This window comes from Sminthopsis crassicaudata, chromosome 6 (assembly GCF_048593235.1).
Source record: "Sminthopsis crassicaudata isolate SCR6 chromosome 6, ASM4859323v1, whole genome shotgun sequence".
NCBI classification, from domain to species: Eukaryota; Metazoa; Chordata; class Mammalia; order Dasyuromorphia; family Dasyuridae; genus Sminthopsis; species Sminthopsis crassicaudata.
In genome coordinates this window covers 17,854,884-17,999,062 of record NC_133622.1, presented here as the reverse complement: position 1 = coordinate 17,999,062, position 144,179 = coordinate 17,854,884, and the positions used below count along the sequence as shown (strand labels likewise).

At 36.9% G+C, this 144,179-nt stretch overlaps 1 protein-coding gene across 4 annotated transcripts; it reads right to left on the bottom strand.

Annotated features, from left to right (window-relative positions):
• Positions 1-39,900: 39,900 nt before the first annotated feature.
• Positions 39,901-137,239, bottom strand: TBC1D19 (TBC1 domain family member 19). 4 transcript variants are annotated; one of them, XM_074274602.1, is made up of 21 exons: positions 136,893-137,239; positions 126,632-126,704; positions 125,693-125,738; positions 123,797-123,872; positions 120,022-120,096; positions 118,054-118,117; positions 117,032-117,078; positions 113,363-113,473; positions 110,316-110,388; positions 108,426-108,464; positions 106,102-106,214; positions 99,896-99,970; positions 95,888-95,950; positions 79,434-79,518; positions 75,805-75,849; positions 57,592-57,624; positions 52,906-53,015; positions 50,510-50,601; positions 48,936-49,051; positions 41,176-41,246; positions 39,901-40,110 (listed from the first exon to the last, which is right to left on the bottom strand). In XM_074274602.1, exons 1-21 carry the CDS (start codon positions 136,989-136,991, stop codon positions 40,036-40,038), a joined length of 1,581 nt encoding a protein of 526 aa, XP_074130703.1. In that variant the 5' UTR covers positions 136,992-137,239; the 3' UTR covers positions 39,901-40,035. The 4 variants fall into 4 exon arrangements, with proteins under 4 accessions (XP_074130703.1, XP_074130704.1, XP_074130705.1 ...); XM_074274603.1 differs by lacking the exon at positions 136,893-137,239 and adding an exon at positions 134,945-135,144; XM_074274604.1 differs by lacking the exon at positions 57,592-57,624 and having other exon boundaries at positions 75,778-75,849.
• Between the last annotated feature and the right edge of the window lie 6,940 nt (positions 137,240-144,179).

The window sequence follows — 144,179 nt, the reverse complement described above, 5'->3', positions numbered from 1 at the left end:
ACAGTTTACTGTGGCAACCTCGCTGAGGAAGTAAACCAACCGAGATTTTAGTTGTGTCTCCTAACCCCAAGTTCTGCATTCTTTTTGACCAGGCTACCCTATCTTTCAAATGGGTGAGAAATCACTCATTTTTCATCTCTGTGTCTCTAATGATGCTTTACACATAGGCACTTAATAAATGGGAATCTTGCCGCTCTGACTTCTTCCTTTTCCTTCCAAGGGAAGTCTGGGTATCCTGGGCTCTGCTTGGGGAACTTTAGTTCAATTGGATCTCTCACCCCCCCAGGTCCCAGATCCTAGAACCATTACATACCATATGCTAAACAACTAGGTCTCCTCCCCATTCCCTGCAATTTCCAACTTCAGATCCTCATATATACTTTCTTCCTTTAAAGGGCCTTAAGAGCAGAAAACTATTCTTCCTTATTTGGATTTCAATCAATCAATCAATCAACATTTATCAAGCATCTACAATATTCCAGACAGTGTGCTAAGCTATTTGTATTCCCCAGAACTTATAGTTCCTGGAATATAATAAGCACTTAATAAATATTTTTCATTCATTAATATAGCAAAGGTCCATCAGGAAAAAAAAAAACCTTTGGATGCATTTTTAAATTTTTCAGGTTTGAATTTTTTAAATTATGGACCAAAAATATCTCTACCAGCTCCTTTGTCAGGGACACTTTTAAGTAAGTAATAGAGGGGTAAGTAGAGTTCAAGTGATAGTTGTAAACATATAGCTATCTAATTCCTAAGGATAACATTTATTAAAAGTTTCATTTGTTGTCATTTTCTGTCATTTGAGTCGTGTCTGATTCCCCATTTGGGCTTTTCTTACTAAAGATACTGGAGTGCTTTGCCATTTCCTTCTTCAGCTCATTTTGCAGATGAGGAAACTGAGGCAAACAAGGGGAAGTGATTTGCCCAGTGTCTCACAGCTAATAAGTGTCTGAAGCTGGATTTTAGCTCAGGAACATGAGTCTTCCTGATTCCCAATTCAATTCTCCATCCATTGCACTACCTGGCTGCTCCCAAACTCTCATGTCAGGCACTGTCAGTTAATGACCATTAGCCCAGTTTGAGAGAGCCAACCAGTCCTGCAGCTATCCCAAATGAGAATTCTCCAAAGTGGCTCAATTTTCACTAGGGTTGAGCAGAGTTGCCCAGATGCAGAACGGCAGCCCTGGACCATGCTGGTTATCTTGGACTTTAACAGTCACACCAAACAAACACAACAGAAACACTCCTTATCTTAACTGAAAGGCTGTTTGAGATACACGTGAGGCTTTCAGATCCATGAGCACTTTGGAGGCTAAGCGAGGAAGGAAGTGCAAAGGATTTCTTCCCACTGCTTTTTTATTTACAGGCCCAGTTCAAAGTCAGGCAAGATGACAAAGAGCCACAAAAGCAAACAAAATGGCTTCACGCCTGGCCTTTGGGCCATTTGTCCAACACATTTAGCAGCTGATTTCAGAGGACTGGCAGGAACCGGTGGGATGGATCTGGAGCAAGGTGCTGGCTTCCGAAGCCTGGACAAAACCTTACCCTCCTGGCAGCTACAGAAAAGCTCTTCAATGATAAATAATGTCATCTCCTTCCACGGCAACGACAGAAATCCTATGTCTCTGACAGCTGAAAAGGAAAAAATCCACAATGCTAATGTCATCGCAAATGAGACACGACCATGAAGGTTGCATGATTCACATGCTATGTGCAGACAACAGGGGGACTTGGCATCCGATGTGGCAACAGGATCTGCTTTCCCTGTGGCAGCTGCTGCAGAAAAATTCCCCATCTTGTCTTACATGAGTCAACCAAGGAAGCGAGCTCTGCACAAGTACCACACAATGTCAGTGGGAGCATCTCTGTCCCAGGGATGGGAAGGAAGTCAGGAGGATGGAAAGGGCTACCAGTGGGCCAGCAGGGGTCTGCCACATATAGAAGAGTGGTCCATAGTCAGCCATGGCCATGAGCCTTCCGACCGAGGTTAGGGATAATGAGTGTTTTAGATGTCTGCTTGTTTACAGATTGTCCCCATGCAAGAATATGACAGACCGAGACCCAGAAGAGCTGCTATGTTCTCGATGCTGGTCTCAAAATGTCGCTCGTTGTCGTTTGCTTATTGTTCCATAGATCTGGCCATCAGCCTGCCAGATTGCACTCTCTTATGTCTAGAGTTTCTCCTCCCAACTGAAGTCCATGTGGTCGCCATCTATACAAAAGTCCAGGCTGCAGCCTTCCATAACAGGATTAGCATCTCTTCCATGTGGCCCCTTAATCCCTTTAAAAACAATTAGTCCAAGACCAAAGAATTTGATTTTGCCTGCTCCCCTCCCCAAACTCCAAGAAATATAAGGGATCCCTCTGGAGAAGCGCTAATCCAACCCCTCCCCATTTTATGGATGAGGAGTAGGGAGGGGTATGGCTTGACCACAGTGACCTACATGGTAAATGGTTGAGCTGGGATTTGAACTCATACTAGGACTCCAAGTTCAACCTTTTATTTTATTTTTTGCAATAAAGTACACTGCCTTCTCCTGAATGTTAACTAATCCTTCTGGGGACCAATAACAAAAGATAAGAAAAACTATAGTCATTTCAGGGAGATGTGGAAGAAAAGAAGAAATGAAAGGGGAAAAAACAAACAAACCCAACAACCCTTGCATTTGTTAATCATTAAGAGTCAGGGAATTTCTTATGTCCTTACTTACTTCCTGCTGCTGCTCTAAAAGATTTCAGCCTGCTGAGATTATTTAACTCTTTTATTTCTAAGAATCCACTTCCTTGGGGAAGTTCTTACAGTAAGTCACTGCCCAGTGTCAGGAAAACTCCAATGATGTTGGCCATTCAGGGACTTCTCTAAGACTCCCCCTGATAATTTGGGGGAACAGAAAGAGCTTGGGGATGGGGTAGGGAGCAGGTGGGAGAAGCAGGAGATCTGGGTTCTAATTCTACTTTCATTATGAATTAGTGTAATCTTAGGCAAGACAAGATCTTTATGGAGCTCATTTTTTCCACAAGTTGGACAAGATAAATCCTAAGTAAGATCCTGTTCAGCTTACAAATTAATTGATTCTATGAAATGATGGGCCAGATCAGATGAAATTTTCAAAACCTTGTTTTTAGTCAGTAAATCCAATGTTTCTTAACACTAGTTATACTCTATTTGTAGAAATATTGCACATGTTTAACATATATTGCATTCAGGGGAGGGGGTAGGGAAAAAGAAGGGAAAAAGTTTAGAACACAAGATTTTGTAAGAGTGAATGCTGAAAATTATCCATGTATATATATTTTGAAGTTAAAAAGCTTTAATTAAAAAAACAAAAACAAACAAAAAAAGATTAAAAAACAAAACAAAACAAAAAAACATAGTAAACTGCTATTCTGTATCATATATTTAACCACAGGGTACATGTTACTATTTGTTGTGGCTATTCATTCCTGTCTGACCATCATCTTGTCTGTCTCCTTGCAACACCATTTGAATTTCTCTTGCAAAGATACTGCGGTGATCTGTCGTTTCCTTTTACAACTCATTTTTACAAAGGAGGAAAATAAGGCAAATAGGACTAAACGACTTTCCCAGGATTACACAGTTAGGAAATGTCTGAGGCCAGGTTTGAACTCAAGATGAATCTTTCTGACTTCAAACCTGGGGCTCTAGCCACCTAGCTGCCCCTATCCTATAGTAGAATATAACTAAACCTCTTTATCTTTCAATTTTCAAGTTAGAGCAGTTTCATTCTTGTTTTCTCATTAAGGAGTTTTAACTATTTTAATTTTTAATAGCAATTTTAATGTTTAGATAGAAAGACAATGTTAAAATGGTGTACTTCATTAAATCCTATTATTGAGATAATAAGAAGAAGAATCCAATTAAATAAAAAGTCAACAATAAAAGAAAATATTTCTACAACCCTGGCTTATTTTTAGCAAGTATGTGATACCACAAAATTCCAACACAACAAAATAATTTGGACAGCCCTGAGAGATTTTAAAAACAGGATTAAATCTATCTTACACCAGACCTGGAAAAATCTATTGCCTGAAATATATAAAAAAGCTAAACAGCTTACAGAGGCTATTTTCATGACACTCAGTGTCGAATCAGTTGAACTAAATTTGTTCCTCACAAGGATATGTTTGTGATAAGAAGAGGAAGTTCTGGAGAACCAATTAAGAACTACAAGTAACTTAATCCTGTTGATTGTTCCCAGTCCACAGCCAACGCCCTTGTAATGCTAGAGATGCCAACCTCAAGAAAAGGCCAGATGTTTAGACTGGTTTTACAGTCAGAACAAATCTTAGACAATTTTCCAGTAAAATCTAAAATTTCAGAACTTCAGAAGGTCCAAAATGAAGCGCCGTTCCCCCTAAATTTGCCCCTCCTCTAAAGTTCCCCATTTTATCAAAGATATCACACACTGCTTGCAATCAGCCAGATTCACAAACTTCTTCTTATCTGTTATCCTTAATTCTTCACTCTTCCCTTCTCATATCCCTCTACAAGTTTGATCAATTCTACCTTCCCAATATCTCTCAAGCATTTCCCTCCACTAATACAGTAACCATTCAAACCCTCACACCGGTTGCCTCTTGCCCAGGCCATTGAAACAGCTTCTTAATTATTCTCCCCTTTCATAATTAATTCTCCAAAAGAGCTTTCCTAAGATACAGGGTTTGCCCTGTTCAGGAAGTTTCACTGGATCCCTGCTGTTTTTAAGATATAAAGCCTTTCCCAGACAGACTACAGCTTATCTTTCCAGCCATTTTCTATTACTTCCCCTTCAATTCTACCTGTGAAATCACAGGTCCAGCCTCCCTTCTTGATCTTTTTCCCACTGTACACTGGATCATTCTCCAAACTCAGCACTCATCTCTCACCTTGGTGTTTTTCAAAGGCTTGTCCCCAAGCCTGGAAGAATATTCTCCTTTGTTTACCTCCACCTCTGAGAATCAAAAGTTTCCTTTAAGGCTCAACTTTCCTTGGTCAAATGATCTTATATATAATTATGTGTCTAAATGTAGTATCCAATCAATATAATATAAGCTCCTTGAGTGTAGGGATTATTTTTTTCTTTATTTGTGATGTGATGTGAGTACATCACATATTGTAGATGTTTAACAGTTTTTTGTCAACTTGAAGATTAAAGATCAAAATTATAAGACATTTGTTTTTGCTTTATATGATTTTAATCCAGGGGATAATAAATAGGAAAAGACTGCTTGGATGGAATATTAGTAAAACCAAGATTCAACACTGGTGTCAAGAATATTGAACTAAAGAGGGAAAGAAAAAAATCAGAGACATTAAAATACTTTTTCTTTCAGTGGGGATGGAGGGAAAGGACAAAGACAATCAGTGGAGACAGCCTTGTCATTTGTTTATTTTAGCTGCCTACAACAGTTTTCAGTCCTCTAAGAAAGACTAGAGGCAATCTGCATCAAGTGAGTCAGATCCTCAGAACATTTCTTTATCTGAAATATTTGGAGTTTGAGGCATTCGGATTAATGAGACATTCCAGGAACCTCTGAGTTACAATAAGTACAAAGACTCGATTGGCAATTTTTGGAGAATCATAAACTATGAAATATAATTAGCACTACAATTGTGGTGAGCAGGATTTAAACTTTGTTTCATGATTTAGAAGGTCCTTCAAGAGCTAATACTACATTAGAACAAATATTATGAAGGATGCTTTTCACAGAAGAGTACTATCAGGAAAACTAGTTATTTGAATTTTATGGAGTCTTTTATTCTGGAGAGATGAAAACTTACTATATATTTGAAAATCTGATTTTGTTCAAAAGATAGATCGAGTGCAGTTATTTGCTTTTCAAAAGATTCTTTGATTGGAAAATTGTTCTCAATAGGAGGCTTTTAATAGCAAGTATCCCTGCTGAATTCAAAATGTGAATTAAAAAAAAAGTTTATAATTTTTCTTGAATGTATCTATTGAAAAGAATGAAGTTCACCCATACATTGTAGATGAGTTCTGATCGTCTCTTTATGGCTGGAGTCCTTGGCAGAAAGAGAGATTGTTCCTTGGGATTCTATAGACTTCTTTGAGTAGTAATTGTGCTGGCAGGCTTCCTGGTCACAAAATCTCGGAAAGCCACAATTCTCAGAATGATCTAACAGGAAGCCTCACCCGGCTAGCAGAGGAAGCATAGGAAGGAAGGAAAGATGGTAGTGTCGGGGGAAGGGACAAGCTTCAGAGCTCTCAGCAGATAGAATAATAAACAAAATCACTAGGCTCAGTCTACACAGCTAAAATGAAGCAGGAAATTGGGTAACCAATTATCTGATTAATTCAGGCGGCTTAGCTAGAAAAACTACATAATTTAGATCTCTCAAATGGTACAATTTAGGTGACATATCTTTGTGATTCCCTCTTTTCCTACTAAAGTGTAATTTGTAGCCTTAATTTGAAGATTAGGCAGCTGGGTGGTATAATGGATAGAGTGCTGGGTCTGGAATCAGAAAGAGCTGAGTTTACATTTAGTCCCAAATGCGTACTAGTTGTGTGAACTTGGACAGGTCACTTAATCCTGTTTGCCTCTGTTTTTTTCATCTATAAAATGAGCTGGAAATGGAAATGGAAAATCACTCCAGTATCTTTGCCAACAAAATCCCGAATAGTCTGACCCCAAAGAGTCAGACATGACAGAACAACAACAATAAAAATATTATTATCATAAGGACTAGTTGGCTGAACCGCTGGAGTAAACATCTTTATAACTGAAAAAATGCCTTTCAGAAATGAATGGTAAGATAATAACAAAGAATAGCTGGGAATTCTTGATTCTCAAGGAATGTTTAATACTAGCTAATAATTTTCAGTCTCTCTCTCAAAAAATTAGTTGAAATTATTTAGAGATTAGGTAGATGGATTGGATCTCTAGATCTTCCTTTTTTGCTCACATTTAATAATTATCATTTGCAAAGTGGCAAGCTGATCTGCTTTCATGCATTCAGTGATCGCTTTTCACTCTCAAATAGCTATATTTATCCCTGTATGGTAGAAAGAGTACCCACCCTGGAGTTGAGAAGACCTGAATTGAAATTCTGCTTCCTTTATGCACTAGTTGTGTGACCAGGAACATTTTTCTAAGCCCCTGTTTCCTTATTTGTGAGTTAGGAACAATAATCCCTGTATTCTCTCTCTTGGGATTGTTATCAGCCTCAAATGAGGTAATGTATGCAATGTGTTATATGAGTGCTAATTGTTATTTTTTCCAGTAGAAGGTAAATTCCTTGTAGGTAAGGATTATTTTTTTCACTAGTAATTCTCTTATATGAATTGATATCTCTATATCCAAAATGCAAACTCTTCCTTCTGCACTAGGATCTTTCCATTCCCCTTGGTTTGAAGTTGTGGAGTCAGCTTTGATATTTCCATCTCACATCCTGGGGCCTCTATCCAATCAGCTGGACTTACCCTATTGATTCTGCCTCCACAATAACTCATCTCTATTTCCTACTTTCCTACTCCATTCAGATGTCTACTACTCTCGTTCAGGTCTTCATCACTTCCTGCCTGACTACTTCATAGCATCCTAAAGGTCTCCCAGCTTTCAGTTTCTTTCTTCTTCAACCCACTCATTATACAGCTGCTGAAATAATGTCCCTAAGATATGGGTTTTATCACACCATTCCTCCATTGACTCTAAGATACTGTTTCTAAGATAATTCCAACAAGATAATGCCCAAAGCCCAATATTTAAGGCTCCTAATTATCTAGAACCAACTCACCTTTCCAGCCTTATTCTATGTCACTCTCCTTGCCATATCCTACATTCCAGCAAAATGGAACCATTTGCTTTTCCTGGAACTCACCATTCTTTCTTTCACCTCCAGCCATCCCCAAGGCCTAGAATGCACTCACTCCCTTCTCATCTCTGCCTTTGATAATCTTTGCTTTCGGGAATGAGCAAAACTAGGAGAACCCTGGACACAGTAAAAGCAATATTATGTGAGGATCAGCTGGGAATGACTTAGCTACGCTCAATGATCCAATGATTGAAGACAACCGCAAAGGATTTATGAGGGAACTATATACTCCAGGAAAGAGCTGGTGTACCCTGTATGTGAATCATAGCATACTATTTTTCACTTTCTTGTTTTTGTGGCTTTTATGTGTCTTTTTCATATATGACTTATATAAATCTATATGTACATACATAATATACATATATATACATATATACATACATAAAATATATATATACATATATACATACATAAAATATATATATATATATGTAAACCTATATCAATTTCTTTACTATATCAGGGAGGAAGCAGCAAAGTAAGGGAAAGAATGAAAAAATTCCAAAAAATGAATGTTCAATATTATTTTTATATGTAATTGGAAAAAATACATTATCCTGATGTAAAAAAAAGTAACTACTTTCCCTCAAGGTTCAGCTCAGGAGTTACTTCCTCTAGGAACACCTTTTCTGATTCCTCCCTTCTTTCCTCTTCTCTCACTGCTCACCTTCATTTGCTATTGCTCTTTTACTTTTTAAATACTCTTTATTATGATTATGATATTGTACATGTTATCATTATCTCCAAATAAAGCAATTCCTCTGCACAAGCATTTCCAAATACCTAATTGATAGATACATGTTGAATCTCTGCCCTCCTCCTTCTCCCAATATAATTTGAATTTGAATTCTACTGAAGGGACAGATTCAATTTATTTATGCTCCTCAGCATCTAACAAAATGTTTAACATGGATTAAGTGCCTAATAAATAGTTGCTAAATTTGAATTAAAAATAAAATATTTTATGTCATAATTATCAATATATAATGATATCACATTTCATCTTACGTAGGACATTCTTCAAATGAAGATTTGTATAAAATCCCTCCTTGTTGCCATTTAGCACTTCATCTCTGAATCTCTTAAGTTTTTTTTAAATCCCAAATGAGCAAAAGTTCTTTCAGATATACCTGAAACAAGAACATTAACTTTTAGAGGAAACACTTGAGGAAACTCTACTCCACAACAGAAAAAGGAGTCATCTTCATGCAAAGTGGGGATAATGAAGAGAACTGAATAGAGAATCACACAACATCTTTTCTTCTCCTTGGATCAGTTTCATGGTACAATTGGGGACAATATGTATTTTTGAGACTCTTCCTACTAAATCACCTAGTCTGATTTGATCAATAAAGTTAGTCAAAAGTTACCTCGATGTGATTTCAAATTTCACTTTCCTATGTAATAGGGAAGACCAAACTCTCTATCTAATCACTTTTTCCTTTTGAACCTTCAACGCAAATCTCAGGAGAATAGGAATTGGTAGAGGTCGCCATCTTGGAATCTAAGCAGGGCAGAGTAGCTTCTTCTGGAGCATCTCCTTGCGCTTCTGCTTTAAGGCAGGTAAAGAATTTAATATACTTTCCCTCATCTGAATCTCTCAACAACTATGTGGAGAAGAGTCCATTTTATAAAGCAGAAAAGTGAGAAATGCAGAGAACTTAAATGATTTGATTACTGTCACCCCTATCTAGAAGAGATCAAAATCAAAGTTTTAAGCCAAGTTTCCTTTTTCCAGGAAGTGTACATTTCCCATCTTACTGCATTAGACTAAAAAAAAGTCTGTTCAGTCAGCTTCAGTTATCTGATGCTACAACTCTTTCCCCTTTGGTCAGGAAACATTCTGAAGTTGAATCATATCCTAATAACTGCAGCCTGTGTCAGGGCTGGGGTAGCTGGTGATGAGCTAGTTGCTGGTCTGGACGCCAAGCCATAGCCTCAGAGGAATGTAGGCGGAGGCCAAGAACTCTAGATTTCTTCTCGTGTTGGAGAGAACCGAGAGACACCCTCAAGAACATTCTAGATCAGGACCCCTCCCCACTTATAAAACTTCTACATCCAGACTCCAACATCTAGAGATTAGTAGAATGGGAACCCCATTTCTAGAAGCTAGGTGAGTTTCCCATATGAATCCCCTGAGTTAGGAATATCTCACAGACACAGGGAAGAGATGTCTTGCCCTTTCCCTTGGTCCCTAGGACCAAGAGACTGTTCAGAAATGGGGAGGGTGTTGAAATAGGAGAAAGAACTGTCCAAAAGGAGCAGGAGGGGAGAAGGGAGGCTTGTGGCTAGTCTACGACAGAAAGGAGTCGCCTTCATGCAAAGAGAACTGAATAGAGAATCCCACGTTTTTCCTCCCCTTGGATCAGTTAGATGGCACAATTGGGGGACAAGAATCCTGCTTGACATAATTCATAGCTGTGTGACTCAGAGTAAATAAATCACTTTCTCAGCATGAGTTTTCTTGTCTATAAAATGGCAACAATAATAGCACTTGCCTTCCAGGGTTGTTTGTAGAGATCAAATGTGATAATATATGTACAATATTTTACAAGCCTTAAAGCAGTCTTTGGATAAGTGATTATTATTATCTTGACTACCAGTCCCAACTTGTCCCTGTTTTATAGATGGAAAAACCAAGGGCCGGAGGAGTCAAGCCATTTGTCCACAATCACATGATCCTGGGTCTCCACACTCCAGGTACGATAATCCTTGCAGCCCATTGCTTCTCTGGGTCACTAACTGGCTGTAGTTGTGGCAACTATGTAGTAGCTGTGACAACATCTTAGGTTACTCCACTTCTCTGTCACAGGAGGGATTTGCAATCTCTGTGGTCACTCTCAATTCTAATAGTTTGTGACTCTACATTATTAATCCTTTGAACTTCCAGAATTTTTTTTTTCTTTAACTATGGGGTTTATTTATGAATTATACTTGACTTCAGAAAAATCTTCAGTTTTCTCCCAGTCTCATGTCTAAGTTAGAGTATGTACAACTGTCTCTCCATTTCCTTTTTGACTAAATATTTAAATTGGATTTCAACTTTTCCTCTTCAAACTTTCTAAATAAAAATAAATCCTGCACTCTGGACTGTGTCTACAGTTTCCCGTTTATTTAAGGAGTTCCATTTAGTCCATACGACACGAGTGCCAATAAAGTAGAGTCTTGGCAAATGCATCTGCTGAGTTCAGGTAAACTAGATTAGGCCACGCGGTCTTTTCCAAGACCAAAACTCATCCTTCTCTTCAGGAGCAGGACATTTTAAGCAAAATCAGGACTTGGGATCCAATTTCTCTTGACTGGGGCTGGTAGATTGGCCTGTGAGTCATTCGTTCCCTTGGTAAATAAGAGGATCATTCTCAAGCAATTCCCTTCTGTGAGACAAAGCAGAAATTTGGTCCCTGTGGTTCCCTCCAGCTAAAGGGCTCAGGAGGCACGCACAAGATATGCTTTCAGATACAAGGGGCTGTGAACAAGATCTACTGCAAGATATGATCAAGTGTGTACTTTTTAACTAATGCTGAAAAAATGCAGCTAGATTACCGCCTGGAGTGACTGTCAGCTCACTGGGGTTCTGGAAGCTAATGGAGCAGAATCCATGTGCTGGATTCTTTTAGGTTTTCAGAAAATCCCATTCTTCTTGCCAGTTTCCCCTTTTCATAAAGAGAGAATTCTAGCAAACTCTATTTTGTAAGGTTTGCAAAAAAGCTTGTTCCCCAAACTCTAGGAAATGAAAAAGTGGAGCCTTTTCTCTGCCCTCCCTCCCTCAGCCCTCTTCTCTTCTCCCGCTTTTGCCAGATAACTCCAAAGCTTGCCAAGAGCCACCCAGGAACAGATTTCTTCATTTATCTGTCACATCTGCTCCTGACTCCTACACCCTGGTACTCTCTCCAAGTGAACTGCTTACCACAAAGCCATTTGGGACAACAGGGACCACAGAACTGATCCATATTGCTCCGATAACTCAGATTGGTTCACTTGATTTTTCAAGTACGGCGAGTACGGCACCAATTCTATACAACTGGCACAATTATCGTCCCGAGTACTGCTCTTGATTTCAAGTCAGATAAATCAAGTTTTTGCCCTTTATTCATTTTAAATAATTGACTTAGAAGTCAGGCAAGCAGGATGATTTTAAAAGCTAGAAGTTCATCTTAGGATAAAACTAAAAAGTGGAACAAACTGTACATAACAGAGATCTGTACTTTCATGCACAAATCTCTTTTGTAAGACCCTAATATATATATATATATATATATATGTATATATATATATACATATACATATATATGTATATATATATACATATATATGTATACACACACATATATATACATATATATGTATATATGTATGCATATATTATACATACATATATATGTATATATGTATGCATATATTATACATATATATATATGTATATATATGCAAATGTCAATTTTATTTGGTGTCTGCAAAGTTCCTAATAAAAATAAAACAAATGGCAATGATATGTGTCCACAAATGCTTCAGTCTAGAAAAGTCAAAAGTCTGAGGCTGAATTAATACCTCAATAGTTGACTGACATGTGACCGTAACCATCTCTGAGTCTGAATTTCTCCATTTCCAAAACAAGGAGTAACCGTTCTAGTTGTCCTATTTTTGCCAAATGCTTTGAAATTTTATCTGAACAAATGCATCAATACCCTTTCCAAGCCCAATTTCCAAGCCAACACTGAAGGGTACACAACAATATTCTAGAAAAAAGTCTCAACAGCGAAATCAACACAAAGCCATCCATCCTATTCTGCCGGCCATCCACTGATAGCCGAAGAAAAGGAAATTTTCCTTGGAGAGGGAAAGTGAAACCGCTGGTGATCTCAACTTTGCAGGCTCATTGAGAAGCTTTATGATATAAACAGGGAACTAGGGTGTAAACAGGGAATGTGGAGGTGTTTATATTATGTCCCGACATATGCACACATCCTGGTTAAAACCATTAAAAAAAATTTAAAAAAAGAAAAGCAAACAAACATAAAGTTAACCTTTAAGCAGCCGGAATGCAGCCCCAGCTTTGTGAGAATCTAATTCATCCTAAGAGATACAACTCTGAGCACAGCAGAGGCACAGAAGGGGAAGGGGGTGGACTCCTATTAAAAATGCATTGCATATTCTATACCATCCAATCCAACCAGTATTCATTAATTCGTTCTGTATACAAGGCACTGAGCCAGCTCCGAGGTTGCAAGGCAAAAACAAAATTCTGCATTAAAGGGGTTTTTCCAGGCAGCTAGGCCATTCAGAACTTAGAAGGCTAGACCTGGAGTCAGGAGGACCTCAATTCAAATGCTTCCTCAAACAGCATCTTTACCTGCCTCAGTTTCTACTTCTATAAAGTGGGGATAAATCTGCTTCTCCAGTATGTTTTGAGCTGATAAATGAATATATTTGCAAAGCTTTTGCAAACTTAAAGCACTATGTAAAGGCTAGCTATTATTATTTATTATGACACATTCTATTGAATAATTACCAAAAGGGTGGCAATTTACCTAGTATGACGTCATGTCTGCAATAAACATTTATTACATTTGTTGATATAAGGAGTGGCCAGGCACCCTTCGCTCTGGGTCTTTGTGGATTGGATTCAATAATAAGGCTACATAATTTAACTCAGACATTTACTAGCCGTGTGATCCTGGGTAAGTCTGGCAGTGCTGGGCAAGTTCCCGGGGGAGCAGGTGGGACGACTCCTCCCTAGCATGGGCTGCCTTCCTCCTCAGCTCCTCCATCCTTGGAGGAATGATTTTCCCCTGAAAGGGAGGAAAAGGGAAGTGCCCAAGAAGGCCCTGTCTCTAAGCCCATCCCAGCTCATCAGATCCTTTCCCAGTCAAAACTGCTGACCGCTCCATACAAAGATGCAGGGAAAAGTTAGACAAAAATATAAATTAACAATTCTCTTTCTGCAGCTCACCCTCCTCCGGTCCCATATCCCCAGCCAGACAATTTCACTGACGAAAATTATACTTCAGTTATAAAAATATATCTCTCTTTCACCTTAAGCTGCTTTTCCTTTTGTTTCTTCCTCTGTCCTTTTGGAATAATGAAATCTAGAGCAATAAATGCAAGAGTTAACTAAGTTTATCATATTTAAAAGACAAGAGGAAGCAGGAAATGTATTCTTAAGAAACAGAAATTGGGGGAAAGGCTTTTTCTCCTTCCCTGGAAGGAAAAAGTGGAGGAAGGGAAGGAGATTGCATGCAATTGTTCTGAGCAATCTGAACAGGTCTCCCTACGCCTTCCTGCGCTGGGCCTCCTGTGTGTGGTTCAGACCCAAAAGCCCCCTGCTGCACATCTGCCTGGTTTTCTCTTTCCCGGGTTCCCTAGGAAAGACCTTGGCACAGCATTAAATCTCGAAGGCATCTCTCTTGCCAGCACTGGTGTGGGTATTGTTGATCCCCTGCCTGCTTCAGCTATTCCTTTCCTGGGAATGGTCGGCGTGGGTTTATCAGCCAGGTCAGGGGCAGAGGGAACTCATAGAGGGAGCCCTTCTGATTCAATAAAAAATAACAACCACTTATCAAGTACCCAGGGGCAGCTGGCCGGGACAGTGGGCAAAGCACTGGGCTTGGAGTCAGGGATATCCAAGTCTGGCCTGAGATGCCAGCTTGTGACTCTGGGCAAGTCGCCTCCACTTCCTCCCGAGCTGGAGAGGGGAATGGCCAGCCCCTCCAGTATCTTTACCAAGAAACCCCCAAATGGGTCTCAAAGAGCTGGACAACCACCACAGAATATAATACCATGGTTGTGTGATCTCCAGCCAACCAGTGAACCTGGCTAATAGCTCTAGTTCTGACATTAACTTGTCAGGTAACAGCAAGCTGCTTATTTTTACCCAAAGCAATGAGATTTCAAAGGAAAAGGGCCCCAAGAGATGATCTCATTCAACCTTCTCTCGCTTTTCAGATAGGGAAACTGAGGCACGAGAGACAAAGCAGCTTCTCCGAGCCCACACACGGGACCAGCCCTCTTTCCACTGTGGATTTCTCTCTGCGTCCTGGTTTTCTCTCCTCTAAGGGAAGGGGTTAGACTTAATGATTTTTCAGCTCCCTTGAGGCGTCCTTGTATGATTCACAACAAGGGAGAGTCTTGCCACTACACCATCCTGCCTCCTAATGGAACCAAAGCCTTGGATCCTGGTTCCTTTTAGGAAAAAGTCCCCAACTTGCATCCCCGACCCCGCCGCCTGCTGAGGCCTGAGGAAGCAACCTGACCTTCCCCAGTAGCCTAGGCCCAGGGGCGAGTTTTTCCTGTGTTTCTCCGTGTCGCCAAGCAGCTGTGTACATCCCCACACCCAGACAATAACGCTAACATCCTTCTCCGTTAAGCATTTGGCTTTTTTTCTGTTAAACATCCCTCCGCTCCAGCATGAGTCATACAAACTGTCTTTCTGATGCCGTGACTCACAGGTAGCCTTTATTTAACAAAGGAGTTTCTAGGGGATTTGTTTTCCTTCCTAACATAATCCTTAAAAAGACTTTTCTACTTAATAGTCCTCCAAGCCTCTTCTTCTTCTGGGCAGCCCCCCTCTCCAGTGGTCTAACATGAAAGCTCTGACTGATGGGTTGAGACAAGGGTCTCCCCCCAGGCATGGAGAACCCAAGTGCTAGCATCAGAAGGGGGATAAAATGGGAAGGTTTCTGAAGTACAACAGGTAACCAAGGCTACAGAGCAGCTCCGGGATCTCAGAGAGCCCCTGGTTGAACCCTACATAAACAAGAATCCTTTCTCCAATATTCCCATACAAGAGTTCAACTAGTTCCTCCCTAGAGATCTCCATGGAGATCTTCCCAGAGAGCCCACTGGGCAGTTTAATGGACAAGTTTAAGGACTCCATCATTTATCATCTCTGTGAACAACCACACCTAACTTTCCAGTTTTCATTAAAAAAAAAAAAAAGTGTTGTTCAGTTGTGTCCAACTCCTGGTGACCCCATTTGGGATTTTCTTGGCAAAGATACTGGAGCGGTTTGCTGTTTCCTGTTCCAGCTCATTTTACAGATGAGGAAACTGAGGCAAACTGAATCACATGGCTAGTAAGTGTCGGATGCTGTATTTGAACTCTGATCTTTCTGACTCCGAGCCCAGTGGACTGTCCTCTGTTCCACCCTAGCTGTCTTAAAAATAAACAACTAGATGAAAGAATGAATGCAGTGCGTCTGAGATGATCTCTAAGAGTCCCTCAATCTATGACTCTGAAATGCCCTTTGTTTCATGGAACTTTGCATCTCTCCACTTATACCCATTGCTTCTGGGATTGATCTGTAGGACAGTGCTGAAGAGACTGAGTCTCCATCCATATGGAATCCAGTCAGGGCTTGGTTGTTACCAAGCTGACCCCCTTTCCCCATGGCTCAAGTCTCTTCTTTTTCGTGTTAAACATCTCTAACTCCCTCGAGCGCTCCTCCTACAGCACGGCGCCTGCACCATACTGGTGACCCTCCTCTGGACCATTTTGGGCTTTGTGCCGTCCCAGTTTCTGGCTGTGGGAGCCCAGGCTCGGATACGGGCATCTCTGTCTGGCCAAGGCTCAGCATCCCTCACATCCCACTTAGCCACCTTCTTACCATCTGTCCTGTTTGTGAACCCTGCAGACCAGTCCCAGAGCTCTGGAGACCATCTCCTAGATGTGAAACTGCTGCCAGGGAGCCCAGCACTGTCCTGACTGATCAATGCAGCAACACAAGCTCCCAAGGTCTTTCTTCCACTCATCTAGCCACACATCAGGGCAATCTCACCAGGGTCCTGCCCCCAGACCGTGCTCCCCCCAGATATCCCTTCTTACTCTGGAGACCTTAATCAAAGCAAATCTGCCATTGCTATGAAAGGAGCCCATCCATCAGCTGCCCTGGGGGTCCCTGGGGCTCCCAGGACCAAAGCTCTGCTCTTTGGTCACCATCTTCTCTGTGCTGATTTCTTAGACTGGCCTCCAAAGCCCTCCACGGTTTTCTCCCCATTTACACTTCAGGCTGCCATGTGCCTCCATATGAATCAGTACCCCACCAGGTTTTATTTTTCCACTGCCTCCCGAATCTGTGCTCTGCCACCTAAACCTTCTCACCTTTGTTCAAGCTTTTTGCCCTTGCCCACAACTCCCAAAGTAACCTTCACTCTCCCTAGCTTTTCAACCCGTCCCCATCACCCAGCCGACTTCTGCCACGGCCCCTCTCCGCTCATTCATTTTTCATTAGAAAGAAAAATGAGGGTGAGAATAGCAATAGCTAGCCTTGACACGGCACTGGGAGATTTGCGGAGCACTTTACTTGCCTCATTCCATTTGCTTTACCTTATCTGATCTTCACGCTGACTGTGAGCTAGGTGATAGTATTTGTGCTCATTTTACAGATGAGGAACCCGAGGTAAACAGGGTTAAGGGTCTGCCCAGCTCATCCAGCTGGTAAGCATCTAAGGTGCAATTTGAATCCAGGTCTTCTTGCAGTCGGAAAGCCCAATGCTCTGCGCCCCCTGTTCAATAAAGAAATATGGTGGTGAAGTGAAATCAGAAGTCAGGTTTGAATTCCGATTCTATCACCACCTAGTTCTGTGGGCACCAAGAAGTCATTTTTAACTGTACAAGACTGTTTTCTCATCTCTAAAATGGGATTAATGATCCTAGAACTAGAATCTCTTAGCTTGTTCTGAGGAGGGAAATGATTTGTAGGCTAGCATGCTATAGAAATGTACATTATCACTCCCGTAACAACCATTTAAATGTGGATTATTGGGGAGGTATGTCTTTCTCTCTGTCTCTGTCTCTTTTTACCTCCTTCTGTCTCTTTCTCTTTGTCTCTATCTCTGCCTTATTTTCTCTCTCTCCCTCTCTATCTCAAAGTCTCTTTTTCTCTCTCCCTCCCTGTCTCTCTCTGTCTCTGTCTCTTTTTCTCTCTGTCTCTATCTCTCTGTCTCTTTTTCTCTCTCCCTCCCTGTCTCTCTCTGTCTCTTTTTTTCTCTCCCTCTCTGTCTCTGTCTCTTTTTCTCTCTCCTTCTGTCTATCTCTCTGTCTCTTTTTCTCTCTGTGTCTATCTCTCTCTCTTTTTCTCTCTCTCCCTCTGTCTCTATCTCTCTGTCTCTGTCTCTTTTTCTCTCTCTCCCTCCCTGTCTCTGTCTCTTTCTCTCTCTCCTCTGTCTCTATCTCTCTGTTTCTCTTTTTCTGTCTCTCTTTTTTTCTCTCTCCCTCCCTGTCTCTCTCTGTCTCTGTTTCTTTTTCTCTCTCCCCCTCTGTCTCCATCTCTCTATGTCTGTCTCTCCCTCTCCCTTAAATTCATACAATATTGGCTGGCTGCACTTTTCATTTGGCCCTTCATGCTTTACCTTGCTAATCAACTTTAGTGCATACGGGTACTCGTTATCTCCCCAGTGAGATTTTATGATCTTTTGCATGAAGACCTGGCTCTCGTACTCCCGTTCCCTCACAGAGCCTGATGTTCATTAACACAGTTGTAGAGTCCCAGTTAGAAGGGACCTCCCTAATCCTCCAGTGTCACAGCTGTGCGCCCCCCCCCCCCTTGGTAAGGAGTCTTGCAGACCCTGCTTTAACATCTCCAGTGAGGGAAGCATTACTTCCTGGGGGATGCCCATTCTAATTTTTTTCCAGATAACCCCACTATGAACATTTCCCCTACATTGAGCTGCAGCCTCCCTCTCTGAAACTTCCATTTTCCTCTCCCAGTCTTGTGTTCCCGGGTCTAGCAGGACAAATCGAATGTCTAGTCCCTGATTCCTAATTCCACTTGGAAGACAGATGTGACACCTCTTCCTTCGCCCTCCAGTCTCGTCTCCTTTGGCCTAAGTATTCCCAGGCCCTTCCCTATACACGAATGATGGCTGTTCATTGATTTATGGGCAGATTGCCCAGATCCTCTCAAAAGGACTCTTAGAATGTAGCCCTGAATTCCTCGTCTCGGGGGTAAGCCATCAATGCAGCCCCGCTGGTGAGGTAGCTTAATTGGATCATGGAATTGGAAGGGATCCCTGATTTAAAACCACCTCCCTTACCTTCTGAGAGGCACGTAGGACTAGGAAGAAAATCCTGGAATGTAATATAATATTATGCTGAAGATTATAATCACAGGAAATGCAGTGTTAGGGTTTCCAAAGCAACCTTAATTCTTCCTCTGTCTCCCGGATGCATTACCCTGGGGTTTCACATTACAGGCTTTTGCCTCGTACCCAAAATACAAAATACTTTGAGGGAGCTGCTAAAATGTAAGAGAAGGCAGACTTTTTAAAAGGCTCCTGGGAAAATTCAGCATTTAAAATGTGCATAAGGAAGGAGGAAACAAGACAAATGTCCCTAAATGGGAGCCAGAGGAGTTCCTGTACACACACACACACACACACACACACACACACACACACACACACACGAAATGAGACAGCTTGTATTTCTTCTTAGTGCAAAAAGCTGGGACAGAAGCTGCTCAGAAGCTTCTCTATGCTTATTGACGAGCTGTGAGCTCCCGTTTCAAAGCCATGTTTTTTAAGGAAGACAAAACCATCAGCCTGCCTTTACGGTTGGGTTTCATTTGCCATTTAAATCTAAGGCAGTTTTTAAATATAAAAAAAAAGCCAGTTTTCTCACAGTTTAGCACTTTGTACAATATTAACATGGGAAGGAATAACATAAGACTTTCATTTTACAGTAGAATATCTAAGATCAAGAATGGAAAAAGGGACTTGCCCAAGAGCCCAGAGCAGTGGTAAAGGTGGCAGAGGTCCTGCTCATTGCCCCCACCCACCAACCCACCCTGTGGGTCCCAGGGCCACCCAATGGCGGGCAGGAGAGTGCCACGATGCTCAATATCTCTCACAAATCTGGAGCTGTTTGGGACGCGGGCTCAGGCTCTTTTGCTCTTTCAAGACCTTCAAAGATTACTTTTACATTGGGACAATACTGTCCATAAGGCAGAATAGATTAAAACTTCACAATTAACTCAAATCAGCTAGGAAGCAATAAGATCTTTTGTGTTTTGTGGCCCCCTTTGACAATTTTAACCCCTTTCCAGAATGATTTTTTCCCAGAAGGATTTTTAAGTGCACAGCCTAAAATATTACAAAGGATTACAGATGAAACCAGTTATATTGAAATGTAATTATTTGCAATAACAATAACAAACCAACCAGTTTAACCTTGGGTTAAGTGCCCGGGCCGGAAGAGATTTCCAACTATCCCCCCGCCACTTAACAGACCCTTGTGAGGTTGGCAAGCTGCACCTGCTCTACTTGGGACCCTCCCTTGGAGCAGATCCTTTGGACCATGGTAACTACATTGGATTTTTAATGGTGAAATGCTAATTAACAATAATTCTTTGTGTGAAAAAACGTGTTGTAGAAGATTTCATCAGAGAGATGTGTTCCTGGAAGAGGAAGTAAGTGAAAGTGAGGGATGACAGCTAGCCCAATCCACACCTGCACTGGTACCCAGAGAGTGCCAAGAACCTAGGGAAGGCCTCCAGCACATGGGGTGGACTCCCAGAACCACTGGCATGGAAGGGCTCTCTGCTGGAGCAGTCTTGTCACCCTGGACGGTCGCTTTGACTGCGTGCTCCCTGCCTGCTGGAAGCTCCATTCCAAGGAAGGGCCCCGTGCCTCCTTCATCCCCCTCCAGGCTCCCCTCCTGACTGTGTGCCTATGGGAGCTCCTTTTCTCTCCCCTGCCCCTTCTAGATACCTTTAACGTGTCATCACCCTCCCATTAACAACAACGATGGCTAACGTGTTTAGGGGCCATGGTGCCGTGCCAGATACAGCGCTCACTACTTTATAACTCTTATCTCATTTGATCCTCACCACAACCTGAGAGGTGGAAGCTCTTAGCATTTTCATTTTACAGATGAGGAAACAGGTCAAGCAGGTGCTAAGTAAGTATCCAGTGCCACCAGCTAGTGAGTTTCTAAGGTTAAATTTGAACTCACACCCTTTGACTTCAGGCTCAGCATTTTATCCACAGAGCCATCTAGGTGCACAAATTTCCTTTTTTTTTTTTTTGAGCTTTTTATTTTCAAAAACATACACAAGGATAATTTTTCACCACTGACCCTTGCAAAACCTCGTGTTCCAATTCCCTTTCCTTTCTCCCACCCCCTCGATGGCAAGTAATCTAATATATGTTAAGCATAGTAAAATATATAGCCCATATTTCTTAAGAAATGCTCTTTGATTTGACTTGAGGATGGAGGACCCACATTAATGAGAAAGACCCCAGATTCATCCATTTAAATACTTAATTATGATATAATTTATGTTCTCTAATGACAAAATTCTCCAAATTTAGCAAGACTGGAATTCAAATTATAGCCACAAGGAAAGATTCTAACGTCCATGCTCCAAAGCTTTTCGGCGTGACATGGTGACATGTAAATGTGGTCTGGACTCACCTGCACCTGGGAACTGCAGGCACATTTTTACCGATCCATGCATCAGGTGGCTCAGCCTAAGGGAAGAATCACAAAGCTGGAGACAATAGCTGGGAGGTAGAGATGGGGCAGAAGTCCAGGTCTGGAAACTGGTTTTCCCTTTCCTTTGTTTTCTATCTAGTATCTAGGAGTATTATCACTGGGAAAGATGGTAGATAGAGTTTAATGGCTTCCTCCTCTCTCCCTGCCATGTCTTTGCACAGACTATCTCGCTTCCTTCCCTCTGCCTTTTTCTTAAGATTTCTCCAAGGCACCACCCGGATGTCACGTATTTTATCCCTTTCCCGATTTCCCCCAATTGCTACAGATCACAGAATCCTCATCGGAAGAATCTATTTGAATAGATGGGGTCCATGATCTTGCTTTTAAAAATATTTTGATAACTTTCAATACAATCATTTTCCTTAGTAGTAGTATATTTTATTTTATGCATTAAAAGTCATTAGTCTAAGGACTTCAGTAGCCTGTCACAGGGTTCTATCTCTCATACACACACACACACACACACACACACACACACACACACACACTCACAAAGGTTAAGAAGCCCTGATCAAATACAATTTTTGTTCACTGCATGCATCTTATCAACATTATCCTCAACAATGCTCATTTCACCTTCGTTTAAAGTAGAACAAAAGCCAACTTATTATTTCCTGCTCTAATTATTAGGAAAGTTTTCATCACATTGAGTCAAATTTCACCTTCCCACATATTTCACCTATTGCCGTCTCTTTGGGGCCAAACAAAAGTCTGATTTATCTTTTCCATTACACTTCAAATATAGGGAGAGAGCTTAAAGGTACAGAAGAAAGTGTCTTTAACTTGGAGCTTGCTAACCTTCATCCAACTCTTCACTGGCCTCATGAATTAAGAAAATCATTTTATATCTCCTGATCCTTTCCACATTTGTGACATAGAGAGGCTGATGTTTGTGTTACAAAATGAGTAAAAAACGAAACGTATATGCAAAAAACCACTCTGTAAACCATAAGACTCACTTTTCAACAAAAATGAAAGTGGAAAGATTCCCTTCATCTCTAATGCTATAAACGACGAGAGCTATAAGTACAAGAACCTCCGACTGCCTGAGTGAACCAATGTCTCTGACCACCATCTTTTGCCTCTGTGGTTTTTTACTTCAGAGTAGATATGTAACTAGAGACTTGAGAAATAGACTTTTCCAACTTTGGCAGTAACTTAAATAATAGCAACAGTAATGATAACTAACATTTATTTAGTTCTGTGAAGCTGTAAAGAGTTATATTATTTCATTTGGTCCTAACCCTAAGAGAGGGAGAAAGGTAAAGATTATTGTTTCTATTTTATAGAAGAGGAAACAAATAGAAGGTAGGTGATTTGTTGAAGATCCTGTAGCTAATAAATCACCTAGGAAGGATTTGAATACAGCTATCATTTCTGTATTTGCATTGTGCCAGGTACATTGTACACAATTTAAAAATGCTTTTCATTTATTCATGTACCATTCTCCCTTCTCAAAAGATCTTATATTCACTTACGTCCACGTTAGGTTCACATCCCACCCTTTTCAAGTGGAATGTAAGCTCCATGAGCACAGAAATCAGTTGTTTCTTGCTTACTTTCTCAGCACCTAGTCCAATGCCTTACATACAGTAAGTGCTTAATAAATGCTTGGATTTGATTAGAGAAGAGCAATGGCCAAGTTGTTCTTCTATAAATCAATAAATCACAAAGCAGTCACTTCTATAGTAGATCACTGTCTCGACAACTTTGACCCCAGTGTTCCAGGAATTGGTTCCCCAAACCTAAACACTTGGAAGCTGACACATCTGTCAGCTGGAGCCCTTAATATCTTCTTCCTGAGAACTGGTGAGATGATTCCTATAAGCCTGGGATCTTCAGAAGGCCTATTTCCTATACAGACTGATTCTTTCTGCCCTTTCCTGTGTGCAAGGTTCAAAGAAGGGAATGGAAGTGTCATTGAGGGTTCCGTTCCCTGAAAGCTCCAAATATGCAGCTGAGGACTACACACAACACTCTCTCCTCATTCCCAGGACCAACATTAATTACACATAGGAATTTTAGGAATAAATAAAATTATAAATACGAATAGATCGAGTGATGGGATGGAAGAATCTCTCTTTGAGATTGCTGGAAGTTAGAGAATGATTCCGATTAACAAGAATACATGCCAGGAAGGGTTAGGGTGGAGCCATTAGTTTAGTTAGATTGCCTTTTGGGATACCTAGTTGAATGGCACTTACAAGAAGAAAGTTTGTTGATGTTGAGAGAAAATAGGGAGGAAAGAAAAGCGATTCTGTAGCAAGGTGTACTTGGAGGAAGGGTAGACCTGGCTGGATGCCCAAATTTAGTCTGGAAAACTAGAGGGAATGGATCCCTATGGGGTAAAAGAAAAGAAGTTAGAGAGGAAGCCCATCAGAGAGACAAAATCTGCCTGTGGTGGGCCCTGTCTCTTCCTCTACACTCAGAGATCAAGCCAGCTGTCATTTAAATTTTTATCCAGTGACTCTGCTTCGCTGCTCCCTTCCAGAAGCAGCAAGATGAGGAGAGTGTGAGAAAGGCAATGATTCAGCAGCAGGGAGGTGTTTTATGGTGCTGAATGTGGAAACTCGGGAGGTAAAACAGGCTCCTCACCAGTTACATGCCATTAAAAGGTGGTGTTTATGTCTTGTGCTTCGGATATGCCCGTCTTTAGCTGGTGCTGTGGCAAGCACCTGTTACTCTGACTTCCATAAGACAATAGTTTTCTCTTAAATTTGTACGACTTACATCGGGGGGAGGAAGTGGAAAAAGGGGGGGGGATAATTTGGAAAAATGAATACAAGGGATAATGTTATAAAAAAATTGCTCATGTATATATACTGTGGGAAAAAAATTCTAAATAAAAAATTAAAAAATAAATACGACTTAGTCCTCTCATCTCTTTTTCTTCAGTTTCATTTCTTTTATTATTTTACTCAGTTTCACCCAAATCTCCAATTTGTTCCAGAAAATCACTTGCACTCTCTTTTGGATTATGAATCATGCTATTTTAAATAAAAACAATAGATAATGAACATCCAGGGAAAAAACAAAAAAAAAAAAGCTTTTAAAATAAGGGAGATTTGAACTCATTATGACCGCTAATAACTTAAGAAAGCTACTTATAAGAGGGTTACCCATATAAATTCACCCATACATTTTCCCTGAATGTTTTTCAAATATGAATGAGAAGTGCTCTCAAATTACAATAAGCTAAAATCACTTGTCTAATTTTCACTTTAAGTCAAGCAGTCTAAAGTGATATTCTTTATTCTTTCTACCAATATAAAATACAACTGGACTTCATTTCTAGTTGAAATGACGCCAGTTTTCCACAATCTGACCTTCACGTGACATCAGTGGACCAGAACCATTCTTTCAAAGCAGCACATGTATTGTATAACCTAGATGTCCAAGATGACGACAAAGGATTATCTTTAGTCACTAAAGAATGTACTTCATGACAAATGGAAAGAGTTGCCCTAAAGTCACTTTCTTTCTGTTGTTAAAAGGTGTAGTTTACAACTTGAGAATTAAACGTTCTTTTGCCTTTGAGAACAATATTGAATTAGGTTAGATCTATAAAAGTTTGCATTTTACAGTCAATTTTTCAATATAATTGGGAGTCACACTATCTGTAACCCGCAAAAACATCCTAACCAAAAAAAAAAACCCAAAACAAACACAAGGATCCTATTTGTGTTTTCAATTCTCCGTATAAATAGAGCTTATTCTGGTTCAAGGAAAATTTATTGACCTGAGGGTTTTAATAAACATGCCAATTTTTGTTCTTCTACAATCATTTTTTAGTTTTTTTTTCTTCTTAAAGCAACATTGTCATAAATAAAAATTTTATGTGCGTCCTGTTTATTTCACTCTGTGAATAATGACTGTTTGTCCATAGAGGGGGAAAGAACTGAGATATCTATAAATAACTAGTAAAGGAAAAATTAGCTTGATACTGTTGACATCTTAAAGATCCTATTTGGAGATAAGGAATTACTCCCTTTACTAGGCAACTAGGTAGATAGAGTCAAAAAGTCCTGAGTTCAAATTTGACTAAGTAAATAAAATAAGATATTTGTTTATAGTGTGACCCTGGTCTAAACCTCTGTTTTCTTCAGATCTTCACCTCAAAAATGGGGGTCTTAACAGCCCTACCTGTTGGGTTGTTGTAAGAAGCAGATGCAAATATTTGTAATATACTTAGTACAGTGCCTTGCATATAGCAGGCGCTGTATAAATGCTTACTCCCTTCCTTCCCCAGTGCAGTTTATTACCCAGCTCTGTTTTCAATCACACAGTCAAGAGTCTCTCAAATTTCAATAAAAGCTGAAATGTTTGTATTGTTCCAATTCGGTTTTCTAGGTGACTCCGTCACTTAGCAGCTGGGGTACACCAGGCAGCTAATTTAATCTCTTCAGGTCTGTTCTTTATTTGTAAAATGGTTGATAAGAGCACTCCCTCCATCTACCTGACAGGTTTGCCTTGAGTATCAGATTAGCTAATGTATGTTTCACAGGCTCCTAGATTTAGATCTGGAAAGGACCTCAGAGACCATATGGTCCAACTCCTCACTGCTGATGAGGAAACCAGAGAGTTAAGGGCTTAAGGCTACCCAGACAGTAAACATCAAAGGCGAGGACCAAGGCTGCTCCTCTGAATTTAGAGCCAAGGCTTTTTTTACTCTTCCTTGCTGCCCAGGAAGTCCTTATCCTAGCACATTGCAATTACCCTGGGATTTAGGTTAGGCTCTGTGGAATAATTGGACCAGTCAGTAATCTCTGGATGCAAAATCCTCAGTTAGTTGTGTTTAAATTTACAGTAGAGAAGGTTTAAGGTTTGAGGTTGAATCCTGAGAAGAGGGGCAACACAAGGGAGAAGGAAAGGAGGGCCATATCTACTCCAAAACCATGACAGAGACCAGCCCTTCCAAATAAAAGGAAAAAAAAAAGATTAGAAAGGAAGGAATGGGAACCACTAGGAATACTGCCAGGTCCTCAGGACTTTGGATCTTTAAGTACTGGCAGAAGGAGGAAGGGAGTCCATGCTGGTCTTCTGAGAGGGCCTAGTTTAACCAAATTATAACAAGGTATTCATTAGTCTTCCTAGATAACGAGATACCTAAGTCTAATATTGCTTTACCCTTCTACTTATCAAGGTCGCTCAGTAATGTAGGCAAAGACCAGGGGGGTTATGAGCAGATTGAGGAGGAAAGTCTCTAGTAGATATATTTGTTTAATTTCCCTCTCTGAAGATACAGATATAGGTTAAGGGGGAAGGTGTGTTTACCTAGATAGCTTGAGATAACCTTTCCCCTATAAACTTATGAGGTAAAAGAGTTCAAAAATGAGATTTTAAAGACTAACACAATACTCTTATAAATGTAAATTGTTTTCTTCTACCTGAGGTTTAAAAAAATCACTTTAAATCTCATATAATCCTCTCTTTTCTCCTCCTCCCTTAAGAAAAGAAAATTAAAAATGATTACTTGGGTACTTTGCTTGGACAAAAACTAAATGTTTTAGTAAAGTATGAATTAAATCTGTTAAGCTATTTTGAGGCAAGCTGGCTTAGAAATGTGCATTTTTTTCTGCTTTTACAATAATCTTCATCCTTAGGCCTATAAACAATACCCAAGCTAAAATGAACTTATTTAAACATAGGACCAAAGCAAAAGCATTAATTAAAAATGTATTAAAACGGATGCTCATATAAATGTGTAGCTATTATAAGTCCCTAATCTGTGCCCCTCATGAAGTATAAAGTCTGTTTTATGAATTTAGGTCAGAGCTTGACTGGTTTCATAATTGAACAGAGGGACACAGCCAACTTAATGTTCTTGAACCAAGCGAATCTAAAATGGCAAAGGTAAGGGACCCACAAAGATTTCTGTAAGAAAGTCTTTAAGAGTTTCCATTTCAGATAATTCATGACCTGAATACGAGGATCTCTGGATACTTTTAAAGGATTATGAAACATTTGAGGCACGGGGAAAGGCAGCAGAATAATACAATGGATGGAGAGCTAGATTCAGAGTCAGAAAGAGAGACTCCACTCCACACATAGTGATCTTTGTGATCACAACCAAGTCCCCAGACAATTTCTAAGACAGTAAATTTGAGTGATATCATGGAAAAAGCACAAGATACAGATGAAGGACTTGAATTTCAATCTTGGCTCTGCCTCTTACAGCCTGTGAAACATTGGGCAGGCCACCTGACCTCCTTGGGTCTCAATTTCCTCACTTGTAAAATGAGGTAGAGAGACTATGACCCCCAAGATGCCTTCAAGCTCTATATCTGTGATCTGCATTAAGGCAGAGAGTTACTATACAGGGGGCTCCTTACACAAGGTGGAGACGCAATACATATCGAAATTAAACAAAAAACAAAAACAAATTAACTCCCCTCCCAAAAAAAGGAGCATTGTCTGATACTTGATATATAGACTAGGACTTTTCAATATCATGAGTTCACATATTTTTATGAAATTTATTTAAAATTATGAAATTTAGTGATTTTCCAAATCCAACCCTTCATTTGAATATTCATCATTAGAATATTCCTCATTCAAATATTCATTTTGCTAGAATAAATGCCAAGCATCTTATTTTATAAATAAGGTAACCAAGCTCAGAGTGTCAAGCATGGCCAGTATGCGCAAGCTTATTTACTCATCTATGAGTTGCACATTTAGAAAGTTAAGTAGCACACACTTATACTGCCTATTTTCCCATTTTGAAGTTCAATTCCACCAGAATCTTTAGAGTTTCTCTGCCCAAAGAGATAATACTCCTTCATTCCATGGCTGACACCTCTGAATTAATTAGCTAGCCCAAACTAAAGGTCTGACTAAGGAAGGGGAATTAATGACTTTTCAGACCTTGGAGTCTCCTATTTGATTTCTGCTGCTTAAAAGGTATATTTAAGTAACACCAAATAAAGGGTAGTAATTGACAAAAAGAGCAAGACAGAAGAGGAAATTTAATTCTACTTAGTCCAAAAGAAAGATAAGAAATCAACATTAAGAGTTCTAATAAAATAGAATTTAGGACAGACCTCATTCTTAACTAGTATATTGGCCTTAGGGAAACTATTTAACTACCCATCTATGTCTCATCTGAGAAAGAAAAGCTTTCCCTTGTCTCTCCCTTCAGGGTTCTTTAAAGATTAATTAGTTAATAAGCCTGATTCTATCAGTAACGGAGAAACTAGCTCTACTTTTGGTAGTGAATTAACTCTTTCAGACATCTAGGATAACCTTTTGTAAATTGTTAAAAATACGTGGATCCTTAAAGATAGCCTACATTAGAGTGTGTGTGTGTGTGTGTGTGTGTGTGTGTGTGTGAAAGAGAGAACAGTACCTTGGGTATAAATTCTGAACTTCAACAAGGATAACAGATCTCTAGCTTTATAGTCATATGGTCAAGTTCTTCCAGATGCTTAAAAAGGTGTTCAATCTAGGAAAGAAAAAAATATTAGACATTTTTAGGAAGTGAACAAAAAGAAACAAAATGTTAAGATTGCTCTAAGGAAAGGTGTCTGGCTGGATGCTTTTACATTCAGTTTCTGAGAATTCATTTGAAGATTCAAATTTTCTTTACTTTGATTTTTTTTATCAATACCCTACAAGTTGAAATTTCCTAAGGTGATTATTCCTTGGTAAAGTTTGATCTTCATGCTAAGAGAAGTGAGCCGAACCTGGAGATCACTGTACATGGCAACAACGATGATCAATTCTGATGAACATGACTCTTTCCAGTAATGAGATGATTCAGACCAGTTCCAATGATCTTGTGATGAAGAGAAGCCACGTACACCCAGAGAGAGGGCTGTGGGCACTGAGTGTGGATCACAACATAGCATTCTCACTCTTTTTGTTGTTGTTCACTGGCATTTTGTTTTCTTACTCATTCTCTTTTCTTTTTGATTTGATTTTTCTTGTGCAGCAAGAGAATTATACAAATATGTTTACATATATTGGATTTAACACATTTTAAGATGTATAACATATATTGGATTGTTTGCCATCTAGGGGAGGAGGTGGGGGGAAGGAGGGGAAAATTTGGAACGCAAGACTATGCAAGGATAAATGTTGAAAAATTATCAATGCATATGTTTTGAAAATAAAAAGCTTTAATAATAATAATAAAGAGTTTGATCTTCAAATTAGTAGAAATTATAGACACCAAAAAGAGCCAGTTGACCAAAAGGACATTTTTAGCTGTCAGAAAGTAACAGCAACCCAACTTTTGTTCCACAATGTATAAAAAAAGAATACCCGTCTATGTTGGTGGGGAAGAAGGGAAAGAGCACAATCTAAACTTTGAGTTAACACACTTCCCAATGCCGTTCTTCAAGGACACTCCACAGATTCCAGACAGTCAACAAATGCCAGTCGTGCTGATGGCTTTGGTCTTGCTGGAAAAGATGCAAACATTTATAATTATAATCTCGTATGAGCACCGTGCGTGTTAGGGCTCGCCAAATTGCAGTCATCATGGTAAAGCTTGCATCTCCCACATCGTGCCAGCTCGAAGAGCAGCACAAACTCGGTCATGACTTGTCTGAAATGCCTGCTCCACTGGCGCTTCTTAGGTGAATAACTCACATTGTTTAAGATGCCAGCTGTGTGGCTTAGGTCTTCTGGGAATGAAGAAGCACAGAGAAGTCCAGATGCTTTTCATCAAAAGGTCAGCGTGGAGTTGAGGAACGAAGGCTGGGTTGGGTCAACGTGCCAGAGTTTCAAACCTGGCTGTGTACTTTATTAGCTGTGTGAGTCCCACAAGTCCCTTGACCTCATGGGACCTCACTTCTGATCTACAGAAACAAAGAGACTAAGTGACCAAGGTCACTTCTGCCATGGAGACGAACCTTTCTGATTCCTCAGTGAGGCTACATGAACAGTGCCTGTGTAAGTCAATGACAATCCGTGGTCATGAAAAGGGTAGAGGGGAAAAAAGAGAAAGAGCTAGTAAATGGAGAAAGAGAGAACTAGTAAATGGAGTAAGGAAGAGCTGGTAAATGGAGTAAGGAAGAGCTGATAAATGGAGTAAGGAAGACCTGGTAAATGGAGTAAGGAAGAGCTGGTAAATGGAGTAAGGAAGAGCTGGTAAATGGAGTAAGGAAGACCTGGTAAATGGAGTAAGGAAGAGCTGGTAAATGGAGTAAGGAAGAGCTGGTAAATGGGGTAAGGAAGAACTAGTAAATGGAGTAAGGAAGAGCTGGTAAATGGAGAAAGAGAGAACTAGTAAATGGGGTAAGGAAGAACTGGTAAATGGAGTAAGGAAGAGCTAGTAATTGGAGTAAGATAAGGTAAGGAGGAAATAGAAAAGGAGGGAGAGTTTCAGATAAAAGAAAGGGGCGTGGACCAGGGAAAGGTAGAACACCACCCCAATTGCCCCGGGTCCTTTTCAGTGGCACCCATGCCACAGGCTGCCCACCCCTGCCTTAGACAATGGGAGATATTGGGATGTTATTTACAGGCACGCCCTGAAGAGGCGGAACAGCCTAAGAAAGCATAAGGGCATGGGGAAACCTTAATTTATATTGTGCTCTCGATGACTAGGACGTGAAGTCTTGTGTCACTAACCTGGAGCCCACATCTCCTTCTTCATTCCTCTGATTGTAAAGCAGCAGGGTTAGCTCAGCTATTTTAATTAAACCTTCATGCCCCAGGCTTAAAGGCACAGGATTTCGATTTTTAATTTATTTAATTCTGAGCCTACAAATACAGGTTTATGGCGAAGTAGCCCTTATCGAGGTTGACTGGATCCTTTGAGATGTCTATGGGACTTCTTGTTTGAAATACTACACAATAGATGTAGGAGCGCAGTCCAGGAGACTCAGGCTGCAGACACAGACATGGGAGTCACCCAAAGAGAGATGACTTTCAGCTGATAGCATGGACGAAAGTCAGAGAGAAAATGTAGACAGAGATGACCCAGATCAGAGGCTTGGCAAAGGGACAGCCTCCTTCCGTCTTTCTGGGGTTTGGACTGGGTGCCTTTTTGGATACTTTTCAGCTCTAAATATATTATCCTATGATTAAAAAAAAAAAAAAAAAAAAAAAAAAAAAAAAGCAAGTGGATAAAGAAAACAAATTGTCCAGATTATATGACGTTGAATGGACAAATCTATTGAACACAGTGGTTATTGTATCATTGACAGATTCTTGCAAGCAGACAATCAGTTGGGCCTGGAGTCAAACATTAGAAAAGTAGCTGTCTTTTGGAAATGTTGTTCAGTTACTGTTGCAGTAATGTCTTATATTGATCCCAGCTGGGATATTCTTTGGCAAAGATACCGAAGTATTTTGCCATTTTCTTCTCTAGAGCATTTTACAGATAAGGAAACTGAGGCAAACAGTGTGTGATGATTTCCTGGGGGGGTCACAAAGCTAGTTAAGTATCCAAGACCAGATTTGGACCCTGAAAGATGCGTTTTCCTGACTCCAGATCCAGAACTTTATCTCTTGCGCCACTTTGGGAAATAGTAGTCCTTTTATTAACTCCAAGCTTCTCCATGAAATTAAAACCTGCCTTTTTAATGCTAGTGTTCTTCCATTATTATTATGTGGCTGTGAATCATAAAACACTACTGTCCCAAAGAACTGAACCTAGAAATCACACAAAGGGCAATGGAGAGGCTCTTGAGCAGGCCGTAAAACATTACAAAACGGGAACTTTAAAAGAAGAATGGGTGCAGGGAACGTCACAGCAAAAGCATACATGAGGCAGAGTCCCATGGCAAGAATAAGGGAAGACTGGTGGGCAGCACTTGGATTCCATGGGTACTTTCGCCATCTTTGAAGAACTTGAGACCCTTATGATCTTGGGAGGAAAACCTGCCACAAGTTTTTGGGAGGACACGGATGAGAATTATGCAGGATAGGTAGACAAGGATGGATCCTAATTTCCTAATCTCCATGGAGGGGATTCACAGACTGATGAAGTTGCACACATTAATATTTAAGAATGGTTAGCTTATTTTTTTGCTTAAAGGAAATAATTTTGTAACATAAAGCATCTTTTCATAGAAATAATCGAAGGTATTTATCAAAAGTATTATTTTATAGAATATGAATAATCTCTAGTTTTAAAATCAGAATTCTACTCTGATTTCTTCACTGGACACATATGTCTGGCAAGTATTCACATACTGTTCCTGATGAACTGAATTTTTTAGCGCACTCTACTTCCTTCTACATTTTGTTTTCTGAAAAAAGAGGCAACCTAAATTAACCTCTAGGGTCTCTGGCAGAAAAATATCAGGGACATTTTGTCCTCCAGTGTATTTTAGACAGCTTACCTGAAGATGGAAATGTATTCTTCCTCGGGCTGCAGAGAATGTGCCCATCCTGGAGCACGTGAATGCACTGTCCTCCCAGCCACATGTTTGAGCTGAGCATTATCCCTTCCATCACCGCCAAGGCCTCCTGTCCTTGAGTGAACTATTAGCACTCAGAATATTTTAGTTCTTCTGAAAGATAGGGGATTATTTCCTAATGTATGGGGAACTTTCCTCTGTGGAACTCTGCTTATTCCTATATATTATGAGGGAGGCCTCTTAAACAATTATGGATACTACATTTAATACTCTTTCTGAATCTACCTTGAATAGGACAATAAATAATTTAAAGGTTTTTTTTTCTTTTTAATGATATTACTGCTTTTAAGATAGTAACTTAAAAAAATTTCCTTTCTGGATAATTCTGAAAATTGTACATTGTTTTCTATTCAAGGCATAAATCATTAAAACCACATTTCTATTTTTAAGCAAAACCAGATGCAAATACCCTTGACAGATAAGATCATCTGATTTTAAATAGGAGATTTTAGAACTTAAGCCATATCCCAGCCTCCCAGTTCCATAGACTTATTCATTATTACCCCAAGATGATAGGGTTTAAAATCATAGGACCTCAGAAGCCCACTCAAGATCATTTACAGAAGAGGAAAATCAATCCAATGTGGAAGGGATTAGCCAAAGATGCACAGGACTTATTATATCATTAGAATAGACAACTCGCAGGTAAGATTTTCTTTCAAATACAGGGTATCACCTTTTAAAAATATATTTTTTATTTTTGCCCAGTTGTCTATAAGAACAATTTTAACATTCTTTAAGGAAAAGTTTTTGAGTTGTAAATTCTCTCCTTTCATCCTTCATCTTCCTGCTTCCTGAGGCAGCAAGAAATTTGATATAGATTATACATGTGCAATCATGCAAAATGTATTTCCATATTAGTCATGTTGGTGAAAACAGAGATTTAAAAAAAAAACATAAAAAACCCCCCAAAACAGTATGCTTTGATCTGCATTCGGATTCTATCAGTCCTTTCTCTGGAGATGGATAGCATTCTTCAAATTAAATTCCTTGGAATAATCTTGTATTAAAGCATTGCGGAGAATAGCTAACTCATTCATAGTTAATCATCACACTGTCTACAATGTTCTACTGGTTCTTCTCTCTTCACTTTGCCTTAGGCTCATGTTATTCTCATCATCTTAGAGTAAAAGCATCCTATTAATTTTTTTTATAATCGTACAAAAGTATACCATCACAATCACATACCACAATTTTTCAACCATTCCCCAATTGACAAGTTCCCCTCAATTTTCATTTTTTTCCATCAAAAAAAGTTATATTTTTGTACAAATAGTTTTTTTTTCCATTTTTTAAAAATTCTCTTTGGGATATAGACCTAGTGGTACTGTTGCTAGATCAGAGTATAGTTTTATATACTTTTGGACACAGTTCAAAATTGCTCTCCAAAATGGTCAGATCAGTTCACAACTCCAAGTGGATTAGTGTCCCAGTTTTTTTTTCATATTTTCTCCAACATTTATCATTTTCCTTTTCTGTTATATTAACCAATTTGGTAAATGTGAGGTGGCCCTTCAGAGTTGTTTTAATTTGCATTTCTCTGATCAATAGTTTAAAGCATTTTTATGATTACAGATAGCTTTGATTTCTTGATCTGAAAGCTTATTCATATCCTTTGACTTTGTCATCCTTTGATTTCTTCATCTGAAACTGTATGTTCATATCTTTTGATCATTTATCAACTGAGGAATAACCTATGTTCTTATAAATTTGACTCAGTTCTCTATATGTTTGAGAAATAAGGCCTTTTTCAGAAACATGTGTTGTAAAATTTCTCCGCTAGCTTTGTTTTACTTCTAATCTTGGCTGTGTTTTTGCAAAACTTTTAAATTTAATATAATCAAATTTATCTATTTTACATCTAGTATAATACTCTCTTGTTTGGTCATAAACTCTTCCCTTACCCATACATCTGACAGGCAAATTCTCCCATAATTCACTTATGGGATCATTCTTAGTGTCTAATTCGTGTGCCCATTTTTATTTTCTCTATCTTCCTTATAGAGACCAGCTCTCTATTTATCGCACATTTTTTTTTTAACAAGACAATCTTAACAAATGTTTAATTGATTAGTTCCTATAGTCTTAAGACAGGTTAAATTCCTGAATGCAAAAAAAAGTAAAAATGTGTTTTGAGAGAAAAAGCAATGATTTTCCTTTCACTTAATTCTTATGATCTTCCTAATTTTGTCACTGCCTCCTTTGGGAGCAAAGCTTCTTTATAAGTCAGTCAGTCATGTGGTAATAGAGACCGAGTCTGTGATTGTACTGATGTAGAGATCTCCTGGATAGGAAACTTCCCTTTTTCAAAGCTGATAGGTATCTTCTTTATGGTCTTGTTATTGTGGTTACTGTTTGCCCTTTATTCTCAAAGGGGATCAATGACATCACGAGCGTGATATCTTGACTTTCGAGTGAATTGGACTTAAGAGTTGAGTAAAGTTGACAGCTTTACACTTTCCTCCAGAATCACTGAATTCCAGTGCTGAGACAAAAGTCAAGATGACTGGTGATGGTCCAGGAGGAAGTGAGAGTTATATTTTATAAGATACTTTGGGGTGTGGAGACTAGATTTTTAATTTTTTTCAACTGTTTATCCATCCATCCATTTGTCCATTCAACTTACTTAGAATTACAGAGAAAATAAATGACATGTTTCAGTCACACAGTCAGAAGTAGTACTCGAAGTTAACACTTCCTTCCACAGCTTGCTCTCAATTCACTATGCCATGCTGTCCCTAAAACCAACGTTCATAAACCTTGCAAAGTATTATTGACATTTTTCATTCTATTTAATGATAACTTCCAAGATTGAAAGGACAAAACTACCCTGTGATAGCATTTGTTTGTTCATGTTCTCTTAAAGGTAAACAAATCCACTCATAGCAAAGTGACAATTCATCAAAATGTCTTACATCCTCCTATTTTTCTCCCTGTCTTCAGGCATTCAGCAGTCACATCTCAAAATTGTGAATTAACTCCATCATCCACACAGCTGCCATGACTATATCCTCCTCCTGCTTTAAAAAAAATATCTGATGACTTTAGGATAAAATATAAACTCCTTTAAATCTGGTTACAGTCTATCTTTCCAACATGATTACAGTTGACCTTGCCTCTTATGAACTATAATAATGTTCTATAATTGTTTTCTGATGAAATGATTAATACCTCTAACAAGACTTGTAAAACTACGGAATATCTGGGGGTTTTTTGTTTGTTTCTTACTTTTGTTCCACGTTAAAGAAATGGCAGATCTCTTTTCTGGGAGTTAACACAAATTCTATAATAAAATGTTCTAACTAAATCTGACTGCTTGATGTTCCCCACACACATCAGCCCGTGTCCTACTTTATGCCTTTACATCAGTTCTCTCTCCCCTCTCCCAATACTCCCATGACTAGAATAATCTCTCACCCCCTCCTCCAAAAATCCCATGATTATTCTCATTCTTTACTTCTGCCCCCTGAAAATCTCTAGCTCACTTCAAGGCTCAATTCACATGCATCAAGACTACATAAAGAACCCTTTCTTGATTCCCCCAATCTTCATTATCACCTTCAAGACCTGTGTACTGCTCCCTTGGAAATGCTGGCTTCATGTTGGGAATGATCTCATTTTTGTATTGAAATCCTCAGCCTGTACAGAATCCTTATCACGTAGTAGGATCATTTATTTTCTTTTTGTGGATGAGGCATCTAATGCCCTGAAATAGTCAGTATTCTCCCAAGGTCACACAACTGGTTAGGGGCAGAATTACACTAGATTCCCGAGTTTTTGCTGTTAGTTCTGGACTCCTGGGGAATGGTAGGTGGCCTCTACAGTGATGGGGGTCCATGAATTTAGATTTTTAAAAAATAAGTGGATTGCTATAGAATTGGTTTCCTTTGTAATTCTACGTATTCTGTTTTACACAATTAAAAACCTTATTCCAACAAGTGGTCTGCAGGCTTCACCAATGCGCTGAAGGTCAAGAAAGCCCACTTTCAGAAACGAAGTCAGTGGTCATCCTAAAGACTAGCAACTTGAAGAAATGAGGAGGAGATAAAAACACAAATCATCAAAAGTAGCATTTTTGAAAAAAAGAGAACGAGATGGGTATTTCATATAAATGGGCTTTGACTTTAGAATTGGGGGGCGATCAGCTTTGGTTATACAAATCATGATGGCACCAGCTGATTACTCCGTCAGCTCCCAACTGGTGTGATCTCAAGGGAACTAAAGCCTATAGACTTCATGAAGGATCAACCATAGCATGTGAGGAAATGGGAAGAGAGGCCATAGCATGGCCCAGCAGGTAGACTGCAGTCCCTGGATTTCAAATCCTGACTCACTTTAACTAGCACCACTAAGAACTCAATTTCCTCATCTACATAATGAAGATGATAATACCACCTACCTTCCAGGGTTGTTGTATAGATCAAAATCCACAAAGTGCTATCTTAGTCAAGTGACGCAAAACAAAATAAGCAGAACCAAACAATGCACATTTACCACACATATGAAGACTATCCCCAGAGTTTTAAGTGTATGTTTAAGCTATTAAAAGTTTTAGGAAGTACAAAGATTTGGAGTATACTCTGTATTAAAATTATTAACAAAATAGGAAGAAAAATGGTGTCAAAAATGGCAAAAGTTCAGATAGTTCTAGATAGGGTTAAGAGGAAGGTGGGGAATAAGCATTTTTTTTGTTGTTAATTTGGTTTTGATGTAAAAAAGGCTAAGAATTTAGGGCAAGTCTCTTTTTATGTTTTTGTTTTTGTTTTTGTTTTTTTCCCAATAATGATGTTACTATGTTATATTGCATTACTTGCCATCTAGGGGAGGGGGTAGGAAGAAGGGGGTGGAAATTTGGAACACAATATTTTCCAAGGGTCAATGTTGAAAAATTATCCATGCTCAAAGGATATGAACAGACAATTTTCAGATGATGAAATTAAAACTATTTCCATAGGAAAGAGTGTTCCAAATCACTATTGATCAGAGAAATGAAAATTAAGACAGCTCTGAGATACCACTACACACCTGTCAGTTTGGCTAAGATGACAGGAACAAATAATGATGAATGTTGGAGGGGATGTGGGAAAACTGGGACACTGATGCATTGTTGGTGGAGTTGTGAAAGAACCCAACCATTCTGGAGAGCAATCTGGAATTATGCCCAAAAAGTTATCAAAATGTGCATACCCTTTGACCCAGCCATACTACTACTGGGCTTATATCCCAAGGAAATACTAAAGAAGGGAAAGGGACCTGTATGTGCCAGAATGTTTGTGGCAGCTCTTTTTGTAGTGGCTAGAAATGGGAAAATGAATGGATGTCCATCAATTGGAGAATGGTTGGGTAAATTATGGTATATGAAGGTTATGGAATGTTATTGTTCTGTAAGAATTGACCATCAGGAGGAATACAGAGAGGCCTGGAGAGACTTATATCAACTGATGTTGACTGAAAAGAGCAGAACTAGGGGATCATTATACACTTCAACAATGATACTGTATGAGGAGGTATTCTGATGGAAGTGGATATCTTCAACATAGAGAAGAGCTAATCCAATTCCAATTGATTAATGATGGACAGAATCAGCTACACCCAGAAAAGGAACACTGGGAAATGAGTGTAAACTGTTATTTTTACCTTCTGAATCCAATTCTTCCTGTGCAACAAGAAATTCGGTTCTACACACATATATTGTATCTAGAATATATTGTAATATATTTAACATGTATGGGACTGCCTGCCATCTGGGGGAGGGGGTTGGGGGAGGAAGGGAAAAAATCTGAACAGAAGTAAGTGCAAGAGATAATGTTATAAAAAATTACCCATGCATATGTACTGTCAAAAAAAAGTTATAATTATAAAATAAAATAAAAATTAAATTAAAAAAAAGAAAAATTATCCATGCATGTTTTGAAAATAAAAAGCTTTAATTAAAAAAATGATGTTACTATGCTTATAATAATTTTCTTGAAGAATCAACCACAAGTTTTGAATTTTCAAAATTTTTACCTTGGCAAGTCAACAGCAATATACAACAAATGTATATATACATATTTTAGCCATAATGATCATACTTACCATCTAATCCTTGGAACTTCTTCAGTGATGATAAACCTCATAAATCATCTTAAATAATTCACGCTTTACAAATGAAACGACTCATTAATGATCTTTGGATATAATTTAATGAAATAGTAGGCAAGCTACAAAAAAGTGTACATCTATTTAGGGGCTGTTTTTTGATGAAATGATTAATCGCTCTAATTTGAGACTTAATTGTGAACCTAAGGGATATCTGATTTTTACTTTGTTTATCTACTTTTGTTCCGTATTAAGAGAAATGGCAGATCTCTTATCTGGGGGTTAAAACAAAAAAATGCCTTTTCACATTCAACTGCAATCAAAATGCACCTGCTTACACACTGCACGATTTTCTAGCTCTGAACGAAAGGACAACTTGCATGTACTTCTAGTTCTCTTGGTGGCTCCGCTCCGGACGTGAATATAGTTAGCTGAGACACCGCCAGAGTTAAAGACATGCTCCCAGTTCATTGAGCGCACTCCTTTAGAGCTCCAAGGTAGCAGAGTTTGGGCTAACTGACTACAGCAGCACCAAGTCTCCCGACCAGGATGAGGAAGACAGAGAAGTACAAAAAAGGCACCTCATTTTCTCCAGAGATTTTTCAAATTGAATGAGGGAATGATATGGAGATAATCGTATTTGTCCTCTGACAGTGGAATTCTTTTAAGGGTGAAGTTAAATAGAGAAGGACCGATCAGACCCCCTTGTTAAAAAGAAAAGTTGATGAAAATATGGACAAAGAGTTAAAATTCTATTTTCATTTAAGGCAGTTTCCGATTCAAGTTTTTCTCTGGCTTTGAATGAAAGCCAATTCAAAAGACAAAATAATACATTATCTGGAGAAGAATCTTTAACCTGATGTAAGAGAATCATCATAGGAGCTACATTAGCTCTCACAGAGTTTGTTACAGTATTTTCATTTCTTATTGCATATACTGTTACATGCCCTCTACGGATCAGTATTTATATGTATCTATACATATATACATTATGCACAATTGAGCATCTCTCCATATTATCATGAAAATTCTTTCTCTTTTGATGAAATTCAGCAGCATGCAGTGCAACATTTGATGTGCAAAGCCATTGTTTTAGAAAGTGAAAAACTACTTGGGTTTAACTGCAAAGGGAACATGATCTTTATTGGTTGATATGCAGAGGTTAATTTTGGTTTTATGCAGAGATTGCATAGTTCATGATTAGTTTCTAATGAAAAACTAGAGGTGTGTTGTCAGTGACCTGGGAGAAGATCAAGTGACAGTAGCAAAAAGGAAAATTTGAAGAAGAGGCATGACTTTTAAAGTGGAAAGGTCAGCGAGCACGGCCTGAAACAAACAAAAAAGAAACGTCAAAGAGAAGCCTTTTAAGACAAAGAAGATAATGGCAAATGCCGCAGCAGCGACGTAGCGGCGTCAATAATCATCCCAAATTGTTGTCTTAGCGCCCCGATTTTTAATTCAATTTTTATTTTCAATGATTCATTTTATCACTTATTATTCATAATTTAATTTTAATTTAATTGTTCCAGTTAAATGACTGTCCTATTTTGACTTTTTCTTCCTAGATTCTTCCATTTCAACGTGTATGCAAAAAGCTGAGACGCTGTGAGGAAGCAAGCTGGACTTTACTCCAACTTGAAACATACAAGTTAGCAAGAGTTTATAAGAGGTCTAATATTTCAGTTTGTTTCTATAAATAAATGCTCATTATGAATCCTCATCCTGTTATACTGGTATAAGGGAGGGATGACTTTAAGTGAATCATTCTGAGGCAACAATAATATCTACTCAACTGCAAGACTCATCTATATTCACTCCCTTTAACTAAAGGTAGAACGATAGCTAGCGGGAGCATAGAATTTATATTTCTATAAAATAATAGATTTAGTAACACTATGACTCACAATTTCAAATCATATTGACGTATAAAATATAGCAGAGGTACCATTAAATAATTGGCAGAGAATTTTTTTTAAATTGATGGAAAACAGATATTACCTATGTGTGTAAATACACATAGGTATATATAAATATACACATTCAATTCAATTCTATAGCTATAAAGTTGTTTACTCATTTTTTTGTCCCGTGAATATAATGCACTTGTATAAACAGCAACAACCACCACTGGAGGGTCAACAATGATATTAGGAGCCATATAATGCTTACGCTATTATCACGTGACACTCCCAAGAGGTCCTTTATCACGGAAAGAAGAAGGCTTAAGTATTTAAATATGCTCTTGAGGGTAGACCTTTCGGTTTTATATAAATTTAAAAAATGAAACAGTAATAGCACATGCTTTATGCATCTGAAGCTGAAATTGCTCTGGTTGGCAGTATTTCAGAAAGTATTTCAATCTGCTCTCCCCTAAGTGAAACTTATACTTACTTCGGCCGCCGCCAGCGATGTCACCTCCATCAGGTTTACTGCTCGGAAAGCAAACACGGCAGCTGCCAGAACTGCAAAAGAATGCACAGGGTTTTCAACTGCTGACCTATTGATCAGTCCAACCCATTTACCTTGATCAAGCATAGACTTGCCCTGCTTTTGAATGAGAAGACCTGACAATTTATTCAATCTAATTCCTATCAACTCTTTCTTTTTTTCCCAGAATTTTCTCTCCTCCACCCACTGCCCCCTGAAAAAAAACTCATTAAAGTTAACTAGGAGAGTGACACTTCTTGAGAGTTCATGTTCTCTCATATACCTCTCTCTATCCAATCAAATCATCTTTTTTCCTAGTTAAATGACTATCTCACTGGTTAATTCCTAAATATTAGAAACAAAACAGAGGAAGAAGGTCTCTCCAGCTTCCAGGATGGATCCTCTATGGGAGATTTATGAAAAGATGTGGATGGCAGTTGCACATGATGCAAATAAATGGAGAGGTTCTGATTGGCACAGGTGGAGGGAGTGTTATCTCAGCAAAGCTATGCAGGAGGAAATATTAACAAAAAGAGAAACAGAACCAATAATTTCCCTAATAGGATTAAATTTTAAGATGTCCTCATAGCACTAATTTTTAAAATCTAAATGATCAAAAGCTTCTTTAATAAGTACTTTAAAATGCTACACATTTGCTATTTAATATTTAAATAATGAAAAACAAAGCCTTTTTAAAAGTATACTATTTTTCATTTTCTTTGTGTTTGTGTTTTCTTTCACAATATGACTGATATGGAAATTGTTTTGCATGATTGCACATCAAATGCTTACCATCTCAGTGATGCTGGAGAAAAGGAAGGGGGCAGAGAATTTGGAACTCATAAGTTTTTTTTTTTTTATAATGTTAAATTAAAACAAAGAAATTTGAAGAATAAAGGCAAGTGAACTAAGGCAAAAACAGATATGTAAGGTATTTATAACTGACATAGGGACTACCTTAGAAGAACATATTTATAAATATGATGTAAAACAACAGGAACAACTATGTGCTAGGATGAGGAAGACCAGTTGTTCTTATTCAGGCTAAAGGACAGTAAGAAAAAAACTGTTTTGTTTTAGAGCAGAAGGCATTTCTTGCTTTATTCAGACAATAGGATAACCCAAAAGCAAAAGAATAGTTTCTAAACTTTAAGACTGTGGAAGGAATCCTGGTTATAACTTGGGGACAGGCCCTGGAAAAAGAACTGAGCAAGACTTGCCAATTGAGGTATGGTGGAGAGGTTCTGGGTTCTGGAATTGACTCTGGCGAATTGGTTATGAGCAGGTCACTTCATTTTGGGGGAGCCTAACTTTCTTCAGCTGGAAAGTGAGGGGACTGGACAAGACGACTTAAGGTCTCTGGAAGGTCTCATTTCTATGATTTCGTAGTTAATGCCATGCCATGACAAGGATCTGGATGGCCCAATGAGAAAAACAACAGCTCAAAGAGAGGGGAGTCGTTGTTACCAAGGAGATTGGAGGATCACTAGCAAGAGTTAAGTTTCTGAAAGTGAGACACATCTTGCAATGTTGGGGAGAAAGCCTTTTCGATCTGACTTAGAAGGTCCGAGTCTGATGGAGAATAAAAGTGATCACCTGACAACACAATGGACACGTTACAATCAGTTTTTTAGCTTCAATATGCAAGAAACTACATTTTAGATTTCTGACAATTAGGAGCACAAATTCAAATACTACAGCCAATACTAACGAATCTTCTCTCCTTCTAGTTCCCCACTTCAGAGCCTCGGGGGATCCTTCACCCTCTCCACAGCATCTCTGCATCCACCCCATCACCTCCGTGGCCTCTCAACCGGCTCCAGGGTCCCAGCTTTTTCCCTTAGACTCCTCTCTTCCACTCAACTAACAGAATAGACTTGCTGAAGCTTACAGGCTGCCCTGCCCACCCCCTTTGAGGACGCCTGGGGTTCTCTGCTGCCTTTGAAGCAGACAGCTGGCCCTGCCTGATTCATTCTGCTCTGTCCACTTTATGAGACTTCCTGCCTTTGCCTAAAGCTCCATATGCCATCTCTCAGCTCCAAGACCTTGCCTTCCTCCCTCCTCACTTCTACCTCTCAGAATCCTTAGTTTCCTTCCAGTCTCAGTTCAGGGTTCACCATATACTGGGGGCCTTCCCTGATCCCCTTAATAGTGAGGGTTCTTTTCCCCATGCAGGGTAACTAGTAGAAAGTCCAAGTGAGCTATAGTTAGTGTGATTAAAAGAAATTGAGGAGAAATACATTATTTTACAAACTTAAAACAGAAGAAGTTAGACTTTAGAGCCACTGACTATTAGGCTTACAAAAATATCAACTTATTAACTTTCCAGTGTCAGTGTCCCGAATCCCATTTTTGGTCAGTGGAGCCCCGAGAACACCAGGGGACGGGCCAGTTGGGTTCTGTTCCTCTCTTGTTGCTGACTGTCCACGGAGGCTGGACTGGCCTATGAATTCCCTTTGTCAGAACAGAACAGGAAGGGGCTCTAAAGTGGAGGCAATTAACCTTTTTCCAAGGTAGGAAGGCAAGAAAAAGTGAGCTCAGGCAGCTCCCCAACTGATCTCAGGTCACGAAATGCTTATGTGCTCACAATCTTTATTTATCTTGGTATCACATCACAGAATTTCCTTTTGGTTGGCTGTTATGCTAGGCCTTCCAGCCCTTCCTTGGAACAGCCCTGTTGGCCACAGGGCCAAGATACACAATTACTCGTATTTTTTTGAATATTTGTCAATCAAATGAAGGCTGCTCCTCATATGAGAGGGGTGATTCTCTTAATTCCTTTTGACTTTACAAACTACACTCATTCTTTTATCCCTAAACAATTATATCAATAATACTGTTTGGATACTTTTCCTTTTATGCTAACTCACACAAATCTTGGATCCTGAGAATATCAGAATCAGAGACAATCTAGTTCAATAATCTCTCTAATTGGGGAAAATGAGGCACAAGGATTAAATGGCTTCCCAAAAGTCATATAGTGAGACAGCAGAGTAAAGGCTAGAACTCCATTTTCTGGACTTCTATTCAATACTCTTTTTATTATAACACAAGAAAAGCTCTGGATAAAGTCATAATTCTTCAAATTGAACCAGATTCCTTATATACTGCTATTTTCTCAAAGGCTACAGTACTATGTTCAATAAGGGTTCATATTTATTTATTCATTAAAAACATATATTAGAAGCTAACCTAAAATAATTCATTCCCATGTATAACTGCGACCTAACGTGAGGATACTCTTATTTTCATTCTTCATTTTCAGAGCTCCCAAGAATTTTCCCTTTCAATTTTTTGAAAAGCAAATGGGAAATTGGGATGGGAAAGGCAATGTTAAATTGGTTCTCTCTCTCCTTGGAAGTCAGAGATTAGGTTGTTCCATCTCCTACACAACAGAATAATTCCTTCTACAAGAACTCTGATAAGTGCTTATCCAGCTTCTACACCAATTTTATAATTGGGGGAATTTGCCACTTAATTCATCACATTTATGAACAACTCTGATCATCAGAAAGGTCTTCCTTATATTGCATCTTCCTTTGAAGTAAGAAATTCAGAACCCATCTGGAGTACGTCCAAAGAAGGGGAGGGATTAGAACAGGAATGGACAGAGGGGCCAAGGAGAACATAATGGCTATCTTTAACATTTAAAGGGCTGTCTTACAAAAAAACAGCTTGTTTTCTATGGGAGAATCTATAGGGAGGAAGACTTTAGCTCAATATAAAAAGGAATTTTCAATGCCATGGATGAAATTCTTACTAAAACAACTTTACTGATAATCTAATTTTCATTTTCAGACGTCTTAACAATCCATCTGTCTATCCATCCAGTGAGGCTGTATAACTTTGCACAGTCTTCCCTCATTTAAATCTAACCCACACGTCAAGAGCAACACATCCGGGGGCAGCTAGGGGGCGCAGTGGATAGAGCACCAGCCTTGAATTCAGGAGGACCCGAGTTCAAATCTGGTCTCAGACACTTAACACTTCCTAGCTGTGTGACCCTGGGCAAGTCACTTAACCCCAGCCTCAAAAAAAAAAAAAAAAGAACAACACATCCATCCATCCATGTATATACATATCTATCCACACATGAATGTATATGGCACATGTGCATGTATATACATATACAGACACATATAGATATATATGCATACATATACACAATGTGTATACACATACATAGGCCATCAATAGTTACAAAGCTGTGGTTGGTAAAGGAATACAGATAGATAGTTTCCTCTCTGAAAAACTAATTTTACTATAATTCCTCCATAAACCACTGTTTCTATTTTTTCCTATTTTTTGACAAGAAATGTTATCATATATTGGAAGATGAAGAAGAGAAAAAATAAAAAGTCTCAAGACAGCCCCCCAAAAGGTATTTATTTGAAAGTTTAGAATTTTAATATCCTTCCCTGGAAGAAAGGATGAGGTGAAAAAAATACATTCTTCATAGAACTATCAGATTTTAGACCTGGAAGAGACCTTAAAGCTCACCCAGTCCATTCTTCTCATCTAGAGAGCAGTGGCGGGTCGGCCTAATGGGCTTATTAATGGCAGAGCCAGCACTAGAATCACCTGCCCAGATTCCCCAAAGACCAGTTTTTTGCACCCTATTGTGCTCTTTGTGTGGTGGCTGTTGGGCATTTGATTTTCCTGATGATTCTATCCCGTCCCAGATCTATTTAGCACAAACAAAGCAGTGAAATCTAATTAACTGGCTACCCTGTGATAAAGCTGTTTTTTCCTTCCCCTCTCAAAATCTCATGCTTGCATACGTGATAACCTTGGAGTAATCATGCCAGTCCCTGACACATACACACAAAATCCAACTTGTCGTATTAGTTTACTGTTAAATAAGGAATATCCATGAAAGACTGAAACATTTTAATGAGAAGGATAAGTAAATACGCACCCAAAGCACTTGGGCAGTACAGACAGCACCATTAGAGAAAGAGAGTTTCAGTTAGTATAAACTAAATGCTGCAGAAAAGACGTATTCCTCAGGAGAACAAGGGCCCAGCTTGGATGCTGGAGCCATCAACTCTCAGATAACCAGGGATAGCTGGGAGAGGAGCAATGGCAGAAGGGAGGGAGCCCTGGACTTCAATACACCTGCTCCCACACTTATTATGTGATTACTGACAAGTCTTAGCACCTCACTTTTCTCAACCATAAAATGGGGACAATAATATTTGCCTTATCTATCTTATGAGATCATCATGAAGATGGCACTTTGTAAAATTTAAAGTTCCATAAAATATGTATTATTACTATTATTACCTGGATTCTAGTGTCAGGAGACCTTTCATATAACAGAGAATCATGGAATGTCAAGCTTCCAAAGAGGCAATCTAGACCAAATTTTGTCTGAAAAGCAGTCTCTTATAGAACAAACCTGTTAATGGTTATATAGCTTCTGCTTGAGGTCCCCCAGGGGTGGGAGAACACTACATCGCACCCTACCCCTAAACTGAGTTGTGCCTTTAAAGAGCTTATACTTAAATGGAGATATAAAAACATGATATCATCAAATACAAGGTTAAGAGGAGAATACAAATAACTGGTGGACCAAGGAACACTCCATGTTTAAAAAGATCTGAGTTTCCCTGAAGGAAAAAAATTCTTAAGGGTTGAGTATCAACAGACATGGTGAACAGCTTCTGAGTCAAGGGATACAACGCAAATTTGAAGGAACACAGAAAATAGGCTAGAAAAGACAATGGAGTGAATATTTTGGGGCAGGGTACTGACATGATCCTCTCTGTGCAGTCAGAAGATTATTCAGTAATTACATGGAGGACGGTTGAGGAGATAAGAGAAGCATGGATACATCCGTGCAGAAAGCACTATGCCAGGAGAGATATGGCAAGAGCTTGTACCTTAGTGAGTGAGGGATGAGGAGGATGGTAAAAGAAATGCATTGTAGATAGAATGTGGAGTAATAAAACTGAGCGATTTCAGTTTTTAAAACTCTACTCTTTGAGAGTTTGAGAAATTGGGTTGTCCATAAAGGGAGGCCCATTAGTCTAATAAAAATGATAAATCCTTGACAACTACAATAAAATAATCCTCGATTAACTCAACAAGAGTGAATTGCTGTCACAATGAAATAGTAAGAGGAAATGAATAAGAGAACTACTTTTCTGAGGTACTGAGTTGACCTTTACCCTAAGCCCTGAATTCTTTGGTGTAGGAATGAATATTTTGCTTAAATGACAAAAATAATTAGAAACAAGCTCAGATATCATAGATCAGAGAATCATAGAACTAGAACGTAAAAAAAAGATGTTAAAGGTCATCAAATCCAATCTTCACCCAAAGTATAAATCATGCTTCTAGTGTCCTTGGCAGATATGGCTGCTATGTGGATATGTTTAGTGAAGATCTACTTACTATTTTTCAGAGTTATCCAGTCATTCTTGAATAGCTCAAAATATTGGGAAATTTTTCTTTATGTTGTTAGGAAGTTGGAGGGTTTTTTTTTTTGAGAGGGGGAGGAATGAGGGGCAGATTTTATTTGAATATTGAGTAAAAACCTGCTTTCCTATAATGAAGTTCTTAAAGGTTCTTTAAGAATGCCTTTCTCTTTAAAGTCATTGTCACTTTTGATCTTAGTTCTGTTCTCTGATTTTAAGTTGAACAAATCTAATCTTTAGTCCATATAACAACCCTTAAGTATTTGAAGACATATTTACACTAATTATTTTTTTTCTCCAAGTTGAATATTTCCAGTCCTTTCAACAGAATAAGTCATGATTTGGAATTCTATTACCATTCTGGGTCGCTCATTTGTGGATTCACTCTAAATCTGTGGTTCCAGAAAGAAGTAAGACAATGCCTATGTCTTACCAGTTGGGTGAGAGTTGCATCTCTTTCCCTCAAGACACTTTGCTCTGAGATCTCATCATGGAGATATCAGGATTCTTGAAGGCTCTGTCAGGAAAGTGTCAACTCTGGCAGGGACCTTAAAACTGGAGAGCCTCCAAGAGATTATGGGCAAGATTGGATGTCTCTTTTCCTGAGACTCGTCTCACCAAGCTTAGAGAGGTTCATCAACAGACTGGCAGCAAAGTGATACTTTTTTTTTGGCCCTAGAAATGCTGGGAAACTTGTACTAAATTACCAGGTCAAGAAGGTAGCACTCATACAGTGAGGAAAAATTTAAGCAAGAGAATTTGAACTTACTTTCTATCAAAACAACCTTGGTCTTTTATACTTCGATTGTTTTATAGCCACATTTTTTTTCCTATCCTTTATAGTCTCATCCTTCTAGTGACATTTTCTACTTCTATCTACTTCTAAAGGTAATTTTTGATTGAAGTGAACAATTTTATCCCTATTCAATTTAATCTTAATATTTAATAACTTAATTCAATCAATTAAACAAATATTAATGCCTACTATCACTATGATAGATGAACAGAGTTTTAAAACCAAAAGTGGCCTAAGAGATCACATAAGGCAAATTCATTTTACAGAAGAGAATGCAGGTTTGAAGATTGGCTCAGATTTGAAAATCCAATTAGGAACAAGGATGCAACTAGAATCTAGATTTCCTGCCTCTTCTGTTACAAGTCTTTTTGTTATGCCATGATTCTGAATAAAATACTGTAAATGTTTGCAGATGGGGACATACTGTTTCAGTATTTACTTAACATAAAGAAAAGGATTGTCCTTTTTTGGATACATATGTTTTACAAATAGATGTTTCATATTACCAGCAAGAATTTCCAGAGAGTTGTATCCTAGGATTCTATCCCATAAAAGCAAAAGCTGGTCTGTAGCTAGGTAACCGGAGAATGCACGTACCATCCACTTAAAAGATATACGAAGTCTGTAATGAAGAGGAAAAGGAATAAAGTCTCAACTCTATTTCTCTTCAAAAAATTTAAATGCTCAGAAAAAGATTAAATTATTCAATAGTTAGGAATAATCCTTGCAAATATACCTAGGAAAATTAAGAATGCACTAATCTCTGGCAGACAGTAGAACTGCATAATTCCATACCATAGTATTATAATCTTCAGGATTAAATTATTAGGAGGCTGAAAAGTACCAGCTAAGATCTGTGGGTCAGCCATGAGATATTCTCCTTTTATTTTATTTTAACTTCAGTTCATCTTAAGTCAAAATTTCTTCCTTACTATTCTTCATGCATGGCACCAGATTCCATGTCTTTCCTCTGATCTAAAAAACACATCCACCTAACTGCCACCTCTTAGAATACCTCGTTTCCTTCCAGATTTAGTTCAAACACGTTTCCTGATTCTTCTCCACTTACTAGAGCTTTTTGTCAAAAAATACTTTTATCTTTTCTCTCTCTCTCTCTCTCTCTCTGTCTCTCTCTCTCTGAGATATACTCATATATTTATATATATAGTATGTGTATATATACATACACACACACATATATATATGTATATATATATATTAATCTATCCATCTGTCCAACAGTCTATCCATACATGTTACCTCCCTTATCTAAATTTCCTCCTTAGAGAAGGGACTGTTTGTACTAATTTTCTAACCCCACTTTACTACCAGACTGGAAGCTTCTTGAGATCAGAGACTGAAGCATGTCTTATCTTTGAATCTTCAGGACCTAGTGAAGTACAGTGTGCTTAATGAACATTTGGTAAGTGAAATAATCAATGTACTATTATTCAAACTACACAAAAATGGGATAAATATATATTTCCCTTAATTCATCATAGCAAATTTTACTCTTCTTTAGCTTTGGTTAATCAGAATATCATGGTAGTCTGAACCACACTTATAATTCAGTATTATTTCCATAAAAGGTTTCCTCATATATGGCAAATAGCTTTCATCATAAATAGAAAACATTTCATTGTTTTAACTCTTATACCAGACAGGAAATTCTTGGTAAAGAATGTATTAGGTATGTATAAATTCTTTTATAAATTTTCAGAAGATTTTCAAGGTATACTTCATTACTGAATAGCTATTCCATTTAACTTAATGGTATATTTCTGTCTTGAAAGAGATAAATCACCTCAAAGCATTTTCTTTCCCGAAAGACCACTTCTGCATCAGACCTTTCCTGGTGCTCCCAGCTGCCAGGACCTTCTCTACATGGTATCCGTTTTATATCAGTATTTACAGTACTCTTAGTTGTAAGCTTTTTGAGAATGGGAATGGTTTTGCTTTTGGTTTTGTAGCCTAGCACAGTGTCTTTCACAGAGTAGATGTTTAATAAATATTTGGTAATTGAAAAACTGATTAATGTGAGAATGTTTCCCTATTACACAAATAAGAGAAAAATACTCACGGTTGAGCTCCAATTTCCCGTAGATGGTAAAAGAGTTGTGGAAGATGAGTTTGAAGAAGTGTCTCAAACAGGAAACACAGTGAAACAATACCCTAATACAATAATAATCCATTAAAATATAGTTGTAGTACTTGAATTACTTCAAATTCACAATGAAAAATATGATGAATATTAATGTAAATATCACCTAAATATTTTTAATTTAAGCAACAAAAATACAAATGGACAATGTCAGTAAATCATTCAGTGCATTGAACAAATATAAAATTTCATTCATCTTTTAAGCTTTTCTTATATGTCCCAGGAGATCTCATTTTTGACACAAGGGTCTCTCTACTCAATTAAGTATATACCATACAAATAGTCCAGGAAAAACATGATTACACAGAACAAAACATTATTTGGCCTGACATGTAAGATTACTGAGGTCACAGAGAAATTAGTTTTTTTCTGGATACTTGCCAATTTGTGGACATTTCCCTGTTGCCTTCCCCACACCCTTTGCTGTCTCCCTCTATAATGGCTTTCCCCTTCTGTTGCCTCTCTCCTAGGGAGAAAATATTTCCTGTTGCTTTTCCCACTCCTCCTATAATGTGCAACCTCCCCTTCCTTCCCTCCCTTACTCTGTCATCCCACCAGGAAAACTATTTGTTTGGTAGTCATTAAACATGACTCTCTGAATAACCAACAGAAAAGAAGAAGAAAATAATATTGATATAGCATAAGCCACAACATAAAAGTGGATTCTTTAGGAAAAGCTATATAAATAAATGCCTAGATCAAAACTCTGGCAGCTTAGCACTCTTTGAGAAATGTCTCTGCAGGGGCAATGTTGAGTTTCTGCAGAAAAAGAGTTGTTCCAATTCCAAATTCAGAGGATTCACTCCAGGCTTGAAAAAAAGGCAACTCCCTGCAAATCCTCACCCTAAGGAAAAAGAATGGTTCAGACACTGAATTCTGGTCTTCTTTCACCATGTGTCTAAAGTGGAAATGTGTTTAACATAACAGTACATGTATGACCTATTTCAGAATGTTTGCTCTCTTGGGGAAGGGAAAAGAGAATTTTGAAAACTATATGTGTAATTGGAAAAAATAAATTCTATTGAATTGGGGAAAAGGGGGCAGAGAATGAGCAGGCCAAAGTAAGCTGAAACAGCCAAGTGATAGGAAATCTAAGAACTATTCATTATCATTTTGGCGGGAGGTAGGTGCAAGGAAATAGTAATTCCGCAGGCTGCTTTGACCCCTGACATACTGAATTGTGCAAGGAAATAAGGGAAGAAAGGGAAGAAAAAAAATTTCAGGCTGCCCCGAGGTAGAAGATGAGAAGAGAGATTTTATGAGTTTGAGTTCTACTCCAGATAAAAGGAAGAAGAGCAAAATCAAGTGATCCAAATATTTTCTGTCCTAAGATGCTGGGCAGAATCATCTATGTAATCCTAGAATCATCTCATAATTTAAAGCTTTAGTTTGGAATAAAACAGTCTAAGATTAAGATTGTATAAAGATATTTAACTCCTCTCCTACCTCTTACATGCCACAATGCTTGTGATTAAAAGAGATGAATAAAGAGCAGATAATTCAATAGAAACACCTTCCTCAGGTACCATGATGGCTCATTCAATCAAATAGAAAAATCTTTTTTTTGGTCCCTTACATGTGAATTTTATTTAGCATTTCAACTGTATGGTCAAAAATCACCTCTATAAGGGTCAAGGAAGCTCAAAAAGATACATCTCAAAAATTAAACAAAAGCCCTGCTCATTCTAGTTATTAGAATAGACAGGGAAACAATAATAATAAAGATAAGACAAGGACCAAAGAAAATGGAGAGATTTTTAAAATGTTATGCTCAGTTTGCTTTTTACTTGTTTCTAAAAATTTAGCAAAGCTAAGGGAAACATTTAAAATTATGTGGATAATTAGTCAAAATATGAAATTATGAACTTGGAAAACAAGTGACAAGTAATCATTTCTTTACCTATTAATAATATGAAATGCTTCATTTTCTACAAAATCTAAAAGGCCAGTACATATGTGGCAAGTAAAAGTGATTACTTTTACATTAAAATGATTTTTTTACAGAATTCTGAATTTACTTTCATGTTTCAATACATAAAAAATGATACTTCTCTAAATCTAACTGATTATTGTCATTTTTCTAGTTATTCATAAAAACACTTACTTATATTTCCTCATCTTAAAACTACCCCATTGTCCTGATTCTATGCCAAAATTACTATAATCTATTATTCAATATCACAAATTGAATGTGTAGTTTTATAATATTATTTTTACAAGTCTACATAAATTAAAAGACAATCTGCCACTACATAATCTTCTAATACAAAAATTACAGATATAAACTAATTTGACTCAATTTCTAATAAACTTACAGAATGATGAGAAGAGATGGAATGGAGTCTGAAGAAAAAACGCACATACATCTCACGGAATATCTGATACAATTTGGAAGGTTCATGGTACAGAAAACAAAGTGGAGCAACTGAAAGGATAAAAAAATTAATTGACAACATTGCAAACTACTAAATTAGTTTAATGAATAAAAATGCATGATGCATGTAATACATACATTCCTAGTATTTACACTCATCAAGAAGTAACAATCATAAATATGTCTAATTATGACCTCTATTATTTTAAATTCTAGACTCTACTATTTTAAATCCACTTGCTGGGATCTGAAGCTCATGGAAAAAGTACCAATCTTGAAAGAGGAGACTAGATTTGGTATGGCTATATTTGTATTTTCTGCCATTAGGAGATTTTTAATTTTAAAAAAGCAGAAATAAGGTATGAACTAAATATGATCTAGGCTTATCAGAAGCTAAAATCATCACATCTAGACATTTTTCTAGAGGACATTTTCAACTTCAAACAAACTCTTTAGGAACCACAACCACAAAAACAAAAGATAAAAATAAAATCATCTATAACTTTGTACACAGGATGACTGAGTGGAAGTTCATTTCCACATTGCTCTCTAAAGGAAGCAGATTTGCCTTCTAGCATTTGAATCTTTTGAAAGAATAAAGAAAAAAGTTAAAGATTTCAGAGGAAAGTGGCATAGGCCCATAGAGATTCAAAGATCCAAGTTCCTCTAATAATTGAGATAGGATTCCCCTCATTAATAAGCTTGTACCACATCCCCACTAATAATAATACTTTTTTTTATTTTATTTATTTTTTTTTCCCCTGAGGCTGGGGTTAAGTGACTTGCCCAGGGTCACACAGCTAGGAAGTGTTAAGTGTCTGAGATCAAATTTGAACTCGGGTCCTCCTGAATTCAAGGCTGGTGCTCTATCCACTGCGCCACCTAGCTGCCCCACCAATAATAATACTTAGCATTTATGGGATATCTACTATGTCCCAGGAACCGCGCTAAACTCTTTACAAACATTATCTCATTTGAACCTCAAAAATGAGACATGCTGGGAGATATATGTCATTATTATCCCCATTTTTCAGTAAAGGAAACTGAGACTGAGAGAAGTTAAATGCCTTGCTCTGGGCCATACATTCAATAAAATGTCTGAGGCTGGATTTGAATTCAGGTTTTCCTGACTTCAGACTCAGTATTCTATCTGTTATACCACATACCTACATACAGTATGAGAGGATTAAACTTAGTATATTTAAAGTTTCATATAGATGATTTTGCTAAGTTCTTAGAATTTTTAAAAACCTCAAAAAGATTACTTTAAAAATAAATGTTTAAGAATTATCTTAGTTTAGAGGACAGTACCAAGGTCAGAGAGCTGTTTTCAAACTTTCCTAACAACAAATCAATTGTCAAAAAGAAGCTGGAACTATGCAACAAAGAAAAATTGAAATTTTTTTCACCTAATATAAAATCACTGCACAAGGCAGAGAAAGGCACAGTAGACAGATATATGTGAGTTTAATTTTGTACCAGCACATCAAGAAGTTGTAATTTTAGATGCTGGTAAAGGAAAAAATGAAACAAACTGATTTTTGAGATTCAAAAAATCTTTCAAAGTGTCATAATAAAGATTTTGGGAATAAAAACAGTAATCATCTCGTGGCTTATGAATAAAAACTGAATTCAGAAGATTTACTAGTTTTAATAAAATAAAAATTACTCATATTGTCAATGATGTAAAATTGATTGGTAAGAAGCTCTAGAGCTAGTCACTAGTGGGTCATAGCTAAAAGCAGCAAGAGATGAAATGAGTTCATCAATCAGTCTCCTGCCTTTCTTGATTCTTTTCACTTTTAAAAAGTGATGGGGAAAAATAATCAAATATAAAATATGCTTAAACTTAAAGCAGGTCAATTCCAACTCTCTAGAATTAAGAGTAATTTAGTCTGATGATTCTGTTTACCAAAACATCACAAGAAAACCAGCATTAATAATTGTCATTTTAATTTGTCAGAAGGATTAGGAAAAATAAAAACAAACTAATTTTAGGGATAAATTTCTAAATGAAAATATAGTTATGGAGTTGGTAAGCTACCCCTCCCCAAATTCATAAAAAGGTAATGGGTAAAAAGATGCTAATATATTCACTAACTATATCTATTTATTTTAGTCAAGATCAAGTTCTATTTATTAAACTTTTTTTAGGTGTGCTACATAAATTAGAAAAGATATGGTCGGTCCCATCCTAATGTAAGGAAATAAGTTTGATGAAATGTACATCAGATACATTAGGATGGAGCTCTGTATGTGTGACACTTTTTTTCTGTTTTGCTTTTTAAATTTCATTTCTGTAGTAAGCAGATAACTTCTTCAGATATTGACAGTTTGATCTTACAGTTTGAAAGGCTCCCCCCACCCCCTGAGGCAATTGGGGTGAAGTGACTTGCTCAGGGTCACATGGCTAGGAACTATTAAGTATGAGGCCAAATTTGAACTAAGGTTCTCTTGATTTCAGGGCTCATACTCTATCCACTGTACCAACTAGCTGCCCTGGAAGCTTTTAAACTATTATTTAGTGAATAAATGCAGAAAAGTAATTTTATATGAAATTAGAAAAATGCAATTTCTTTCCAATATACATAACAGAGGCTTAAAGGGTCCACTAATGGTTAATATTTAAAATAGCAGATTAATTTGTTTATGATTTATAAGCTAATCTACTTCTAAAAAAGAATTTAAAGTAGCAAAAATAGCAGAACTGTATTATGTTTCACTCTGTCAGACAGAAACAGATATAAGAATACAAAGTGGACCTGTGTTTTTGTTGCTCCAAAGAGAAATTGACATTCATCATTTTTTTCTCATCAATTTTAAACTAATCCTTTCCTTTGGAAAATGATTTTTTTAAAAATATTTTAAAATTACTTCACTAATCTGCACAAAATGAAAGGAAGACTGGTTGAAAGAAATTAGGAAAAAATATGGATCATATTTTTTTTTAAATTAATACAATTGTATTGCTTTCAGGTTCATAGGTTACCTAAAACCAACTGTAAAGTGGGGACTCTTTAGCATATGGTGTTTCTAAGAATGATAATATACATAATTAAAATAAATATACAGATAAATGGATTCTGCTAAATAATTATGGATATTAGAAGTTTTTCTTAAATGCTTTGAATATACTCTCCATTAATTTCTTTTTATATAATGACAAATTTTGAACTAATGGGGTATCATTTACTTTGGAAATACTCAGAATTATTTAATTTCATGGCATCAATCAGTGCCTTTAAATCATCTAAATGAACAAAACCAAAAGTTTCATTGTAAAAGTATTTCAAATCAGTTTTCCTGATGAAGATTAATTTAATGCAGCAGACTATTAATTTTAACTTTATGATTCAAAGACAAGAATATAGATTTAATCAAGATGTATTATCTTAATTTGTTTTTAGAAAATGGAAATACATTAGAATTTCTCTATAATACTATTTGCTATGGAGTTTTGATAAAAGGCAGGTTTAAATGTCAATATTGTAGCACCACAAATTATTATGTAGCTTTACTATTCATTCCCGAGACCAGAGAAGACAACAATAACAAGTTAGCTCTGTATGTAACTTGAATGTTTTTTGATATCTACTGAAACATTAGTTTTAATGCTTTATATTTAAACCATCAGCCTAGATTTTTATTTTTATTTTATTTTACTTTTTCCTACTTTAGTAGATTTTATTTTGAGGGGGAATAAAATTATTAAGATGTGTTTATTTTAATAAATTTATGCCATACCGCATGAAGAAGGAACACAGATCATGAAAATTAACTGGTTGTTGATCAATACAGATTTTTAAAAATATTGAGCACTACTGAATTTTATAAAGTAAAATATTCAATGATTTATGAAATTTTTTTGCCAGAACCTATGAAATTCTCAGACAGATGATTAAAAACACCCCTTAGAAAGATTAGTCATGATGAATTACAAATTTTAAAACTCCATGCCAGAAGCACCTGACAGGCTTCCTCAAACTGTCCTGTTGTCACTCCAAGCAGGGCCCAAAGTTCATTAGCTCCTCATTCATCATCTGCTGACTTGGGGTGACAGAGTGGCCCTCCAGCCTCTCTTCACACGTACTTGAGGCTGACTGCGTACGTCAGTGTAACAGATGTAGCACATACCAACAGCCTAGGCAAATCAGGAGGTCAAACCTGATGCTCTATTTTCCATTTAACGCTTCCTGGTTCATTTATATTTTTTAAATTTCCTGGTGTGAATGGCTCTCAAACTCCAGAATCTTGAGTCATACATATTATTCACTGTGTATTAAAACTAAATCTTAACATTACACATACCCTATTTCTACTAACAGAATTCAAAGTAAATGTTAATTTGCCAGACAACTAGTATAGCTTCTCTATATGTAAAACTATATATAGAGATATATGTGTATAAAACTTTAACATATATATATATATATAATACAGTTATAGATACTTAATATATAGAGCAAAGAAAATGAACTGTTTATTTTTTAATGAAACACATAAACAAACAAGAAATTGAAGATTTAAAACCTATGTAGCATGGTTAACTTGCCAACTATATAATGTAGGGAGAATAAATATGTTGGTAAAAGCATCATATAAATCATTCATTTAAAGCCCAACTTACCATACATTGAAAATCCATGGAAAGGGATTACACCTATAAAATACAAATGATAGTCAGTTTAATAACAATGTTTTCATAATAAATCTGTATTAGATCCCATCCTAAAAATATAATGGCATATTGCATATTAACAGTAAAAATAACAATTTTTAAATCATTAAGTAGGGGCAGCTAAGTGGCACAGTGAATAGTGTCCTGGGAATGCATGGAGTGAGAAAGCCACTTAGTAACTGTGTGATCCCGCCTCAGTTTCCTCATCTGTAAAATGAACTGGGGAAGGAAGTAAAATATTTCAGGATCTTTGCCAAGAAAACTCCAAATAGGATCACAAGGAATGAGACATGATTAAAAGGAATGAACAACAGGAAGCCATTAAATACTATAAAAGGTCCTAGAATAGGATCATATTTAGGAGATGCAATATCAAGATAATATCAAGAATACTGTTTTACAATACTTGCCTTAAAATTTAAAAAAGGACTAAGTAATTTGAATCATGGAAAAAAATATAACGCAAAAAATATTTTGTACTAATTACATAATAGACGTGGTTTGGTGTAATGGATAAATGGCTGGCCTGGAAATTAGTTAGGGGTTCAAATCCCCTTTTGATACATAATGACTATGGGGAAGTCACTAATTCTCACAGATCCATAATATATGGACTTCTTGGTCTACTGAGGCTAAAAACAAATAATCACCTACTTGGCCCTGCCCATGTTCTCTCCTTTTTGGTTGCACCCTTTTTACGGTTTCCACCAAGTTGTCAACATGCCCCTGATTTTTCACCAATGTTTCTTTGGTCAATCTTTCAAAATGGTGTCATGGTGAATTTTCCAGTTTCTATGCAGTCTTGCTGAGTTTAATCTCTCACCTGACTTGTGCCGCCCTGTCCCTACTATGGCATTCTGATATGGCAATTTGCAATCTTTCTGGATCTCTTTTTTATAAAGCTCTCTGGCTTATACCTTGTACCTGATGATTTTTTTAAAAATATTTTTAAAATAATAGCTTTTTATTTTTAAAATACATGTAAAGCTTCAACATTCACCCTTGCAAAACATTGTATTCCAAATTTTTCTCCTTTCCTTCTTCCCACCATTCCCCTAGACTGAAAGTAATGCAAGGTATGATAAACATGTGCAATTCTTCTATATATATTTCCACATTTATTGTGCTGTACAAGAAAAATCAAAAAAGGAAAAAAAAAGAAGAAACAAAGCAAACAGCAACAAAAAAGGTAAAAGGACTATATTGTGACCCAAATTCAATTTCTATAATTCTCTTTCTGGATGCAGGTGGTTCTCTCATCACAAGTCTATTGGAACTGATTTGAATCACCTCATTGTAAAAGAGCCACATTCATCAGAATTGATCACCGCTTAATCTTGTTGCTGTGTACAATCATCTCCAGGTTCTGCTCACCTCACTCAGCATCAGCTCATGCAAGTTTCTCTAGGCCTCTCTGAAATCACCCTGCCTATTGTTTCTTATAGAACAATAATATTCCATAATATTCACATCTGGTGAGTTTTTTAACCCTGCATTACTTCAAAGTAAGTAAAATTTTAAAAATATTTTTCTCTTTTTGAAAAATAATTTTATTTAGAATATAGTCTAACAGTCCTTGAACTTTGGTTTTATACAACCATTAGCTTTTTTTTCTCTCTCAATCATTCATACATATGTATGTATATGTACATATGTACATATAAGCATGCATAAGTACTTATAAGTTTTGTTCTTGTTCAAAGGATGGTTGCTTTTTAAAATTACTACTTTTTTGAGTATTTTAATTATATTAATGGCGCTTGATATCACTAAGTCATAGGTACTTATGTTGCGTTTTATAATATTTTATATGTGTCTGTGTATTAGACAGAGTAAAGAATAATTACAACTTAATAGGGAGGAAAATGGGACTAAAAAATTAAGAGATAGAGCTAGGATAGAATATGGATAATAAATAGGGAAATCTGGCTTTCTTTTCTGTAAGGGGCTGAAACTCTCGAGTCAATGCACTGGGATCGGACAAGTGAGCACTTGAGGCTAATTACTGATTGGACAATACTCTATAAGGATATGCTTGGAAAATGGCCCTTCCCACTATCCCATGCTGGCACAATCGTTTGTGTATACAGAGAATTATGGGAAGGACTACATAGGGATGCTCCTTTAGAGGAGAGCATAAGATGTTGTGCCACAGTGGGCATAAATACCTTTTATAGCGAGGCTATCATGCAGACTTCCCAAGATCCAAACATGAAAAGACAGGGTCCCTTTTGGCAAGGGACTTCCAGAGAGACTTGTCAATGCTTGCAATGTGGTAAAGTAGGGCATCTGAAAGCTCAATGTTGGCATAGAGACAGAGTGAGAAAACAGGGTGGGAGAACAAAACCCAATACCCCATGTCTAAAATGCAACAGAGGACTCCATTGGGCATCAGAGTGTAGACTGATTCAGGAAAATGGGATGAGGGCCCAGCTCCAGGGCCCCAGGCAAAAAATACTTAGGGCACAATGGCAGATGATGCTACACCCAGAGTGTGCCTAGAAGTTCAGTACAAGACATGACCAATCAGCCAGGAAACAACCTGATGGGAGAAAGGGATTACAATTGGGGAGAATAGAGTTGTATGCAGCTGAACAACTGAGATACCCCTTGGAGAGGTGAAATCTGTTCCTCTCTAGCCTATGGATCCCTTGCCTCCAGGCACAGTAGGCTTGACCATTTCACCTCCTGAGTGTACTTACAAAACAGTGTCCATCCATACACTGATATGGGAAACTGAGGAATGTGTAGATAATATCCCAGTCACTAATATAGGTAGACAATGTGTGACTTATCAACCAGGAGAAGCATCAGGTTTACTGATACAGACTCCTAATAAGCAATCTGGTGATAGTCTCCCAGATTCTGACTCCAAGCAGCAAAACCCAGGAATATATTGGACAGCAGCTGTGACAGCTGACCGACCTATGCTCACCATTCTATATAAATGGCATACCATGAGAAGGATTTAGTAGACACTGTGCAGATCGCACAGTCATTAAAGGTGCCAACTGGCCCAGCCACTGGCCAAAGATTAAGGCAGATAACTACATGTCTCGTGTAGGAGGATCAATAGCAGCTAAAGTTAGTGCTAACCCTTTGAGATGGACTTTTGAAGGCGAAACAGGAGTTTTTACTCCTTTTATAGTTGAAAAAATTCCTATCAATCTGTGGGGAAGAGACATCTTACAACAATTAGATTACAAATGAGTACTTTGGTTTTTTAGGCAAGGCTGCTGTTGAAGGCCCACCACTTTCACCTGTTCCTATCCAATAGAAACTGATACACCAGTGTGGATAGAACAGTGGCCCTTAGGTAGCGATAAAATTCAGGTCTTACTAGATATAGTACAGGAGCAATTTGACACTTACAACCTTCTCTAAGTCCTTGGAATTCTCCAGTATTTGTTGGAAGAAAGAAATCTGAAAAATGGAGGATGTTGACTGATTTAAGAAAGGTAAATGAATAAATGGAAACTATGGGAACTCTTCAACCTGGACTTCCATTTCCTACTCAATTCCCTAGAAAAGAGCCTCTGTAGGTTATAGACATTAAGGATTGTTTCTATTCTATCCCTCTAGATAAGGAGGATATGAAAAGAGTTACCTTTTCAGTGCCCAGCTGAGCTTTATAAAAGATATGAATGGACAGTTTTGCCACAGGGAATGAAAAACATCCCTACTATGTGCCAAATGTATGTTGCTGCTTCTCTTACTCCAGTAAAAGCAGCATTTCCAAAAGTAATGTTATTACATTACATGGATGATATATTGTGATGTGCACCTGAGGAACAAATATTAGAAGCATGTCTACAAAAGACCATAGAAACACTAAGGAACTAAAATTGCTCATAGCTCCAGAAAAAATTCAAAGACAAGCTCCTTTTCAATATTTGGGATATGAAGTATACCCTAAGGTATACTTTAAACTCACCACGCCAGCTTACAAAAGAAGCTCAAGAGGCTTTAAGAGAAGTTGAACTGGCTTTATCCAATATGGTTGAAAGAGTCACTCAAAACCCCTTGGAAATATCAGTTTTTGCTTCACAAGAGGCACCCACAGCAGTCTTTCATCAAGGAGACAGTGTGATAGAGTGGGTGAACCTCCCAGCACAAACAGAACAAAGCCTTACTCCTTACCCAGTGCTTGTGGCTAGAATTTTATTGAAGGCCATTAAGTGAACAGTACAATTATCTGGGATAAGACCTGCAATGCACAAATTAATGTATGCTGTGAAACTATCCCAGAGTGGTTTTATTAGCCATGGCTCCAAATTTTACACACGGATCTCCATTAAAGATAACCAGACTGCTACATAATTGGCGATGGATTTTTGAAGAAGAGAGAGACAGAGCAGACCGTTGAAATGAAGGAGAAGGCCCAAGAAACATCGGGTGGTTCCGTTGCTAACTGTACCCATCACTGAAAGAGCCTGGCAGTTATGGCATTTGATTCATGGACATAAAAAATTGTTAAAACTTCAAAATCCTCAGGAATCATTGGAATCCCTGAGACATGATAAGATTATTATAGTAGTTGAAAACCCTCAGGAATAATTGGATTCTCTGAGACATTATAAGACTGTTGTAAAACTTGAAAACCCTCAGGAATTATTGGATTGTCTGAGACATGATAAGACTGTTGTAGGACTTGAAAACCCTCAGAAATCATTGGATTTTCTGAGAAATGATAAAACTGTTGCAGGACTTAAAAATCTGCAAGAATCATTGGATTCCCTAACACATAAAAAGACTGTTGCAGGACTTCAAAAACTTGTGGGGGTCATTGGATTCCTTGACACGTGAAGCAACAGACAATAGATTGGTTTTGAACTATCTCTTGGCTGCTGAAGGTGGTGTATGGGTAAACGTTGTTTACATCCCCTCCTTCTAGGACTTCTGGAAATCTTTTACACCACCATGTTGATTTATATTGTTTGTTATATCACTACTTGCATCTACAATTCATGTTTGTTACATCACATTGAGCCTGTACAGGCTGTGGGGAGGGTCATTACTAATAGCCTGTGCCTTATTGCTATGTGCTTGTATAATACCTCCCATGCTGATGGGTTTGTGCATACCTGTTTCTAACAAAACCATTCAGCCCAGAAATGCACTAGCAATTCCCACTTCCCTTTGGTGCTTTTCATCTCCCTTCCTGAGAAGTCAGGGAGAGCATGATCATCTCCTTTTTAGTGCTTTCACCTCCCTTCCTGAGAAGTCAGGGAGGGTGTGATCACCTCCTTTTTGGGGTTACCTCCCTGAAAAGTCAGGGATGGCGTGACCACCTGTGTTCTAAAACAAAAGAAAGCGGGAGATGTAAGGGGCCAAAACTCTTGAATCAACGCATTAAGGTGGGACAATTGAGCACTTGAGGCCAATTACTGATTGGACAATACTCTATCAGAATATGCTTGGAAAATGGCCCTTCCCACTATCCTGTGCTGGCCCAATTGTTTGGTGTATACAGAGAATTGTGGGAGGGACTTGGAGGTGCAATGAGACTAGCCAGACCCACTCTAGGGGAGAGACAAAGAGGTGAGATCCAGAGATACTATGCATCCATCCCCTTCACTTCTACTGCTAAAGACCAAGAATAAAGACTTGCTGATTCTGAGGTGTCCAGGGTGCTGACGCAGTAGCCATACTTTTCCTTTTTAGAAATAGAGAAAAGGACTAGGAAGAGTAGATATAAGTTTAGTGAAATAAGGACAAATTAAGATCAAGCATAATAACAGGGTTAGGTTATAGGTTGGGAAAGCTTATTTTAGCATTTTAAAAGTAAAGTTTTAATGTCTTAAAACTAGATTTTTAATAGGCTAGCTATATGGTAAAGTGAATAGAGTGCTAGACCTGCAGTCAGACCTAGCTTCCTACGTTCAAAGCTCAGACAGTTGCTTGGACAAGTCGCTTCCCCCCATTTGCCTTGGTTTCCTCACCTGTTAAATAAGCTTGAGAAGCAAATGGCAAATCACTCCAGTATCCTTGCCAAGAAAATCCCAAATAGGGTCACAAAGAGTGGGAAATGATTGAAATGACTGAACAACAAAGACTTTTAACATGAGACTGGCTCTTGAGTAATGGCATTTCAACTTGCATAAAATGAAGTAAATCAGGTTTGTGAGTGAATTACCAAGATAAAACTTAATAACAGAGAAGATGAGAAGATGATTTAGTAAGAAAGATATTTTATGTGATATTTTCTCATTTTGAATTTCATCCACTTTAAGATTTCTTTTCTGATAAGTAATACTTTTTGTAGCTGGGAGTTGGACTTTTATCAAAAGAATCTCAACTACAAGGAATCAATTTCATATTCATCGTAACATATTTAGGATTTTTGCCTTTCTTCAGATGTGTGGAGCAGAACAGTATGTCAAAATAAGTATCTACTCCAAACATATAAAACTTAAAACAAGATTGTTTGGAAGATACTGAATACAAGAAAAAATAGTTCAAGGGCATTAGCGTCCATTAGGAAAAAACATTCCCGGTGTCTGATATTTAACTCTTAAAGAACTGAAGGTATGAGAAGCAGGGAAAAAGTTTTTAAAAAACTGCTTAGGACTACGACTATGTGTGAAACAAAAGAAACCATATGCCAAAAATAATTAGGTGGTGTTCGATTTAAGGATACAACGAACTCTTTGCTCATAGTAAGGTGTTTACATCAAGGAGAAATCTGAGGCCATTAAAAGAAATTCGTGTAAAAACAACGCTGTAATTTGCTATTCCTAATATCCTTTCAACTACTTCCCCTAAGTCCTTTGACATTATATGAGTTTTGGAGCAAAGAACAGAAAATCCTTTGTATTTTCGGTTTTAATCTTCTCAGGCTTAATTCTGCGAGTCTCTGGTATTTGACTTAAGAAAACAGACGCCTTTTTATATGACTAATAGCTAGCATTTATACACGGTCTGCACAGCACTTTACGTGTGTTATCTCATCTAATCCTCACTACAAGTCCGGGAGGTAGATCTTATTGCTATTCTCATTTTTCAGATGAGGAAACTTGTCAGGCACTGTCCAAGATCAGGGAGGGACCAATAAGTGTCCAAGGTCTTCCGGGGTCCAGGTGACGGGCTCTGTTCCCCGAATCCCACGGCCGCCTCCTTCAGAATATTGTATCTGTCGTGGAGCCGGGGGTTGTGAGGTCGGGATTTCTGGATCTGGAGGCAGAAGATGGGGGCCCACTTCCTGTGACCTTGGACAGCGGCTTTCAGCAATGAGGCTCCCCCAGGGTAGGAGGAGAGGCCTTATTACAGGGGGAAGCCCCACACTTTTGGGACCCTTTCCTGCCGGGGTGCCCAGGATGAGAATCCCTCTCCCTTTCCATTCTGCTGTTTGGAAACTAAAAAAGGAGCCTTGGGAAGCCCTACAGAGTGCGCAGGCTCTTCCTGAGAAGGTTCTCTCTAGCTAAAAATGTGGATGAGAGTCAACTGTTTATTTCCTGTTTCCACGTTTTCAGTATTGCCGCAGAACTTAGTTTCTTTAGAAGCCAGATGTCAAAGGTCATTCAATATCGACATCCCATCAATATTTTATGGGGTCATTCCTTTAGTGTACAGTAACAACATACTTATTTTTACATTGGCTTTCGCGGCTCTGCCATTGTCATTTCCCAGCCTATCCCTTCCCTTCCTCAGGTTCTCTCTTCAGTAACAAGCAAAAGCAGAAGCAGCGGAGCCCCGAGCGTGGCTGCGCCATGGGGACGCAGGCTTCCCGTTTCCTAGCTTTCCCCTTCCGGTCCCGCTTCCCTAGCTCGGCTCTGGCCTGGGTCTTTGATCTGTAACTGAGCTCCATTCATCCATGATCTCAAATGCACCATGGCGCCCCCTAGCGGCTGCCGGCACATGGAGGTCTGCCTCCCTGCCTGCCCCCCTGCCTTCTCTCCAAGGTACGGAGCCCACAAAGGAAGCTAGGACACTGAGTCCTGCTCGCCTTCTGCGCACTACGGCGCCCCCTAGCGGCTGCCGGCCCATGGAGGTCTGCCTGCCTGCTTGCTCGCCAGCCCACTCTCCAAGGTACGGAGCCCACAAGGGCGACCAGGACACGGAGTCCTGCTCGCCTTCTGCGCACTACGGCGCCCTCTAGCGGCTGCCGGCACATGGAGGTCTGCCTGCCTGCTGGCTTGCCCACCCCCTGCAAGGTATGGCGCCCCGCAAGCGGCAGCCAGCACTTGGAGGCCTGCCTGCCCTCTGCTGCATATCACAGCGTCCCCTAGCGGCGGCCAAAACACAGAGTTCTGTTCGCCCTCTACCCACCCGGTGCCCCCTAGCGGCTGCCGGCACATGGAGCCCTGCCTGCTCTCTCTTCGCACGTAGAACGTCCCCTAGCTGCAGCCAGCACAGGAGACCTGCCTGCCCTGTATTCAGTACAGCGCCTCCTTTATGCTGCTGGTACATGGCGCCTGCCTGCTCTCTGCACAGCACCGCGCCCCCTAGCTGCTCCCGACACATGGAGACTAGCCTGCCTACTGTGCAGTACGGCCTATCCCTGCAGCAACCAGCACACGGAAGCCTACTAGCCCTATGCATACCACGGCGCCCTCTAGTGGCTGCCAGTTCCAGGGTGCCCGCCCGCTCTCTAAGCAGCACGATATCCCATAGCTGCTGCCACCATGAGGCCCGCCTGCGCTCTGTAGACTACAGCGCCCCTAGCATCCCGCCCTCTGCGCATTGCGGTGCCGCCTAGCGGCTGTGGGCACTTGGAGGCCTACATGCTCATCTTCCATGTAATACGGCACCCCCTAGCGGCAACCAGCACATGAGCCCTGCCCATCCTCTGCACATCACCTCATAGCGGCTGTAGGCACAAGGCGGCCTGTATGCCCACTCTGCGGTACAGCGCCCCCTAGCAATGGCCAGTCCACAGAGGTCTACTATCCCTTTGTACACCACAGTGCCCCCTAGCGGCTGCCAGCTCCAGGGTGCCTCTATGCACCCTGCTCTCTTATGCAGTACAGCGCCCCTCAGCGGCTGTCAGTATATGCCCTAAGCCCTCCATGGCGCCCCCTAACGGAGGTGTTGACAGAGTGAGTTCGGAGCAATCCCAACTCACTCTAAATCATCGGCCTGTGAAGTGTTCTGTGGAGAGGGTCTGGGTCTTAAGTTTGCATTAATAAAACGAGGCGGAATCGGGCTGGGCTGGCGAGAAGCGGAGGGGCGGGTGCAGCTGCTGAGCCCCCAGCTCCCCCTTTCTTTATAGGGCAGGTTCTGAGGGGTGGGGCCCGTCCAGTCCCTCCGTCTCTAAATAATGTTTGTGTGTATCTTAGATTGTTAACAGAGATCTCGTCTGGCCTACCTTTCTTTTGTTTGTGCAAAAGCTTCTCACTTTCACAAAGTCATCTATGCGTCTTCTGCACCTCCTGTAACCCGGTCTGCTTAAATCCTCCCTGCACGTACGCAAAGCTGTACAGGGGCTCTTTTTCCCTAGTTTTTTTTTTGGGGGGGGGGTTGTTTTATATTCAGATCGAGTCTCCATTTAGAACTACATGTAGTGTAAGCTGTTGGTCAAAACATATTTTGTCAAACTTTTTCTAGTTTTCCTGGGTTTTGCCAACGAGAGTTTTTCTCCAAGCCATTTATGTTTTCTAGCTAAACAAAGGACTATTTAGTTGACGATGTCAGGTTCCAGTGTATTGCCACCCTGCCCACCTGGCACAGCCACCAGGATGAGAATGCACTCCCTTCCACCCAGCCCTCAGTGCCCCAGGCAGTTTGTTTAGTTTCTGACCCATCTGCAGACTAAGCTGCCGGGTGGGTGAGTGCGGCTTGGGCTGGTCCCAGACCCACACCAGGTCACGTTTCACTTCCTTTTTTGACAGTACATATGCGTGGGTAATTTTTTTTTTTTTATAACATTATCCCTTGTATTCATTTTTCCAAATTTTCCCCTCCCTCCTTCTACTCCCTCCCCTAGATAACAGACAATCTCATACATGTTAAATGTGTTACAGTATATCCTAGGTACAATATATGTGTGTAAATCCAATTTTCTTGTTGCACGGTAAGAATTGGATTCCGAAGGTATAAGTAACCTGGGTAGAAAGACAGTAGTGCAGACATTTTACTTATTCAACTTTCTACTCCAGTTCCGGGACCTTCCGCCCAGCCACAGCACACTTCCCACCTTCCACTTTCTACCCTTGGCTCTGGGAAGGGTAAAAAAAATCTCACTTTTCATTATTCCTGGAAAAGTCCTGATCAAGGAATTGGCCACAATGTGGTCTAGCTCGGACATCGCTTCCATGACCAACAATGCCATATACTTACACACATACATATATCCACGTGTACATATCTTCACATGCATGTGTGCATCTCCCCTATTAGAATGGAAATTCTTTGACCACCAAGGCTGCCTCACTTTTATAACTGAAGTGCCAGCACTTAGCATGGTGTCTGGCCTAGAATAAGCACTTTATATATAAGTGCTCATTCATTCATTCATTTATCCATCTAGTAAGGTACCTCTGGGTAATTTGATGGATGGAGCAAATTTTCAAGTTGTTTTGTGTTACTATGATTTTTACTATGTATGTGTGATTCAGCCATGACCAATAACATCACTCCAATTCATGTCTTTAAAAGAGAGTTGTATGATGACATTTATACGTCTCCAGTAGGTCTTGATCTCAGCGTGGCTTCTCTGGACAGACTCTCCTTTTGTGTCTGACTTCACCTTCTGCCCTGGACTGGAGGATTTTCATCTAGACCATGCCCACTAATTGTGGGTGTCCAGGGTTCTATCCTGGGCCCTCTCCTCTCCTCCTTTTATCTGCCTCCCTTGGTGATCCACGGTTTCAACGACTATCTCTGCACAGATAGATCTCAACTGCACCTTTCTCCTGAGTTCCAGTCCATCATTAACTGCCTTTTGAACATCTCAAACTGGAGATCCGACAGCATCTCAAATGTTCAGTGACCAAAACAGACCATGTCTTTCCCCCCAAACACTTGCCTCTCTCCAGTTTCCTTGTTATGCCCATCATTATCCAGCTTTCCAAGCGCAGTGATTACAGCTCCTTCATAGTCAATGTGTTGTCAGATCTCATTGAATTGACCCTCACAGACTCTTTTGTGTATGTCCCCTTTTCTCTTATTCATGGAGCTATCACCCTTGTAGAGATTCTTCTCACTGGTATGACTGCAGAAGCCATCCCTTCTTCCAGACAATCTTTCCTTTCTGTCTCCTTGTCATTTTACAGTCATGCCCAACTCTTTGTGACTCCATTTGGAGTTTTCTTGCAAAAATGCTGGAGTAGTTTGCCATTTCCATTGAGAAAACTGAGGCAAGCAGGGTGAAGTGTTAGCCAGAATCACCCAGCTAGTAAGTGTCTGAGGCCAGGCTGGGACGCAGGAAGATGAGAATTTCAGAACTGGCCTTCTCGCAACTGCCCCAAGTCAGTCAATCACCTAAAGAGCTAGGTACTGGGCTAAGGGTTGGGGATACCAAGGCAGACAAAACCCAACCCCAAAGCAAAGCAACAACAATTACAAACAAAACAAGCACGGTCCCTTTGCCCTAACGCCAGCCCACATAAAGGCATCTACTCGTAGAACTCAGGCAGTGGGAGGTAGTTGTCCCTACCTTTTAGCTCATCATCTCTGGCAATGTTATGTCTGCAAATGATTGGGGGGAGGGGGTAGCTTATACAGCCATTCTCCACCCATGTTCTAAAAGGCCTCATGGTCTAATGGAGGAGGCAAAATGAGAACAACTACTTAGGAGCCACGTGTAAGATAAACTGAGAATACTTCCAGAGGCGGGTAACAAGGTTTAAAAGGACTGGGTAAAGGTTACTGCAGAGATTGGGACCATCACAGGGGCAAGAAGCCAGCCAGGGAACCAGGAAGCTGAGGTGCCAGCAGCAGGGCTACAGATGGGAGGCAGCCAGCGAATATGTTGGAGTCAGGAGACAAGGGCCTCCGTCAAAATGCACATGCGAGGGCTGTGCCAGGGCTGGAAATGCAGGAAGGGTGAAAGGCTTTAAAAGACAAACCAAAGATTTTGTGTTTGACTGGAGGCGACCAGGATTTGCCCCTGCGTATTAAATGGCGGGTCACAGAAGCTGGACTGGGGCAGAGAAACCAACCATGATGCTGCAGAAACAGTGAACAGGACCTTCTGCCTGGCGCATTTCAAGCTAGAAGGAAGGAAGGTCAGGACCTGAGCAATGTCATGGCAGGGATGAGAGGGTAAGAGTGAGGAGAACATCCCGCTCTGGCTACATGCTCTCTTGGAACGCCAAAGGCCCTCATTTCCCTTTGTTTTTAAATATTGACCCACAGCTGTCTGGATTCATTTAGCTGCTCTAGAGGCTATGTTCCCTTTTGTTGTTAAGATCTTCCCTATTGGTTTATTTTAGGCTCAAGGTCCTTGACTGCATTTTCTTCTTCCCAAGATCCTGGGTAATTTCAGTCTTTCCTTTTTCTATTACTCTGATGTTCATTTTCTGATTCTTTTCACTTTGATGATGGTTTCTCTGGACTTTGCAGCCATAGTGCTCCCTGCCTTGGCTGATTTCAAGGCTGAGCAGGGATCAGAAATGACCGAGCTGATGTTGAGATGGAGGCTTCAGGTAGAGCTGGGAGACCCATGTGCATACTGGAGCACTGTCCTGCGCCCTCTGTTCCGCATTTTTAGGTGGGACTGCTGTAGCACAGAGCACTTCCATGCTGCTCTCCTGGCCAGAACATAAGCTTCTGCTTTGGGGTTAGAGCCGATTTCTCTTGCAAGCTGTGGATCTCCGTGCAAAGCCCTGCCCAAGCATAGTGGGGATGGGAGAGCAGGTGCCACAATGAGTGCAGGGAGAGTTGGGAATGAGCCGTCTCTGCTGTTAGCTCACCAGATGTGTTCCTTGCTAAATTTCTAAGTGTCTTAGACCAAAATTTATTATTAAACTTTTTCTGCTTGTGATCCCTTTTCATCTGAGAAATTTTTCACAACCCTACGCACATAGATATATAAAATAGATATAAAGTCAAATGTTTACCGATAATAATTTCACAATCCCCACATTCAGTTACATGACCTCATCTGGGGTCACAATCCACAGTATAGGAAGCTTTCTCCTAGACTTAGAGATATCTGAAACTGCTTTATCTCTTGTGCATAATTCCTATTTTGGAGAGCTTTGATGTCAGAAAAATTGCCTAGTCCTTTATCTTGTGGGTCATGTGACCCAACAGATTTCTAAGGGGTCTTTCTGCCTCAGGTCTCTCTCAACTCAGCTGCCAAAGTAATTTTCCTGATGAGCAAAGCTCTCCATGTTATCCCTCTACTTTGGAAACTAAAAACTCCCTACAACCTTCAGGGTTAAATAAAAAACCCTGTGCTTGGCATTAAATCACTTAACAAGCTGGCTCCTACCTACTTTTACAATCTCCCTCTATTCTATAATCCAGTATGCTGTTTTCTGCCCTTGAACTGACTGGTGGCCATATCTGGAATGCTCCCCCTCCTTACTTCTGCCTGTCTTCCCTGGCTTCTTTCAAAACTAAGATTATTTTTTTTTAATTTTTTAATTCCCCCCCCCCCCTTGCTGGGGTTAAGTGACTTGCCCAAGGTCACACAGCTAGGAAGTGTTAAGTGTCAGAGACCTGATTTGAACTCGGGTCCTCCTGAATTCAGGGCTGGTGCTCTATCCACTGCGCCACCTAGCTGCCCCTAAAACTAAGATTGAATCATTGAATCCCACTAATTTTATTCTGCCAGTCTTTCCCAGGCCCATAATATCTTGCCATGCTTCCTTCTGGAATTACTTTCCATTTATATACTATATGCTATATTTTGTGGAAGACTTTTTGAATTTATTGAAATAATTATGAGATTGGGACATTTTTGTTTATATAATTAGTTGTTTTCCTAATACTGAGTTATTCTTGCAAGCTTGGTACAAATCCAACTTGGTTAGAGTTGTGAGTTTGGATCTGTTGCCCTAATTTTTCTGCTAGGATTTCATTTGAAATATGTGTATCAGTCTTTATGAGTGACAATGGCCTATAATGATCTTTCTTGATTTTGCCTTCTCTACTTTAGGTGTTAGAACCATATGAGTCCTACAAAAAAGACTCTGATAGAATGTTTTATTTCTCAACTTTAAAAAATAATTGCAATAATATAGGTATAGTTGTTTTCTATAATTTAATAGAATTCATTGATAAATCCATCTGAATCATTGCTTTTTTTTAATTTATGAGTTTCTTTATGACTAGTTTTCATTTCAGTTTCAAAGTGGATTTAATATTTTCAAATCAGGATCTCTTTATTTAGGCATTTTATATTTTGATAGGTGATGCTCAATTTAAGAAAAAGTCTAAGTTTTGCTAGCATACCTTATGTATCACAGAAGTGCTAATTATATATGCCTTGCCAAACTAAAAACTTTGGATTACTCCCTCCCTCCCATTTTCTTTGCTCATATATGTGAGGTTGAACTTACCCAGAAAAAAAGCTGAAACTGTATTAATTAGGTCTGCTACAAATTTATGTAACATAATATCAACCCCATCCTTATTCAGCAATGTAACCTTTCACTACTTTGTGACAGATTCTCTCTCCCAGTCATCATGGCAGCTTTTTAAAATTTTGTCATGTTTTCTCAAACCTCTCAATGTCCCTAATCTTCCCTTTTGATAAGACTTCACTTCATTAGCAAATAAATTAAAGCTGCTCACAATTTTTTGTCTTTTCCTCTTTTATGCACATCATATCTCACTGACCCCACCCCCCAACCCCACTACATTCCACCCCTTCAGTCTCCAAAGAGATGCTTCTTCTCATTGCCTGAACAAGTGTCCCATTTAGGAGGAGTCCAACCTTTCTTGACATCCCCAACCAACTATCCTCATTATCATCTCCATTCTAGTTACCACTCTTTCCCTGCTGCTTGCAAATATGCTCATATTTCCTCAGTGCTTAAAAAATCCCTGCTTGATTTGATCCACTAGCTATCATCCCCTATTTAAACACCTGTTTATAGCTAAACTTCTGAAGTTGTCTCTAACCTGTCTCCTACTTCTACTCCTCTCTCCCTTTTCTAAATCCTTCACAATCTAGCTTCCAGGCTTACCATTCGATTTCTGTCTCTGTGTGTCTCTCTTTCTGTGTCTTGCTCTATCTCTTTTTCTTTCCCTCTCATCACCAAGAAGCTCATAATTGATAAATTCTGACCTTTTTCAGTCCCAATCCTTTGCTTTGCAGCATTTGTCACTATTATCCCCCCCCTCCTCCTAGGTACTTTCTCCTCTCTAGGTTTTAGTGATACTTTTTCTGTTGGCTCCCCTCTGATTCCAGAACTCCTTCACAATTTCCTTTACTCCTTTGTCCATTAAGCTTCTGTCCTGGGTTTTCCCATCTCTCTCAATCAGTAATCTCATTAGATCCTATGGGTTGAATGACCTTATGTATGAAAATGTCTTCAGAGCTCTATACCCACCCCTAGTCTCCCTCTTGAGTTCCATTTCATCATCAACTATCTTTTGGATACTTTAATTTAGATACTTGGATACTTTAGATACTAAAAGAATGTCCTGCTAGGCTTTTTAAATCGAACAATTGCAAATAAAAATTTATCTTTCCTCCAAATTCTCCACTCTTCTGAGTTGAACTAAAACTGTTGAAGGCACCAACATCCTTCCAAATGTCTCAAAATTTAGGAGTCATGCTCAGGTCCTCATTAGCACTCATCCCATATCAGTTTCCAAATCTTGGCAGTTTACATCACAATCTTTCTAGTGTTAAATCCCCTTTCCTTTCCTCTGGATTATAATGATAACCTAATTGGTCTCCTGGAACTTCAATCCAGCCTCTACAAAGATGCCCAACTTTTTTTCTGACATGAAACATGTCCCTTTACTCACCAAATCCAGTACTGGGTAAACTTCAGGGACTTCTACTATTTCTAGGATAAAATTATGTAGTGTTTTGTTTAGAATTTTAAAGCTCTGTACAATCTGGTCCCCTCCCCCCCTTTTAGATGTACATTTTACAACTTTTTCAGAGTGTTATTTTCTAATATGCTGTCTTTCCTCCTTACTCTGATGAAAATCAATAAAAGTCCTGGTAGAGAAGATACACATCCTCATATTCTTTTCTAGATAATTGTATTTGTTAACTGTACTTATATTTCTATTATTTGAGGTACCTGAAAATTAAATAATTTGTTGCTCACTTTTGATTTTGTTTGTAGGCATGCTTTAAATGTTTTTGCAGTAAAAGTTCATCCTTTTCTTTGGTAATTTGATTCAGGTTTTCAGGATAAATTCATTGTAGCTTAAGCTCCTTTGCTTTTCATTTTTTATTCATTTTCCTGAATTATTGTCTGTAGAATAATCTTATTTGATTGCAATTGTCTTTCATATTTAAAATCTTTCATCTGACTCCTTGAAATTTTTTTTTTATTTCTTATTGAAGTAGTACATTTTCCTTAGAGTATTAAACATTTTTTTTTCTTGTGGAAGTCTGTGGATTCTAATAATGATTTGTTGTCCAAATCAAGTTTTGGACAACTTTATTGAATAATTATTTCATGAAACATGGCATTCAGGTTTTTTATTTGCTTTATTCTTCTGAAAGACCTATATGATACTTAAAAGTTAACTTCATTTATCTTGATGTTAAGATTAATGGCTTTGGCTTCTCAAGAATCTAGATGTCTTTTTAATGCTGTTAACTTATGTTCCTTTTTTGCCAAATTTACTTTCACCTCAATATTTGGTCTTCCTGAATTCTCTACTTTGTAGAAATTTTTCATTGTGTAGACAGTTCTTCCTATGTTGTGGTTTGTTTCCTCTTAAAATTCTGCAGTATGTTTTGAATAGTGATTTAAATTCTTTCCTAATTTTTTTAAAAAAGTCTTATTTCTGTCTATCTTTGGTTTGGACTTGTTATTTCATTATATAGGACACTTTAGGCCAATGCTAATACTCAGGTCTGTGAGAGAGTTGCCAGGGTGTCACTGAGCTGTTAAAATGCTTTCTTGTGGCCAAGAAGGCAGTAGGTATCAGTGGCAGAATTTAAATCCAAGTCTTCTTGATGTCAGGATCATTTTCTCTTTCCTCTGCTAGGGAGCCCTCCTTTTACTTCTTTTCTGGAACTTCTGGAATTTATTTTTTTTTTATGTTGTTCAATTACTTTTGGGCAGTTCTCAGAGTTTTCTTTTCTTCTCTGGTAATATTACTCCATTTACCTTCATATTGTAATAGCTGTTCAATGTACTTCATGATCCTCTCCTCTGAATTCTCTGCTTGTCAGTGAGGATTTGTTTCAGATTTTTTCCCTTGAACTTCTGGTCTCTCAACTTTGGATTATTCCTGCCACTCATGTCTGGTTTCCCTTCTGACTCCTCGGGCCCCTTCTTTTGTACTTGGTTTGAGCCATTGGTAGTCTTTAGTTTCTCCGTATTTAGGGATGTTAGGATCAACCAAACTTGGATCCTTACCCAAGGAAAATTTAGAGGTGGGAGACAAAAGGGGAAAAGGAACACAGAAAGGATCTGTTCTTGCTTTTTCCCAACCCCCTCTTCCTTTCCCTTCAGGCTCTGCCTGAGTGTTATAATTTGATCATATATTGTTTTGTTTTTTTCCTAATAAGCTTATCTTTAGAAGTCCAAGAAGTACTTTGGAATAATCTGATTAGCTCACAAAGTAAATATTTAATTTCTAAAGAGGACTACATTTAATATGCCACTATTGCTATATTTGATCCTGTCTAAATTGAAGTTTTTATAATTACTAGTTTAAATCTAAGTGTTCTCCCCCAGAAATAGAATAAAGGCAAGGCACATCAAATAGCAATCGAATATGATAATTAGAGCATGACGTTAATGAAGCCAGGGTCATGAATCTTATGTGCCAGTAGCTTTCCAGAAAGAAAAGATTTTATTTCATGGATATAGACTACATTTAATTTTTATCTCACAGAGAGAAGTTCTTGTCAAATGCAAGAAAAAAATGAATAGGTCAACATAAACCTCTTACACTAATTGAAAAATCAATTGTACTCTATTATGCCAGACAGTGAGGTAGAAACATAATCTTGATATAAGGCTATGTTTTTTAAAAGAAATATAAATCAGCATAATCATCTTTTTCATTATAAAACATTGTAATTTTTCTTTCTTCCACTAGAGGAAGCAATAGTATAACTCTTACCATTTGGTGGATAAAAGACAGCATAATCTTCCATTCCTAGTTTTCCTATAAAAAGACCACAAAGATATCGATATAATTAAATGGGGGGAAAGGTACCTATTTGATTCACATATTTTGTTAATGTTGTTATTTATACTGTTACAATAAAACTGCGTTATTTAGCACTCAGGAAATCTTTTATCCAAAGATATAGCAAACTTTTTTTTTTTTTAATGTAGTCCAAATAAACACTAGAAGAAATGTTAAAAAATAATTAAAGAAAGTGTTTATTTTACTATCAACTACTTAAGAAATGCAATTATATAGTCAGCAAGCTCATTACACATCATTTTCATCAATTAGTAAAGTTTCTCAAGTCACAATTCTCTCAAGCAATATTTCTTGTTTAATTTGATTCTGGTATAATGTACTTGAATGTGGTAAAGCTACATTTCTTTAAAATATTCTCTAATTCAGATTTCTACCAACCCCAAGTAATATTTCTCCCAAATTATTAGAGATGAGAAGCTTAGCTGTGGCTTAGATCCTATAAAAATTAAGACTTTAAAGTGCTTTTTATTCAAAATCTTAAAGTACTACCCCTCCTGACAATGATAACAGAGCCCCAATAACCATAAAATAATTGGTGGTAGTTAAGAAATAAGCCAACAAGCATTGCTTAAGTACTTCCTATGTGTTTAAGACCTAATAAAAATGATAGAGAACAGAAAAATAACAAAATGTGATCCTTGCCTTAAGGATGCTTCAAGAGGTAGTCATGAATAATACACAGGACAGTGAACAATACAGGAACTGATGATGTCACTGATGTAGATATTCCCTCCATTGATGCAAACTGTATCCTTTTCAAGCCTTTCATTCTTATCCATGTGTTCCCATAACTTCTCCATAAGGGAGTGTCCCACTAAGAATAATCTCGATGGTTTTTCCTAATTCATAGATACTAGTACAGTCGTTAAGACTTTCTACCTGCTATCCTTCACCCTATTAGAAGATTTTTTCTGATTACACCTTTCTAAGATGTTATCTTTTAGGCCATTTCCTATGGTTAAGTAGGTGTTGATAATCTGTTGATGTCTACTTACATGAATCATATATTTCTCCACTGTCTTTTGAGTCAATTGCAACTATGGTTTTTTTTGAGGTCATGGTGTTCCACAATAACAATACCAGAAAAAAAATCATGATAATCGGATGACTTTGCCATCTCTGAGACTATGACTGCGGGGAGAAGAGCTAATGGAAGGAGCCCGGTCCCAAATGTGGACATTTTGGCTGAGGGAGAGGCCCAGAAGTAAGAGAACAGAATGTGTCTGAAGAACAATGAACAGGCACTAGTTTAACATGGAAGGGGAATATGACTTATGAGAGACCTTGAACACCACAATGATCTTGGATTTAAGCCCTTCAGGTTATAGCAATCTATTATCAATTTTTGAGGAAAGGAGTGATATGAAGAAAATATTAATTTGAAAGAAAATAGGCAGATTTTAAGCACTTGTTACATGGCAGGCATTGTGCTAGATGCTTTACAAATGCTATCTCATTTGATTATTACAAGCCTGGAAAGTAGGTTCTATTATTATTTCCATTTTACCATTGAGGAAACTGAGGAAGGCATGGGATAAGTGACCTGGTCAGAGTCACACAGCTAGTCTGAGGTCACATTTAAACACAAATTGCTCTTTCCACTGTACTAGCTATATCTAAGTATCTGCTCAGAAGCAGGATATGTGTATCTGAGAGGGGTAAGTGGGGAGGGTGACCTGACTAGAGTCCATTACAGTAATCTCTATGCGAGGGGATGTCAGTCAGATCATACAGAGTAAATACCGGGCAATGTTGATGGGGGGACTACGGGGATTGTTCTTGACCTGAGTCTCAAGGGGCAGCAGGGATTTCAAAAGGCAGAGGTGAGAAGAGAACATCTGGACACAAAGGGAAGTCCAAAGGCAGAGAGATGGGATGAGGAGTGCTGAGTGTATGTACTGACAAAGGGAACAGAGGGTGGGGGCTCAGGGCTTCTTAAACTTTTTCCACCCATGACCCCTTTTCACATGAGAAATTTTTATGTGATGATGACTATATAGGTATATAAGATAAGACACACAAATCAAACATTTGCTGATAATAAATCATAATTTCACAATCCCCACATTCAGTTACAAGATCCTAGCAGGAAGACCGTAAGTAGTACCCTGGCTATGGGGCAGAGGAAAGGCTAGAGCCTGAAGAGACCTGAAGGCACGTGCAGTAGCGAAGACGACTGGAGAGGAGAGCAGCGTCTGTGCTCGTAAAGGAGAATGGGAAGTTTGGCCAACCACAAGAAGGCAGTGGGGCAATGTTGGGCCCTTTGGAGCCCAAAGGGATCCTGCTTCCCTTGACAGAAAAGGGAGACTTTGGAAGATGGGGGAAAAAGAATTCATTTTCATCATGAACATGTTTAATGTTAAATGCCTACAGGATGGCCATTTTGAAATGTCCAAAGGCCACGTAATGTGGGACTGAGGCTCAGATAAGGGATATATAGATCTGGGAATCATCTTCATGGCAATGATTACTCAAACCACAGAAGCGAATGAGGTCACTGAGGCAGAGAGAGAAGGCTGCCCAGGACAAACTCTGGAGGTGCATTAACTGGCTCAAATAGAAGGGTCAAACCAGTTATTTTGGAAGAATAATCAACATTATGAACAGAGGAAAGAGGAATAAAAGAAAGTCAAAACTGTGCACCAGGAGAGCTGGCAAGAAGGACTGACAAAAAGAGTTAAGATGCTCTTTATATGTATGCCCTGTGAACAGTTGGATATACAGGTCAGAGGTCAAAATTAGAGACACAGACTGAACAGTCATTAAAATACAGGGTGTGATTTAAATCACAGTGGGGATTGAGCTCCTTAAAAAAGAGAAAAACAAAAAGCCAAAGTATTGAACTTAGAGATATCATTGCAATTAGGAGAAAGAGGAGTTAGAAAGGGGAATAAGAATCTCATACCAAGTATAGAGGGCTTTAAGGAAGTGGGATTGATGCTCTCAAATGCATCAAAGAAAGCCACATCTTCTGTTGGAAGGCTGAGCCGTGAGAAGTTTATACTTAGATCTGAGAATGTTACAGGGGAGATTTCATTCAGGTAGAGGTTATACTGGATAACCACCGAGTTCCCCTTCTGGGTCAGATTCTGTGAATCTGTGAGAGGAAATGTAGCCTGATAAACTAGCCCCAGGTTTTAAACCATAGTTTCCCCTATTCTATTTAGGACTTAAATTCTTCAAACTCATTTTTGACGAGAGAAATAGTAAAGGGACATTAAAAAGGAAACACAAGAAAAGTAATTTTTAAGTTTTAACAGGCAATAATAAGGCTTTTGGGGTTTTTTATGGTATTTTAAAGGCAGAGATTAAATTAAGAGTAAGAAAATGAATCCATATAATTCTTCTTCATCTATTAAAGCTAAATAAGAACTTTAAGAACTCTAATGAGAATTTTTATACAGTAAAAATTTCTGATAAAATTAGAAATCTGCAAAAAAACAGAAATTTTTGATAACTCAATACAAGATGCACCACATTTTTTTAAAGCTACTAAAGCTTAAGTCTTTTTAAATTCTCTATATCAATTACATTTTTACCTCGTATATATGACTTTGGTGGTGAAGCACTATTGTAGGCAAAGTGTCCTAATACAGATGTATCCCGGGAGAAACATAGTAATACCTGTGGAGAATATTGGAAAAGGAACAAGTTAATCCTATATGCTATTACTGGATATCATATTTGTGAAAACAGAATCTTTTCCCTGTATTGCACTACTTGTAGTAGTTTCCAGTGGTTAGGTATGGAAGTGGTCGGGGCCAAACCAGTTGTTCTTTTCATAATTCACAGAATCGTTTTATTTTTAAAGTTGGACCTTTTTTTGGATATACTTGTTTTTGTGTGACTTTCATTTCTTAAATCATTCTTCCAATTTCCCTACTCAGAAAGACATTCCTTGTAACAAAAAATTTAAAAGGGAAGAAAATAAAACCAGTTTAATTAAGCCAACCAACAAATCAACCGAGTCTGAGATTATACATAATGCGATACCCAGAGTCTCCCACTTCTTCAAAGAAATGAGGGAAGTCATTTTTTCCCCTTATCTCTTCTTGGAAGCCAACTTTGGTTAAAATAATTACACTGTATTCAATTTTGGATCTTTTTTTGTCATTCTTCTCATTTACATTAATTATTGCTTATACACTTGTTTTCTTGATTCTGTTTTCTTCCACCCTGTATCAGTTCGTAGATATTTCTAGGCTTGGTTGAATAATTCCCAGAATTTTAAACTGAAGAGGACTTTAGAGATTTTTCACCATACACCATCAATTTCATATGACTTCAGTTTTATCATCTATAAAATTAAGAGTTTGGGTTGGAGAATCTGTAAAGCTCCTTCCAGCTCGAATATTTTGCGATTCTTTCCTATCCACCACTTTAATAATGGCAAACACCGCAGGCTGGTAATAATTCATCACCAGATTAAGTAATTTACTTGATCCTAAATATTTTATTTATGGAAGACAGTAGTTGCAAAAAAGTGAAAATGGACAGCAAACTTCAGAAATAATTGGAAAAAATGTTACAAATAAATGCACTATTAATCGCACAAAGATTAGCCAGTTCTATCCCCAATAAAGAAAAGATCAGCCACAACTTTCTACTATCTTTTCAATGGGAACTACTGAATTACTAAATAAAAAAGTCCAAATATGCTTAGTAATCAACAATAATAAGCAGAATGAAAACAAGTTAGTGGAAATGACAATTATTCTAACTTTCAGTTAAAACCATCTAAACAATCTTTCCCTTAACAGTGATTCATCAGAGGAACTCAGAAGTACTGGTTGTTCCACATTAAATTCTGTGCAAATTATTAGTTCTGACTAGCTTGATAAAAAAAAAATTATTGTAGGTAGGTACTGTTTTTAGAACTTGTTTCTCTCTATATAACTAAAGTCATGTGTAAAATAATTAAAAAAGGATTACAAAAGGAGAAGGAAAATATAATGCATTTCTTTTATATACAAAGCTTTGGAATTTTTGATATCTCCATTTGCCCTGACTTCTTTTAGACTATTTCCTTTGACTACCAACATTGGAGTCACCATTCCACTATCACATAGAAGAATTCAGTGGTAAAGCACTTGGCAAATTTCCAAGTGCTATGTAAATCTTAGTTATGATTTGGGATAGGATTAGACTTGCATACATCATTTAGTAAATATTCTTGGTGTAACATAAAAGTGTTAAGCCAGGAGTCAGTCTGGAAGGTGAAGCCTAATTCTCAAACTTCCAAGTATGTAATTTCACTTCATTAAACTTTGATTTCTTCATTTGTAAAAATAAAAACCTTCCTGTCTTATGAGACTGCCATAACAAGGCATTGTACATGAGAAACTATTAACACTGACAGCAAACTTTATGTATTTGAATAGTTATTCATGCACCTTTCATATCCTCTGAACTAATTAAAAGATCTCTGAGATCAAAGACTTTGTTTTCTCAATTTTCCTATTCTATATTCCCCTAATACAGTGTTTTGCGACAAAAGCATACACAGTAAGTGAATTCTACCAGAGAAAGAACCAGTGAATGAAATGCAATTTAAAAAATCATAGACATTCTAAGTGGAAAAAAGATTAGGATTAAAATCAGAAGATCTGGCTGTGAAATTTATCAGCTGTATAACCATGATCTATTACTTTAAGTTCTCTAGGCCTTAAAGCCTTCTTTATAATGAAGATAATAACATTTATGTTGCCTATCTTACACGAAGAGGGATATCCTTTATAAACCATAAAGCACTAGAGAGACGTAAGCTATTACTATTACCAGACAAAAACTTTAAAATATCCTTCCTGTATCCTTCCTGTACTTTCAGAGTTTTCATTCTGGGTTCCCAATTAATTTAACCATATTTCCTACTCTTCTGCCAAATGGCAGTCTCAAAGAAATTATTATTTTTCACTAACACTTTCAATCCTACTTGCATCTTTCCTTGTGCTATCTTTTGATAAGTCTCTAGCCTCCTAGTCATTTATTCAGAATCTATCCATCCTTCAGGACTTAGAAGCTCTGCCTTTTCCAAAAATTTCATCCCACACTGATTTCTTTCTTTCAATATTTCCCTTCATATTTAAGGTCCAACAAGGCACATTCCTTAGAAAAAAGAGTTCTTAAGTTTTTGTTTTTGTTTTGTGTGTGTGTGTGTGTGTGTGTGTGTGTGTGTGTGTGTGTGTGTGTGATCAATACTTAGGCAGTCTAAGTCCTAATAACCTTTTCTTAGACTATTTTTAAATGTATAAAATACATATGATTATGGAAGAAATAAATTATAATGAAATAGTTATCTTTTTTAAAGTTTATAGACCACAATTTCAATAACCCTGCTTAGAATATAAGCAGTTGGGTAGAAAGGTAAGCTAATTAATTCTAAGAGTCAAAAGATTTTTAGAACCAAGTCTGGAAAAAATAGGAGGGTAATTGTGTATTGCTTTTGAAATAAAGTCTTTGATCTCAGGGAACTTTCAGTTAGTTCAGTTACTTCATCTCAGGGGATATGAAAGGTGCATGAGTATAATATCATGGCAGTCTCAAAAGACAAGAAGCCATTATTATTGACTTTTATTTTTACAGATGAAGAAAATCAAAAGTTAATCAAGTTAAATGAAACAAATTTGAAAAATGGCCATTGGAGAGCAGTAGTATAGAATAATTATGTTGTTATTTTTGTGTAGTTTTAAAACTGGCTTTGAAAAAACTTCCAAAGTCATAGTTCAAAAAAAAATTGAGCAATGGCAATATCTTTGAAAAACATGTGTAGACTATTGGCAAGAGAAATGCAAATTAAACAATTCTGAGGTACCACTTGACACTTATAAGAATGGCTAAGATGACAGGAAAAGAATGATAAATGGTGGAGGGGATGTGGAAAAAGGGGAACATTATTGGTGGAGTTGTGAATTGATCCAGCTTTTCTGGAGAACAATTTGGAACTGTCCAAAGTGCTATTAAACATTGCATACTTTTGAGCCAGCAGTGTCACTCCTGGTGAGATCATAAGAGAGAAAAAGGATTTTCAAACAAACAAATAAATAAAATGTTTGTAGCAGCTCTTTTTATGGTGGTAAGGAAACCGGAAAATTAAAAAGGATACCCATCAATCAGGGATTGACTGAATGTGAAAGCAACAGAATATTTATCGTCTTATAAAAAAGTGGTAAGCAGGCAGGCAGATTTCAGAAAGGACTGATACTAAGTGAAGTGAGCAGAACCAGGAGAACATGGTTCACAGCAACAGCAAGATTAGGTGATGATCAAATCTGATTAAGACATCTCTAGCCTATTATCAATAGACTTGGGATGAAAAAGGACATCCACCTCCAAAGAAAGAATTATGGAGACTGACTGCATACTGAATGCAGACTGAAGCTTACTATTTTTACCTTTTTTTTCTTTTTTTTTTTGGTTTGGTTTTTCTTTCTCATGGTTTTCTCCTTTTGTTCAGATTTTTCTTTCACATCATGACCAATATGGAAATATGTTTAAAATGACTATACATGTATAACCTCCATCAGATCACTGACTGTCTTGGGAAGGATCAGATAAAAGAGGGAGGGGAAAAATGAAATTCAAAATCTTACAAAAGCAAATGTTGAAAACTATCTTTACATGTAACTGGAAAAATACTGTTGAGAAAAAAAGTCTAGATAATGTTCAATTCAATAAAAATTTTTAAGAGAAGTATGCTAGGAAGTCTCTACTTTCACATCCAAATGGGGCAGGGTAATGGAAGATGGAGGGTGCTATGATATGTAACCCTTTTGATTTCTAATGTAGTATTGAAGAGAAAAGGGTACAAAACAGACCCTTGGAGATCACCCATGTTTAACGAGTGGAATATAGAGGATAATCCAGCAAAGAAAACTGAGCTTTAGTCAGATATGTGGGAGGAAAAATACAAAGAAATAATGTCACAGAATCAAAAAAAGGGTGGGGGAGAATGGTTAATGAAAGCCGAACTGAAAGATGATCATTAGATCAACTATTAGTAGCCTTACAGAAAGCAGTTTGGATATAGGGGTGAAGTGGATTTCAAAAGAATGCAAGGAACTGAGAAATAACATTTAAAGAAATGGGAGCAATGAACACCAACAATCTTTTTGAGGAATTTGATTACAAAAGGCAAAATAGGTATAAGGATGATAATTTGAAGGAAGTGGCAGGATCAACAGTGTATATTAAGGATAAAAGCAGCTTAGCATTTTGGGAAACAGAAGTAAAGGAAAAAATAGAGAAATATCGAAGATGGGAGAGAAGGGGAATGACCAATAGAACTTCAGGCATCTACATCCCAATCTTTATCCCAATGGGACAAAAGGTTATTTACACAAAATCTTTTCATTTATATACTATTTTTTTTTTTTTGCACATGAAACACTTCCTGAACTAAGAAATTAAGGATTTATCCTTTTACCTTTAGATATGGTATTGTAGGATAGTCATTCTCCCAGAAACAGTATATAAACCTCCTCTGCATGACTTTTGGACACTCCTATATAATAGTGGACAACTGGCTTATCAAATCAAGGTTAGGCTCCTACTCATGAATCTTCCTGATATTGTGTTGATTTTTAATAAGTTAGGAATATTGTTTATCGTAAATTAAATGTATATACCAACCAAAGGATTTTCAATTACCTATTTTGTTAAGTACAAATAAGAGACTTTTGCTTCAACTCATTTATAATCTTCTGAATAAGAGGAATAACTTGAAAGTGCTCCCAGAATCCAGTAGTCAAACTCCTCGATTGTACAGATGAAATGAAGGCCCCCCCAAATTATAAGTGACTTATCCCAAATTACAAGGCTAATTAATAGCAATGAGGACTAGAGCCACACTCTCCTGCCTCCCAATTCAATGTGCTTTCTGCAGTAATACTCAAATATTAATTTGTATATGTGTATTTTGATACTTTTTAAAAAGTTAGCTGACATTATTCTATTTATATAGTTATTTATATTTATTACTTATATGCTTATTTAATCTTATATCATTACTACATCTCACATAATATCATCTGTTTTTCAGCATTTGATTGTGGTCTATCTTTTTTTTTTCTGAAGTAATTTCATGTTTAGTTTTATCTCTTCAACAATACTATAGCATTGTTGAGAATAAGAACACACAATCAAATCTCATCTCAAATCTGACAATATTAACAATCTACAATACAAACCTAGAAGGGAAAAACATGGCACCTCAACCTGGAGGAAAATATTTGCTATGGCCTTTAGGCCAATGGTACAAAAATACCTGTTAAGGAAGACAATTCTTTAAGAGTGGCTGAGGAGACCCTGAAGAACAGCAAGAAGTGAAAAAATGACAGTGGAGGGAAGGGGAAGAAATAAGTGATTAAAAAAAAATAAAGTTTACATATAAGTGTGAGTGTATTTATATATGTGTGTGTATATAGACATATGCATAATATATATATATACACATATATATATGTGGAGAGAGGCAGAAAGACACAGAGAGAGAAAGAATATCAAAAGCAGTTTGATTTTGTTTATTGTTTATTATCGTCTCAGTCGTCCATATGCCCATCATTATCTTAGAATCACAGAATGGCAATGCACAAGGAACCCTCGAGATTATCCAGTCCATTGGCCTCATTTTATAAAGGAGGAAATAGTCTAGAAAAGGTCACGTTCCTTGACTGAGATCATATAACTATGAGTTAGAAGTGCACTTATACTAAATATCCAGTTATTCTACCACAGGGCCCAGCCTTCTTTCTAGTGCTCTTTACCACATACTATTTCCTGCCTCCATGCCTTTGCACAAGGAGTCCCCACATGCCTGGGATGTACTTTCACTTTACCTCCACATCTTGGAAAAGCTAGAATCCTTAAAAATGCAGATTTAGGGCCACTTGTGAGGGCTTTTCTGATTCCCCAATTAACAGAGCCTTTTTACTAGAGATATCTTTTGTGTATACTGATATATTAGTGCCTATTTTATGCAAGAACATAAGCTTTTTCAGGGGGAAACTTTCATTTTTGTCTTTGTATTTCTAGCACTTAGCACCTAATGGGTGCATAATAAATGCTGAGAGTTTGATGTTCGTGATGATATTCCTGAGTCATTAAGGTTAAATTAAGCTAACTGCTATTGAATGTCAATGAAATGTATGATACATTTTAGAAAGACTGCCAAAAATTTTAATCTGTGTATGTCATTAAAAGAACAAGCTTCTGTTGTCTAAATAACTCATGTTTGACAATTCATTTGAATGAAGAACAAATGAGGCATTTATATTTGGAGTTTTAACCTCCATTTTAAATTTAAATTCCAATTTAACGTTGGAATGGGCTTTAAACATCCTCTATTTCGCTTCCTCAGTTTCCAAATTAGGAAACTGAGGTCTCTTTGCAATCTACTCACCCTAAACATAATATACTATAAAATCCTAGACATTCAGCAGGATCTTAAAGAATATGGGATTCAAATTAGTGTTTTAGAGAGCAAACTATAAGGGAGAAAAGTGAAAAAATAAAAGGAAAAAACAAGGAAATGAGAAGTTAAAACAGAATCAAATAAAAAATGGAAACAAATATTAGGTAAGAGACATGATGTTTCTCCTGAAGAGAAAAATGTCAAGAATGGAAGTATAAAATACAGAAAGAAAAACTCTGAATAAATGCTATACTACAAAACCATGAAATCTAGGCAAATTGATTTATTTGTCTTTGGGTAGCCTGGATTTTCCTGTTTGCTACAAACATACTAAACTAGGGCAGCTTTTTGCCAACAAAGGTCTATTAGGATGACCCTGATTTATTGTACTGAATAGACCCTGATTTATTGTACTGTCATAAGATGCAGCAGAGCACTTCAGAACAACTTCTGTGACAAACAGCTTTTAAATGAGCAAGATCATGGGAAGAGGCAACAAGCAGAACCAGAGGAATTTTGTTTCTGATCTTGAAAGAGTAAGTACTGACACTGTGAGCAGTGTTGAACGTTCAAATTAATACAAATCAGTGAAAATTTGGAAATCTAAATCATTGCTGAGAATTTAGATTCATTGAGAATAAAAAATTATACATTTGTTTTAAACAGCCTTCAATGTCATAGTATAGAGGAATTCCTTAAATTTCATCATAGGCTAAACTACACAGGAAAAAACATATATCAAATTGCTACTAATTAAAAGACCAATGTATTGAGCATAAAAAGTATTTAAAGAGCAAGATGTGGAATACGATTTGTTTAAAAAAAAAAAAAAGATTATGAAAAGTACTTCTGGGCTCTGGAGGCCATGGAGATAGTGAGGCTATCAGGGAATCAATCATACCCCATCTAGCTTGCTGCCCTCATCCAACATCCCTGAGAGCAAAAATCTGCTTTTTCTCTTTGCACCCCAGTGCTTGGCACGTGTTAAACATTTAATAAATGCTTTTTCTTTTATTCAATTTATCATTCAGAACATCTACATACATTTCTCATTTCTTACTAGTATTAAAAACACTTTTATTTCCTCCTGTCTACTGCTAAACAACTGGAATAATCGCTCAATACTTATATTCATTTCCCATTCTCTTAAACTCCAACAGCATCTGTGCTCTTCTCCAGAAACTCTTCTCAGATCACCAGCAACACCTTCCTTGACACCCTTTTCAGGGCTGTTGACTATTCTTTCTGCCTCACACCTGCTCTCAGCCACATCATACCTTTGGCCTGCCTCTCTAAATTCGCCTTGTCTCCTTTGTTGACTCTTCATCCTTTTCCTTCCCTAAAGATCCATCCTTACTTCTAAGCTACTTATGTTCCCTTTGCTTTGGCACTGACATTTTCTTCTATGACGTGACCTACAACATCTATGTCAAGGATTCCTAAGTCTTTGAGCTTCAAACTTTTTATCCCTTACTTTTTAGCATGATCTCTCTATGTGAGAGCCCACCGCTGCCTTAAATTTGTACCTCCCACACTGACCTTATCTTTCCCTTCTAAATCTCATTTCCTTTTTCACTATTTCTGTCTGTGGAATTATCATTGAGAAGATTCTCGTGTTTATAACCTTTCAGTCAGCCTCCCTTCCCAAGTTCCTGCATCCCCAGCCTTCACTTCCTCTTAATTCACACTATAAACACCACACAGCCCCCACACTTCAATTCAGTTCACTTACACATCACGCCATCACCTCTCTGATATGCTGGTCAAGAATGAGGGAGAGAAATCCACGACTGACTAAGGCCCTATTTTTGTGCACTTTTTAGTAGCAAGATTGCTACTGGCTTTTTCTTCTCCTCACTCCTCACTGAGACAATCTGTCTTTCATACCACCGAGTAAAAAAAAGTTCGGTTTGTTTTTGTTTTTGTTTTTTCACTCAGAGATCAAATCACTGAGAAAGTAGCCAGATATGTTGAGATCTGGATCTAATATCAGAAAGACAAAGATACAAATTCTATTTCAAACTTTTTAAAAATCAAGAAGTCACACACAACTTCTTGAGTCTCAGCTTTGATTTCCTCATCTGCAAAATAGAGATAATCACAGCACATCTCAAAGGACCAAATAAAACAATGTCTGTAAAATGATTTGTCATTTTAGAGGCCGTCAATAATTATGATTATCATCTTCATGTCACTACTTGCCAAGAAGTCTTCAGTGAAGTCTTAATTGCCTACTGAAAGAAGTTCAAACTCCATGCCTGCATGCAGTCTGATCCCATGCTGCTTTTGTACCCTCACACTGAGGGGGATTGTGTGTATAAGTCTCTGCTCTAACCCACACTACGCTTTTATGTTTCTTGGTCTTTATTCATGTCGCTACCTCTGCTTGGAATGGCTCCCCTTTTCTTCATCTGAATGAATTTCTTTCAAATCTGCTACCATATCTAAGAAGTTCTTGATTCTCCTGAAGATTCCATTTTGAAATTCTCTAATGAATTTATTAAATATCCCTTATTACAGCATATATCAATCAAACCTCTCCTAAATTTTGTATCTACTCAACTGACTAACATAGTGCTTTGCACACAGTAGGTATTTAAGAAATATATTTGCATTACATTTTTTCTAGAGTATTTTGCTTGAGAAAAAGAAAGCTATGTTACCTAGAGAGACAACTCAGTGATAAACCTAATCTGCCAGTATTTCTACTGTCCCAAAGACAAAGCAGGGAGTCTTAGGATGATAATGATAAAATCCAGCTTCTTAAAACTAGGGAACACAAACCCATACAGGGTCTCATAACTGAATATGAGGGGTTTTTTTTTTGCAAAATTATGATTTATTATCAGTAAATGTTTAATTTGTATATTTATTTTATATTATATCATGCCCATTGTCATGCAAAAATTTCTCTGAGAAAAGGAACCATGAGTGGAAAAATTTTAAGAAAACCTTTGATAAAGGGCTAGTCCACAACTGGTATATGAGGTACATTTGAGTATGCTGTGTACTGGCATGAATAACAAGATTATTAATCATTGATGTATTGAACAAAAGCTCAATTACTTTACATGTAAAGATAAAATATAGCTCCAAGTATAAATTTGTAGGAAAAATAATTGCCAATAACATACATATCTACTTTTGTCGGAGAAATTTTCTTTAATTATTTGCCAGTTAAGTGAAGATTATCCTTTAGTTGAGTATTAGTTATTTATAGGAGATAATTTCCTCAATTTTTAACTGGAGCACTTCAGAATTATAAGACATTTAGTACAGAAATAGGAAATACTGTACATATAGCACAAATACACTTAAAATTTCTCTGTTTTGCTAACTAGCTGAAGAACTACATTTTCTTTAGTGAAATATAGTAGGAGAAAGTAAAATTATTTAAAAAATAAAAGTCATATAAATGTGAAATTAAAAAGACCTAATTAACTTCTTCATTAGTATAGAACTTATTCTATATCTTTTATTTTCTAGATTATTACTCCAACATATTTGGAAAATGGTCAAAGGATTGGTTGTCAAGAATGTTCCCCTGCTCGCTTCCTCCCCCAATACTCAGCACTATTTTTTGCTGTTATTGTTGCAAAGTTCATAAAGTCCAGTGCTTTGGGTTAAACAGAATATTTAACACTATTGATGGCAGTGTCAGTACTCCCACCTGCAAACTTAGGGGAATATTGGAAACAAAATCCAGAAACAAGAGACTTCTGCTGGTTCCTACTTCTTGCCTGATTTAGAAATGCGATCATCTCTTATCAATGCACCTGTAAGAAAGAAAAAGAGGCGCCAGAGCTAGGATGCATTTGGACCTCTGTCAGACTATGTCATGGTCATTGAAATATTCACAAGGCCTCCCTCCTCTCACGTACGGAAGAGCAACAAGAACACAAAACTGGGCACACAAAAACTCCCCATGTCACTTCCTCTATTTTTTCTCAAGATATCAATTCCCTCCAAAAATAATTTACAAACTTTAGGCAGCATTCCTACAGGCTCTCAGAGCCATTTAGTTTCTGGACAAGCATTCACTGAAAATGCTAATGTATAAACTACCGAATTTGTTTTTTTGAATTAAGGGCACCACGAGGAATTATCTCAGCAAGTTTTAAAACTGAGCTTCAACATAAAAACATCTGATGAAATTCGATATTATATTTTTGTCATGTCAATTACTCATAAACAATAATGAAATAGTATGACTCACTAAAACTTATAACCTATCAAAGATTATTCAACATTAAACAACAATTGAAAAAATTAAATTAGTTTGATAAAACAATACTTGATTATATTGACTATTTATCTTCTAACTTCACTGTGCTTTCACTGATGTTGGTACTCCTTCCATTACCAGAGCTCTTCAAGCCATTATATATAGGTCCTTAGCCTTTGTGGCCCAAAGTTCAAACACATGTGGCCACATATTTTTGTCATGAGCCACTTGGGATTTAGGATAGCTCTTCATTTAACAGTCGGACCTATATTTATTTACAATCCTAAATACTACATGACAGTTTATCTTAAATGCTTTCTATGTGTGGACAAGGAAATTATTAGTTTCCTTATTAGAAAGAGAATATCATAAATTGTTAAATTTGTCAAAATGTTAACAAAGAAGGAATGTAAAAAGGCACATTTGAAGAATTATGAATATACATGCATGTAATAATGCATATAAAAGTACACATTGTTGTAATATAATTTTACTCCTCACCCATGGACTGGACAGGAAACATTCTGAATCGACATTTTATTTCATATGAAATATAAACCATATGAAAGTTCAGAAGAGCGATGCAGTCCCCACCATGGTAAGGAAAATCAACTATATGTCATTATTGATAATTTCATATCCAGAAACATGTTAATAGGGGGAGCCTGTAAATTTTAAATACAAGCTTTCTTCTGCCATATCAGCTACATTAAATTTCAAATTAAAAAGAAAAGACATCACCCTAATGGTAACATCTGGTTTTCAATGTACAAATTTTTTTTCTGAGTGAACTAACTAGGCTAAATAAAACTAAATAATGAATAGATGTAATGACAGAAAAGTGTTTTCTTTAATAAGCATTCAATTAAATATAATTCTATAGAGTTCACAGAGGGTAAAGTCAGTATATTTGGATCAGCCTTCATTTAGATTAATTTGTGAGGATTAGATTCCACACTAATATTTATTTAAAAGCCATTCAACCAAGAAAATCAATATATATTTGGCCACTAAGGTCTGAAAGCTTTAAGGAATAAGTAGCATGATGCAATGGAAAAGGCATACAACTTGGAATCTGGGCCTTGAATGTAAATCCCAAATCTGCCCTTCACTGCCCATGAAACTAACCCTCAGCAAATCATTTCACCTCAATTTTCTTATCTATAAAATAAGAAGTTTGAATTCAATAATGTCCAAATTCCCTTCTCATTCTAAATTTATTATCCTAGGATAAGCGCAAAAAATATAAACTAAGGTACACTTCTATAGCACTAATTGTCAATTATACAAATCTCTGCTTCATCTGTTTCTGTTACCTACTTTAGTACATATTCTATCTTCTCAGTTAGATTGCCCAAGCTCCACAGCAAGGGCCATATTTAGACTTCTTTGCATCTCTGGTACCCATCGGACTGTACCTATAACACATGTGGCACTGCAAGCACTAGCCAAGGAGAATAAGCATTTATTAGGCACCTTCTCTGTGACAGGCACTGAAGAAGTAAAAACAGGGGAAGAGTCTTTGATCTCAATGAGTTCACAGAATATGGGAGGAACAACATAAGACGACGATGTACAAAGTTTGCTCAACATAAACTGGGGAAGAGTATGGGAAGGAAGAGACTCACTTTACCAAGGTTTCTTGGCTTGAAGGAAGCCAAGGAAAGAGGCAGAGACAAGGAGGGAGAGTGTCCCAGGAGTGGCAGGAGAGAGGCAGCCTGTGAGATTGTGTGTCCCGTAGGGGACCGGCGAGGGGCTGGTGTGCTGGCTCACAGAGCACGTGCAGGAGAATTGAGGGAAGGACTGACATGGTAACAGAAGACCAAAAGCCAAACCACAGCTTTCATACCTGATTCGAGAGGAATTTACTGAATAGAAGAGGGACAGGGTCAGATCACCAGGGAGATCTGTTTGACAGTGGAGTGGGGATAGTCCTGAGGCAGAGACCCCGGCACAAGTCTAGGAATGGCACGGAATCTGCGCCAAGTGGTGGAAGAGCCAGGGATGGAAAGGGGGGCTCTTATGAAATGTTGCTGCTGCTCAGAGTCCCATGATGTCCGGGAGATGATGCCGTGACACCTAAGTGAATGGGATTTCAGGGAGGGAGCGCTAGGCAAGGTCACCTGCCTCAATTTCTCCTTCAGAGCCATCTGGGCCACTGGCTAGATACATGTTACGATGGAAATCGGCCTTGGATGTAGGGGTTTTGTAAAAAAGCATCTGTAGGTATAATACCCTATGTGGACAAAAGGAAGGGGAGGCAGGGAAGGAAGGAAGGAGATGTAACAAAGGTAGAGCTGACAAGATCAGGCAGCTGATTGGATATGGGCAGGGAAAGAGAATGATGAGCCAGGAATAACATCTTAATTATAGACAAACTACTAGCTTTTTGTTTGAATTGTTCATTGTAAACCTTACCCACCCCAAATCAAAAAAGGTTTATTTATATGCTCTTTTTTTTCTCTATTTTCATAGTTACTACTCAACTGTAATACTCCTTGAAAGAATCATCCTAATTATCTAAGTAAGTGGCATAGCTTAACATAGTGCTTTATAAACAACAGGTATTTAACAAATATTGATTTGACTGAAATAACATGAACTTGATAATCCTGGTGCTTCCAGACCTAACTGGAGTCACGCCATTACTGCTCACAGGCTAACATTTTAATTTTTTTCAATTAATTCATTTATCAGCCAATGAGTATTCATTAAATATTGACAATGTGCCATGATACTATGCTAGACTAGAGATACAATGATGAAAACCAGACATTCCCTGCTCTTGATAAACTTATGTTCTTTTGGGGAAGATAAAAAAAATTTCCATCACCAAAATACCATTACTAATGTCGGCACAAGAAAATCTTTCATGTTGATTTTCTTTTCCTAGCAGATTTCTAAGGCTACATTACATGTTAATTCTATATAATATTGTGCTATATTTTTATTATTGTGCTTATTTTTATTAATACTTGATTTATATTTAAATCCTACCACATTTAAAACCTTTCATAAGGAGACCAATGGCACCCAGGAAAAAATAGCAAAGCCATTGTAAATCAGCATTCATCAATTATCCTATTTTTGAGTATAGTGTATAAGCCTTGAGAATTAAAGCCAGCAAAGACTGAATTATACAATCAACCAATAAGCTAAAATGCTTCCCTTAAATACCCCAAACATGCAACTACTAGACATTAATTAAAAGGTAAATACCCTACCTGAAATCATCTGAGAAAGTGTTAATCTTACCCTCAAGGCTTTAAGAAAAGGTATTCATATCATTCTATCTTTTTTTGCTAATTAAGAGGGGGAAAAGCTGCTTTGTTCTGAGAAAAGGGTATATGGATCTTTTATGAGGGAAACACAATCATCTTATAAATATATAGAAAGTTATTGTGAAATAACTTTGGTCTTGTTGATTTTTTTGCAACTGACATCCATAAAAGGACTCGATCTTGGTTCATTTATTCAGCAAACATTTATTATGTTGCACTCTACACTAGAGCATGGGGGTAAAGGACATACAAAGAAGCCCACAGACTAATAGGAAATTAAAGATTATGTAAAAAATTATATGACAGATTGGATAAAAATTCAGTGGCTATGATGATAAGAATGATCACTTCTAGCTAGGAGGAAAATATTAAGTTTTACAGAGCAAGATGGCATTTGAGCCGAGTCTTGAATGGGCAAGAATATCGTCAGATAGAATCATATAGGAAATGTGTGAAGATGGGAAAGGGTACCCACAGAAGTACCCACACAAGCCACACAAAGTAGCTAAGGTATTACAGTATGATATGATATCATGTGAATCAATGACAAATACTAACTCCATCAGAAAGGGTATACAAAGTACAAATTCAGGAAAATCTCCTTTATCTGATATCTTCAGCAGAAATTTGTTCTTGTTCTAAAAGGAGAAATAAAATATACACACGGAGGAATAGGCAAACAAAAACTGTTAAGAAGCAGTATCTTATGATGAATGACCACTAGTACTAAGACATTTCTTGATCAAAGGAATGAAGTATAAAGTGTAAAAGAGCTTAAGCACAAATATGAGTGACATTAAATTGACCTTAGAGAAAAGTAGCTTCTTCTACTGGGAAAATCATAAGTATTTCAAAAACATAAGGCTGGTAACCAATTTGGGAAAGAAGAAATATTAACTTCAAGAGTGTTTTTTTTTTCTTAATAGCTAATAATCTGTGATCAGTATACCCATCTCCTTTATTTTGCCTTTGTGTCATGAAATAGCATCTTCACCTCTGATATCTGATGACATAAAGAAAAGGACAATTGGGTTTTTAGGACCTGAGAGGTCACAAACAGAATGATTTTTTAAAGAAAAAATATTTTACTTTATATTAAAGTCTTATGAGAAAATAAATGAAACAAAAGATTTTTATTTCTTACTGAGGTTTAAAAGATACTCAGTGATATGGAGGAGCATCCTAATTAAATAAAAATTGTTTCTAAGGTTTTTTTCTTTCTATCTGCAAATAGTATTTACTTTTCAAATTTCATCTCCTGTAGAATACTAGTAATTACATCTTTGTGAAAGATTCTGATTTAGCATCCTCTTCTGTCTTAAAACACACACACACACACACACACACACACACACACACACACACCTATCCTAACAGCTTGTAAACTAATTTACATCTAATCAAGCAAAAATTGCCATGTATATTCTACATTACTTTCATGACATTTATGCTGACATCCCAATCAAATTCCCATTAGTAAATTTGCATATCTAATCTACTTCTACTTTAAAAGAAAAAATCCATAATCTACGTAATTCCACATAAAATTAATTTCTCATATATGATAAAATATTTCAGCAAAGATGAAAATGACCTAGAGATAACCCGTTACAATATCTTGGCTTGCATAATCAGGTAGTAATGATGTTTTCCAAGCATTTAAGATGATTTATTTATTCTATTACTCAGTGAGATATTTTCATGCAGCAATTTCTTTGAAAAGGTTCCTCCACTCATAAAATAAATGTTCCCTCTGAATTCTGATATTCATTTTAATCACTTGCATCTATAATAATGATTATGTTGACAGTTTCTCTAACTCCAAGTTCTATTTTGCAATACAAAAGAAAATAATAATAAAAAATTCACTTGTCTGGAGACTTTTTTTTCTTCCAACTAGTCCTTTACTATGGGCAAAAAGTTAAAACATTCCAAATTGAGAACACTTTATTGGATTATTAAAAAACAAGGTTTGGATTTTAGAACTGCAAAATGTTAATGATAACTATCCCTTAAAATGGCACAATTTAAATACTAGCTGCAACCTGTAAAAGAAAACATTGATTCTTTCTAACTTACCTGATACAAATAATCTTCAAATACAAAATAGTAATCGTCATTGCTAGCTGTCAGCTTCACGTCCTAGAATTAAAGACAGAATGTACTGAAAAAGCCATAGACCATGTATTTTTTTCTAAATAGGAAAATCATACAACAAAAACATCACCACCACAACATATATATATATATATATATATTCAAAGGGTATCTCATTGAAGAAACGACTAATGTGTTCATCTCCTCTAACCATTCAGGCAAGTATCTACTCCACAATTTATTGAGAAGCAAAATACCCAAGTCACACAGTACCTGTATGTAGAAGATGAAATTTGAAATCAAGTCTTACAGACTTTAAGGCAAAGGGTTTAAGAGATAGTTATAGCTCAATAATACCCAACAGAGTCCTTCTACTTATTTTTGTCACTCACAATTTCTATTCTTTATAGATTGTAAGATTTTAAAATTTGAAACCATATTACATCCTGTAAAAATATTGGGGAAAAATAGATAAATCTTTGCTTTAGGAAATGAGCTAGGGATGATTTGAAGTACTGTGTATTTTCTTTCAGACTGCTCTCTTAATCCTACTCAAGAATGTGTACAGCTCATCAATGTCTGTCCAGTCAACCAGCATATGATAGATAATTTAGATTACAAGCATCCTTCTCTATAGAATGAAAAGTTTAGAGCGGTTGTAGATCTTACTTAAGAAGTTCTGTGGTATTCTAGGGCTTGACGTAAACAACATGATGTCACCTAAAATTAAGAGGAAATGGAAGATTTCATCATCTATACTGTGAATAGTGAAAACGAATATTGATAAATCTACTTGAAGGTCTAATTGATTTAGTTTCTATTCCACAGTATGAGATGTAATCCCCCATTTAGAGTTCCCTATCTCTGTCAAAAGCCTTACTCATGTTTCAGAAAAATTTGCATTAAAATAGTTATCATAATTTGCTGATGTAAAATATTCCATTAATCAGATATCTTTCATAATTATCTCAATCAATAAATGAAAAGAATGTTTAGGATTGTAAAAATAGATTAGTTACTTAGTTTCTGATTATTGGTTCCTTACTTTCAGTCGAGCTCATCAGAAATTGCTAATGCTCATGATAATCATAATCATTTTTGTTCCTCCTTACTAATTAAAAGAAAGCTTTATTACTCACCATTTGGCATCTTTGGTTTCTAAGGAGTTTTAAGATCTCAATTGCTAGGCTTGCTAATCAATTGATATGCTTGGATTTTCTTGCCTTAAACAATGAATTGATTTTAAAAGTGACAATATGGAGTTTCTCTTCCATCTGGCCATGTAACATCTTCCATGGTAAAGGCCAATAAATTTATTAGGTGTCTTTGTCTAATATCATGTTTGATATTGAAGGTAAATATCAAAGATACTTGATTATATTGCTCTTGAATCAGAGGAACAATAAAGTTAATGCTATGATTATATCAATCAAGGAATCCAGTGTGATACATAGCCATGTTAATATATTTGCAGAATAAAACTTAATGGAATATAATGTTGAATGCTGAATTTTGCTCCACTGAATTAAATAACTTTTTATGCTCAACAAACAAAGTGTCTGAAATTCTGTCATTTGCATAACTCTGAAGAGATGGCCATTTAAAAGTTTGATAATTTCCTTCCATGTTTTCATTAAGGATACCCCTCCATGTAATATTACATAGATGTTCATTCAGTTAAAATCTCTGCTTCCTATCTTTATGCTTGATGTATCCTGCTTGGAGGAGATCAAATTATATGTAGATTTTTCTTCCACTCATTGTTTAATGTGACTTCTGGATTCAAGTAGGATGTTTCAAATAGAGAACAATTTTCCATGTAGATATCAGATATTTTAGAATTCTCATAACACTTGAAACTATTTCATATATTTTCACTACCTGAATGTGAAACTGAGTCAAAGATTTGTGATAATGAATAAATGTTGGGGGGTCTTGGGCAGCTTACTCAATAATTATCCAATCAATAATTATGATGTTCTTTAATGCTTGTGACTTGTTGGCATAAGGTGTTTGTTTCTCAATCTATATATCGGGGGTTTGGGGAAACTTTTTAAAAATGATACCAGGTATGAATTCTTTGAATAAAGAAAATAAAAACATAATTGGCTGATATTTATCATTGTCATGCTCAATTCTGTGGTATTAGATATGTGAGACTTTTTAAAAGAAAGGTGGAGTTAGTTTATAATCTGGAGGAGGCTGGTAAAGTATCATGATCTCCCAGTTACCTAAGATTACAATCTTCGCTTGCTCTCCTCCATGATGATGAAGAGGATGATAATGATAATATAAGTTATCCCTTATAAATCATTTTAAGAGTTTGCAAAGAATTTAATAAGCAGTTCATTTTATCCTCACAATAATCTTAAAATGATCCTTCTTTTACAGATGTGGTCCATCACCAATATTTTTCCTTTTCCTTTTTCCTTCCATCTCCTATTTTTTCCCCACCAAGAACATGCTTAGTTAGATTGGATTTGAATTGCATGCTGCAGCTTCTCATCTTTATCTTTTCTTCTAATTAAGTATTGATTTTGATTTTGGTTCAAGAAGTCAAGGTGACAGCACTCAGCTTATCACAACAGGATTCCCCTTCAAAATAACTGGTTGTTTCCTGCCTTTGAAGAAAAATCAAATCCCCTTAGATTACTGCTTGCCATGCCCAGGTTCTGGCAGTCTTAAAGTCTCCCCAGTCATTTCTTTTTTTTTCCCAATGCACAACAAGGCAAAATGACCAAGAGTCTCACGAAAAACAGTAACAGTCAGGGGACCCCTGGTTTCAGACACTTCTTCAGACTAAAGCCTAGTTTTCTCAGGATATTAGGCAGAATTGCTGCTGCTCTCACTGTAACTACTTACATTACCCATCTCTCAAAGCTATTATAAAGAAGGCAAAATCATATAAAAATCATGCCTTTCAGTTGATCCAGAATGAACCACAGACCACACAGACCACAGACAAAAGTCAACAATTTACCTTCTTTTCAATGTGAGTGTATGTTAATATGCCACTAGTTGATACAGCAGACACAAATACACTTAATTGTTTTTTACATCGCAACTATAGCTTTCTCATCTTCCCATTAGACAGAAAATTCTTTGTAGATAGATAATCAGTATTTCCTAGCCATAGCATTCAAGTAGTTGTTATAAGAAAAAACATATAAATGAAAAACTTCTTTATTCAAAGAGAATAATAAAATCCGGTGAGAAACATAAAATGAAGACAACATTCTGCCTATTATTGTGGTTTAACATTTTCAACAGGAAACTTTTATGAAAGTATAGATGGCTTTTTGTGAGGTGAAAGCACAGAAGGATTCAGCAGTTACCTGAAATATCTAAGGCAATTTCAATTTGCCCTAAAAGAGGCCATAGTCATGGCTTGGGAGTTAATAGCTACGATGGTCTTCTCTGGTCAGACCATATTTAACTGTGTTTAGTTCTGAGCATTGCATTTTAGGAAGAGTGTTGATAAGCAGAAGAGTTTCTAATTAATCAAGTAAGCAAGTAAGTATTTATTAAGAGTCCATGATACACTAAGAATTACATCAGATGCCAGGAATATAAGTACAAAGAATCAAACAATCCTCCCTCCCAAGGAGTTTCGGTTCTCTTGGGGGAGATACACCTATATTTACAAAGCATACACAGAAAATGAATATATAAATATTTACAAAGTGGTTAAACCCAAAGGCATTCAGGACAAGATTCATGCAGTGGCTGGCGAAGGGTGCTGGGGTTCAGGCATATGTGAGAACCACCACCAGGAAGCCGTGACAGTTATTCCCAAGATCTGTCACCTAGAAGATAACGACATTAATCCTGCCAACCAAAACCTTAATGGATTTTTCAAAAGGTTTTATAAGACTGATCTAGCCCATAGCATGCTAATATATGTCATTTATTCTGTGGATCCTCAATAATAAATGTTTAATGATATTAATGAAATGAGGAATACAATGATTCACTACTACACTTACTTACCTTATAAATGAGGCTATCCACCAAAAGGTCATGCTGAATCACATTAGATTTGAGCTGCTCGTAATACAATAGGTCCTAAAATAAAAGAAATAATTTTGAAATCCAAATAATCCTTTTTAAAGCAGGATCAAACCTTTTGGTAAAACACAAAATTACAAATTACTATTTATTCAAACCATCTGACCTAAGTAGAAAAACAATATGGACTCTGAAATTTTATTTACTTACCTGTGTATAAGTTCTATTTCTCCGATTGGACATAGGTTCTCTGAGGGAAGACATTTTTGACACAGCCTGGCACAGAGATACTTAAGTACTTGTTGATTTATGTACAAATATTCCAAATCAGGCCCCCCAAAAGTCCCAAATGTGTTCTTTAGGGATTGGGGTATCTGGTTACTTCTCAGGATAGAAAATTAACAGAGAACATTATAGAAGCAGACTGAAAGCACAGCTCGTGTTTCAGATCTGAGGTTACAACTAGTACTCCTGAAGAAAACAAGAGCTTTATGTTTTACAAGCCCTAGCCTAAGAAAAACAAAATAGGATAAAGGACAAGACCTGGAAGGTACTTAGTGGTATCCATCAGGACCCTGTTCCAAGGATTACATGGCAGTCCATAATACTCAGGCTCATGTTGGGGATGCCCTAGAGGCAAAATCCTGCTTCATTTTGAAATCAAATACTAGGGATAAGGGATAGATGATTTTAGAGTAATATGCGAGATACTGCTTAACTCCAGTCTCTGAAATTATTCCTTTTAATGTAGAAGAGAGTATTTAAGGGAAAGGTAAACCCTCTAAAGGAACCTTTTACATCTGTCCCTGTTCAGATGTCAGAGACAAATACAAGACTGGAAAGGAACCAAAATACAATTGGGCCTAGTAGATACTCCATATTCCAGCATCTTCTGTTACCTGATCTTCAGCAGAAGATGGGACAAGGAAGTGATAATATTTTATTTTCAAATCTCCTTTAAAACCCTTTTTTTTTCATGTTTCCTAAATCATCTCCAACTATGGTAGACACACATTTAACTAAATAAAAAATTAGTGCTTTTTTTTTACTACTCATCCCCCTTCCTATCCTTATTTCTTGCCTAAATTATTTGACTTTAAAAAGTGCATTGGGATATAATTCACATGGAAAAATCATTTATGAGATATGAAAAATCTGCTTAACAAAAGAAATAAGTCTTTCTATTCATAGACAGGACAAGTCAAAATACAATGGCAAGATGGGAGAGGATATTGCTTTTTATAATAAAGAGAAATAGGATGAAAGATTATTAGATAGATTAATAAGTAACAGGACAACTGAAGTCACAAATACAGAAATCTAAGTGTTTTCATGAATAAATATTGAAGAATTTGCATTAATTTCAAACAGTAAGATACAGATTAAATCTAACCAATAAAAGCAACTGAAGGTGCTTCTAGAACAGGGATTCTTAACGTAGTCCTATGATTTGGTTGCTTTATTTTTTTTAACTCTCCCATCACTATATTTTAATATAATTAATTTCCTTTGTAATCCTATGTATTTTATTATATACATTTAACAGCCTTATTCTGAGAAGAGGACCATAGCCTTTACCAGCCACCCACCAGATTTTCATGACACAAAAAGAGTTAAGAATACCTGCTCCAGAACAAACTTTTAATAAAAATAGAGGTTCTGAAATAATCAGATTGCCTAGATTGAGAATAAATTTATTTGTTTCAATAAGCATTAATTGTGCTCTATGTTGTGTAGTCTACATAGAAAAACAAGAGTCTCTCTCTCTCTTTCAAAAAATCTACAACCTAATAAGGAAATTTGGGGGAGAGAAGCTTAATTGGAAACTCCTTCTTCCTATGCAATCATTCTATAATTTATGATACTATTGAGTTTCCTGGGAGCACTAAAAAGTTAAATTATTTGTTCAGGGTCACACAGGACTTAAAAATGCAAAGAGAGCTCTCTATCAATCATGATACACTGCCTCTCATAGGGGAGATGTGCAATATTTTACATTTGAAATATATATTTTTAAATATAATAATAGTAGTAGAGTTACTAGATGGTATCTGAAATTCTTAATTTTTTCACGTAGTATAGTCGCTATACTTCACACCACAAATGAAAGGCTGTACAGCACAATGAAGAGAGTACTGAAGTTGGAAGCTGGAAGACCTATATTCGAATCCTGCCTCAGACACTTACCAGCTGTGTGACCCTAGCCAAGTCATTTAACCCCTCTCAGCTTCAGTTTTCTTATCTGTAAAATGAGGAAATAATAGCAACTACTTCATAGAGTTCTGAAAAATCAAATATATGAAAACGTAAATAAATGTTTATCATCATTATTCATATCATTAATGTGTATACATTACGGTCTATAGATGGAAAACAGACCATTTACAGATGGAGGAAATCTACAAAAAAAGCTGATTCATCCTAGCCCCAAATGATGAAACCTGAAGAGTTATTCAAAACCATTAGTGCAATTAGTTCTGATACTTTAGTAAGCATAGTTTCTTTTTCTTTTTTTAACAGTACAATGAAAACGTTTTTCTTGAACTTGTTTATTATAAGCTGTCATCTGGAACAACTGTGATAAAGACTAATCTCCATAAGTTCAAATTTGACCTCAATAACATACTAGCTGTGTGACCCTGAGTAGGTCACTTAACCTGATTTGCCTCAGTTGTCTCATCTGTAAAATGAGCTAAAGAAGGAAATGGCAAACCACTCTAGAATCTTTGCCAAGAAAACCAACAAAGGGATTCATGAGGAGTTGGACACAACTGAAAAATGACTGAACAACAATACATTCAAAATCCTTATGTGGCCAAAAAAAAAATAGTCATATGATAAAATTAGCTACTTTGGTTTCTAAACAACTCAAATAATATTTAAAAATTAAGATTTTATACACATATGTATATATAATATATATGTATATAGAGGTATGTATATACATATATATGTGTGTGTCTATTCTTGATTATAAAAAATAATGTTTGTAAGACTTTTTTTAAAAAGTGAATAGAAAAGGCACAAATATATATGATTGTTCTCAAATAATAATTTTTATGTACTAGTTAAGACAAATACAACAATGTAATTTTTCTATAGATAACACACTATAAAGTATTATTCAAGTTAATTGGAGTATCTCCAACCATAGAGAATTTTATTTTGTTTTTCAAAACAATAATCTGCCCCCTGCATTTGTAATGCTCCTTTGGTTTGAAATTAATAATAAAGAAGATCCTTGAAGACCACTGCTAGGAAAATAACAATTTAATAAAAGACAAACCATAAAAATTCTAATCTAGGTGCAAAATGCTTCTCTGCAGAATTAATGTTGTAAATGTTTGCAATGAATTCTATACCATACCTACCTCCTGAGTTCCAATTCATGTGGGGCTGAACAGAGAGGCAGGGAGTCACAGACTGCACTGCTATCTGACATCCCGGGGTCTTAACAGAAGCCAGACACCCGTGCCCTTCTATCCACTGTCCCAGGCTCAAAGCAATTATTCCAAAGTCTCCTTTGCCCTCTCAAAGCTCCCCTCCCATATACATGTCCCCTTCTCTCCATTCATACAGCTCCCGTACTACTGCCAATTCTTGCCTTGACCATGGCACTAGCTGTCTTGTAACTGGTCACCTCCCCCAAGACTCTTCTTGCTCCCGTCCATCTGCAACTGATTTGCTGTGAGATGCTCCCAGAGCACAAATTATAGGATGCTTCCCAGGGACCCAGCTCCCCTCTGTCACTCTGAGATCCAACAGCAATGTCGCCATTTAAAGCTCCATTTCCACCTTTCCTGCTTTAGGTATGTGCTATCCCTTAGACAGATGCATTCTATCCCTGGCCAAACCCATGAGTCCTAGACTTTAAGTCCTCATATGCAAATACAGACCCTATTCTCAGACTGCATTTTCTTAGTCTCTTCTTCCTACTTCTGTCTCTTTCTTCCAGATCCCATGCCTTCAACAAAGGGTAGCAGTGATCAGAATGTGAACTTTGGGGGGATTTTGTGGAGGCCTTCATCAACCCCAGCATGTCTCCTAACAAAAGCAGTGATCATCAGCCCTGACAGGTCTGAAGGGTTTCATCACATCCCGGACAAATGTCCTAGGAAGACAGTAGTCTTCCCACATGGACACATGTTCTGGGAAGACTTCTCTACTGGGACTCAGTCAGACAAATCCCAGCTGCCACCACTCATTTCTTCTTTATTGAACACTTCATGACTGTGCTCCACCTAACACTTGTGGATCCCTAAGTCCTGTCCTGGAGTGCATGGAGCTGGCTCCTCCTCAGAGTCCATTGGCTCTCTACATGGCAAGAAGCTCCTTTTTGTTAATGAGCTCCAGTCTCTGATGGCCCTTCCTTCCTTTCCACTCAGCATCTTGTTCTGTCCTTCACAGCCTGGGCCAGGATTCCCTTCTGTTTCTACAGATCCACTGTCTTTGCTTTTACCTTGATGTCCTTCTTCAAAGTCCAAAGGACAAAGGGGTTCTTTCTGACAGGGAGAAGGATGCCCTTGACCTCTGTAGAGTTGGTTTCTCCCTTAAGGAGAATTCAGCCTGCTCTATGGCTGTTGATAGCCATGGTTTGGCAATGGCAAAAAAGACAAAGATCATGCATTTTACATGTAGGTCAATATGCAGCTTTCTTCTCTGTATCTGGGGTTCTTAAACATGTCTGTATCATGGGTCTTTTAGCCTAGGGAGCCTATGGATCCATCCTCAGAAAAAAATTTTAAATGCATGAGATAAAATTCACAGGATTACAAAGGATTACAAAAATTAATTGTAATAAAATATGATTATACCAAAAAAAAAATTCACAGATCCCAAGCAAAGAATTCTTGTCTCTATCTTCTTCCCTCATGATCCAGTTCAAGCACTTCTTTCTACTTTTTAAAATTACTGTATATTTAACAACTTGGTATTTATTCACTTTCTGTACATACTTATACATGTACAAATAAGATAATATTTGAAAGTGCTTAGCATGATGCCTGATATATAGCATGCCTTTAACAAAGGACATTTTTATATTTTTATATTTGTTTTATATTTTATTTATATTATAATTTTTATATTTGTTTCCCTAGTACTTTTTTCAGTGTTTCATACATAGCAGGTACTCAATAAGTGCTTATAGACTTAAATTTTTTTTTTGTTTGCCATCCATATTATCAATCTCCCTTGGGGTTCAACTATTATGGCTCCTCAAAGGTTTAATAAAATATATAGCTATTCTACAAATCTTAGAAATAAATTAACCACTCTAAAATTTTTTTAAATATGACAACTTATAGCATGTAATTTTCAGTTTGTGGCAACAGTTTGTCATGCGATTGTAACTATGAACAACTTTATTTTCTAAAAAGTAAAGGTTTTTCTAAGAATTACACATATTCTTTTTTTTTGTGAGAGATACTGACAACTCTTCTTATTTACTTGAAAGATTATTGGAATATTTACATTTATAAATCATTTATTTTATTCAGACAAGCATTTTAAATAGGAAAAACTCTCGAGGTATCTTTACAGGTAAATAACATAATGCAATCAATTTTGTTTTAGTCTATTCCTTAATATGAAGGAAAATATTTCCTATATATGAAATATTCTCATTCAAAAGTTTATTCTATGCATACGTTCCCATAGGATTTAGCTGCTTTGTTTTATTTTGTTTTGATTGCTTACATGTTTATGCTATTCAAGTTTTTCAAGCACCTCTTTTCATTTCCTTCAAGAACTATCCCAACCTGTAACTTCCTGCTTCCCCAACTGCTGGTACCATTTTCTCAGCAGTTACCTTCCATGTGATCTAGATTCATCCTGCAGATTTTGAATGACATAATATCATTTCATAATGTCTGTTAATTGACTAAAAGACACAATTAATGGTAAATTCCTTGGGTATAAGGACTATCTTAATTTTCATATTCTAGCACTTTATACATATTAGGCATCTAATAAATATTTGTTATGGCAGAATTTTAATATAATTCAAGTATAACAATGTTCAAATTACACGTTAATCTTGTTTCAAAAATTCTAAAAATAACAAAACTTTAAAAGTTGAAAAAATTCTTTCTAGATCAAATAATGAAATAGTCCTACTTCCTACAATAACCCTTTATAAAATATGCATGTAAAATGAAAAGATAGACTCATGGTTTTTTCCTACTTACCTCAGGTTGATTAGAAACATTCAAAATAAGGGCCCACAATTCTGCTCGGAGTGCTGTTGGGCTACCTTGTCTGACATACTGTTGAGCAGCAGCACTATCTTGTTCAGCTAAGACTGCCAAAAGAAAAAGAAAATACTATATTCAGATTTCATTAAAAATGCAAAAGTTGATAAATAATTTTGAAACATATTCTAAATTATCTGGTGATAAGTGGATTACTTAGTGCTATGCACTGGTTTGGTCGTCTTAAACTTCTTAAAACTGTGTTTATTCCTAAGGTCCTATTATCAATACATTGTAGCTTATGACTTTCTCATTTGGGGGGGTTTTCCAGTGTGATGGATAACACCCTCCTCACAGCACTCCTACTGTCAAGTTTTTAATTGTTCTGGAGTTCCTATCGTTTATTCTAAGTATTGGTTGTAATAATATTCTCTGCCTAAGGCCCACTCCACTTCTACAATAATTTAAGGAATAATTATTCAATGAGGAGAGTTTTTAGAGAGGCACAAAGTCAAATCTAATCACGTTCTTTCATCCTTCCTTAAATTAAGTTCCTTTACATTCATGAATTAGCACTCTCTCTTATTTTTTCCTCTCAAGTAATATTCAATTACCTGCCATTCTCCTTACCATTTAACTTTACCAAAAATGTAATCTTATTGCCTTGTTTACAATGCATTCAATTTCTTTTTTTTAATATTTCTGGTTACTTCCCCCCCCCTACTGCCAGACATAAGTGAATGGAAATTTCTAAAAGCTACACTAATGAGCAGAAAGGATTTAAAGAAGGAACTTTCTCATGACTCAGACTACTACTCAGAATATCTATTTTTTATTTCATGAATAAAATTTTATTAAAAATTAAATTCCTTTAATCTTTAAATGTTTTTCAAGTTAAGAGTTTTCCAGCTATTTAGAAAAAATAATAAAAGATGAAGATATGAGCATCTCATTTATTTTATCAAAGAGCACCAGTTTCATAGGACAACATGATGCAGTGAAAGGATCTCAACCTTTTTTGGTGTCATGAGGGACACTGATAAAGCCTATGGAGCTCTATCTCAGAATAAGTATTTTAATGTATTGAATGAAATATACAAAATCACAAAAGAAACGAGTTATACTGAGGTACAATTACCAAACTATTGAAAAAAATTAAGGTTAATGACTCCTAGTTAAAAAAAACAAACAGCTTAGCATAGTGGAAATAACTCTGAATTCCAAGCTACCGCTGATGCTTAATTATCCAAGTGACCAGAGGCATGTGACAAGCTCCCCAAGTCTCAGTTTCCTCATATGCAAAATGGGAATCTACCTCACAGGGTTACTTTGATCAAATTATGATAAAATTGGATGTTGTATCTGTTGTTGTTCTAAAACGTTTGTAAATACTAAACTGTTACGTGAAATTTAGCTATCATCATTATTTTATTGTACAGAATCAATAAAAGCTATCCTATTAATTAAAAAAAGAAAAAAGGTTGATATGACCAAAAAAAACCAAACAAACCCAAAAGCCTGTTGACCTCTAATTTTAAAAAGTAATGCTAACAAACATGTACAAGATCATCTTCTATTTTGTATTTATGGCAAAAGTTCTACAGAATGAAAATGAAATCCTATAAATTAGTTTTTTTAATTGCTACATTTGGATTTAGGAAATTAGTTTTTTTACTTGCTACATTTGGATTTAGGATATAGTATAAGATTGTAAAATATCTACACTTGGATTTAGGACTCAATGTAATATTATAAAGTACCTACATTGACATCTCAGATGGCCGTGCTTTAAAAGAAAAATCAACTACATTAAAATCAGGGAAAAGTTCATTAAACAAAGGGGAAAATATTTCAAAAGGCACTAATAGCTGAATCAGTTGTTGAGTCTTACATCTGAGAAACTTACATCTGCAACTATTATGGTTATATTTTCCCCAGATGCATGTGCATAATTTCTATTAACGCTAATGAAATGTGTGTGTGTGTCCAAAATAAAACAGGCTTCTTTGATTTTAAAATAAAATTCAAAGGTAGCACGGGTGAAATTATCATCCTAGAGATATGTGTCTGTGCTTTCTATTTCTTTTTTAGTGTTCTGGTTGGGGAGCTTTTCAGCTGTTATTTTTAACTAAAGCTTAAATAAAAGAATAGCTCTTTTTGTCTATACCCATTTTCATTATTGTTTTATTGGCTACAGTTGTATATGATTATTTCCTTAGGTTCTAAAGGGAACAGGTTGTTTGGTAATAGTGCTGAATAAAACATTTCTTTAGAGACTGCTATATTCTTAAGAATTTAGGAAAACTGGAAATATAACTTACCTTTTTGTCCAAGTCTCACATGTTCATTTTCAAAAAGCTCTGAGTTTGGAGAGAAAATAACATTATGAGATAAAAACTTCCCTAGAGCATTAAGATGCATAACTTCCACCACCCCTTTTAGATATTTACAAATGTGGATGTTATATATAGGGGGTCATGTTAAAACCTTGATCTCTAGGGACAAAGACCATTTTTTCTATACAGAAAGTTTCTTTTCCTAAGTTGTTTAAATTTATATAAAGTTGGGGTCTCATCTAAACAACTTCTAAAAATACATGAAAAAGAAAGAATAAGCCCACTTTCCTCTCCTTCTACTAAAATACTTATTAATCTTAATGAAAAGAGGAAGCGAAAAATATCATTTAAAGTAGAATTGTCTGCTGATTGTATATTTTCACCCAAATATACTTTTGATAATTCATTTGATGATTCATAACATCATAAAATTTATTATCAAGCACTGATGGCTGATAGTACTTTTTTCCACTGAAAACTTTAAGATGCTGGTAACATACAAACTCATCAGAATTCTAATATAACAAATATTATTATTATAGTGATTTGGCTATCCTGAGAATGTCCTTCAAAATCATAAAGAAGAAGAAAGACTGCTTCTGAAAACATTATTAGTCCTATTCTTCAATGTTGGTGCCATGACAAATGTGTCTAAGAACAAAACATATGAGTTAATATGACCCACAGAGAGAAAAAAATTCAAATTTAGTTTTTTTAAATTACCAGATATATATTCTGAATTTAACAGTACAGTTTTTCCTAATTAGGTTTGTATATGAACTTAAAATTATGAACAAAAGAAAATATGAATAAAAATAACAAAATAATTAATACATGGATTGATTTAAAAGAATTTGCAAGACAGTCCCCATTCAGCTACAATTTAAACTTATAAATGAAACTTGTTTAAAAACTTCAATCAGCAACATTTTTTAATTTTCAGAATTATATTTCAATTTAACTACAGTCATAAAGCATAAAACATTAACACTAGTAGCACTTATAAGTTAAAAAATAAGTTTGTGATCTCCTTCTTTATCCCAACTAATAACACCAAAGAACAATAGTAGCAAAAACAATATTAGTGAATGAGTGGCAATTTAACTCGTCTGCAACAGTCATTTCCTATGAATAAGAGATAACAAAAACAGCCATAACAACTAAGTGACATCAAAGTGATATTGAAAACTAAAATGTATTTTCAATGTTCATATGAAAATTATTTTTAAGTACTCTCAAAGGATGAAAGAAAAGGGGAAAATTAAAAACAAAGAGTATGTAAAATAAAATCCCACCAACTGCATGGCAATGAAAATCTGGCCAAGAAAAAAGATACTATATATGTTCTTAGGATAAAATAAAGTTTAAATTAAAATGAAACATTGAATACATAGGAATTTGAATATATTTGTCTACTCCTTATGGTACCTTTATAGGATAGTTGATATTTATAGTGGGGCTATGAAATTATATCTATCTAGGTAAAGAGAATATCTGCATAATTAAGATTTGTATAAATATTTTTAACCTTACTTTACTTTAAGCAGATATCACTGTTTTATCTAACTTAACGATATTAATGACAGTACAAATAGATAGTGATGATGAGGAGGGAAGAATTGGAAGGCAAATGATATAGATTTTGCCCCCAAAAATTAAGTTTGCAAGGCTAATGACTTTTAAAACTACAGTCTCTATCACTAATAACTTTTGAAAGATGATTTATAAAATCATAATTCTTAAAAATATAATGATCAGAAAAGGCATTTTGATTTTTAAAGCAAATGTTAAGGGATAAATTTGAAATAAACTTGTCTTTTAAAAGAAGGCCATTAGTCATGATTATTATATTGCATTTAGCAGATAAATACTAACCAGGAGGCACTTGTGTAGCATCATCAATACCCAGCTGTCCTGTATTTAAGCTCAATTCAATAAAGTAATCTTTCTGGAAAATAAAAATAAAAAGTGAATAAAGACAAATCACAAGCCCTCTTGCTGAGAATATTACTTAACACTAATTTTTAAAATAAAGAACTAGGATAACACAAAGGCAATATGATATACTACTGTCCTACAATAGCAGTCTCTTTTGTGCAAATAATTAAAGGATGAAAGAAATTCACACAGGTTCCTCTGAATAGTCTTCCCTCCCCATTTATATGATTTTTCTCTTACTCATTCTATTTAAAACAACAACTTTTCATTTTATGCCTTGTCTCTAACAAGTATTTTTCCCAGTTAACTTTTCTGATAGTGATTTTTAATGTCTACCATGAACACAATAAAGTGGAAGCCAGAGGGAAAATAAATAACAATCCCTAAATAATCCTTTCCCCTGATTTTCCTTTTCTTAATAAATCCTATTTTTATAGTTCTATGGTTTAAAAATTTCCATTCTAGCCACGATCTTTTGAAATAGAGAGCACAAGTATTATTATTCTCAGTTTGCAGGTTAAAAAATGGAAGCTCCAAGCAGGGCTCCAAGCCCTGTTCCATGGTCAAATACCTAGCAGGTAGTGGAGGCAGGTCTTGAACTCTGGTCTTCTAACTCATTTCATTTCTACACTTCTTGATTTAATTACTAGAGGTGATTATTGTAAAGAATTTTTATATTCTCTTCTCAATTGTTGTGGAAATGTTTATCCAAGGAGTGCATTACAACTTTCTACATCATGGTTTGGGTTATTCCTCTTTAATCAGGCAGGCTCAAATTATAATTTTAAAATGAGAAGTAATTAATTAGACACTGTTAATATCTAAAACTACATAAATTATTTTTCAAGATAAAATTAAATCAAATGTATCAGGAAAATTAGGAAAATGAAGACAAAGAACATTTACTCCCTAGACATTTTCTTATAATTTTATAATTATGAAAAAAGAAGTAATCACAATTGTCAAGAATAATTATTCTTTTAAATCCTTAAACTATAATCAGATTCCAAACAATTTTATTGTATTCCAGTTTTACTAATTATTTTTACCTGCTATTTAAAAAATAACTTTTCATAGCTACAAATCTTAGAACACTAAGATTTCAGAAAATTCAAAGATGCATGGTGGACATAAGAAGGCTGGAATATATGAATAGACCATTAGCAATGATGGCTTCCATAATAAAAGCAACAAAATATGGCAGCAAGGACATGCACAGTAAGAACAGGGCAAAGCTGATCCTGTAGCACAAGTGAAGAAAGACAGACAGAGTGCTGGGACAGAATCCTTTCTGGGTTTGAATCCCATGTCAAACATTCTCTAATTGGGCCACTGTGAGAGAGGACCCCAGGCTCCTGCATGTCTGACACTCAGTAGCTTCATCTATGAAATGAGATAATAATGGGAGCTAATTTTCATTTTCAAAGCTGTAGATTCATTTGTAGGCAGAAGTGCTAGATGAAGAAATTCCCTCTTCCAGGGATGGTCAGCACCTTTTCTTCACCCTAGAGTCTTAAAGATGCTTGTCACACAGTAATGTTAAACTCAATACAAAAATGACAAAACAACAACAAAAACTCAGATCTCTGACTGCAGCACTGCTCTTCCCATAGCACTTAGAAAACCACAACTTCGCATTATCTATGTTGCACTATATTTTTAAAAATTCTGCTAAACACTTCCTAATTACATCTTAATCTGGTTCCATCTCCACTGTTAGGATACAGTCCCTGCCACGGGATATCTCTAGTCTGGAACACTAGGGGGCTAAGCGCCCAGGCTATGTGGAAGACATCAAGCTAAATTAAAAAAAAAAAAAAAAAAAAAAAAGCCAAAGAGCAGTTCTTGCCTTCAGAGGCTTATAACTAATGGGATACAACATGGAAACAACTATGTTCAAATAAAGTATATACAGGAAAAATCAGCAATGTCAGAATGAAAGCAAATGAGACTCAGGTATTTCTCACCTTTTTATGGGATAAAGTTGATTGAGTTTGTATCAACAAACACTTATTAAGTGCCTACTATGCACCAAGTATGAGAAGACAGATGAGAAAAAGATAATCGCCTAAGGAGCTTACAGTTCTAATGAAGGAAGATAAGAAAGCAAGTGAAAAGTGATAGAGGGCTGGGAAGAAATAGCTGGCTCAAAGGTGTGATGTCCCCGGGAGCCAAACCCACCCAGAGCCACCAATGGAAAGTGAAGAGTTACCTAGAAAGTTTTGAGCCCTGTATAAAGTAAGGCTAAAGGAGGAGTTTGTGGCTCAACTCTCCAGCTCTCCACTCAGGGAAGAAGTGATTGAAGGTGCTGAGTAATACACATAGTAATAAGACTTTCAAGAGAACCATTAATTCTGAAGTTAGGGGGTCAAAGCTAAGCAGAGCAGGCTAATGGGAAATGAAGAGTTACCCAGAAAGTTCTGAGCCTTCTCTAAAGAAAGGCTTTGGAAGGAGATTATTGTTCTGCCCCTCGATCCTTCTAAAGAAAATAATTTGATTCCATTCATGCATCTTAGCACTTTCATAGATTCCTTATTTATTTTATTGTATTGGTGGTTTGTATTAAATAAAGAACAGTTTTCCATGCAAGCATCAGATGTTTCAGAGTTCTAATAACATTTGGGTCTATTTATTATGCATTTACAATTTATGAATAAGCCAAGAGTGCAGAACTCTATAAAAAGTTTTGGAATGATCAATAAAAATAGCAAAAATGGTATGACGTTTATGGGTGACTGACTCAGCAAACAATATATCGATAGTGAATTATTCTTTATATCCTGCAACTTTTTGGTATACTCTTTTTATTCCTTAGTTAATATACTATTTTCTTTCAAATGTTTATATATTTTAGGATGATTCTTGATATAAACGCTCCACTCATTTCACTAATTTTCTTGAAGTTTGAAATATATTATGGACACAAATCTTTAGCTTAAAAATTTGCACACTTTTAAAAATTATTTTTAAATGGCTTTACTTACCAATTCAGAGATATATTTCACTTTCAGAGGAACCTGGATTAAACCCAAATGAGTTCTTAAATTAAGATGATCACCATTTTCATAATTTGGGTTGCGAAGATTAATTAATACCTTTAAAAAACAAATAAATTAGTCATTATGTATATGAATTATTAGACTTTAAATACAACTAAACTTACAGCATAGAATTACTAAGTGACTAGGCCATTAGAATAAGCAAAAATTCTAATCATCAAAATTTTAAGATGTAATTAACCACATATTAAAACACACTTAAAAATTTTTACTTTTTGCCCCAAAACATAGGAGCTTAGTAATAAATAGGAATGTCTTAACTGTGGGGAAAATGAATTATGAGAACAGATTACCAAGGAAAGGGATTGTAGAATCTCTCCATCTTCAGAATTTTAAGACTGACCACCAGTTACTTAGAAAGGTAACAGTGAATACATTAAGTTTGTAAGGATGGAGGTGGCTCAGATGAGCTTTGAGATTCCTTTCAGAATTCACTAACACTGACAGGCAGAAATATATGTCTGAGGATGATAAGTTAAACATTTTTTAAAAACCATTTTATCTAGTTAATCTTATAGATTTGTTTTAGTATACCATGTTTAAAATCATACCTACATTTCCAAAACTGAAAAAAAGATTTACTTTGATAACTTATAAGTATGATGCATCACTATCAATAAAGTTTCATTAAATTGTTATTTCAACACTGATACAAGTAATTTCACTAATTTTAATAATATAAAAAATTAACATATAGGGTGTTAGGAACCTAATTCTTAAATATATGATACTAAAAGCATTTTTTAAGAACATATATCATAAATATGTGTGTATATATGTATACATTCTGCAGTGTATATATCCTTGCAGTGTAATAGTATATAATTGGCACTCAACAAATACTGAACAGAATCAAACTAATGGAAAAACAAAGCTATAAATATATAAAAATCAAGAAAAAAATGCTGAGTTTACTTCATTTCTTAACTTAGAGATAGTAGGATGTTGTGAAAATTATCCAAAGAATGATGGTTAATTGTCTATGATGCTCAGTATTGGGAATATAAAGACAAAATTAAATAGTCACTGCCATCATGGGGCTCACATACTATTGGAAAAAGCAACACACAGATAAGTAAACACATTTAAAATCAAATGGATACAATGAAAAGTGGAAGGGCTCAATGAAGAAGAGGCACGATAAAAGGCAGAAGCCAGGAAGGAACTGATTCCAGGCTTAGGGAATAGCCTATACAAGGACACAGAGAGAGGAGATGAAATGTCATCTATGAGACACAGCAGGAAGTCCATTTAGTGCATATAACAATGGAAACCCTCAAAGATGGGTAAAAGCCAGAACTGTCAAGGACTTTAACTGACAAAGAGAGGAATATGAATTTGTTCCAAGAGGCAGTTGGAAGCCAGAGAATCACTGAACAGGGAGCAATAGGGTAAGCTGTTCTTTAGTCAGTCAGTCAATAAAAAAGTATAAAATGTCTACTCTGCATCAGGTACTGTGTTGAGTGCTAGGGATACAAAGAAAGGCCAAAGCCTGTCCTCAGAGGGTTCATAGCCTCATGGAGGGAACTGCACAAAGATGGCCACATTCAGAGAAGATTGATGCAAGGACCAACTGGAGATAACCAACAGAGGGAAGGGCCAAGAGATAAGGAGGCCTGGGCAAGCTTTGTAGAAGGTGGGAGCAAGGAAGGCTGGAGGGAGACAGGAAGGAACAAGGACAAGAGGTGTTATCTAGGTCAAATCCACCGGACCTGGCAGCAGACTGGAGAGAGGAGTAATCCCAGAGGGCTTGTAGTGTTCTGGTTGGTACAGAGTTCTGGCCCATAACAAGGGCTGAGAAGGGTGAGGTGAGGGGTGTTCAGAGGAGGAGAAGTTTGGGGAAAAGACAGTCTGGGACACGCTATGGGATATACAGCACAAGATGGTCAAGAAGCAGTTAGGGGGATCAGGAAAGGATTCATTAACAAAGTTTTGTTCAACAAGTACCTTGAAGAGAGGATTCCAAGAAGTAAAGGGGACTCCGTGTCAAACATGGGGGCCGGCTCAGCAGCAGACAGAAGGTGCAACGTGAGGAACAATGAGACAGTTTGTCCAAATCACAGAATACAAATTGGGGTGCTAGGTTGGAGCTAGGTGATACAGGGTTTCAAAGGTAAGTAAGGGCTTTAAAATTCTGTCCGACAGATTACTCAGAAGTCACTGACATTGACTGGATAGGAGAAATCACATACGAGGTCCCCATCTGAGAATTTTGGCAGCTGAATGGAACATAGAGTAGGGAGAGACTTGAGACACGGAGAACAAACAGAAGCTACTTCAATGGTTTAGGTGAAGGCTGATAAGGGCTTGCACTATGGGAGGGCTGGGGATTGTATGAGAAAAGAGAAGGGGCTAGTACACAAGATGTGCTGGAGGCATATAATGAAGTAACAGAAATATGCATAGATCTTCTAGAGCATCTTGGCAAAAAGTAGAATTGGTGATGCTATAGTTGTCTTAAAAGTAACTTTATTCTTCAATAGATAAAAGACCTGATGAGAATTACTGTTTTGAACTTTACTCTGACCAAGAGAGAAGAATTGATGCTTGAAACAGAACTTATCAAAGTGACACTGCTGTTTGTGAATATGTACCAGAGTGAGTCTTGGAAAGATGGAGAAATGAGATTTCTCAAAGACTTCAGCCTCTCAGCCTCTCCACTTTCATAGGAAGAAAAGTTTCTCAAAAAAAAATCTTTTTAAAAAATACGATTTGCAGACAGAAAAATTGAATGCACCACAAAATATTTTACTCAACAAAATTAAGAATACAAAGAGTAAATAAAATGCTGTCCACAGATATGTTCAAGACTTTTTGAAACAAAAGATTCTAGGAACTCCAAGCAAGACTAAGCAGGCAGGGAAATCTTACATACAAAACAATTAAATTCCATATAACAGTTATACAGCATCTGAAAAACTACAGTGAGGTTGACCTGATACTGTCTCAAAGAATTTGAAATTGGGGGGAATAAAAGTGTTTGAAAGAAATATGATCTCCAATGATTTGGGGAAGGGAAGAATTTTTTATATATATATAAATATATATATATATATATATGAAAATTTTAGATATATATACATATATATATACACACACATAATTTAGGCATACATATATATATATATATATATATATACACAAACACATATAATTTAGGTATATATATATATATATATATATATATATATACATATACACACATAATTTAGGTATATATATATACATATACACACATAATTTAGGTATATATATACATATATATATATATAATTTAGGTGAACATATATATACACACACATGCATATAATTTAGGTATATATATGCACTTAATATATAGTCAATCTGACTGCCTAAATCACTTGCTACTTTACCCTGGCAGTGGTGAGATTTTACCAGAAAATATAAACCATTATTAGTTTAAAAAAAACAGCATCATTATTTCCTCAATAAATTTATATTTTTCCCCTTTCCAATTTTCAATATTTTTTCCTTTTCACCAATGTTAATATATATATGGAGATTTTCCACCTATATTAGCATATCTCTAATCCACATTATTTTATTTTTTAAAATCCATTTAGCAGTGTTTACCTCAAGAAAATCTTTAGGAGCATAAACAGGTCTGAAAAGGCTTAAATCTAGAATGAGAAAGATTGAAAGAAAACTTTACTTAAAACCTTATTATTAAGCATTTAAATAATAAACTACATGAATTTGATTAATATTTATATAATGTTATTATGGAAACAGATGTTATAACCAAAAAATTACTTCTTTCCATTATAAATTTGTAAGCACCCATTTAACTATATCTTAATTGACAGAATATCAAACTAGGCAAATATAAAAAATATGACTTTAAATAAGGGTAATATGTGTTCTGTTTTATTAATTATTAATGCTTCTTAAAACAGTCACAAAACTATACACATAAACTTGTTTTAAACAACAATAACAATTGCTCACAATTAAAAGGCCTTTTAGTGTTCATATTCATAAAGAGATTTCCTCATAATAACCTTGTGAGGTAGGTAGTGTATTACCTCATTTAAAACACACAAAAAAAAAGATGTAAAAAGAGATTGTGTGACTTGCCCATGGTTACACAGTGAATAAGTGGCAGAGTACAGACATAAACTAGGATTTATAGTGACTTAAAATTTATTGCTCTTTCCACTGTTCCATAATATTCTTTTTTAAAAAAAGGCTTAGAAAATTCCAATTCATATTGTATTATTTAATATCTTTAAAATATTAATTGAAATATGGAAAATATTCAGTTTAAATACATACATTTATATATGGTTCTAGAAGCAAGCAGAGTGAAAAACAAGAATATTAAAAGACTAATTTTAAGGTTAAATAATGCAAATTCTCTTCAATATTGATTAGGAAAAGAGGTTAATCTAGTTGGAATTATTTAAAGATGGAATAAAAAGTTAAATAATATAATAGCTATCGATATAATTTAATTATATAAGCTTACTGGGGTAAAAAATAAGCTACTAAATTCCCCCAACAATTGTCACATAGGCTGTTTTAGATTTACAAATGTGGACTAGATAATTTTGTATTACTCCTTACACTAGGGGAAAAAATGTAATTTGACATACCTGGTTCATCTGTTCCCATTTCATTCCACTTATTGAGAAGTTCCTTTTGCTCTACAACTGGTCTCTACAAAAAAAAAGTTATTTTTCAATTTTTAAAAATTTTATGAACTTTAGCTATGTCTTTGAAAACAAATATTTTCTAAAATCGTATCCTGTTCTGTACACAGTAACAGCAATACTGTGTGACAATCAACTATGACAGACATGACTCTTCTCAGCAATACAATGACCCAAGACAATCCCAAAAGACTCATGATGGAAAATGCTCTCCACCTCCAGAAAAATAAGTGATAGAAACTAAATGGAGACTGACACTATTTTCACTTTTTTTCCCCTTTTATTCTGTTTCTTCTTTCAAAACATAATTAATATGGAAATAGGTTTTACATGATTGAATGTTTTATCACCTAGCTCAAACTGCTTACCCATGTCAAGGAGGGTGGAGAGCAGGAAGGAAGGAAGAAAATTTGGAATTCAAAAATTTACAGGAAATAAATATTAAAAGTTGTCTTTACATGTAACTGGAAAAAATAAAACAGTATTTTAAAAAATAAAAAATATTATCCTAACATGAGAAAAAATTTTATTATAGATGGTGACTTAGCTAATAAGCTTAAGAGGCTTGTTACTTCCTTACACACTCTTATCTCTGCTCAACAAGATTCTACTAAGCCAAAGTTCATTAAATGGACTGGCAAGTTACTGTCATATAAAAACCAGCTCCTTGCCAGAAAATCAATTTCTGCAAGTTATGTTGTTTATGTTGATTAGCTATTTTCAGATTCCTCACACTCCTTAAAAGGCTTATAATTCCCATTGGAGCTCTACCTACTAGAGAGGGAATATTTCCAATACTATCACTATATTAAGACATCCTCATGATGCTTAATTTTTTCACACTTGAGCAACAGACAAGTAAGCACCAAGGGATACCAGGCTCAAGACTTGAAAATGAGAAGGAGAAAAATAAGTACACAAGATACAACATCTTTACAGAAACTGCCTTATGTTCAAACAAATGGATTTTCTCCAATAATGGAGAACAACTTATAAGTTGTTACTTTAGATGATTAAGGAATTGAATAAGCAATGAGATTGTATAAACTACTAGAAATAGTTACCATGGAATTTCCAAGATAAATTCTGAATTGTAGCTCTGATTGCATTATTTCTAAGTAAATCATAATTCTAAGAAGAAAGGAAAAAATGAAGAAAGAAAAGAAAGAAGGGGGAAAGGGTGGAAGAAAAGAAAGGGAGGGAAGGGAGGGAGGGAGGGAGGGAAAGAAGGAGGAAAGAGGGAGGGAGAAAGGAAGTAAGGAAAAGAGGGAGGGAGGAAAAGAGAGAGGGAGGAAAACCAAACTAACAGAAAGATCTGCCAGATCAATATGGAAAGGTTCAAGAAAATGATTAGCTGATTTACACAGGATTTATGTTAAAGGCAAAAAAACCACTGGTGTTGATTGAAGCCTTTGAGTCTCTATAACTAGAAGTCCCCAACTAAATCTATGGCTGATAATGTTCTGATTAAATTTTTTAATGTAATGGTTATTTAACTAGTCTTAATTTCTGATTAAAGGAATCAAAAATGAAAATGAAATTGCTAAAAACTACATATATATGTTTGTAATAATTATATTATTTACACTAGTATTGTAGTTGATAAGCTTCAAGAGTCTGTGATTTGATTAACAAATCCCTGAAAAAAAAAAAAGATGAATGAAATCTATGTTTGCATTTAAGAAACTATTCTTGGAAACAAAGGTATGTCATAGTACCCACAAAGGATTGAATTGACATTCATTATGGAAAATGCACCCATACAACTTTCTCAAAAGACACTATCATCCTATGTAAACAGTACAGAGAAACATGAATTACTTCTGGCTAAACTGTAACTATTCTCATGGCACCTTCCATGAGTATTAACTTCACTTTAAAATACATAAGCAATAAAAATGTTAACAGTACCTTCCGTGCCAATGGGATACTTAATTCAGTACACATACTATTTAGACTCTTCAAAATTCTTTTCTCCCAACTTCCCTGAAACATACATAAAACCAGTAAGTTTTTCCTTTAATTCATGTTTAAAATTGGTTAACATAAAAGTATTACATAAAGTACATATAGAACAAAAATGTTTTTAATCATGGTTAGTAATCTTAATTTTTGTTAAGATGTATTGGTGGTTGAAAGAACATTAAATTAATTTTAAGCATTTTTGAAATGATTATAAAAACTGAGATTATAGAATCATTAGTAATATACTGTTATTTCAATATCAATAGCAAATTATGTGATTTTATTATTCACATGCATGTTATGTCATTCTATGAAATTATATAAGCTGCCACAGCAAAATATATTTGTTATACCATTAAAATATGCCTAAGTATTAACATCAGATTATGGTACCCAATCCACAGAGACAGAATAAAATCAGAGTAAAATTTTGATTGAAAGCCTGAATTAATTATGATGGGAGAACTGTACTACCATTCAAAACAATAGGGAAATTGGTAAGAGGAGAGTTTAGTGGGAAAAGGGAATGAATTGAAATCTGGATATACTGAGTTTAAGATGTTTATGGAACATCCCATTCAAGATGTCCAATTAGCATTTAGGGACATAGACTGGAAGCCAGAATGAGGTGAGAGCTAGATAAGCAGACCTGAGATTTGTCTGCACAGAGATAAAAAGTGCAACAATAGGAGCTAACAAGGTCTTGTTCCCCCGACAAGAGTGTACGGGGAGAAGAGAAGAGTAAACAGGACAGAACCCTGAGGAGGTCATCCATATGGAGATAACATGGAGAAAGATCATAAAGATTATCTGGACGGGAAAAAATAAAACAAGAGTTTTCCTGAAGTTTGTTATTGTCTGCAGTGCCAACTTTTCATACAACCAGGAAATTGATGAATGCTTGGTGAAAGAATGAAACAAGAAATGAGGGTAGAGATTAAAAAACATATCCATAAATTTTTAGATACATATTTATAATTAGAAAAGCAAAGAACCCTGGGAAAAACAATCCCTTATAAAAAACCTGCTTCCTTTCTCACTAATGTAAATCTATTATGACTTGATTTTTTCTCCTTTTCTGCCTCAAGGCAGTTCTTTCTGCTACTTGGTCCATATTAAAAATTCCTTGTTTAATAGTCTACTTTTCCTAGAAATTCTACAGCTACTGTGACTTTTGTATGGCTATTATTTTTTCCACTTGCTCACTTTTCATTCTCTCAGGCTGCTATGTGAGACAACTTCCATAGGAGGAGAGAAAGGTTCTTCTTTGATTACTGCTGCCCTCCTAACCTCAAAATCTAATGAATGATATCATTCTCAATAGTCCTTATCTGTGGAGTGGAAAGAGATAAAACCTCTAAAAACTTTAAAGGGATATTGGGAAATTTTAATAATGTTAGATAGTAAGAGTTTAACACAAATGCTCATTTATTACTTGTTACATACATGTCAAAAAAAAAAGTAATACATAAATTATTTATTAGACACTGAGAAAAGTAAGCTTTTTAAGTTCAGAACAGTAAACATTAGTACAAAATATAAAGACTTGCAAAATAAATAAAAGCTTTGATGATTAAAAGGAAAATGGACAGTGACTTCCTTTTTAATATTCTAAAATTTTAATATAGGAAGACATTTACCTTTTATTGTAAACTACTTCCTGAATGAAATTACTATCAACTTACATTTCACTTTCCATTACAAGTAATATCTACAGTACTGACTCAAAGGATTTCAAGCAGCTTCATATGTATTATCTATACCATGAATATCAAAAAGTTTATTATTAAAAAATGCCAGTGAATCAATAAGATGTTTTAAATTGTTTTGGCAGCATCGCACCAATTTTTAATATGCTTAAGACAAATGAATAAGAATTTTTAAAATTTCAACAATCTGTCCCTATTAAACTGAACATGTAAAAAGGCCCTTTGGATATTTAGATATGTTACAAATGCTTCTTTCTCAAAACAACCATATTAAATAGACAAAAAAGACGGTTTTAAGGCAGGATTATAGTATCTATTGACTAAATAAAACTCTTGATATTCTAAAAAATAATAAGTTCAACCTAAAATCTTGATCAACAAAAAACCCAGAAAGTCATTATTTTCCTACAAAATAACTATATAAAGCTGGGTACTTTTCTCTTTGTATATATTTACAGTAAATACTAAAAAATGATAATGCTAACTGGAAATTCTACCATATCGCAAACTCCTTTTTCTGTTATAAAACAGCACTGCCATTCTTCATTTGTAGAATAAAATGGGTGAAGAAGATAAATTGTTAGGGGCCTTTTAACTATAACATTTAATGATTTTGTAGTCATAAATAATTTTGAAATCTTTATGTCAAGGAAACAATTGGTAATTAATTCTCTCTTTTACTATAATTGAAGCAAGTTGATTTGACCTTTTCTAAGAATCTGTTAAAATATAAATGTTAATGAAGCCAAATAAAAAATAAAATAATGCTGAGACTTCAAGGAATTGTAAGCTTTACGATGTGGGCATTTTCCTGTGAATAATTTTATATACATATATATATATATATATTCACATATATATATATATATTCACATATATATATAGCGCTTTAAGATATGCAAAGTACTTTCTTTACAAATAATATTTAGTTTTATCCTCATCATACTCTGGAGGAGGTTAAGTGCTATTATTATTCCCATTTTACATATGAAAAAACTGAGATAGATAAAGGTTAAAATAACATGCTCAGAATCACCTGGTTCATGTGTGAGGCAACATTTGAACTCAGGTCTTCCCAACCCGAAGTCTAGTACATTGTGCAATGTACCATTTAGTTGCCATGTGTACCCACCCTATCTGACTCTCATCTATGCCCTCCCACAAATTCCTCAAATACAGCCCTCCCACATACTTGGGACCTTCCTTTAATATTCAGTCAATTAATTGGTCCATTAGCTTTCATTAAGCATCTACTATCTGCCTGGCATTGTGCTGGCTGCTAGAGATACAAAAACAAAGCTTATTCCTGACATCAGGGCCCTTAATTTCTACTAGAGAAAACAATATTAACCCAGAGAAATAACTTTGGAGAGGGGATCATTGAAGGGAAGGGGATGATGAGAATCATAAAAAGTCTCAAGCAGGAGTTAGCCATTGAGTTGAACTTGGAAAGTACCTCAAGGTTCTAAAGGGCAGAAGTGAAAAGGCAGCAGATTCCAGGCCCAGAAGCAGGAGATGGGATGCTCTGGGGACAGGGATTAGAGGGGGGGAAAATCAGGAAATATGAAGGACAGGAATCTATAGTAACTCTAGAAAGGTGGGCTATGGCGAGGTTCCAATGCTTCAAATACTCTGTCTTGGTCATTCTTCATCCACCTTGCTCTTTCTGTTTCTCTCCATTTTTATCTGTGTCTGTCTGTCTGTCTCTCTCCATTTTTGTCATATTTATTATTTCAGGACAATATGGGAGGTGATTTTTTTTCTTCTTTTTTTCTCCAGTGGTTGCTATAATTATTGACTCTGATGTTTTGATTAGAATTGCTAAACAGATTCAAAAAAATTTTTGCTATATTTCTCATACCTCAATAGTTGCTCATAGCTGCTTTTACCAAGGTTTCATATAATGAATAAATATATACTTATAAGATCAGTAAAGGTTTTTAGTTAGTAGTGAGAAAATATATATATCTCTATACACATATTTATATTTATACAAATGAATAATAGCCAACCTGTGCTTTTCTCATGTATACCAAAGGTTCTTTTAGATGTTCAGGGGGTGCTGCAGGATGCCTAGGTAAAGGAAACCTGGAAAAATACATAAAAGGAGATTAAAGGTTTACATTACTTGTAACAATTTGTGGTTCTGCGAGTATGTTTTAGTTAAAGTATTCTTATTTTCACAGTATGCATTATCAATGAAATAGGATGGTTACCCATAGTCCTAAGGCCAACCTGAAAAGATTTATTTTTTCTTATCTCAATAATAGTAACTGTAATTTACAAAACATATTTTAAAAATTCTAAAAGCTGTTTGCTTTGTATAAAATGTATAATTTATAAATTTACCTAATTTGAAGTATAGAATGCAAATCATTCACTTTTAACTATTTTGAAATTAAATCACTTCTTTTTCAGATTCAAAATCTTGTGAAAATTTATAAATGTTTTAAGTAATAATGTAATTATTTCAAACCATTTTGAAATCAGAAAACTTTAACCAAATGCAGATGTGGAAGGGTCACATCTTGTACTTTACTAAAAATGCAGATTAGATTAAATTAATCATAAGGTCAGAGGCTGTGAGGATTCTTGTTTTCTCCCGGAAAAGTCTAAAGGAGATGATTGAACCCAAGAAAATATAGAAAAAAGCAACAAAGTATTATATAGCTATTTGGAACTCAACATCAAATTTGCCCTTCAAAAACAAGAGGCATATAATATAGCATGATAAATGTGGAAATATGTATAGAATAATTGCACATGTTTAACATATATTGGATTACTTGATGTCTGGGGTGGGGGAAGGAAGAAAAATTTGGAACACAAGGTTTTGCAAAGTGAATATTGCAAACTATCTTTGCATGTATTTTGAAAATAAAAAAGCCAATATCAAAAACAAGAGGTATAAACTAATAATGACAGTTTTGTTCAAGGAGGAGATCTGGTTGTATTTTAAATGCTTTAGTAGTTTGCTTCTACCTTCCCCCCTAAGTTTTACATTTCCCGCTTTCCTTGAACAACATGTCAAAGTAAAGAAGAGAATGTCCAGCGGTCCCAGTCATGAATGTTTATAGTGTTGTTACTGTTGCTGTTCAGTCATGTCCAACTCTTCACGATTCATGGACCACACTTTCCATAGAATTTTTTTTTTTGGCAAATACTGGAATGGCTTGAAATTTCCTTCTCACGTGGATTAAGGCAAACAGTATTAAGAGACTTGGATAAGTGTCTGAGGCCTGATCTGAATTCAGGTTTTCCTGACTCCAGGCCTTGTGCTCTATCTAGCAAAAGACATTATCATACTGGTACTGGTAGAGAAGGAAGGCCATATGGTCACCACTATTTGGTATTATAATAAAAATATGCATTATATGTTACTAAATGCATGAGAGAAAGTATTTTGTTGATGATGAGAGTTAAATCTTTTTATGAGTCATTCTATTTCTTACTTTAATGTCTTAATAGATCTGTAATCTTACTGGATAAGAGTAGGTACACTCATCAAAGGTGAAGCACTCAACTCCATGCCATCTTACCCTGTTAAACCTTGATCTCACCATTCCCTAAAATTCTCTAGAGGAACTACTAAATATTATCCAGAAAAAAAGCTAAGAACCAGAAATTGAGCCTATAACAATAAAAGTCAAAAAGATTTACACTAAATTAATGAATTTCCACAGTAAGGTAGGGATGATAATGTTTCAACACTAATATCTTAAATAAAATATTAATTGTACCAAGAAGCTATACACAGCACCTCTTCTTCTAAGACTTCCAAGTATTTTCACATATGTTATTTCATTTATCTTCACATCATCTTTATGTGATAGTTAAGGACAGAAAATGAGAAAAATGTCATGCATTCAGTATGACAGAGAAATCTAAAAATAGGTGGAAAAACTCACACAGTCAGTTCACTATAAACAGCATTCTGAAGTTTCTTCTCCCAACCTGTAAAAATAAAACTTTTTCAATATATAGGTTTCAATGAAAAATTATATGTCATTATTAACTATATGATGTGAAACTATGTTATATTGGTTTTCATTCCCTAAAATTCTCCTACATATCCACCGAGTCCCATTGGCTAAGAATGGGTACCTGAGTCAATTCTCCTGGATAAAATAACATCATTTTCTTAGGCTAGAAGTACCATTTAACCCTCTTTCCTTTGGTCAAGATACACAATATTTCTGGGTGCTATGTACAGTGATAAAAAATAATAATTTTTATTATGTATTTCTATATAATTTATATATTATTACATATTTATTTTATGTATAATAGTAAAAAGACTAGTAATAAAGGGATCTAATGCTTGGGTATGCCACAATCTTTCTGGGGCTTAGATATAAAAGTACTTTGGACAAGGTGAGTTTTGAAGGTCTTTCCCTTTATCTCTCCCCTTCAGGTATGTGCATGTATGAGCATGTATGCATATGCACACACACACACACACACATATTTTAATTTGCTATTTTATCTCTTCTTTTTCAGTTGGAAAAATCAGATGAGGGTTATGAAGAAAGGAGGAATACAAAGGAAAAAATAAATGGAAAATCATAAGCTAAAAGTAAACAAATCATGTGTTAGACTTATTATATATAATAACTTATTATGCTTAATATATTTTTCATCTGGAATAAAGTCATTTATATTCATTAATCAGCCATTTACCCAGCACTTACTGAGTCTTCAGAAATTCTCTCTACACTAGAAATGCATTCACTCTTTGAATTTGCTACTCATTTTTTTCCCACAAAGAGACTGGATTGGGTGGGTGTGGGTGAAGAGGTAAAGTCTTTGAGTACTACAAAAAATTAAAAAGAGTTAAATTTACAAACCTGTTATTCTAAAGAACTCCTTAATATCTTCTTTGAGTGATTCAAGTTTAATCTCAGGTTTCTGAAGACTAACCTGTTATAGTAAAAAAAAAAAAATAGATAAAATAAATTGCTAACACTTTTTGATTGATATTGAATCTAGTTCTACCCAAGAGAGATTTGGTAAATGTATATACACTGCAAAGAAACTCTATTTTCCCTGTTACAATCATAAAACATCTATCTTTTGGAAAGCCTAAGGAAGGACTTTACCACTTCTTGCTAAAATAGTAGGATCATGGATGATAGCTTGTAATCCACTCAAAATAGAGAGACTTGTAGTTTATGCATATTTACCTTTTTTACATATAAACCTCAATAATAAAGCAATAGATATGAATTCTTCTGTACATCTCTATGATGTGTGAAGACCAACTGTTCTTTAGAAGTTAAGCCTCTAGATAAGTTTTTATAAAAGTACTGAGAGAGATATTTGTATGTGTTTTTTTTTCTCTAAATTTGCACCAAATAAACATGGGATCACTCATTCCTCATACAGATACCTTCCTTATCTTTATCATGCTTTTCACTCAAGTTATATTTTTTATTCTAATTTTCTCCCCAAACAGAAGACAGCATGACATAGAAAAAAAGTTTTCAATTCAGAGTTAGATAAGTTGTGCTTGAATCCTAGCCCCAACCACATACTACTTGTAAAACCCATGCTCTGAATATGAAGAAGGATATTGGGCAAGGAATGGATCGGGATAGGAGTGGCAAAGGAAGAAAAATGAATTTTGTTGTGGACATAGTGAATTTGAGATCCTGTAAGGATACAGGCATTAAAGTGGGGCAGGAGAAGTGATCTATGTGTTGGCTACAATCTGTAGGTTCTGAGGAATTCACCAAGGGAGAATGAGAAACAGAAGAAGCAGGTCCAGGACAGGGCCATGAAAAACATCCACAGTCAGAAGATGTAACATAGAAGAACTGGCAAAGTGGCAGCCATACAGAGGAACTCATAGAAGAAGAGAGAAAGGGAGAGGAGGAGAGAGGAAAGGAGAGGGGAAAAGAGAGAGGGGGAGAAGAGAAGGAGAGAGGGAGGGATGGAGAACAAAAACACAGAGAGACACACAGAGATAGAGAGATACACAAAAAGAGACAGAAAGAAATAGACAGAGAGAGAAGGAACTGAGAGACAGAGAAAAAAGGAATCAAAAGATAGAGAGAAGGAACTGAGTGACAGAGACAAACAGATGGGCAGAGAAGGAACCAAGAGAAGAGAAAAAAAGGAACCAAAAAAACAGAGACAGACAGTCTAGAGAAGGAACCAAAAGACAGAGATAGAGACACAAAGACAGACAGACAAACACACACACACATACACACACACACACAGAGAGAGAGAGAGAGAGAGAGAGAGAGAGAGAGAGAGAGAGAGAGAGAGAGAGAGAGAGAGAAATTCAGATTCAGAAAAGCCTTCGTCCTGTAGGAGAGTGTAGTTAATTAATATTCTCAAATGTTGCATAGGTCAAAAAGGAAAAGGCCTGGAAAGGGTCATGAAATTTGTCCATTAAGCAATTATTTCTGGGTGCCCAATAAGATGGAGTGTTTCCTTCAAGCTTCATGTTATCTCACACATCTTCAAAATAAGAATTAAGTTTAAAAGAGAAGATGATTTCAACTGTCTCCATAGTATGGGACCATCAAGAAACCCAAGAAAGCAAAAACGCAAAGAATTAACAACACAGAAAAAATCCCTCACCCCCTTTCCATTCACTCAGTCACTCTTCCGCTACAACCCACCACGTTCCCAGAAGCAGGGCTACCAAAGCCAACCCACAGGCTTGACTCTACCCCCAAGCATCTCCAATCTCCCAGTGTGCACAGTGTGTATGTCTCCAAATGTAAGAAATTCCCTGAAGGCAGGACAGTCCCATTTGAGTTTAGTCAGAGAACAGAAAACCAGGAAGAAAAAAACCAGCTGCCTATGGATGAGGCTGCAGAGCACTCAAGAAACCTGGGCCAAGGGCCCGCCAACCATATGGGTCAGTTTGGGTTCCCTTAGATGCCCCTTGGGCAGATAAGAAAGCCAGGGTCCCAAGAATTGTTTCCTTAGAGAGGAGGCCAAGAGAACCCTGAGCTGAAGCCTCCAAGGAACCTGCCATCAAAAAGGAGGGGAAAAGAGTGCAATAGGGGAAAGTAAGGGGGGAAATTGAAACCACCAAAGATCTCAAGGTCAAGAAAACTCAAGACTTTGAGAGCAAACAGAGAAGACAAAGGGGAAGACCTTAAAGTTGAAAGGGCAATGAGCTCCAGAGGTGAGAGTTACAGAATCTTGGAGAGGGAGAAAATCACCTGAGATAGCTCCCTGCGATTTTAAGATCCTCTTATAACTGCACTTGAGGAAGTAGCTGAAGCTGGCTGTTTTTCCATCTAACTTTGCGTTTTAGGAGATAACCGATATTTATGCCACACGGATGTTGCCTTGATTTTTTTCCTGCAAACCACTAAGAGGTTTGAGAGTGGGAGCCACTTGGAAGGACAGTGCTTAATATTGCCTAGTGCCCAGTAAGCTTCCTGGGACTGGGGATATGGACAAATAACAATTATCCCCCAATTCATTTGCTGAGGAGAGGCAGAGAAGCACATCAATTTTTAAAGTTTCCTCTCTCACTTCCCCATTCTGAGCTCTAACTCCCAATTTTCCACTGAGGGCACCCCCGAGGAGCTCAGAGGCTCTCTACCAATCTAGTAGAAATGGCTCCTGCTCACACAGAGTAGAGAGAACAAAAGTACCAGCCTAATTTTTTGTTTGTTTGTTTTTCGTTTTGTTTTTAGTGTGTTATGCTTCCTAGAGCAGAGGTGGATATTCCTGGTCTTAATGACAGCTTTGTGAGTCATTCCTCATTGAGAGGCAACTGTCAACAAAAGGAATTTCCTGCACTAAACAAGATGACCACTGACAGGATCCCAAAGTTTGGCATTTGAGCTTGCAGGACCCACCTCTAGCATAGGAAGGCAAAGCCAGACTTTAAAAGAGCACTCAGAAGTGCTTCTACTGAGCACTCAAGGCCAAGGGCAGCAAGGAAGCACTTCCCCCCCCCCCCCCAACCCTTAGGCCCACAGCCCACTAATTTAGGAAGGAAGAATCAAGAGGCAGAAAAAGTGAAATGCCCACAGTTTTTCATATAATCCCAGGCAATTAAAACTCAGATCTTTATTGTTTAAACCCAGAGTGCTAACCATGAAACTATGCTATCCATAAAGCAATCTAGATGTTTGGGGGAATCAAAATCAAATTCTCTGGTATATATTTCCACAATCCACTCTCCTAAAATGTTCAAAACCAGGGCAATACTTTCTTTTCTCTTGTTCTATGTCACCTCTCCTGTTCTCCACAATGTTCCAGAGATCACTGACAGTGGTTCAGTAATATCATTTGTCAGTTTTCTCAGTATCCTGGGATATAGTTTATCTGGGCTTGATGATGAGCTCATCAAAAGAAAGCATGCTCGCATACTGTCTCTCTAGTTTGATTTAAACTTCCTTTTGGCTATTTTTGTTCTGTCCTTACAAAAGCAAAGATAATTCTTCTAATTCAAAAACTCAGCAAAGTATTAGTTTGGTGTGTTCCTTGGCCCTAATATCCAACAGATGTTATGATAGTCCCATCCATCATGGGCTGTAATACTCTTTTTTTGATTATCCTCTTTTCTCTAAAATTGTTAAAACACAAACAAAACAAAAGCATCTTTTTATATCCTTGACTTTTCTAGCCACCCTCAGCTCATTTTGAGTTTCACACACACATATATGTATATGCATATGTATATACAAACACACACACCCCCCTTTTACATAAGAATGGAGGCACCTGAATCTGGGAGAATCAAGTGACTTGCCTTTGGTGACATAGCTAGTAAATTTCAGAGACAGAATCTGAATCCATATAATCTTGCTAGCTAACTTTATCCACTGGGTAAGAAATAAATATTTTCCTTAAAATGTCTCATAAAAAGGGAAAAAGAAGTACCTAACAAACAGAAATACTCATAATTGAATAACTAACTTGTAGATATATCTGTAATAACAAATATTGTAAATAAACTACATGTCCAAAAGTTAAGACATATTAACATATTAGTATAATGATACCTAAAATGTGAACATAAAAACATATGAACAGATCAATATGAAGCAATACAAAATGAAATTAACAGACCCAGAAACAGCATACACATTAACACATAAAAAAAAAGACAAAAAAAAAAAAAAACAAGCAAAAAGCAACCAATCTTTCTCATGGATTTGGAGGCGAATGAATACAAATTCTCTAGATTTTCTATTAATCCATTTGATTCTACACTTAAATTATAAGGCTTTGTGTAAGATTCTACTCTTTATTTTGTACATTTACTTGGTTGTTTTTGATGATGGGTTTTAAGTTAGTGATAAATTTTAAGAAGTTTAAGATGGTCAGTGAGAAGCATTAGAGGCTTCTTCATGGTGTCCCTGGATCCACTCTTTTCATCCTTTTCCTTTCAGTTCTCCAAATTAATATTCCTAAATCTCAGGTCTGAACACATCACTCCCCTTTCAAGATGTCACAAAAGCTTTCCATTGCCTTTAGATTAAAATACAAACTCCTAAATTTGGTATTTAAAATGCTAAAACCATCTGGATCAAAGCTACATTTTTGGAATGACTACATAAACATTTCTTCTTTCTAATACAACTTTCTAATCAGCTTGTGCTTCTTATCCACAACATTTCATGCGGTTCCCCATCTCCCAAATCTAGTCTTCCCCTGCAATTGCCCAACAATCCTGGATAATCATTGGTGACAAGAATATTAAGTAACCAAAATAATTAAGCACCTACTGATTGACTTCAAAGGTCTGGAAATAAAAAAGAAACAGTCTCGGTCTAAAACAAACTCACATAGTATTGAAGTGGGATACAAAGTCACACAGAAAAGTAAATAGAACATATTTACAAAGTATATAGAAAGTAAATTAGGGGAAAGGATAAAAAAAGGAAACAAGAGGAAGTGCAGGAGGTGGGGCAAGGTCTAGGGTGGGAAATAGGTCTTGAGCTAAGAGAAGTTTCCAAGACTTACAGAATAGGGAGAAGCAGATGGAACCCTGAACAAGAACAATAAGCAGGTTCCCTGTGCAGAGAGCAATATGAAACAAGCCTGGAGAGACTGACATCCAAGGCCAGCACAATCTTTATCCAATCAGCAAAGTGTGAATTTTATCATCCAGATAACAGGAAGAGAGATGTTTCTTGAGCAGCAGAAAAGCATGGGCAGACCCATGCTTCAAGAAGACTATTCTGACAGATGATGGAGAGAGAAGGTGGAGGTAGATTCTGTGATTCTCTAGATAAGAGATTAGGAGAAATGTATGGATGCAAAGAATGTCATATAATTAAAAGTGCCAGGACTGAGCAAACAACTATATAGGAGAAGGGAGAGTGAGGATTACAAATCAAGGATGACTCTAGCATTGCAAAATTGGATGGCTGGAAGGGTGATGGTACTCTTGAACCAAACTGAAAAATTAGGACAGGAAGAATTTAGGAGGAAAACAAGCAGGCAATGATACAAAAATAGAAAATGGAGGACTGGATATGTCTATTTGGAAATCATCTAATTAGGTGATCATAGGGCAGGTAGATGGTATAGTAGATAGAGCACTGGCCCTGAAGTCAGGAGGAGTTAGGTTCAAATTCAGACTCAGAAATTTAACTAACACTTAGTGTGACCTTGCCATTTAACCCCAACTTCCTAGGACAAAAAAGCCCCCAATAAGTACATGATCATTGAACCATGGGAGAAGATAAAATCCCTCAAAAGCATGAAGAGAAAAGAGAGGGCTCAGGACATCACCCAGAAGATGACAATCCTGCAAAGGAGCCTGGGAAGGAAAAGCCACACAAGGAGAATGAAGATCAGAAGAGCAATTATTATGAAAGCTTAGGGAGAGAAAGGTATCCAGGAAGAAGGTGGTCAAAAGTATCAAAGGATTTCATTTAGGTGTGATATAAGACAGAGTTGGGATGGCTGATGAGCTTCAGTTATGCCCAATGAGGTTCATACAAAATCAGTATCTAGTTCACATTCACGTGTCTGGAAACTTAGTAGTAAAAGACCAATTCCTCTGAGAAGGACTTTGTGGGAAGAGAGAGAAAAAGATAAAAGGGGAGGGGGGGGATCTTGTGAACTTTGGAGGGCCAAAAACTTTTTATTTTTTCCATCTCTCCTAGCAATATTCCTGACATAGCCATCAGACAATCAGTCAATAAACATTTATTAAGCACTTATTATGTGCTTATTATGAGGAAAGCAAAAAGGCAAAAGATAAGTCTCTGTCCCCAAAGAGCTCATAATAAAATAGGAGAGCCAACATGAAAACAAGCATATACAAAAAAAAGAAAATTATCAACAGTAGGAAAACTCTAAAATGAAGAGGATGATAGAAAGATTAAGAGCATAAACATCTATTCTAATTTGCTCATGGGAACTGAGCAATGGAAGAACTGAGAAGTTCGGGTGTTTGAGACAAGATCTTTCCTCTAGGATAAGGGCAGGAGTTGTTGTAGACTGTGAACTAAGAAAGGAACTTATTAAAGAAAGAAGGAAAGTGTCCTGAGGGACAGCAGATAATAGCAACAAGATTCTTGTCTGGGTGACAAATTTGGATTGAATGAAGCACAGAAAACAGGTTTCTGAGCCTTCACTGGAACTCAGGGACAAAATAGACAGACTCCTTGGAAGAAGTCCAGAACTCTACAAAGAGTCTGACAGAAAGCTGCAGCATCCTTGGGAGTGCCTTCATATACAGCCCCTGACAGGGAGAAGATGAACAGCAACTAGGAACTGTGTACACTCCTTTGCCATTTGCCATTCTAAACTTGAGCTAAAATTTTAAAACTTAATGAAGTTTTTAAAAGCCAAGTAACTGATATCCATTGATAATCATGGGGAAGGGGATACAAGTGGGGTCTTGTGAGCTAAAGCTTTAGAAAAACCTCCTCCATCTATCCATGCTTTGCCTAGAATACTTAGAGCACACATAGTAGCTGTCCTCTGAAGTGCTGAAGGAGGAGAAAATAAGCATAAAATGCTACAAAAAGAGGGAGATAGTATCACCATTAGATGTGTTCCTCCAAAATGTATAGAGGACACTCAGTCTCCAAGGCTTAATAACTAGACAGGGGGCCTTGGAGACAAGCACTGTGGGTGATTCATGGAAAATCACATAACCTCTGACTACTTCAGGCTCTTTCTAAGATTATCCTAGTGAAGTGATGAAAGATAAAGCAAAGGAGGACATAGATAATTATAATATTCAATATTTTTAATTAATGAATAGAGACAACCTTATAGGTCACAAAGACCTGGATTCAAGTCCCACCTCTGACAGACTTTAGCTAGGTGATTCTGAGGATGTCATACAATCTCTTATCTACCACTAACAAAATCACAGGCCCTTTCTAAAAAGAAATAAAAAAATGAAAGATGGATTACTGAAGGAAGAGAAAAACAGAAGCAGGAAAATCTGTTAGAAGACAAATAACGATAAGGGAATGACAACACTGAGGGCGCTTGGAAAATAGAAGATAAAGCTATCATCAAAGGATGCACATTTAGGATTTTTTCTTGGTGACCTTTTTCCCACTTAACTTCCTACAATCAAATTAACAATTTTAATGAGATTCCCATCAGTAAAAATTAGGGAAAGAAAATGTTGTTTTTAAATTGTCATGCCCCTCTTTTCTTAAAACAATTGTTCTAAGATCTTAAAACTTAGGACAGTTAATAATTGATGGAATCCTAATTTTGGAAAAAGAGAAAATCAAGACAATTTCCCTGTAAACCAGAGAAAGGTTTTTAGGTGTAAAGCAGCAGGATATACATGGATACCTAACTAATAGATGTGATCACACAAACACTAGTCCTAAAAATGTTTCACTAAAAAACCTATTAAACAACTTTGTAGCATTTAAAAAACTAAATGATAGGTGCTTAAATTATCCTTTTTTTTATCCAGATACTAAACACTGAAATGATGCTACAGCGATCAGTCTTATATTAAATTTCAAATCATGAAAAGAACCTCCAAAACAAACCCAAAGCTCAAGACTTAAGAAGGGCTAGCAATGAATGATGCGCCGAAGGGAACAGATGTTTTATCCTGCACCCGGGATGAAAAAGGAAAAAAAGAAGGAACTAAGGTTAGATTTAATAGGAGGACTCTGGGGATCCCAACTGAGGTGGAAATCAAAGCCCTGATAAAGTTCAGCCTTCCCCCCTCCCGCACTTACTGAAGCCTGAAATCCCAACTGAGTGCTCAACCTGGAGCCTCGGAGCTTCTGGACAATGTGGGCAATAATAACAGACAGATCGGTCTCTTCCTGCAGCATGTTCCCTTGGTGCTGAGGAAAAGTAGCTAGTGGGGGAAACCAATGGGTCCCGGAGAAGAAACGTTAGCCTCAACTGGACTAAAACTTCTCCAGGACCCTTTTAACAAAGGGACGCTTCCGCGTTACCAAGCAACTGCAGACGCTGCCGGTGCGTCCTTCTCCGCGGCCCGCAGTGAGCCCAGAGCTTCTCATCCCAAAGGTTCCGAGACAGGAAGGCCCCCAAGCCCTGGCCCAGCCCAGACTGAAGGGGGTGCCCATTCTGTCTTGCAATTGTCTCCTAGTCTGACAGTCTTGCCAGGAAAATAGCAGCTTTGACCATTAAACAATCATTAAAACAGAAATACACTTTCAAAATTCAATCTGGACTCCAATAGTGCCTGGGTAGAAAGCCATTGATTTGCCAGGTCCCAGACCTGGTGGCCTCTTCTCAAAGCAGTGTGACTGGAAGTAGCATAGAGCTGGAAAATGACTGTCCCGAAGTTACTAAAACGTAAAACTTTAAGCTTTCAAAGCTTGAAACTACATGACTAACACGGGACATCGTGTTATCTACCTCTTACATGAAATACCAAATAAAGGATTTCCCCTATCTCCCTGGAGCCTAGTCTTCTGTATTATCAGCCCTCCCCTGAAAAGCTGTTTCTACCTAATTCCCAAGGGATTTTCTCTTTTCCTGCAGTCTTGGTTTGTTTTTTAATTCAAAAGGAATTGAGTCTCGGCTATTAACCAACCCGTCACATCCCATATCTTGGTTTTTTTTTTTTTTTTTTTTTTTTTTTTTTTTTTTTTAAGTAAAATTTTAAAAATAGAAACAAAAACTTTTCAAACAAACGGAAGCGAGGATTTTCTCCCTTCTCATTTCTGCCTCCCGGCTTCCTTCAAGGCCCAGCTAAAAGCCGACCTTCTACAGGAAGCCTTTCCCTGTGTAAACTCTTTTATATCTAAAATAGTTGTTTTCAGACAGTTTTCCCCCATTTCCCTGCGAGGAACCTGAGAACAGGACGGGCAGTGCCCGGCACACAGCAGGCCAAAGCTTGATATTCTCAAGCCACCAGAGAAATGTTTACTGAGAGACACACAAGAATGTACACGCGAATGAACGGGACGGCGCTCCTGTCTGCTGGAAGCCCAAGTACTACTCAAAGACCTGAATGAAATTCTCAATTCCACCACAAAATTGGAGATTTGTTGAAGGTTCAGAGGAAGGACAGAATGTTGAAGGTTCAGAGGAAGGACAGAACTGCAAATCTTCCAAGAGCAGACAGATAATTATCTAGAGTAGAGCAAAAGCTCCGTGCCCTTGCCTCTCCAGCGCATCTCCTCGCAAGCTCCCGGCCCCAAGCTCCACGTGCAGATGCAAACCCACCTGTCACTCTGAGTTTTAAATCAAAGAGCAGGGTGGGGGTGGGGGCGAGATCGTGGCGGGGCCTGCGTGCGGGAGGGGGCGCTGCGGCTGGGGAAAGGGAGAGAGGGAGGGGGGCCGCAGGGGGGCCGCCCGCCTCCTTCCCTGTCCCAACTCGGAGGTCCCCGGTTCTGAGCCCTCAGCTGTCAGGGCCCGTCGCGCCGCCAGCGAGCGGCCAACCAAGGCGCGGCCGCCGCATCGGAAGGCCCGGGGACACCCCGCGGCGCCCCCCCCCCCCGCCCCCGAGACCCGCCCCGACCCGGAGACACCCCCTCTCCGCAGAGCCTCAGAAGACACCCCTCCCCCCTCGCGGAGCACCGAGAGACATCCTTCACAGTGACCCAGGAGCCCCCCCCCAGTCCCTCCGCAGAGCCCCGAGAGATCCTCTCCGCACAGCCCCCCTCCCAGGATCCCCCGCGGAGCCGGGCCGGGCGCGGCCTCCCTCACCCAGGCCTGGCGCTCCAGCTGCGAGTAGAGCCGGGAGCCTTTGAGCTTCTGGACGATATGGGCGATGGTCAGGGACAGGTCCTCCTCCTCCTGCAGCATGGTCCCCGCGGGGCCGGCCAGGGCGCGGGTCGAGGCGAGGCCGAGCCGCGGCGGCACCGAGAGGGGACCCCGGGTCCGAGGTACCGGCGGGGACGCCAGCCCGGCTGGACGCTACACCGGGACTCTGCGGGCGTTACCAGGCAACTGCAGGGCCGGCCGGTCCGTCCCCCTCAGTGCTCCCCAAAGCCCGAAGACCCCGGCACAAAAGTTCCTGGGTCGACAAAGGGCCTGCGCGGAGAGCCTAGCCAAGGGGATGGGAGGGAGGGAGCGAGAGGAAAGAGAGGGGAGGGAGGGGAGAAGAGAGAGAGGCAGGGACAGGGGGAGAGACAAAGGGAGGGAGGGAGGAAGGGAAGAAAAAGGAGGAGAGAGGGAAGGGAAAAGGAGACAGAAAAGGAAGGAAGGATCCACTTTCTTTCTGAGTTGCTCCACACCTGAGTACTCCAGAAAACCCAGAGGCCCCTTTTCTTCCAAATGAAACAGCAACATTTAGCAACATACACACAAGTCCACCAGTCCCTTCCAAAAAGGAACCCGAATTCAGCAACATACACGCTGCACGCTACATACTCTCAAGGGCTTTGGACGTGGGGAGCCACTGACAAGAGACTGCCCAGCATGGCATGCCTGAGTCAAAGGAGGTTCTGTGTCCTAGGAGGGAAGCAGAACTGCAGGAGCTCAAAAGAAATGGGCCATGGGTAAATTTAGAGACAGGGCAACTCTTAATGTTCACGTGGACTCTTTGTGCCTGACCCACTGTAGAACCTTCCAAGCTTGCTCGGGCCAGATCCAATGTATCTTGTTTCCAAAGTGGCGGTATCATTGTGGTCCTCTTCAGGAACGAAAGAACACTAACCAACCAACACACGCCACCATTTTTCAATCTATTTGAAAAAGCATAACCATTTTTTTTCCCCTTCTTCCTCTTAAAAAAAAAAAAAAAAAAAAAAAAAAAAAAAAAAAAAAAAAAAAAAACTTTAAAGAAGTCACTCTGGGGCAGCTAGGTGGTGCAAGAACCAGCCTTGAAGTCAGGAGAACCTGAGTTCAAATCTGGTCTTGGACACTTAACACTTTTTAGCTGTGTGACTCTGAGCAAGTCACTTAACCCCAATTGCCTCAGGAAAAAAAAAAAAAAAAGTCCTTGGGAAGTAGATAGGTAGAAGGCTAGAGAGGAATCCAAGAATTTAAAGACAAAAAAAAAAAAAAAAAAAAGGATAAATTGAAACTATTATCACTACTATCAGTCAATATTGTATTAGAAATGCTAGCTGTAGCTGTAAGGAAGGGAAAAAAATAAGTGGAATTTAAAAAAGCAATGAGAAAAAAATACTATCACACTTTGCAGATAATATACTTCAAGAACTCTAGAGAATCAGCTAAAAACTAGTTGAACCAATAAGCAAATAATTATAACAACTAACAATAGATAGCAATCTAACAAAGTTGCAGGATATAAAATAAACCGACATAAATCATTAGCATTTTTATATATTACCAACAAATCCCATCAGGAAGAGAGAGAGAGAAATTCTATCTAAAATAATTTCAGACAGTCTAAAATACTTGGGAGTCTATGAGCACAGACAAAACCCATGGACTATATGAATACAATTACAAAACATGACAGTTCTGTCTAATATTTGCTTTTATGTTGACTTTAAACAGCATCTTTCCTGTAAGGCAAGAAATTTCAGCTTTTCTTTAGAACATTAAGAACATTAAGAGTTGAGATGTCTCTAAATTTACACACGGTCCATTTCTTTGAGCTCCTGCAGTTCTGTTTCTCTCAGAGAACACAGAACCTTCTTTGATTCAGGCATGCCATGCTGGGCAGTCCCTTGTCAGTGGCTCCCATGTCTCACAATCAAGTCCAAAATTCTTCAGAAAGCCCTTGAGAGGTGTATTTTATTACAGTGTGTGTGTTGCTGAATTTGGGTTCCTTTTTGGAAGGGGATTATGCACAAAATCAGATCTAAACAATTGGAGAAATATTAATTGCTCATGGATAGGCAGTGCTAATATAACAAAAAGGACAATTCTACCTAAGTTAAATTACTTGTTCAGTGCCCCACCACTGAAACTGCTAAAACAAATGATTAAAAGGATGGTTTTAGAGAAATCTGGGAAGATTTATATGAACTGATTCTAAGTGAAGTGAGTAGAACCAGGAGAACAAACTGTACATGTTAACAGCAGTATTATAAAGATGGTCAATTGTACATCTTTTTACAATTCTAATTCTAATCAAGACAATTCCAAAGGCCACATCATGAAAAATGGTATCTACCTCTAGAGAGAATGATGAAGTGAGTATAGATTGAATCCTATATTTTTAAACTTTACTTTCCAGATATTTTTGAGTATGTTTACTCATGGATAATATGGATATATGTTTTGCATGATTTCACATGTATAATTAATATTCTATCACTTGCCTTCTCAAAGGATGGGGAAAGAATAGGAGGAAAGGCAAGAATTTGGAACTCAAAATTAAAAAAAAATAAATGGTCATTTCAACATAATTCAGAAATAGTTAATGAAATCTGATATTAATGCAAAAATGAAATAAAAACAAATTATCTTAATAAAAATCTACTTTAAAAATACACAGAAGAGAATAAGAAGGAAGTTTAGAAGAGAACACAGACCAGCAAGGCAATATCAGAACAACTGTGCTAAATTTCATATATATTTAAAAATCCAACTCCTTTTCTAGTCTGTTCTCTTTTAACATATTTGTCAAGTTCATAGTCATAAAATTTTTAAAAATCTAATAGAAAAAGAAAAACAAGAATTCTAGTTGAGTATCCTCATTTTATAGCTGAAGAAATTCCATTTCAGAGAAGCCAAGTGACACAAAGGGAGTGCTTGATATGGAGCACTCTTCTTAATGAATCATGAAAAAGATGTTCTAGAATTCTCAACACATCCTTCCCCACCCCACTCCACCCAAATCATTTAATTCAGAAGCAACCCTTTTAGCATTGGATGAAATCAAGAGACAAGCTCTGGCATCAAGCTACTGTCACCAAGTAATCTGAGCTTCAGTTTTTCTCATTTGTAAAATGTGGGTGAGCAATGAAAGAGGAAGTAGGATCCGATGCATTCTAAATTCCCTTTTCATTCTAAGGTTCTATAGTTCTAATATTCTAAACATTTAAATAAATGCCAAATAGGAAGCTTGCTAAGGGAAAAGGAGCACTGGAAAAAGTAAAGACTATATAGGGTGATTTAAATAAAAAAAGGCTGAAATTTCTTGCCTTACAGGAAAGGTGCTGCTTAAAGTCAACATAAAAGCAAATATTAGACCAAACTGTCATATTGACTACTGCCTAGAAAGACCAGAATTTTTCTTCCTATTCAATGAAGTAAACTTTTAAAATTTTCTATGTCCTGACAGTTCCTGTTATCTTCTTCTACATTGTTAATCCTAATTAAAGATTCTATTCAATTCTAAGGATGTAATCTTGAAAATTTTAAGAATTGTAGTTATTAAGTATAAGGTAGTCTGACTGATCTAGTTGAATAACACTGTTTCAGACCATTCTTTCTGAAAAGTAATATTTTTTGAAAACTAATAAATGGCTGAACCTAAAGGTCAGAAATCACTATTACTCTTCAAAGCTAATAATCAGGCTCAGGGAATTTGGCATAGATATGATTTCTTATTGGAGAGCAATTATTTGTCCTAAGGCTTTAAGTAGATTCATTTATTTCCAATATATCAAAAGCTTTCAGGGTTTAGCTGATACCTCAAAATTTGATTTGTTTCATTTTTTTTTCCTTTAAATAAGTCACCTAGTCAGTGAATCTAGAAATTATGTCCAATAAGGCAAGATTATAAGGATCCTACTGGCTTCTGCTGCTGTGATTTCAAGGAAGTTCATAGAAGAATCAGATTACTCTGTCAATATTGCAGGCATTTTTTTGTTTGTCCAGAGCTGTGGTTTTATCTAATGTGGCATTTCTAACCTAGAAAGTTCTGGGTATTGAAGATTCTACATACAATAATTATAATAATAATTATTATTATTTAATGTTTACAAAATATTTTATGTATACTATCTCATTTGATTTTCACAATAATACTGTGAGGTAAATTTTATTATCTCCATTTTGCCAATGAGGAAACTAAGACTGAGAGGAAGGTTAAATGACTTGTCCAGAGTGTCACAATTAAATGTATATTTGTTGAATGATTTGAATACTCTATTCTCTGGACCTATTGGGGGAGACGGTCCAGATAAAGAGCAGGAGAAAAGGAATACCAAGCAAGAGGAAAAATATGAATTGGGCAATACCAGTTTGTTTCATAGAAACAGACCAAGACCAAACCACCTAAAGGATTTTCCAAACTACAATAGGTCCTAATGTAAATTAACTTTGTTTATTTTACTTTTTATTTTGATTTGTTTGTAATGATACTAGTTTTATTCACAGACTCTCTAGAGAAATATAGTAATGTGCATATAAACAGTTTTGCATTTTAAGCAGAGGTAAAATTCCTTAACGTTGAGACCAATAGCACAATTCCTAATTTCCTATCCCAGAAGTAAGTGTAATTGCAATCTAAACCTGAGGCTACAAGGTCCAAAATGAGGAATGCCTCAGAGAAGGGAGAAGATTACACTTAAAAGTGGAATAGTCTTTGGAGATTTTGCCTGACTTAAGATAGAAAACTAATTAAAATTATGAAACTAAACTCCATTCATTCCATGGAAAAGATTCAAAGCTAAACATTTTAAAACCTGAAACAAGCAGTATAAAATAAGACAAGTTCAGTTGATGAAGAGAAGTCAAGATATCATTAAATGAATGGAGCACAGGAAGTGAGGCGAGGGTAGGGAGTAGTTCTCCTGGGGTGTAGGCAAGAGAAGTGGTCATTTGATATCTTCTTATTTTAATTTGTTGTTCTTGATAACTGGGTGATAAGCTTTACTATTTCTATTGCTGCTGAAGACTGCAAGTGCTTTAAATTCCTTCTAAATGTTGGCACCCTGAGACAAAATACCAGTCATTCCACCCTAGTTACTGCCCTGACTTTCCATATGTGCAGCAACACATTGAGCATGTGATTAATCATCAAAAATACTTTTGGAACAAAGAGACATGACTTCACTGAGTGGTAAAGAAGAATGATCTATCTGTTACATATATGTGTATGTATATATATATATTCACACACACACACACACACGCATAAACACACACATATGTTGGTTGGTGTGCCATTGGATTTCTCAAACATAAAGGTTTTTTACCACCATATGAAGTCTGAAACAGCTAAAATCCAAAAAATTAAAAAAAAAATCCTTAATGAGAGACAGCTGGCTGGGCTTAAACAACAATATTTCAATAAAGAAACATTGAATTGTAAAGGCAAAAAACTGAAAAATTCAGGAACCCAAAACAAATCCAAAGAACTCATGATGAAACATGGTACCTAACCTGTTATTACAAAACATGGCGAGCTCAAGAGTATATTTTCACACACACACACACACACACACACACACACACACACACACACACACACACACACACGGCCAATATGGGGATTTTTTTCCTCCATTATACATATTTGTAATAGGTTTGTAATAGGGATTTTTTTTTAATGGTGAGGGAAGAGAAGGTAGATTTTTATTGACTAAAAAAAGGCACTGAAGAAAAGTCTGAAGATTAGGTCATTGCTACCAAAAGTTACACAAGGGTTATCTATAAGGAGTCCAGATTAGCAATCCATGTAACTAATGCAAGGAAATTATAGAAACTACATAGCACATCCTCTAAGGCTATAAAAATTTAGTACCTACCCAAAATCTTGCAGCTAGGTAGCTAGAATTATATATCAGAAGGTGACTATTTTTCATGGATTTACAGATTATAAATCCTGAAAAAAAATGAATTCAGACCTTAAAATATCCTAAAGAACTTGCAAACAATAAACTGTGCTGAAGTGATCATTACTAGAGAACAAAATGTTACTGAGATGAAATCACTTAGAGAAAACATTGATCCATAACACTATAAGAACACTTTTTGAATGGTTGTTACCATAGCAAATTCTCAGGGACAAAAGAAGCTTTGAAATACAGAGTCCTAATGCAGGAAGGGAACGGGATGAAGTGCATAGAGTTCCTGTTGCTTTGTCTGCCATCAGACTTACAGCAAGAATACTTTCAGTTAGGTAGACAGGCAAGGAATAAGAATGAATTAAGAATTTACAATGCATCAGGCATGGTGCTGAGCACTAAGGACACAAACATAATTTATGTGTACTGGGTAAGATAATGCGTTCCATTTTTGGACATATTCACTTTAAAATGTCTACAAGCAAAAAGTAACAATTCTTGCCTTCAGTAAGTTGGCATCCTAATGGGGAGGACAACACAGAAAAGAGCTAGGAGGGAATAAAAGTAATCTGAGTGAGTCAGAAGCCCAGCTAAAAGCTTGGCTGTCCTGGGCCACCCCCAAAATGGAGACCCCTTGCATGTCATAGGAACTCGCCCCTGGGAGTAGGGACTGGCACGACTGATGGCAGGAAAGCAACTAAGTCACAGTGGTGGAAGTCTAGGAAAGTCTACTGAGAAGAAGCTTGCATCATAAAGCCTGCAATCATAAAGATGGTAACTTCCTATGAATGATGTCAGAAGCTACCCTGTAAGGATTTAAGGATGAGTGAGGGATTCATTGTAGACATTCTTCTCAAAGGTTTTAGCTACAAAAGGGAAGCTAGGTATGGAAAAATGGCTAGCCGGGTTGGAGAGGTCAAGTGAGAGCTTTATAGGGATGAAGGAGTCATGGGCATAAAAGGGCTAGTAGAGCAGGAGATTGAAAATAAGTGAGAGAAATTGAGGGTGGGGGAGGGAATTTGCTGACAAAGACACAATAGAATAGGATCATTTAAGTAAGGGGTAGCAGGGTTTGCCTCGGCAAGGAGAGCCACTTGTTCATGTGGGACACACGTGAAGGAGACAGTGGCAGAACACATCTCTATGATATGAGATGAAGAAGAAAGAAAAGGAGGGAACTCTTAAAGAGTTCTCACTGAGAGGCTTGAGAGCAAGCAGCCATGGAAATTCTGTGGAGGGGTGAAAAGGTTTGGAATGCTGCTGTAGGGAATGGGATAGTGAGTTAATCAGCAAGTTTTTAAAGTATCCCTTTGCAGCATTGAAGATGCAGTAGAGGTTG

Bases quoted from the DNA above. Each gene is read 5' to 3' on its own strand.
- TBC1D19 (XM_074274602.1), bottom strand. From the start codon at position 136,991: ATGCTGCAGGAGGAGGAGGACCTGTCCCTGACCATCGCCCATATCGTC. The intron at 126,705-136,892 runs GTGAGGGAGGCC...TTACTATAACAG, and splicing joins AGCTGGAGCGCCAGGCCTGG to GTTAGTCTTCAGAAACCTGA. The intron at 106,215-108,425 runs GTAAGTTATATT...TTCTTTTGGCAG, and splicing joins TGTGAGACTTGGACAAAAAG to TCTTAGCTGAACAAGATAGT.